We start from the raw sequence: 144,179 nt of genomic DNA, 5'->3' as shown, positions 1-144,179 counted from the left end.
AATAGAAAATATCCAGACTTGAGTGAATGATGGTGGAAATCCATCTGCTTCTAGATCCCACACAGAACCACAAGGCCCAGAAAGACTTTTTAGCTGAACAATATGACTTAGCTACAGATCCGATTAATGGACAAAGAGACTTGGAGAGAGGGAGAGAAAAGAGAAAAGATCTGAGAATTGTACAAGGAAGCAAATACAACAGAAGCCTACCAAGATTTCGAAGAACTTGTATTGTCAAGAAATCCAAAATGTCTGATTAAAACACCTTTGATTGTTTGACCTATAAAATCACCTTTTTGCTTTGGCTACACTCATTTCAGCTGTGTCCAAAAGGAATAAATAAACAATAAGAACTTCTAAAGGGAAAGGCTTGAGGGTCAAGCAAGAAAAAGACAAAAGACTTATTTCCAGAGAGCAGAATTAAAGTTTAATCCACAAATTTATCATCTCCCCAGGCCAGGGGATATCACAAGGCCTGCCAAACAGGATTGTAGAAATATAGTGGCCTAGTGAACATGTACATCCTCTGATTCCTTTTTTCTGAATGGAGTTTTAATTGCAGTTATGCTGTCCCTGCGCCACCACTGTATACAGAGCAAGCCCATAACCAAACTCCGCTCTCCCTCTTGTCAGCTGCCTGCCAGATACAAGGGTCTGGGGGGAATTCTAAGCTAATAGGAGGTGGTGTAACCACGAGATGGAAGAAGCCTGGTCACCTGAATGAAGCAGATCCTGTCCAACTAACCTGTGCTGGATTGTGACATGAACAAGGAATATATGTTTATTGTGCTGAACCACTGAGATTTTGATTCCAGCATTTGCCACAAACATTCTTTATTACAACACTGAGATGACTCTGAATAATACGGAGGCTATTCCATCGATCTGCTCAGAGGAACTGAACTACGGCAGTGGCAGAAATAAGAAGAAATACATATTTTAGAGGTAGAATCAATAAGCTATCACTAGTGGGATATGAGAGCAAAATGAGGTAGGGTAAGGAGTCTGGGATGTGTTCCAGCTTTCTATCTTGGGTTGAAGTGGGTGGAGTTTTGGATGGCACTCAGAACAACCCAGTGAATTTGTCCAATAGGCAAGAGCTTGGGACAGAGATGTGGAAAGCAGGCACATATAGGGCAATCATCAGCTTATAGGTGATGGTTGAAGCCATGAGGCGGGAGGAATAGTGGATAAAATATTTTGGGAAGACAGTTCAGAGGCAGAAGAACACAGAGGTTGTTTAATGAACAGCAGAGAGAGCAGAGTCTGCAAAAGAGTGAAAATAAACCCTCAGAATGGAAAACAAAAAAGGCAGAAAAGGATAGGTCACAGAAACCAAATTAGAATTAAAGAACACTTTAAAAACACTTTAAACACTTTAAAAGAACACTTTTAAGAATTGTGAAATGATAAAGAATCATATTTCAAAGAGGTAAAATATAATCAGAACTAAATATTTATGAAATTTTAGAATTAAAAGAGTATGGATGATCTTCATGAAGATAATTTCAATTGAGCATTGTTACAAAATTCAGATTATTATGTGATGAGTGTCTTTTGATTTTGTAAATGAAAAAACAGAAGGGTTACATCTTGACCAAGATTGACAGCACATGTTGGAGCTTTGCTTTGAACTTTTGCCTATTCAACAACATAACCCATGCTCTTCCATTCTTCCAAACTGAATCTGAAAACCTCACTTAGGTAATAGGTGGATTCAGATAAAATTTTGATTATAATCTTGCTAAAGCCAGGTAAAATAGAAGGCTATTGAAATCATAGGATTGATATTTTCAGAGAGGAAGGTGTAGAGAGGTGATTAATGTTCTATCATATTTCTTTTTTTTTTTTTTTTTTTTTTTTTTTTTTTTTTTTTTTTTTTTTGAGACGGAGTCTTGCTCTGTCACCCAGGCTGGAGTGCAGTGGCCGGATCTCAGCTCACTGCAAGCTCCGCCTCCCGGGTTTACGCCATTCTCCTGCCTCAGCCTCCCGAGTAGCTGGGACTACAGGCGCCTGCCACCTCTATCATATTTCTGAGAGGATTCTTTCTTTTTCTCTCTCCCCTCCCTCTTTTTATTCTCTTGAGCAGATTCTATTGATAATATTGGTAACTAGGAGTTAAGTTTTTTAACACGAATAGGTTAAATGTTATATTGTGGGTATAAATTTTATATTCATAGCACGAATATAAAAATCAACTACTTATGACTATTTAACTGGCTTAAGGACAAAGGTGGGAAGAGCTGTTGGCCACAACTATCTGATCTATATCTGTGTCTTATTTTTAACAATGGGGCTACTTTGGTTTTAGAACATAGGAGGTCTGAATCTTCTAAAATCACTTCTTCCTAAAATGGTAAGGTTGTAGTTGACTGATAAAACTTTTTCTCTCATATAAAACTAATTGACAAGATCAAAGGCTGCAAGAGTTTGAGCACTACCTTCACATTTACCAGAGGATTTGGTGGCAATTCAGTATTTAAAGTATAATCTCCAAACAAGCTAAAAACAGAGGCAAACATTTTTAGGAGATTTATCCTATGATCTTCTTTTCATTAATAAACATAAAGGTTTATGTTACCCTAAATGCTATCATAGAACACTATTTCAAAATAAGTATATTAGCAAATTAAATGAAAGACATGTCAAAACCTGAAGCAGCATTTATTCTTGTGAGCCAAGGTGTCTACAAATTTTGTACAGGAAATGTAACTTTTCTTCACTTCATACAGTGACATTTTGTATGTGCTGAAATTTTGAAATACTGTGCACTGACGTGTTTCACAATGAGCCTTCCAGAATTTTGAGGCATTTGAGGGGACACATACTCAGTGGTTGTCTGGGTCAATACTGCCGTAGTGAGAACATTTGCACATTCTCACAATTGTAAAGTTTCCCCACTATTTTTGTGACCAATACTACTGTAAATATATTTGGCTTTTTACAGTTCACAGGGTATTAATAAGCTGCAGTACTATGTACATTTAATAAGTCATAAACAGCATTCATTACCTTGGTATATTATTAAAAATGAAATTTTGTATGAAATGAAGAAAAGTAATTGGCATTATTTGAATCCATTACTTATTAAATTTTACCATTTTTGTACAAATGAACCTTTCTTGGCATGTACTGATTTCCTAATCTGGAATGCATGCTAAAATATTTTCATTTAGATATCTTATTTTTGGTAGCGAAGTACCTTCCAATTTGGGACTCAGAACATTCAATTTAGAGTATACACAAAGTCAAGAAAACATACAGTCAGCATTATTAAACATAAACCTTGATACTGCCCGACTTTAGTTGCAATTTTTTGATAGCATAATTCAGTGTTATTTGTCCCCTTTGCATTTCTATAGCAACTATTTCTGTGAAAGTTATGTGTTTGGTTGAAATTTTCTAGAGCAGAAAAGAATCATTTGTAATTTTTATTTGAAGGTTGTTTTGCAGTGATGAGGAATTGAGAGATGTCCTTCATTGTATGCAAAATTATTTTTAAAAGCCCTCTACCCTACACATATACACGTGTGTGCACACACATCTTCATGTCCAATGTTATAGATATTAAGTCCTATCTAATTACTCATATTCTCTTAAAACAGGATAGCAGATCACAGATAATCACTTTTTAAAAATTAGTTAATTGAAAGAAGACAATCTAAAAAGAGAAAAAACACCTAACCCCATCCCAAAAGTTCATGTTATTTTTAAATTGCATGTGAGAATTTTTGTAAAAGATAGGTTGAAAAATGTACCTATTACCTACCACTTACACATTCAATGTAAGAGATAAGGCAACATTTTAAGAGACACTATTTGGCAATACACACTACCACACAGAAAATTTAAAGAAAACAATAAAGCTTAAGAAAAAAAACAAAAATAAACTTAATTTTGTTTCTAAGTCAAGCTTATTTCTATAGCAGTTTTAAAACATTTTGTTTGGTTGCTCTCATCAAGACTTTCTAGCCTATTCTAATAACTAATTAAGAGAATCCTAAAGCTTTCTGCTTTTGTAATTTAATATTTGAAGAGATAGATTTCTAGAGAATATTTTCCAAATCTGTTATACTCTGGAAGAACATTATCATAGCTTCTGAATTTCTTCTCAAATGTCAGTATGGTTTAACACAAAGGCAATGAAAATAGAAAACTTATATGTTGATTTTAAGTTCTACGTATCTGAAATTCTTAGGCAATAAACATGTTTGTAGACAGGTAAAACTAATAAGGCTAAAACTTTGGTTCTTAAAATTAGAACAGTTACTATCTTTTATTGTCATTAGTTATATATATTAAAGTCAAATGAAAGAGGTATGTGGTAATTTTATAATACTGATTTCATTCATTAATTTAACAAGTATGAATTGATTATTTACTCTGTGACAAGATATTATTAGCTATATCCCTGGATGCAGAACAAATGGTTAGCCCCTTAATAGTTTCTGAAACATCAGGATTAATCCTGGCTGTCATGGTAAGGGAAGACCATTTGGTGCATATACTGAGTAAAATTTTAAAAAACACAGAAAACAAAAACTGTATATCAATGAGTAACAAAAACTACTATTTAGCTGGGTTGGGATCAAAGGCTGTAAGAGCTGTTGGCCACAACTATCTGAAAAGAAACCAAAATGTCAAGTTGACCTCTTGATGGTGACTGGGTAAATACCAAGGTTCAGTGGTTTGTTCTTGATGCACATCCAAACATTTGGACATCTGTCCAATATTTTTAGCTAGAGTTTTTTTACTAACGTAGTTTTTAAAAATGTAAAATATGTGACTTGCTATAGAACATTCATGTTCTATTTTTATCATATTAAATGAAAAAGTTCCATATTTTGAAAGTATTTCATTTTCTTAAGTTCATAAACGAAAGTAGCATGACATTATTTATGAATCATTTTTGATAGCAAAATTCTGTATTGTGAATTCAGAACTGAAGAGTAAGAGAAAATAAATAAAATTGTTACAGACTGTGATGCAGTTTGTGAAAAAACAAAATGGTTGGAGTGAATCATAGTGACTGGGGCTGGGGTAAGGGTAGGAAAGAGGTCAAGAAGGACCTCTGTGAGAAGGTAACACATGAGCTGAGATTTGAAGGATGAGTCCTGGGAAGAACCAGGGAAAGATTCTTCTAGGTAAAGAGAACGAAATGTAGCAATATGAGATGAAAGGAACTTCATTAAGAAAAGGAAGGGGGAAAGCTTAAACTCCCCTGAATAGGATCTTTCCGACATAGATTATTTTATATCAGGTGGAGAGTGCTCTGCTATGCAGCAGGACAGCCTAAGTCCTGCAACAGTAATCGACCATCCCCCAATCCCAGATGCTCTAAACCACTAGGTTCATTTCTCACTCACTCTACGTGTCCATTGCAGGTTGGCTAAGTGCTGTGCTCTGCATCCTCCTCTCTCCAGGACCCACGCAGACAGAGTAGTCACTATCTGGAACACAGCAGTTTTGGTGACAAAGCAAAAAGAGAAAGTGTGGCAAATTGCGTACAGGCTCTTAAAGGTTCTGAAAACTTCTACTCACACTTCATTGGCTAAAGCTGTGACTTATCTCAAGTCGGCAAGGAAGTGTAATTCTCCAGTGTGCCCGGAAGAGGAGTAGAACTGGAAATACGAATGAGTGACAGTAACATCTCCTAGAGGGGGTCCGTGAGCAACCTGGAATTGTATGTACATTTGTGTGTGTGTGTGTGTGTGTGTGTGTGTGTGTGTCTATGTCGGTATGCTCATGTCTCTGAGGAGAAGATCCATTTCTTTAATCAGATTTTCAAGGGATCTGTGACACGACAACGATTAAAAACCACTGGACCAGTTGAAAACTGCCATGTAAACAGATAATTGTTATACAAGACAATTTGCAGCATGAGTGAGAGGCTGGAATGATTAAAGAATTGTGCTTCTCTGTGTGTTTGTGTGTGTGCGTTTGCACACATGCATGCTCACACATGGTGACAAGGAAAAAGCTGAGCCAATGTGTAGACTGAAATGTAGAAGGCAGAGTTCAGAGAGTGATAGATTAAAGACACCAAAGTGTGAGGGGACATGCCTGATGTAATGAGGTCCCTGAAGATGCCTGAGGAGATGGTGTCCAATATTCTCTAACTTCAGGGATTTGAAGAGATTACTCTTCTTTGACTTAGAAGAAAGGGAGGGAGAAGCTAGGTGTCCTCATGGGTCAGTTTGCTGACGGAGGGGAAGAAGAGGAGCTCTATTTTGTCTGTGATATATGAGCAAGGTCATCTGCTTAGAATGAGGGGATTGTAGAGCATGTTAATAGTTTGGAACAGCTGTAAGGGAAATCTGAAACTGAGCTGACTGGGGAGAAATAAAAGGACCGCCAGTAGCACAGAGGGCCCAGCTGATGCTGGAGAACATAGATTTGTCAGAGTGCCAGTAAATGGAGTTATGTGATTTTTCTCTGCCCATGCTCAGCTGCCTGGAAGCAGGAGTTGAGAAAGTTAACAGTTGGATTGATGCAGGGCTGGGGATTGGCAGGGCAGGTGCAGCAACATGTTTTACTTATAATTTGAAGTTCAAGAGTCTGAACAGGCAAAAAGAACTAATTTTGCCTCTAATTTTAAAAGATAAGTTGGTAAATAATGGCGATAATGGTGAGAATAAGCTCTATATGTAGAGCTATCACCTGTAGTTATCCTTTGTGAGTTGCTATTCTTGCTCCCTGGAGTTCATAACTGATGTAACTACTATAACTATGGCTAAGGATAAGTAGTGTAGCTTATTTCTTATTGCTTAAGTAAAATTAATCATGCTTCAGCCACATGAGATTTTTTGTATGTTCCTAATACTCCCTTATTCCTCTGGTAAAATCTGGCAGAAGGAAGGTAAGAGGAAAAAAAATTAAAGCCCTAAAAATATAATTACATACTGAGAGACAGAATCGCTTAGCTAAGCATCTTGCTATTAATTAGTACGTTGTAAATTTTGCTGCCTTGGCTGATACTAAGTCATCATATTTAGAAGACCCATTAAATGAAGACAAAAGAAAAACATCTGGAGTAGCTTAGCTCCGAAGTAGACCTCAGGCTGAAATAGCATTGTATTGTATTTCTCTGTTCCCAATTGCTTGCCAAATTCCCCAATTTCCCTGATATCTATGAGGTTACATCATAAACATTTGATAAAAAATAGTGTTGCTCTTCATAAAGGCTACATATGCACACTGAAGCCAAACACAGCCCTGATAGTAATTCTGGATTACTGAACAACATTCCATAAGCTCTGTCATTTTATTTTCCATTTCTTCAGAACAGAGGTTTCATCTCTTAAATATTGATGACTGACAGGTGAGGTGAGCAAGCCAAATGCGATCATTTAGAATTGCATTTGGGACTGAAAGTAAATGTGACTTTTCACATCCTTCCTTAACACAAAGGATTTAGCAGGAGACAAGCGTGTTAAAATTCTAAAAGGAGATTATTGCTGCAAATGGCTTTTCCCCAGAAGACCCTCTCTCAGAATTTCAGTTGTTGATAACTAGCAGGTTTTATCTCTAAGAACTAAGATCATTTTCTCATCACTTCTGGCCTGCCAACTTGTAGACTGTCTTCAGCTGAAGCAGTGCTGCCAGAAAGAATAACTGGAGAAGTTACTCAACTCTATTTATTTTAGAGTATGATAATTTGAGGGAAAATTAAAATTGTCAGTTTTCCATTACACCCTCAAGCTCTCAGTGCTGGTTATCTCATCAGACCTAAAAAACATACTTTGGCGGAAAATTGTGTAAACAGACAGAAAAGCCAAGAAAAATAAGGAACTAATGTCTCATCAAGGGCCACATGGTATGTTTAGGGCAGAGCTGAGCACCTGAACATCCTTACTGATCTGACCTGAGGACTTCCTGCTGGAGTCCCAGGACAGGGAGATGTGTAGATGCTGAGTATCTGAAGTAAACACTGGGCAGTTATCTGAGGTCTGGTTATCTAAGTGGCAAGGACAATGGATTTTTAAATGTTCACATTTTGACCTGCAATGACCTGTAGCAGAGGCCTAGGGACTCTGAGTGCTCCGAGGGCAAGGACGCTGTAGAGTTCATCTTTGTATACCTGGCCCCAAGCCCAGTGGCTGGCATAAGACTAGAAACCCAATCAACATTTAAGAAATTCTGAATAAATTCAGATCCTTTAAAAATGTTGTCGGCAGGGCTTGGTGGCTCACACCTGTAATCCCAGCACTTTGGGTGGCCGAGGTGGGTGGATCATGAGGAGAGGAGATTGAGACCATCCTGGCTAACACGGTGAAACCCCATCTCTACTAAAAATACAAAAAATTAGCCAAGTGTGGTGGCGGGCGCCTGTAGTCCCAGCTACTCCAGAGGCTGAGGCAGGAGAATGGCGTGAACCCGGGAGGTGGAGGTCGCAGTGAGCCGAAATCAGGCCACTGCACTCTAGCCTGGGCAACAGAGCAAGACTCCGTCTCAAAAAAAAAAAAAAAAAAAAAAAAAAAAAAGGAAAAATAGTTGTCAGATAACCTCATTTCTCTACTCAGAATGCTGCAGTAGCTTCTCATTTCTCTCAAGGTAAAAGTCAAAGCCCTGACAGATCTGGTGCTTGCTGCCTCCTCTCCCTTCCCAATTCTCGCCTCCACTCAGCCTCCCATGGCTCCTTATCCACAGGAGGCAGCTCCCTTTGCACTGGCTGTTCTTTAAGCCTGAACTCTTACTCTACATACCTAACAGGCTTCCTCCCTTATTTTCTTTAAATTTTGTTCATATGTCACTTTTCATTGAGTAATAGTTCTACTGTCCTTTACAAAAATTACAGTTCTGTTACACCCCCCGCCCATTCACACGGTGATCCTGCTTAGCCTGCTCCATCTTTTCATAACACCACTTTCTAACTCTAAATTACCATAACATTTACTATTATTATGTTTATATTTTGTTGTCTCTCTCCTTCTAACAAGGGCAAGGATTTTTGTCACTTCTGTTCAGTTATTCCCAGTGTTTCAGCCAGTGTCTGACACATAGAGGATGCTTTGCAAATAATTGTGTGAATAAATGAACAAAGCTGGATTAGTGAAGCAAGTGAGTGGACGTGTCTCATAATGAAAGAGATGCACTCTTAAAGACGGTGTAAAGGTTAAAGGGACCATTAGTTTTGGTAAATCTATAGAGGTGTACACTTATTTTCATATTCAAAAGCCCTTGTAATTCCAGACAAACTTTGTCAACCTCCAGACTCAAAGCTACGGACTTTCAACCTGTTAACTGTGAAGTTCTCTTGGTAAGAATGTGTGGTTCAATTCTTGATGAATTCAGACAGTGAGCACACGTGTGGATTGGTGTTTCTCAAAGTAGACTTATGAGGCCCCTGTATTAGGAACACTTGCTAAGTACTATATTCCAATTCCCCAGCCCTATCCAGTTTACTGAGTGATTGTTAAGGATTAGATCTCCAAGTGACTCAAATGCATGCTAAAATTAGAGAATTATCAGTACATAAAAAACTGCCAAAAGTGATGAGACTATAACAGAACAGGATTCCCCTGCTGTAGTATAATTGTTCCACATGATGTTGATAAGATTGCAGTTAGAAAAATAGTGTTCATTAAAATAATAAAATAAGGTAATACTGAATTAAATGGGTTTTTAAGTAACAGGAGTTCACAGAACATTTAATACGCTGACATCATCGTGTGTTCCCAAGAGCAGGCTAACGTATGTAGCATCACAGATTTATTCCATCATGAACATCTCTTTTTAGGTAACTCATTAGCTTTTGGGGAGAGGTGTTTTTTTTTTTTTTTTTTTTTTTGTCTTTAAAGAAAAAGTCTGAGCACTTCTGTTATACATAATCTCTAATATTTATTCCTGATTCTAACATTCCATAATTGTCTATATTTGTTTTCTCTCTTGTCAACTACCCTTAGTTTATAATCTAGTTGCAGCTTTTTACACCTAAGAAAAAATATGCAATGGTATTTCTATATTTCATGGTGTCTAGGACTTATCCTTGCAAACGAGAAAGGTCTTTGTGTGTGAGAGACACACACACAGGCACACACACACACACACACACACACAGAGATTGTGAATGAGAATAAAGTAAATGCCAGTCCAGAGAGATGACACAAATAAGCCTATATATGGTGCAGTTAAGTGAGTGAATCTGCTTACTAAAGTAAAATTTGGTAGATTTGTAAGTGAGGGTTTTACCTTTTGTGTAAAGTGCTATATGTTAGTGATATACACATATAAATATCCCACCAGGTATAAGCACACGTGGGGCCTGGTTTTTCTGTATTGATTACCATTAATGTATTCCTTATGTCACTTTCCATTGCTGTGGCATGGCCTGTGGAAACAAGATAGGTATGTGCCTGGAATAAACATCTTTTTCCCTTTCCGAAAGCTGTGCGAGTTCTACAGCATATTACATCCTTCTGTGTAATGGAAGTATCCACACATGGGCAATCGCTGTCTACAGACATAATGAACCAAGTGGGAGGTAATGAGAAGTGACTGTCACGCCATCCCTAGGGCCCCCGTTCTCCCACCACACAATTACACTGTGACCCTAGAGAAACCAAGAAGACTGTAACAGTCTCCCCTTTTCTAATGGTCTTAAAATCAGCCCTAGCTTACCAGGGATAACTAAAATACAGCATTATTCATTTGGCAGTGCAGAGGATGTCCAAGGAAATGTTTATAATATGGGAAGCTGTTCTATATCCACTCATATACTGTTTCCTCAGTGTGGACTTGGCCTCTTGCCTGAAAGATGCCAGCACATGAGGGTCCTTTCCTGTTTTCCCTTAGTGTGTGATTTTGGGGTGAGAACTGTTGCTATGTTTGTAATGAGAGTCCAGGGAGGAGGTTGGTGGTCACAGCGACATTTGTTAAAACTTTTTTTTTTTTAAACTCCTTTAAATAATGATGAAAGTACAGTGATAGCAATGTATCACCCATTTTATTTCTGAGTTTTGTCTCAAGGGGAGCATTGGTTACGGCAACCAATTTTATATGACTTATGCTTTTGGTGAGAGGGAGATGTCAGGGTTGAGGAAAAGGTAGAGGGTTGCCCACTGAGTCAACTTTTAGAGAGCATACAAAAAATGCAAAAAGGTATAAGACTTAAAATTATTTTCTTTGTCTTCATTTTGCTCTTATAGCTGAGGCTTGCCCACATTCTGGGGGAAGTCTGCCAACTGTTCCCTGAATGGTGAATGGAAACAAGCTGGTCTGCTGTGTTGCTTGGCAAAGATAGAATAGCAGCGCAGGCTTGCTGCTGGCTGGATGACACCATTTTCCACTCCTCTGCTCCTCTGCCTTCAGGAAGCCCCCAGGTGGCATTAGGGAGAATTAGCGTGTAAATTACAGGGCCTGCTAATTTCTCACCACTTCATTAATTGACAGTTCAATGAAAGAGCTCCCCTGCCATTCACCTCACGTCTGTGGCACTGACACTTCTCATCAGCAGAAGCATAGTTCAGTCGTGTTGTGTTGACATGCTTGTGACTTTTTGGTTCCCCTCCTCAATGTGTGCTAGTTTATTCTCTGACCCTGTTACTAGCAATTATGTCCTTGGATGTCCTGCGACATCTACCTCAAACCTTCTTTTGGTTCAAACTTGATTTGGTGTCACCAAGAAAAGACAGAAATTGCTCTTGATCCTGTCCATACCTTTTTACAGAATGGGTTCAAACTGTGCCACAAAGAAAGGAAAAATAAAAATAATACCCTATATAAAAATAACTGTTCTCCATAATATTCTTCATAGCTAGTATTTTTTGAGTGTTTATTCTGTGCCAGACATTGTTCTAAATAGTCTAGAGTCTGTTAAATCTTGTGTGTGTGTGTGTGTGTGTGTGTGTATGTGTTTTATTGTTTGTTTTATTCAGGAGAAATCTGAGGCACAGAGAGGTTAGGTTTATTGCCTAGGACACACAGCATTTGAATATTGGAAGTTTGGATCCACAACCCACACTCTAAGTATTGGAGCATTTTGCCTTACTTAGCCAATTACTTAGTTAATTCCTGAATTCATTCAACAAACTTTCATGAAGCACCAGCTATATATAACTTACTATGCCAGAGTTTCTTAGCCTATCAATCCTTCCATTTCCATTGGTGAGAAGCTATTTGTTGAGTGCTTCCTGTCTCCCCAGAGATGTGCTCATGTAGATACGAGAGAAATGCAAGGTGGGACCTTACCATCAGAAAATTGAAGTACATGTAGATAGTTGACAAACTTTTCTCTCTAAAGGGCCAGACCCCAAATATTTTTGACTTTGGAGGTCACATGGTCTCTGTCCCAACAAGTGTGAAGCAGCTGCAAAGATTATCTAAATGAATTAGTATGTCTATTATGATAAAACCTTACAAAAAATTAGTACCAGATGATATTTGGCCCACGAGCTGCCTGCTGTGGAGGATAGAAGAAGCCCAAAGAAAAATACGGGACCATAAATATTGACGGTACAACTGAGAGTGAAGCTTGTGCATTACTGCCTGTCCACGTCTGTGAGGTCAGTGAAATAAGGTGTCAGGGAGCAAGAAGAGCTGTGTGCATTTTGGTAATTAGGCAAATTATTTCTAGAGGAGGTGGAGCAGGAGACTTCCCTCCAGAATAGGAAGTATTTGACATATACTCGTGAGGTTGTTAGGTGGGTTTCAGTAACTGCCATAGTTCTTATTACTATGTCTGTCAGGCAAGTTGGTTATCTAATGTCCATTTTCCTTTCCTTCCTTGTTAACAGAACCCAATTTTTGTTTGGTGACACTACAGGTTCACCCCCAAGCAATGGCTCATAGTTGATAACAGTAAGTCTTGATAATTGTGTTCTCAATTTCCCTGCCTCTTTTGCAGTTAAAATTGGTCATGTGACCTAGTTCTGAACAATTACAAGTAGGTTTACCTGCTGGGTAGTCAGGAGGGACTCTTGGGAAGCCTTTCGCTTGTCTGATCAAAGGAACAGAAAAGTTAATGTCACACCTCCCTTATATTTTGTTGCCACAAGTTTAAACATGAAGACGAACTGGAACACACATCCTGGGGCCTTGAGGGAGCAAGCCAACATGTTATAGATGGAGAATGAGGACAAAGAAAAAGAGCCTGGGCCTCTGATGACTCCAGGGAGCTACTACATGGGTGCTGCTGCCACCCTCCAGCCTTCTCATTTTAAGAGTTTACTACTTTTATAATAATTATTATTATTGATTTAAGTCACTGTTAGTTGAATAACGAATGTGTCTTTAAAAATATTTCAGGAAAAGTTAACTAGAAATTACTTACTTCTAGAAATTTCCCATCATCTTAGATAATTCAGAAAATTGTACTAAATCAAATGAGAATTGTTTCTAATTCCTTTTACTTTCTTAGTAATCTTTCTTCACAATATACTACTAAGGAGAGAAAAGTACATTACAGATAAATATTAGCCTATTTTTCATTTAAATATCATAAATGTCTTAAGAACAAAAGTAGTAGTGGTGGTTGTGTCTGGGTAATTGACACTAGCTGTTGGAATTAGTGTGTTTTTTTGTTCTGCTTTGTTTTTCTAACTTTTCTATAGAAAATATATAAATGAAAAAAATTTAAAATCATACTAAAAAAATCAAACTAATTTTATTTTTAATGCAAGTTTCTTTTCTGACTTATACTATTTCCCTAACCTAGTTTTTCCTTTGGCTAAGCTCATTTCTTTTTAGTTTTCTTTCCCATATTGTTTTTTGTTCATTAATTGTGTACTGTGCCTGTTTGCCTGCCTTCCTTTCTTTTTCCTCCCTTCCTCCCTCCTTCCCTTTTGATATGGTTTGGCTGTGTCCCCACTCAAATCTCATCTTGAATTGTAACTCCTATAATCCCCACATGTCATGGGAGGAACTTGCATTATGGAGGTGATTGCATTATGGGGGTATGTCTTTCCTGCACATCCATTTAAGATATGCCTTTGCTCCTCCTTGCCTTCTGCCATGATCATGAGGCTTTCCCAGCCACATGGAACTATAAGTCCAATTAAACCTCTTTCTTTTGTAAATTGCCCAGTCTTAGACATGTCTTTATCAGCAGCATGAAAATGGACTGATCCTCCCTCCCTCCCTTCCTCTTCTCTCCTTCCCTCCTTCTTTTTTCTTTCTTTCAACAAGTTCTTGCTTTGTCACTCAGTCTGGAGCACAGTGCTGTGAACACAGCTCACCATAGCCTTGACCTCCTGAACTCAAGCCATTCTTCCACCTAAGTCTCCCAAGTAGCTAAGACTACATGCACCCACCACCGCACCTGGCTAATTTTTGTATTTTTAGTAGAGACAGGGTCTCGCCATGTTGCTCAAGCTAGTCTCGAACTCCTGGGCTCAAGTGATCCTCCTGCCTTGGCCTTCCAAAGTGCTGTGATTATAGGTGTGAGCCACCACACTTGGCCTATGTACTGTCTGTCTACACTTTTTTTTTTTCATTTGAATGCTGTCTGTGGTATGATGTTGCAAACTTCAAGTTTGTTCTTGAAGTTTGAGCCTTATGTTGCTAAGTTTCATCAAACCATCATCTTCATTCATTCAATAAATGTTGTTGGTGCCAGTCACTATTCTATGTGCTGTAGAATTAAGAGGAATGAACATTGGAAACTTTGTGCTCTTTTCTCTTCCTCCTCTTTCCTTGGACTGACATACATCTCATCTCATAAGACCCAATATAAATGTGATTTCCTTCATAAAACCTGCAGTTATCAACTCAATGAATTATTAATCCACTCCTCTACATTTCGATTACACTATTGTTTCTAATTCTCTTTATTTTCTTATTTGGTAGTATTTGATGGTATGTGTTTATTGGTATATATTCTTGCCTAGACTGTGGGTTTATTTAAGAAGGCTACTGCGTCATTTTAATCTTTGCCTGGTGTCCAACCCTGTGTTGCTCCTTTAGGCAGCCACACCCATATATGTAGGAAAGACCATAAGCCATATAAATTGCATGCTCAGAAATGAACTTTCTGAGAGTAGTGTCCTGAACCTGACCTATATTTTGCCACACCATATCTCGATTGTCAGTCACTTCTCTCGGACTCCAGTGCCACTTTGTGCTGTCCTTTATCTTCTCCCCTCCTTCAGGTATACGTCATCCCTTGTCTCTTCTAGACTTTCTCAATTGTGCCCCTTCCCCAGCTTTTTTGCTTTGACACAGCTTTTGCTTGAAGGTTCAGATCCTGGAGAAAGATCTGGAGACCAATTATATTTTATACTGAGCAAGCTTTCAATTGTTAGTCTATTCAATAAATAGGTGCGTGGGCAAGTGAATGCTCAGAGGAAACAGACATTTAAAAACTTAATGCTCCTTTTTTATAGTAAGTTTGGGGTAAAAGGCAATAACAAACAATACCATTGGCTGTTGGTGGTATTTATTGGAATGTGGGAAGGCACACAATGGAGGCCTGAAAACTCCACTGTGGCATGTGGCCAGTATACTCCTGGTCACCCAGTCCTTCTGCGTCACCATTCTTGTTGATACAGTAATCCTCTTTAAATAAGGGGGAAATAAGAAAAACACAACTCTTTGAACTCAAGTTAGATCAGGAAATTGTGGCAATTTCTGGAATGTCAAGAGTAAAAATAAGAAAGGAAGAATTAATCCTGCTAGCCCAAAATGAGAAGCTGTCACCATCAAAGCTGTAACTCTCTAAATGAATATAACACCTCTGAAAACTCTCACAACTGTGCCAAGTATTTACATGTTCTCTCTGAATGTGGCATCTACAGCAAGTGGTTTTGGTCGTGAAGCACACCATCTGTGTGATTACCCACCCCTTGCTAGAGTACTCTGAACTCAGCAGTTGTACAACAGATGCATTTAAATATACAGTATTCCTGCTCTCATAGTTCAGAATGGGTGTTAGAAACTGAGGGAAAACAACCAGCTTCCTTGAAAACTCAGACTCCATCTGACATTTTTCCAGACACCTTTTGTAACCATGTTCCATGCTATCCTGAAAGATAACAACATCGTAATAGATTTACGCATAGTTAAACAGGTCAGCCTGACCCAGAACATCAGCAGCTGCTGTCATAATCATTAATGAGTCAGTTAATCCAGAAGGTGAAACCAGATCACTGTTTGGTTTTCATTCAAGTGAAGATCAGTGTAGTCATGGGAAAAACAAGGGTACAGGAGTCGGATTATAAGCAATCCAGATAGATAAAAAAATGGTTTTACTACAATTCATTACTACAACGTATTAGTAGATGTGTCTTTGAAAAGAAAACACTAGATGGTTTTTGAGGAACTTACACAATTAAGAATGAAGGGTTGAATTCCATCCCCCTCTTTTATGTTTGTTTAAATACTCCACATGCATTCACCAAGGTGTTTTATTCAGGGATGAATTCATCCTAAATGCAGGACTGAGATCTAAAGTTGCATTTATCAGAATGTATGCCTTAGTAAAGGCTTCTGAATCATGGCCTCTCTTGCCTACAATTGATGCAGTAACGTAATGTTCTTTCAGCTGGTCATACACCATGCTGAATGAAGGATGGATATTTCTTACATAAATAGCACAGTTTTATTATTATTATTATTATTTTTACCTATAGGCCCCTCTCCTGTTTTCCCCATAGTAGTGGTGTATGGGAGACAGGGATAGGGTCAACACTGAAAAACAGCACATGCCAGGAATGGACTGATATCAAGAATTTAAGAAGAACTATGGATAAAAGATGTATTATGCACATTTATGCAATAAAAGCCTGAACAGTAAATTTAACATGGCCAGAAAATAAATTGTTATTAACATTTTCCTGCAAATTCTGGGTAAGACTTGCATTGTGGTCACCATCATGAGGCACATTAACCTTGGGAAGACTCACTGGGAACCAGTGTTCACAGGTGGCTTGATGGTTGAGGAAGCATTGTAAGTGATGTTGTAACCATCATTGTATAAATAATAAATTTAGGAAACTTCAGAGGCAGGAAGAATTAAATTGTATCCATACTGACTCCAAAGAGCCTTGGTATTGTGAGTCATAACAGCATTGCTACTTTCTTCTCTCAGTGGAAAAAATAAGAAAAACATGAGTATTTTTGAACTCTAATTAGGTCAGAAACTGGCAGCAATTTCTGGAATGTCAAAAGTAAAAATAAGAAGTGGAGAATTAACTCTGCTAGCACAAAATGAGGAGCTGTCACCATTAAACGAACATGACAAGATGCTTTTCAGACCTGAACAGGAAGAGATGGTGCCAGGACCCTATGAAGAATCTTCACCTGCCCCAAATGTGATAAACAAATATGTAAGTCCCTCTCCTCTGCCCATTGTTTTAAATCTCCATCAATATATTACTCTACCTCACATAGGACTACGGATTCTGAATACATTTTTGATCAAAATAGTTGTATAGACAGGGACTCTGCATAAAAAGATTTGCACCCAGGACTGCATATACCCCAGAGGTGGCCCTGTTCTGGAAAGCCAGATTAGGGGCTTTTAACTGTTTGATAATTAATAAGTAAAAACTGAAAGAATATTTAGATACTGTAACACAACCAAATTTTATTTCAGAATTGTACTATGCAGAGAGGCTGTGTGAGATGAGTTAACGGGTGTGAAAGGAGTGGTCATAGGCATGAGAATGGGCGGGGGGCAAATGTAACTGTCCTCGTGAGGCTGACTTACATTCAAGTGAAGGAATTGAGGGTCCAAACCTGGCAGGAAATGAGAATGGTCATGTCTTTAACAGAATTTGTGATGTCTGAAAGAGAAAGATGGGTTTTGAGGGGAAAGAAAATACATTTGGAATTTTACATTTTAGAACATTGGTTATTTCATTTGAATTTTGAGAAAATGACAATAGTGGAATGCCTGATGAAATTTCGGTTACACTGAAATCCAAAGGTGTTTTGCTATAATTTCCCAGAAATTGTAATTAAACCTTGTAGTTTTAGAAAGTGTATTTAGACATTCAGCAGACCTGCCTTTAAGCATTTCCAAGTTAGTTAAATTAGTTCCCAAATAAAGTAGGAGAGAAATGGTTTGGTTTTCTCTGTTTAGAACTACTTTCATCCTCATCTATATATAGCACAAATTTGAGATCCAATAGAAGACTACTGGTAAAAAGGTAACCATCAGTTCTGACTTATATCTGTTGAGGAAAATATAATTTGAAACACATCACCAAATGATTATTCAGTAACACTCCTTGACTTCCATACTCCCCCAGAATGGAAACAGGCCCACTCAATATTAACACATGGGTACAGGGGCATTGCTAAGAGTGGAAGAAAGGTGTTTAGATGTAGGGGTGTGTGTGTGTGTGTGTGTGTGTTTGATTTGCACAATGTCTCAGGCCCTCACCAGATGGAAAGCACCCCCAGTGGCAAACAATTCAATATCAAGCAAGTATATGAGAGATAAAAATAATTATCAGTGGTTATGAAAATTTGACTAATACTTATGTTATTGCAATAAAGGTCCCGGACAGTCTTGGTGACTAAGATTTTCATAGAATATTTGTTGTTTTTACCATGTTGCGAGTTTTCATACATCATGATTACTTTGACAAAATTCGAAGTGCTGCATACTGAATAATGTGGTTCACAGCAGTGGTGGTAAAAGGATTCTACCTACAATCAAAGAGTTATACTGGGTTATCTTGTATTTAAAAAGATTTAGTAATAGGCTAATATTGGAATAAAATTAAAATTTAAAATTAATGTTCTTGAAGAATTTGTCATAACAATGATAAGTTGTTTTCTTGAGGTCTATAAAAACTTTCTCCCCAGCATTTTCCTTATTATATATGTAAGATGAGTTAATGGGTGTGAAAGGAGTGACAACAGGCATGAGAATGGGTGGGAGACAAGTGCACCTGTCCTTCTGAGGGCTGACTCACAGACAAGTGAAGGAATTGAGAATATGGTTAATAAAAGTAATGTTTTGATGAGAAAAATTAAAGCACAGAGTTTAAGAAAATTTGATAAACTTAATTAAGCCAAAGGCAGAAAAAATAAGAACTAGAACTTCCAACCCCCTCTGTTCACTTTTCTCAATTTAAAATTTCATCTTTAGAAGGTGATGTTTATCAGACATAAAATCCAAATGAATTAGATCTAAATATTGAGAACCTTGAAAAGGTTTAGTTATTCTACTGTTTAAGTTCTGTAATGACTAAGAACATATCTTTACCTTGTGTTCATCTTCATTGTTCCTATTTTACCCAGAGGGAAACATTCTTTGAGTAGGTTTATAGTAAGAATAGACGATTTAAAACTCAGCTTGTTATACTAATGATTGGCAGTTAACTATGTTGTATAATGGGAAGATGTTTTGGCTAGATAACAGAACTTATTATAGACCAGTACTCCCATTATCTAGTTAAGTGTTTTAGGAAAGACTTTCTTTATTCCCTCTCCCCCTCCTGCACCTCTCCTTCCCTCTCCCTTCCCTCTTTTCCTTCTGTTCTTTAAGAACCCCACTGTTCTCACCTGAGGAAAGATTGAGGATAATATGGCCTACCACATAACTAACTGAACCTCTTTGTAAGAGAGCTGTTGGGACAATTATATGAGACATGTAAATAACTTTACCCCTTTTTTCCTGTCTCAGTAAATAGTACCACAATCCTTCCAAGTCCTCATTAAAACCTTTGGAGTCATCCTGGTTTTTTTCTTCTCCCCCAAACCTAACCAACTACAAGTCCATTAAGATGTAGCCCATATTTACTTTCTCTGTCTCCACCGCTACGATTTCATTGTAGGCCATGCAGAAAACTATAATCACCTCTAACTGGTTACCCTGCTTCTTCTCTTGTCCTCATTCAATTTATTCTCTATCTAACAGCCAAAATGGACTTTTAAAAACAAAAATAAAATCATGTAATTTCCATGTTGAAAAGTCTCCAGCCACTTCCCATAACACTCAGAATAAAATGCAGATTTCCTACCATGCCGTCTGAGGCAGCTTCAAGATGGCCACACATTCTTTGACATTCGCATAGAAAAGAGAAGTGCCTGACTTTCTTCCCTTTGAATCTGGGCTGACCTTAATGCCTTGTATGATTAACCAAAAAGGACAAAGTGGCAGGAGTGATGTTCTGAGACTTCCAGGAGAGGTCATAAGAATGCTTGGAGCTTGGGTCAAGGCCTGCTCTGGGGGAAACCAGTCGTCACATAAGTCTAACGGTAGTTAGAGACAGCCACAAGACAGCCATGATACCGACTTGTGAGAAGAGCATACCATGTAGAAGATGCCTAGAATAGGAGATGCCATGTGAAGAAAGAGCACCAAGGGAACAGACATTGAATGAAATCACCTAGTTTTGCAGCTTCAGCTGCCTCAGTAATACTACCTGCATCAGAGATAAATGTCCAGCCGAACTTTCCCATATCGCTGAACTCTAAATTGTGAGCAAAAGAAGATGTTCGTTTTAAGCCACTAAGTTTGGATATATGTCACGGAAATGGATAGCCTCATAGCCTCTCTTGCCATAAAAGTGTAATTCTTTCCCCTATCTTGGAGTTCATCCCCTTCCATTTTCCCTTTTGCTTGCTGCCCCTGAGCTGCTGTAGCTTCTCTGAACATGCCAAGCTTGTTCCTGTGCCAACACCTTGACACGTGTCACAGTCTCTACCCAAATTCTGACCCCAGACCTTTTCATACTTGTGTCTTTGTCATGGAGCTGAAGTGTTACGATATCAATGGACCTTTCTGATCACTCCGTCTGAATTAGCCTCACTATCCCCAAGTCATTCTACTTCCTCATTGTACTTTATTTTTCATAGCACTTATAATTCCCTGAAATGATTTTGTTCATTTATTTCCTACCAACCCTTTGGCAAATGGAAAGTAAACTTTTTGAGACAAGGGTCTTATCTGTGTTTTTCACAAATGCTAATTATATTCAGTGCTATTTACATTCAATATTTTTAAATGCATGCATATAAAAGTGCTTCAATCCTAAACAAGTTTTATTATTATTGCACCACAAGAAAGTATTGCAAAAAACCATTGAGAGCTGGAGAAATATTGACTAGGATCTGCTCAGACATGTACTAATAAGGTATACCAATAAGATGTAGAGAATTAGAAATATCCAACAGTATCAAACTTTAAGTCTGCTTGACTCAATCAAAACAGTACATTTTAATGTTAATATCTCCTTTAGAAGACTGACAGTTTGGTTGTACTACTTTTCTATTCTCCCTTGTTACATGACTCAATCTTTAGTTTTTTTTTTTTTTTCTTTTAACATCTGTCCTTTAATAACAAAATTAAAAGTAAGGTGTTTTGGGGTTTAGCCATCCATAAAGTCATGGGATGAAGATTCCAAGAGAATGTCAAGTGTGTTAGTCATTTAATATCGGAGTCAATGGCCCCTTTCAAAGAAGGAAGAATAAACTCACAATCCGATTTATGTGAATTTTTGTTTCACTTTACATTTTAACACCCAGTGACCACTTTGGGAGAAGGCTATCACCAATCGATAATATTTAGGCTACTCAAAAGGAGAGATAATAGAGAGAGCCTAACATATTTGTAGAAAGAGCATCTCTACAAGGATTTAAGAGACAAAAAATGTTGATTCTGTTTCAAAAAACTTATTGGTGTGATAAACTGTGTAATTGTCAGTATGTACCAGGAGAGCAAGTTTAATATATATTACAGTAGTACACATTTTAATATAGTCAGCCAGAGAAACTTACTGACTAGTAAGAAATTGAAATGTTAAAATGAAAATCCAGGCGTTGAGATTCCTAGAATCTCTGAAACCATCTTGCATCTCTCTCTCCATCTGCCTGTCAACGTGACTTTCTGAAATAACTAATCTCAAAGGAAGATTTTAGAAAAAAAATCATGTGGATGTGTTTTTTTCCCCTAATAAATGCCAATCTTAGGCAGTGTTTTTGTCAGGAGTCTCTGTTCAAGCTTTAAAAGCCAAAAGAAAGATGAAAATGAATACACCAAAATGTAATTTAAAATGCAAATGCAGATTCTGCAGAAAAGCAGCAAAAGCTAATTGTAGTTTTTCTTCATGCTTGGCTCTGTAGTCAAAAATGTGTTGATGTTACCTTCCACCTGCTGGGAATGCCCAGGCTGTAGCTGTATTGCCACACTCTGACCTCTCAGATAAAATACATTTGATCTTAAAAAAAACCCAAACCCCAGTCAGAAATCAGTAGGTACTTAACCCTGTACAGGAGTAGGTGGGGAGGCAACCACACGTGACAGTGTGGTTGTTAACCTCTGAGAAATAGAATAGAGTAGAATAGAATAGAATAGAATAGAATAGAATAGAACAGAACAGAACAGAACAGAACAGAACAGAATAGAATAGAATAGAATAGAATAGAATAGAATAGAATAGAATAGAATAGAATAGAAACAGTAGTTTCATATTATAAGGAAAGGGCAACTAATCTATATACTCCAAGGGCTCATGTAGTATAGATTTTTAAAAAATCAAGCCCTGAAGCAAGGACACCATTTGTTTTTAAATGATCAAGGCTTCACAAATACTTTAAGTTGGACTCAATTCTAAAATGTGCAATTATAGCTTCTTTCTTTTTTTTTCAATCCTGTCATACCTGAACACTATGTGCTCTACATTTTGTGGTGAGATTGGATAAATGCATTACTTGCAGCAAAACCTTGTTTACTCTTTTAAAATCTTAGAACTTGTCCAATGAAAAGAAAAGCACAACATCATTTGTAAATTCCAACTTTTACTTTGCTTTTTTTTCTTTTCCTGGAATGGATAGATGTTATAATAAATAACAGCAACATTTTATCACAAATGTGAGTAGTCTTGCATATGTGCATAAGACAGCCTACTCAAAGGTATTGCTTAGAGTTCTGGAGAAAGAATAGATTTACCAAATAAAATAACTGCTTGGAAAAGTTTGGGTCAAAAAATTATAATTTAGAATGATTTTTAATAGCTCTGGGACTCAAGTGGGATCCATTTCTCCATTATATGTATTAATTAGGGCCACAGAACCTGTGGGCACAAGAGATTGTTTTCTAATTCTCATTCTTCACTATCAAAACTTTGACCTCCATTAATAGAATTCTACTGGTTGTTCATGCCATTTCCTGCCTTCTAGTGGGGGTAATACTGCTTTAGAAGGAGCTAATGGAAACAAGAAGGATACAAGAAGGAGCCTGTAAAGGGAAGAGTGTGGATAATTGTAGGAACCATACCAGGACATAATGTGGTCTCAGATGTCTCCACATATGCCAAGATTGAGAGGCTGTTGGGATCCTAAGTTAGGAAGGTCACAGAGATTCCCTTGTACAGCCTAAGACAGCACAAGGGCTTGGTACTCACAGCTATTGTTTTATGTTGCATTGGACCTATTTCTTCCATTTCTTCATCTTTCAAGATTTACCATCTGTGTCTTATCCTGTCTGAGAGCCATGGTTCCTTTTAGTAACACATACTTGTACACTTTAAGAGGAAAGGAAGACTTCCTTGTTAAACTCTATCAATTACTGTGTTCAGGGAATCACGTCCACTTGTCTGCATGTCTGATGTGGTGTGTTTGAGGGTTTGGCAAGCACATGAAAAAGAGGAAAAGGAGTTGAAGCTTGCTTCTGAACTTTGTGGGAAATAGTTTAAGCACACGAAGAACAAGATTTAAAGCAAGTTTATAGTCCTGTCTTAAAATACACAAAACTGTATTACGGTTCTTCATGCACAATTGTTTTATTTTCTCTGAGATTTCTTGCCTTTGATTCCAAATTTTTGGACCCATTATTTTTTTCTTTTGAGGAGGGGAGGAAGTGAACTCTGGTATTTCCTTCTCAGAAGCCACGTGACTGAGTTCACTGGTGTGAAAATAAAACCCTTTTATCACAACACTCAGAAATACATTGTTTTCTTCTGGTAATAACACTTTTGAGTATGACAAAAATTGTATTACTATATTAACTATAAATTAGTCTGAAGACAATAGATAGAATTGATAGAGAACAGATAATTCAGCTACAACAGTTTTTGCTGAAGTATCCCTGTCCTGAATCTATCTCCCTGCCCTAAATCCAGAGGGTTTTATTCCTGACTTACCAAGAAATTTATATCATCACTTTATTTAAGCAAAACAAACTCTAGGATTGCCTGAGAAATGTCTCCATCATTGTAACAGTAACTTTAAAAATTGGCCCCTTTATCTTCATCCAACTGTCTTTCTCTTCCAACTATGTCTGGCCTGTTCCAGACTATATTCTCTCTTGTATTTACTTTTAATTCGGTCTTGAGGTCTTCTCTGGAGAGTGGCTATAAGCTCTAGCCTTGCCCTGATGGGGTTCCAGGGGTGATCATAGTTGATGTTTACAATGTGGCTTTCACAGGATTCTTTTTTATCCTGGCAGATGGCCTAACACCTAAGTATCTGACCTGTGACCAGGCGTCCCTCTCCTAGAAAACTTGTTTATGCCATCGGATGCACTGTGGTTCTTGTGTGATCTGTGCCCAGTTTATCCTTACCAAGACAGCCACCTTCCAGAACAGCAACAATCAGAAGGAGAGTTAGGTTCAGATGTGTTAGTCAAGTGAGACAGAGGTGGTAGCACAACAAACACATAAAATAACAGAAGAGATTTTTTACTACTTACCGATTTTAGAGAGAAGAGGGCAATACGTCTTGCAGGACCAGTGGGGTCTGGGACACACATGCTCAACTAGCAGGTGGAGAGCAAGAGAGAGAGGAGGGACTAAAGGGCCAAAGCCTTTAGTGGGGTTCAGGGTGTTACCCAAACAGGTTTCCCAGGGTAAGTTCTAATTGGTAGGTTTAAAGCAAGCAGGCATGAGTTCCAGTACGTCCTGCTATGACTGAGAAGTGGTCACTGTGACATATCTGAACAGAGTGGGAGATCTGTGGGGACAGTCAAGTAGGTTGTACCTAGCTGTCCCATGTGGAAGGGGTCACCAGGAAGTTGTTATTGCATAAGGCAAACATCTGGATCAATCACATTGAGGAACTGGTAGGAGGCAGAGAACTGGAAACTGTCAAGAGTGACTATGCCTTGTTTCTGTATAAGAAAGTCCAATTTATAAGAATTCACTAGATCCTGAATTCCAGAGCTGTTTTTTTCTGGTGAGAAACAAGCCACATCTTGATTAGCCATGCTTGGGGGTATTATTGCTATTTTGGCGAACATAACCATGTGAAAATAATTAAGATTCACCCTCAACGGTGGGGAATGGCTGGTTGCTTCATAAAGCAAGCTGTGGCAGAAATGGAGTGAACATGCTGACTCTCAAGGAAAGTTCAATAGCCCTTATAACTTTTCTAGAAGGAACACCATAATGTGTAATAGAGCCAACACTGGCTTTGGAGGAAGAGAGTCCTGTGTTTGAAGCTCCACTCTGCCACTTAGTTCTGTATGTCTGTTGGTAAATAATTTGTCCTCTCTGAACATCAAGTTCCTTGTGCATAAAACAGGGGTAATAATACTTATCTTGGAGGATTGTTGTGAAGATGATGGATTGTATGGACTTATGGGCAAAATGCTAATGAAGGACCAGACACAGCAGGTGTTCAGCTCGTGGTACCTGTTATTATTACCAGCCTCGACTGTGATTTTCTTATATTGTGATGAAGAAATGCAATGAAAGCCTCAAGGTCTAAAAGGTGAAAGAAACAAAAAATTAAGAAACAGGGGGAAGTAATAATGCCACAGTGAATCAACTTATGTCCTTGTCATGTTCCTGTTTCCTGTTTTCAAGGGAGGATTTTTGTCTTTTTCTCCCCTTCACAATCTAGCCCATGACAAGCATCCTCTAAGGTGACTGTGTATAACATGGTACTATGGGGGAAGAAAAAAGTGCTACTAATTTATTACCAATTACAGTTTATAATCTGGGATGAGGTTAAAAATACTTGATAACTGAATAGCAGAGGCACCTGTGTTGCACACTCACTAGCCTATATCAACTACTAGCCTATATCAGCACTCCTTTCCAAGAACAGTCAGAACGAACTCTTAGACTCTGCCAGTGTGAATCTTTTCACTATGTAAACAGCTGTTTTGATAAATTAGGAAATGCCTGAATAAGAAGGAACACAACTGTAACTATATGACTTTACTACTCTTATGCCAGCTGCTTGGAGACACATACTCTGTAAAATACATCAACTCTTGCTTGATTTTCACTTTCAAAAATTGCTTTTGTCAACAAGGAAAATTTCCAATTCCTTAACAAGTGGAAAAAAATCAGAGTTTTAATCTTGCACCTCATAGTAATAGCATAGTAATTGGTATTTTCTCAGTAAGTGCACCAAATATTTAAAAAAAAAAAAAAAAAACTTGAGAACTTTCACCTTGGCAAATATGTAATTTAAAAAAAAATCGTAGGAGACAAAGAGTAACCAAATATCCAATATTTCAATTTAGTCTAAAATCAGCAGTAATTCAAGTAAATATGAACTGGATAGTTTTTTTAAATATTAAAATACGACTTTGTTTCTAAAATTTAGGTTGGCGACATGTTAAATTGGTCTGGGAAGTTTCTAAGAATTCTTTTACCTTCAGGCTGAGGAGAAACATTTAGCAAGCTCATACTACCAGTGTTGGAAAGGGAAGAAGTATAGGAAACCAAAGCTCAAGTTTTGAGTAGCACTATACTCATGATATTTCTTAAGACAAACTGGTTGTTTTCAAATCCTTTGGCTGGTAGGAATCCCAGGGAATTTGCCCATTGTTGGCACTGTGGTCCTTGGAGTGTGTTTCTACACTGGAAGCCCCAAGGATCCAGGGAGCGTGGGTTGGTTACATATCCTAAACCTTTTAAGGATGACAAAAAAGCACCCACAGCTCTGCAGGGGATGGTATTTTAGGAAGAATCATTGCTTGTACTGTGCTTTATTCCCATTTAATGTATGTTAGGAATGTCTGAAAGATATTCAGAACCTCCAGATTCACTTTCTATTAAATAGATGGACCATGCTGGTAGAGCTCCTGGTAGGCTGATTCTCAACCTGAAGCCAACAGTACAGCTAAGGCTGTGTTTTCTATGCCAGTACAGTGAATTAATCATGGGATAACTGGCAGAATTCAGCTTTGGGTCAATTTTCAGTACAAACTATTATTGTGTCTAACAAGGTTGCATGAACTGCCTATTTGTATATACAGAAATACTCTATATAGACAACATTAACTGATATAAACTGAACTGCACTCGTGCCAAGAACATAGCTCCACATGCTACAGACATCTTGGCTCTCTTCTGCTGCTTTTCAGGTGGTGTGAATTCTGGCAGGAGCCAAAAGTCACACTCCAGGATAGAGCTTGGGTCTTTGGCCCACCAGCTATGGTGGGCAGCTTCACAGAGTACATGAGGCAGCTCCAGTTGGCAAGCAGCCCCTTCCTTTTAATTAAAGCCATTGGCACCTTCGGTAGGGGAGAAACAAAAATGGGAACGAGCTGGTCTTCACTGTACACTGAGGGTGTCAAAACTGATATCTTCATTAAAATATCTTAAACTGAACTTATCTGAAAAATATCAAAAATTTATTATAGGGAGTCTAAAGCTTTATCATCATCTTCATCATTGGGGAGGGATCAGGGGCAGATTTAAATAATATCTTGAAGACTCCTAGGCTCCTGGAGTGGAACTGTTATGACTTGGCACCAATGTTGCTAGAACATCTTGTAAGCAGGTAAAATGCCAAATGAACACATGTGAACAAGAATGCTCGGCAAGGAGGAAATGTTTATTTTATCAGTGAGTATCAAATATAACTAGAAATAGGATAGAACTGATCCATCTGCTTCATGGACACGGCCATCCAGGCTTCAAGACAACAGATAACTGGTGCAGAAGTTGGTGGCAAAAAAAAAAAAAAAAAAAAAAAAAAAAAAATCATGCATCTGTTCCCTAGTCAAACCTACTAAGCAAGCGTTTTCCAAGGTCTAAGCATGTTTTACCTGCCCATGCTCCCAGAGAAGGGAAACATTGGAAATCAAATCTGTATGCTTTGCTTCTCATTAGACCTTGTTATTCTCTGGGCAAGTAGGGAGAATAGTGGCTAATTGTTTTGCTGCCTTTTGCATGTATATTATTAATGAAGACTACATAGTTTCATTGATAGTTCATAAATTTACAGATAATATGAGAAGGAAAAGGAAATTCAGTGTGTGCCAAGAGTAGACAGCTTGGTTTATTTCTTCTTACATGGTACCCTAACAGTGTCTTTGGAGAGTTTTCCTTTCCCTTTCTTTCTTTCTTTCCTTTTCTTTCTTTTTTAAAGTACAACCTTATTGAAATATAAATGACATACATTATACTGCATATATTTAAAGATTATGTATATATCCATGAAATATCACAAGTAAGATAATTAACATATTCATCACTCCCAAGAGTTTTCTTATGCCTTGTTGTAATCCTTTCTTCCCGTTACACCCCATCTTCCTCACTCTCTTTCCCGTTTCGCAGGCAACCACTGGTCTGGTTTTTGTTACTATACATTACTTTGCATTTTCTAGAATTTTGTATAAATAGGATCATATAATATGTCTTCTTTTTGTCTAGTTTCTTTCACTTATTACACTTATTTTGAGATTCATCCATATTATTGTGCCAATAGTTCATTCTTTTGTATTGTAGAGCAGTAGCCTGTTACATGGATAAAGGACCATTTGTTTATTCATTCACTTGTTGACAGTATTTGGATTTTTTCAATTTTTTTGACTATTACAAATAAAGCTGCTATGAGCATTCAAGTATAATACTTTGTGTAGACAGTTTCTTTTATTTCTCTTAGGTAAATATCTAGGAGTAAAATGGCTGAATCTTATTTATTTAATAAACTGTCCACCTGTTTTCCAAAGTGGTTGCAGTGTTTTACATTTCCATCAGCAGTGTATGAGGTTCTAGTTCTTCCACATTCTTATAGACATTGGATATGGTAAACTTTAAAATTTTATTCATCTTAATAGGTGTGTCATGGTACCTCAGTGCAGTTTTAATTTTCATTTCCTTAATGACTAATGATGTTGAACATCTTTTCATCTGTTTATTTGCAGTCAGCATGAATTCTTTGGGGGAGGTGTCTGTTCGAATATTTTGTCCATTAAAATTTCTTTCTTATTAAGTTTTGAGATTTCTTTATGTATCCTTTAAGTTCATTCTTTATCAAATATATGATTTGCAAATCTTGTCTTCTTAATCTGTGGCATTTCACTCTCTTAATGGCATTTTTTTAAAAAAGAGGGAGTTTTTGATTTTGATGAAGTCCAATTTATCCATTGTCTTTTTTTTTTTTTTTTTTTTTTGACAGATCTTGCTTTTGGTGCAGTACTCAAGGAGTCTTAGCTTAACCTAAGGTCACGTTCTTCTACATTTCCTGTTTCTCTCTCTTTTTATTCCTTGGTGCCTGGAGCAGAAGTGGCAGAGCTGGTTTGTAGATGTGAAGAGATTCCGGTTCTCTGCATTCAATAGCTCTGTGCAATCTGGCTACTTGCCATTTGGATTTGAAGCATTAGAAAAAAGACAGGAGCAGGAGACTTGAAAACTTTCTGTGAAACCTCACATTGTAACTAAGAAAAGAAAGCCACTAATTGCTTTCAGAGAACTTGTCAAGAAGGTTTCAGATATACTCACAGTCGGTTTTTCCAAGAAAAAGCAAAAGCAGTTTTATACAGTATTTTGAAATGTTAACCAGTGGCATTTATTATTTAGAAAACTAGGAAATGGGAAGAACTTTCTTGGCATTTTAATTTTTAAGTGTAATTATAATATTCTTTCTTTCATGTTGTGTTCTCTGTAATTGAGATTTTATATTTTTGTAATATGAGTTTAGAGAATGATTCAAAATAAACAATGTTGGTACTGAATGAGCAGTTCTAAAAACTTAAAATTTAATACACTTAGGTTATAGTAGTGCAGATCTCAATATTCCATTTGGTCACAATTTTTGGAAATATTTATTATTAATTATAATTCTGGTATAAACTACATTGTAGAAATTGCTTTAATTCAAGGCAGCTTCTATATGATATTTTTCAAAACATCCCAGTGTTCTAAGTGATCAAATACAGAAATAAAGCCTGTCCCTTAAGGCATCTACCTTAAAGGAAACCTTTTAACTGTGAAAAGAAAATTATTTGAAAAATTTCCATTTAACTTAATTAAATATTTATAGAGTATATAATCTAAAAGAGTTGCTTAGTTAATGCTAGGTGCTCCTTTTACTGAATATTCTGACCTTATCACTCATATTGGTCATCACTTTTAAGACTTCTGAGATCGTTTCACAGAAGACTTAGGTCTTCTGTGTTCTGAGGTTTAGGTTTAAAACTATAACACTACACCAAGGAGGGTATCTATTGCTAAAGCTGGTTTGAATAGTTTAACATGCAGTCAGAAAATTTGTTTTGCATTGACAATATATAAAAGCTAGCTAAAGGGTATGGAAATGCTCATATAGGAGGGAGGGAGAGAAGGTTAAATTTCTTGCCATGGGCCACCACTGGAGCAACTGTTAACAATTTAAACAAGGATTGTTTTTTGAAGCAAAACTGTGCAAGTAGGGTTTCTTTCCGTGAGGCAGGCAAAGGACATGGCTGGGCTCATACATTTTTAGCAGCTGGCATGTTAATGAGACAATTTCTATTGAAATGAGCTAAATACTATTACCATTTGTGAACTTCCAACTGATTTCTAAGGCATTTATTGAACTTCAAAAAGTGCTTCAGAATCAATTCAAAGTAAATTTTCAGATTCATGTGTATGTTGGTACCTATATACATGAACAGTCAATGTTTATACTTAGTGGCTTGGCTCATAAAGTGTCCAGATTTCTTAAAGCTTGTGTTTTGATAGCTAAACAATAATAGAAATAAAATCTGGCAGAAGTTGTTACCTAATTCAGTAAACTTTTAAAAGTTTTTATTTTCTTATTTTTAGGGAAAATAATAACCAAAACATTCACTGACTGAAAAGTCTGCAATACTAGGGCAAAGCACTTGTTTGGCACAACTGGAAAATAACTACATCATACCAGAGTGGGAACACAGGCAGCTCTTGTCTAGTTTGTGAATCTGAAAGCAGCATTATTATCAGGTGGTGATTACATTTTTGGAGTGAAACAGTGAATTTGTCAAAGCATTTATCTATTCTGCTTTTGGTAATACTAGCTTATGCTTTTTCTTTTTCCAAGTTAATTTTATATAAACTATCTGATGGCATTCTCATCACTAATATTACTATACATATTAGAGAAGTTAGCAACTTGAAGAAAAGTTAAGTGTTTTGCTCAAGGTAACATTGCCAGTTAGCAGAAAAACCAAGATACAAACATTTTCTTTCTCTAATAGTTTCTCTACTCTTAGGTGCTGCCCCTTAAAAAAACAAAGCACCTCTTTCTGTCAATGGGATGTTTAACTGTACCCAGTTCTGCTTTTGTTAGTATCCATCCATAGATGAGATTTAAAAATGAACGTTAATGGATTTGGTAGCAGAAGAATGAGAGCCCTGAAGAAGTTCTGTGTGCTATCCAGATACCCAGTAGCCTAGTAGAAGAAAACAGATGTTCTGAATCATGGCTTTTAGATTTCAGACTACGAGTCTGCATGGAGAAGTGTGCCTCTCATTAGAGCTGCTTTCAAGTGATCTTTCCTGCAGATTCAGCTGAGAGGAGGCCTATCCGTGACTGCTCTGCTGTAGGATAATCATACTCCATGGTCTGCTTCTCAACCAAGGTCTGTCTTTGAGATCTCTGTCCCCTTTACAAATGGGGAAACTCATGTCCTAATTAACAAATAAAGCCAAATGCCTGAGACATGTGGAGCATAGCAGGGACAGGAGCTAAGGTGACATACTTAGGTATGCCTGGCTGATATTTGCTCTAATTGGACACAGTACATTTGATGGGTGTGTTAGTCAGCTTAGGCTGTCATAACAAAATACCATAGAGTTTGCGGCTTAATAACAGAGATTTATTTTCTTACAGTTCTGAAGGCCAGAAGTCCTGATCAGTGTCTGATGAGAGCTTTTTTCTTCGCTTTTTGATGGCTGCCTTCTCTGTGTATCCTCATGTGGCCTTCCTTCATTGAGTACATGTGGAGAAAAAGAGAGACTCCAAGCTCTCTGGTGTCTCCTTTTTACAAGGGCAGTAATCTCATCACCAGGGCATCACCTTCATTTAACCCTAAGTACCTCCCAAAGATCCCATCTCCAAATACCATGACATTGGAGGTTAAGGTTTCAACATATACATTTGAGGGGAAGACAGACATTCAGTCCATAAGAAATTGCGTATGTGACATCCATATGTGGGGAAGTTGTCCCTCAGCTGTTGTAAATGTGAGTCTGGACTCAAGAGTGAGATCTGATGTGGAGTTAGATATATCTTGACAGATATAGATGAGTTTCCTCTGTAGGTCACTGTTTCCCCAACTTCTCTTTACCATGAATATTGTCAAGGTCTCGGTCCAAGGAATTCTTACTTCTCATGCTACTACAAACACTCCCTGGCAATCTCATCCTTACTTACGGCTTCTACCACCACATGCAAATTGGTTAAAAATAGTGCAAAACTTCCCAATCTAGTGTCCTATTTTTTTCTGACATTTCTTCCAACTATATCCTAAACATTTCCTTCTAGGTGTCCTTATTGGTGTCTCACACTTGAGAATTTCAGATTTAAACTCATTATTTTTTCTCAAATACCCACCTTCAATAACAAATAAGTAAACTTCTTTTTATTTCCTCTGCCTTAAGTAACAACACCACCACTCATCATTCAGGTGACCGTCCAGTGATGAAGCCCTGTCTCCCTGTACTCGTTTCCTATTGCTGTTGTCACGTATCACCACAAATGTAGTCACTTAAACAGTACAAATTTATTATGTACAGTTTGGAGGTCAGAGGCTGACACATTTCTAACCGGGCTAATATAAGGTGTCATCAGGGCTGTGTTCCTTTCTGGAGGCTCTAGAGGGTAGTCTCTTTCTTTGCCAGCTGGAGGCCACCGACATTCCTTGGTTCATGGCCTTTCTTCCACCTTCAAAATCTTCAACATCAAGCCAAGTCCTTTACGGATTGCCATCTCTGTGTCTTCTGATTTCCTCTCCTACTTTTAAGTATACACTTGTGAATAATTGGGCTTACCTAGATAATTCAGAGTAACCATGCTATTTTAAGGTCAGCTGATCATCTTCCTTAATTCCATCTACACCCTTAATTTATCTTTGTCATGTGACATAACATATTCACAGGTTGTGGGGTTTAGGACTTGGACATCTCTGAGGGGCCATAATTCTTCTTCCAATACTCTCCTGTATTCCATATCCCATGAACCCACAACCCCTTCAACATACCTTATCCTGCTTTGTTTTTCTTCATTGCATTTATTATTATCTAATACATGATTATAGATTTACTTACTTGTGTTCTGCTTCCTCCACTGGAATGAAAGCATCACAAGGCAAAGACTTCGTCTTGTCTGTGGCTGCACTAGAGCCATGCCAGAGACATAGTAGGTGCTCAAGAAATATCCTTCGAATATATGAATGAAAGAAAATCTTGTTTCTCACTGAAGACCGTCAGTTTGACCTAGATGGCGTGTTTCCATATCCATTCCCTTTTATTCGTACTCATTGTTCTTTGTATTATTTCACTTTTTTTCCCTCAAGCATTTTCACTATTTTAGTAAATTAATAGATAGTGTACTTCAGTTTCTATCCTGTTTCTATACCACAAATCTGTTCCTGTTAACCTTCTACTTAAAACCCTTCAATAGCTCTTTGGCAAAGTTTATGAGATTATGTGTAATCTGCCTCTGCCCATCATTTCTTCATATTCTTCTCTACACTACATAGTCCATGTTCCAGAGATTCTGGAATATTTGTTCATGTTTTGTATCTTACCTTCTTTGACTATCTAAAGAAATATCCCTTCCGCACATTGAATTCATCTTTTTCCGTAATTTCAATGGAAATCTCTACAAAAAGTTAACTATTTCCTCCTTTAAGGCCATCATTGTCAGGAATAACAGGAAGGGAGACTCAGACTGTGAACATATATGAGATATTTTGGATATTTCTTAATTCTAAAAGATTTCAATTTAGATTCTGCTGATAGAATTCAGATTATTGTGTTATTACTCATATTGTAACTGTTATTTATTTATTTATTATTTATTTATTTATTTATTTATTTTGGGATGGAGTCTCACTCTGTTGCTCAGGCTGGAGTGCAGTGGTGTGATCTCGGTTCATCGCAATCTCTGCCTCCTGGGGTTGAAGTGATTCTCCTGCCTCACCCTCCCTAGTAGCTAGGATTATAGGTGTGCGCCACAACACCTGGCTAATTTTTTTGACTTTTTAGTAGAGACAGAGTTTTACCATGTTGACCAGGCTGGTCTCGAACTCCTGATTTCAAATGGTCCACCCGCCTCAGCTTCCCAAAGTGCTGGGATTACAGGCATGAGCCACCATGCCTGGCAATATTGTGACTTTTGAGATCATTCCTTTTCTCTCCCCAACTCCCACAGACATACATAGCCTACTCGGGTCTTTCGAATTTCTGAGGTTCATTGAATTTCAGATTATACTATTGATATTTAATATTCATCATTTTATTGTACTAGGTATTATATATATTACAAGTAAATATATTTTTATAAATTATATGTGTTTATTTTTTTTAATACTCTGTGGGCTCTTGTGTCAGTTTTTCTGGGCTCGAATGTTAACTCTTACTTTGCCAGCATGTAACCTTGAGTGAGTTACTTAAGCTCTCTCAGTTTCACATTTATCATCTGCAAGATGGAGATAATAATAGTCTCATTTTATGTATTTATTGGTAAGTAGCACATGTAGCATGCTTAATCAGTGCTAGGCACGTGTGCCTAATACATGTTAGTCTTTATTATTAGTCTAGAAGGTGAATTTTCTGAGGGAAAATACTATTTGTAATTCACGTCTGTATCCTCATAATCAGGCATAATCTTGATACATAGCAGACAATCAATGCATATTTGTTGAGCAATGAATATACATTAACTATTCTCAGAGTGTCAGAACATAGTTAATGTATGGACCACCAATCCAGAAATAAGCCTTATGGTGAAAAGATTTCTAAAATTATGGTACTACTTTCCTTCTTTCTTTTCCCGCTCATTCTGTGAATCAGAATTTTGACTTAGATAGAACGCATCAATGTATAATTAGATGGTATTATCTAATGTGAAATTCAATAAACAAAAACTAATTTATTGGAATTATTTGTTCAGTAAATAAATATTTATCAAGGGATTGGTACATGTAGGGCATTCTTGTAGGTACTGGAGTCACAATGTTGCATTCTTTGTAACTGGAATCAGACACAATTTTCTACGTATTTCTAAGCAGAGTAAATGACAAGGGCTGCTAAGGCCTGGAATCTGCTCTGTTTTCTCCTCATTAAGCCTTCAGGGGCAAACTTTGACCAGAGTGAGAAGGGAACGAGCTAAGTGTGCTGTTCTCTCTCTGGTCCCATGTTGTTTGTACCAGGATAACCTTGACTTTGTGGGAGGCATCGTCCAGACTCCACTGCTCAGCTTTCTGAGCATGGATTGCCGCAGGACTGAGTGTCCTCCCTCCCTCTGTTTCTTCTGGTTCTTAGCTCCGTTAGCCTCCCTTTTCTTCCCCAACAGAATATCTCTTTAGCAGACATGGTCCAAAGTGACTCTGGTAATTTTCCTGATTTTCAGGCTTTTAAACAAGGTTGGCTCCTGAACTAGTACTTCAGAATAGAGTGCAGCTCTTGGCTGGCTAGTCCTCTTATTGCAAGCCATTTCCATATCTTTGGCATATAATCAACATTCGTAAGTAAAAGCTGGCTTATATGAATCCTGGTTCATCTTTAATTACTGACTCCTCAGATCCCTAGGACTGAATATCTTGCCATATGCCCATTCCAGAATTGTATAGTATTCTTCTGTTGGGCAGTTGCAATCTACCCAAGGCTTAGGGTAGAAAATCTGATTATATTCTCCATCTACTTTCTCTGTCAGGAACAGTTTATCCTATTATAATCTTCTAACCAGCACCCTCTATGGGAAATAATCCCTCTAATATTTCAGTATGGCTATGTAAGCTGAGAAATGTCGTATAGTGAAACTTACATTGTTGAATAGTCCTTTCTCTGATTAGCAACATTAATCAGCAACTCCGCCACCCACCCCTACTTATTTCTGTCTCAGTTTCTGCCTATGTAGAAGGAGAGTGATATTAGTATCTAGTGCTCAGGCTTGCTGCATGATAAAATAAATTAATAACATATGTGGTGCTTAGCATGCTTCCAGCACTTTGTAAGTGCTCAATAAATGATAGTTATTATAATTCTTATTAGTATTATTACATAGTTCCCAAGGGACAAAAATATATTAGTTGTAAGTGTTCCTAATATATTATTGTATATAATTGGAATATTGTAGATTCATTTAAAAAACCTTTTGATTTGAGAACAATTTTAGATTTACAGAAAAGTTGCAAAGATAGTATAGAGCATTCGCATATACCCCACACCCAGTTTCTCCCATTGCTAACCCTGGACATTACTATGGTACCGTTGTCACCACTAAGGAACCAACATTGAGTCACTACTATTAATTCCATACTTCTTTGGACTTCACTGGTTTTTCTCTCATGGCTCCATCCTGGGCACCCGTGCATGATACTATGTTATGCTCAGTCATTATGTCTCCTTAGGTCCTCCCTGGCTGTGACAATTTCTGAGATTTTCCTTGTTTTTGTTGACTGTCAGTTTTGAGGAGCTCTGATTGGGTAATTTGTATAATTCTCTTTGTTTTGAATTTGTCATGATATTTTTTCATGGCTAGACTGGAGTTATGTGTTTTTGAGAAGACAGTGGAAGCAAAGTGCCCTTCTCATCACAGCTTATAATTAATACAGTACACACTATTAATCTGACTTATGTTGATATTAACCTTGATCATCTGGCTGAGGTAATGTTTATCATGTTTCTTCATGGTAAAGTTAATTTTACTTTGTTTTAAAAGAAATTTGTCATAGACCTTTGGGAGACGTGCAAAATTTAAAATATCTCACATGTCATGTCAGAATACCAAAGGCTTATTTTAATAGAGAAGTAGAATCCTACATCTCATTTGGAATATATTCCTTGAATCCTATCAGAACCAACTATTGTAATGAAAAGATAGAAAGCACCTCACCTCACTATTGCTTCCAACATGATTTTGTCCCTTTCTTCCCACAGTTGGCTGGAAAGCTAGGCAGGTATGAAACTGGTGGTAGGAATTAAAGGAGAACATATTGCTTAGAAGATTTACATAATGGCAAATGGGTCAGGAAGAAAATTGTGTGGTAAGCATAATTAGGATGTCAGTAAAGGAGGAATGACTCAGGAATAAGGCTTCTTACTGAAGAAATGGGGTGCTATGAATAAGGAGGGCTTGAAGGACAGGGTTACAGGTTAAGACTGAATGAAATGAGGAAACAAACTATGTATGAAATGGGGATAGAACATCCTAGGTGCAGGCATAGCAAGTATAAAGGCCTAGAGGTTTTGCTGGTGTGTTCTAAGAATGGTAAAAATACATTCTAATTGCCACTGATTTCCAGATGCTTCTTAAGAACTTGCTCTGGTTATGAACTCTGCAGAAAATTTAGCCTGGTTCTGAACTGTGTGAAGTCAAGGATGTGTTTTTGAACCAGCATATTGTCATACTGTCTTAACTTTGAACAGGCTAACCTCATTTTTTCTTTCTTGAAATTTTTCCCAAATAAAAGTCTTTGGAAATATTAAGAAAAAATTAATACAGCAAGGATTTGACTTCATTGCTTACTCCTGGAAATTCTCTAACTCCCCAGGAATATCTGTGGAGATTTTCCTCTAAAATATATTGCTCTCGAAAATGTTTCATTAACTCTTGGCAGTGGGTTAAATCTTGCCATCATCGTGTCCAGGGAAGCCAGAGAAGCTTTTGTTAAGCCTGGTTATTTGTAGCAGATGTTTGAATTTGACATTTGATTTGACTTACCATATTTTGGGAGACTGCAAATTAAGAAAACATCTGAAATATGTAGAATATGTTATGCAGAAGCATACTTACAGATATATGGGTGGAATTAAAGGAAAAAGCTTTCAATAAAACTCTTATTTTTACTTGACGTTTGAAAAGGCTTGATACTTTTCTAATGATCCACAGCCAGCTGATTTCAGTTCAGGAGGCTAAAGGGGATATAATAAGAAACCTGTTCTTGTAAAATTTTCAGTCGGCCTGAAACAAGTCTGAGCAGGAAATGTTTGTGAGAAACTTGTTCTCTCAGAGTCTTCCCTCCTGGTTCCTCATTTCAGGAGGCTTCTGCCACACCCAAATAATTATTTGAGAGGTTAGTGATTTTTTTTCATCCATATTAAGACTATTAATAGAAAATAGGCAGGTGGGTCCAAGTTTTCAATACAGCCTAGTGACATAGCATTTCTTGTTTGTTCCTGATCAATTCAACATGGTTTTGTCATTCTTGCAAGCTGACTTTGATATTCAAAACTTAGGAAAACTGTAAACATTTCATGCCCCTCTCTCCTTTGCAGACCCTGTTCAATGTCACTCCTCTCTAAGCTGTGAAAGCAGAACCACATCTGTCTTGTTCTCTACTATGTCTCTCCCTCAGAGAAATGCCTGCCACATGGAATGTTTCCGATGAAAATGTATTAAAAATATGAATGACTAGTACATAACAACTGTCTGTGGTATCCAATTTGGAGAGCTCAAAACCCAGACCAGGCTCTAGGAACTCTTTGCCCAGAATTCACCATCTCAAGTCTCCAGCATTTATGCAATTTTCATCCTACGAATAACTCAAATTAATTACTCTTAATAACCCTTAAGGTAAAGAGGTAGATACCTTTATAAAAATTATTTTTTAGATAAATTCATTAAAACAAAAGAATGTCACATGACGTGTTTGCAATCAGATTATTATTTTACTCCTAATTTTATGTTCATAAGAATTATATTACCAATAAGACTGGTAATAGTAATAATAATAAATAATCTTTAGTCCTTAAAATTTAAAACCATACACTATATTAGAACCAACTAAATATTAAGTACTATAATAGAGGCTATGTTTGAATACAGAAGAATCTAAAGAAATAGATGTTTAATTCTGAGTCATTTAATAATAACAATATTTATTGAATGCCTATCATGTGCCAAACACTGAACTAAACCTATACATTAAATACTTTAGTCCTCATAAAAGGCCTATAAGCTAGTTACTACTGGTTTCCACATTTTACAAATGAGGAAGTTAAGGTTTGGGAAGATTAAGTAAATTGTCCATTTTCAAGCTAATAGGAAGTGATGAAAGTAGAAGCTGAACTTGCTTCCTGATATCACAGCCTGCTCTTTTTCCTTGGACATTTAACTTCATTGTTTGTTCTTCAAGTTTATATTCTAGTTGAGGATTCAGAACATACACATGAAATAGTACTTGCCAAACAATACATAAATGACCATAGTAACTATAATACAGATTTCCAAAACCCAAGAAGGTATGCCCAACCAAAGAGATAATTCACATTGGAAGCATTTTCTGAAGAAAGTAAGTTTGAATCCATATGGGAAACTAGGAAATAATTTTTGTGTATGTGAATGTAAGAGATAGACTGAAACTAATTAGGTTAAAAGATAAGCCTTTACTTTTCAAATTTATAATTCTAGGCTCCTGGTTAGATAATGGTAACAACAATAACAAAAATAATACCACTTTATATTTGTATAACATGTAAGGGTTTAAGAAAACGCAATTTGATTTCATTTGTAGATTAATGATCCTTCGTATGCCATGATCCTCTTTAATACTAGAAAAAAGCAACTAGAACAGCCTTCATGGTAAAGCTTGGAAAAGCACAGTACTTGAGAACCTTAACATTCAATATATGCCGAAGTAACGAAAACCATCCACAGTCTTGCCATGAATTCCTTTTAAATTGCTTTTGAAATTGTAAGAGTCAGCCTACAAATTCTTCCCTTCTCTACTCCACCCTATCTCACCCCACCCAGTTCCCAGCACACACACAGTGCTGCTGAAAAGAAAGAAAAAAATCTCCACTTTATTGGTGTGTTTTTATGATCATGGGCAGAACTGCTCAGAATATTCACCAACTGGATCCATCCTATGGGAGTATATCTTATCTAACTCAATTCAAGTCTGGTCTTTGCCAGTAGGAATTCCTTGTGTTAATTTCTATTTCTGTCATTGTCAAAGATGACACTTCCACTTCTCTATTTTATTTTTGCGTCTTTCATATTTAAGAATTCAAATTTTGTATTTCCTTCAGAGGAGGTACATGTGTTTGTAATAAGGAAAGTCTCCAAATCATGAGGACTCCTTTTGTCTACTTTCCCCTCTTCAGAAAAGCATGTTAAATTAACTAAAGAGATAACTGGAGAAAAAGCAAGTTAGAATATTATAGAAAAGAATAAAATGATGAAACATGTTTCATTTTATTTTTTTATTTCATATATATGTATATATATATGAGACAAGGTCTCACTCTGTCACCCAGGCTGGATGGAGTGCAACCATGTGATTATAGCTCACTGCAGCCTTGAACTCCTAGGCTCAAGTGATCCTCTTGCCTCAGCCTCCTGAGCATATGAGACTACAAGTGTGTACCACCATGCCTGGTAATTTGTTCATTATTATTATTATTTGTAGAGATGAAGTCTCACTATATTTCCCAGGGTCTTTTCTTTTTATTTTTTAAGCATGCTGATAGGATATAGATAGGAATGAAAGGGGCAACAGAGGTTTGCCTTTACAATGATGTAAAATGCTACCAAACCTTCAATAATAATATTTAGGCATTAGTGGAATTGAGTGACAGTATAAACTATGTGTCATAGATGTGCATTAATCCATAGTAAGTCCTAGCATTTTTGTATATTTTTCAATATATAGGAGAAAATAGATGTTTTTAAAGAGTATCTCCTGAAATTGCAAAATAATAAAAAAATTTAAAAAGCAATTGTCTATCCACTCCTTCTATAAGACATAATGAATAAGAGCCTTGTGTGATGGCACAAAGCAAACCATCATTAGACAGGGGTGACAAGAAAGAAAAGAGTAGCTTTAAGCCAGAGGGAGAAAATAGTGAATGAGAAGACCAAGTTTTATTTACGGAATAGACTGGATTTATCCCAGAAAAATTATTTGTTTTGATGTGAAAATCATACCTTTGGGTTAACACCTCTCCTAGTAATCTAGATTAATTTAATATCCATTTGTAATACATTTTAGTGCCCTTCATAAATGCTAAAAATAAGTGTATTTTCACATTTAGTAGTGTGTGGTCCCCCATGGGAAGGAAATGGAAATAAATAGAGGGATTAAAAGTCACTTCTGGGTCACATGTTACCCAATAACATTTTATTCTTGATCCTACATACCTACTGGTGTTCACAGAATAATAAAAAAATAAAGACTCCAAATTCCTTTCTAATTCTAGATGCATTTTTTACCTACATGTGGTATATTTAATAAACTTAAATATCAGAGCTATTCCACCTCTTAATATAATCTTTAAATTTGAACCTGGATAGCAAAGTGGCCCTTTTCATACAATAACAAAAATGAATATTGAATATATACTTATTCCCACTCAAAATTAGACTAAAATCAGTTGCATCAAGCTTTCAGTCATATTTGTGTCAAACATTTATGTTTTTCCTAAAAGCAGTAAACAAAAAGTAAGGGTGCCAATGTTTCTTAACCAAAACCTTAAAATATTATCTTTGTATTTGGGGAGATTTAGAACCTGAGAACAAGGTTTCTATGTATTTTAAAGTGAAGTCTATTTACTCTTAACTGCCAAAAGAACTTACAGCAAGGACTTACAAATTTAGGACAGATTGGCAGTGGATGGGTAGGTTAAGGCCATAAAAATGTTCATTAATTTTTTTTAATGAATGAAATTAGGTAATCTAAATTCATTCATTAAAACATAATTTAATGAACATTTTCTACACTCCATACCTCTTTGCTAAGTCCTAGAGATGTACACAATGGCAAACAAAGCCAGACCCATCCTGCTGTCTTTTAGCTAGCAGTCTAGAAGAGAAGAAAACATTAGTTCATCAACAAACGTGTGAAACCGCCACTGTGAGAAGTATTCTGAGCGGGAGGTAGTGCTGTAATAAGGGGATTTTAAACAGCTGGGGTGTCAGAGAAGGCTTCCTCAAAGAGGATGCCTAACTGAGATCTGCAAGTTGAATAAGACATAGGTGACGAGGTGTGTCCCTGACAGTGAAAACAGGAGTAGGAGAACAGTGAATTGAAACCAACAAAACTGGGACAAATGGGAAGCAGGGGCTGGGGATGTAAGTAGAAAGCAGATCATACAGGTCCTTGTAGGCCACATGAAGAATTTATCTTTATCCTAAGATAGGTGGCTTAATCAAACTTCCTGCCTTGCATTTTAAAAGAAGCACTCTAGCTGCTTTGTGGTGAATTGTAGCTAGTATGGGGTGGTTAGGTTAGAGGCAGGCAGTCTCAGCAGGCAATTATTAGGCAAGTCCAGGCAAGTGATGCAGGGGTTAGTGGTGGTGGGTATGGAAAAAGTAAAGGGATTCGAAAGATCTATAAGAGGTAGGTACATTGCCATGGCTAGATGACAGAGTGGTTATGAGCTCTCTCCCTCTTTATGTGTAAGTAATGAATTTATATACTATATATTACCCATATTCTCCATTGATATTATATATTATACACCTATACTATGGATATATATAGATAAATGTAAACATACGTGTAGGAGTATGTGTATACATACATATATATGTATATATTTCAGAATAGTGCCTAATAAAGGATGCTCAAATAGAGCAATACTTTATGGCTAATTTCTCTTTTATAGCAAATCTAATCTTCACACTTTCTCTTATTTTTCCCTACTAAGTACAATAGTCACGAATTTCATGTAAATAGAGAATATGGGATAATTGAGTCAAAATAGAAGGATACATTTTGTCTTTATTGAAATGATTTTGACCAGTTTAAGATAATTACAGCACACACATTATACTTTTCACACTGAATTATGCCAAGCTTCCCCAAACCACTAATCAAAGAAGTCATTTAAATAATGACTAAATTATGGTAATGATTACAGTTAAAATGAAAATAGAGAAGAATTAAAAGTAAAGAATGCTGAATAATGTTTAATTGTCATTATCAAGGTAAAGCACAAATGAAATAGGGTCAGCCTGAAGAATGATATTGGAAAAGTGACTGGGTTCTGGAATTGAGGCTTAAAGTTACTAAATTTTTTTGTTGTATTGATTTTTCCCTGTCATGATCATATCTTTCTTTTTGATGAATTTTGCAACTTTTATAATTCTGATTTGTGATATAGTTTTAAAAAGTGTAAATTATAATTAAAGTTTCCATGTGCTTCTCATACCAAGTTTTATTCAGCTAGCAGTTAAGTAAGTGATCACCTGTATGGTTTCTGCCACCGGATGTTTTATTGGAGAATTTTTTGGGGGGTAAATTTATATTTCTCTGGTACAGGGCTCATTGTTTGTTGAATAATTGGAGGTGGGTTATATCTAGCTATAGGAGATACCAATGTTTATGAAACATGAGCACTTAGATCTTTTGCATAACATTTGGATATAAATGAAATTTCCTTTTAAAAATAATAAGCAATGGGAAATGGCATGCATTTTAAAGGATGAATTAAGTTGACACAAAGCACTAAGATATGTTAAGATTTTATGGAATGATTTATTCAAGTAGGGCTTTGGTTGACTAAGATGAACAGGTCTTGTCAGCATCCCTGGTAAGTGTTTGAGATGTTTTGCTGTGGTGTGTTTTCTAAATTGTATCACTACAGTTTCAAGACTCTAAATGAAGCAGTGTACTGTTTATTACTGTATTACCTCAGCCTGCTCATAGCAGAAGGAACATTTTAAAACACATTACAAGTGCTCTCTCACTTAGTCTTTCATCTTCTGTCCATTATTAAAAACAACCTATAAGAAATCACATGGCAACCTAGAGTAGTTCAGGGAAATATTGAGCTTTGACTTTAAGTCTGTCTTCCTTGTAATACAAATAGTCATTTTTATTTGATATGTTCTATCCTGAATGATTAATTTGGCTTGAAATGTCTTTCTATATTACCATTAATGGTTTTTGTTTGTTTCTGAAACAAATATGAAATGGAAATGTCATGGACAGGAAAATTTTAAATGGCTACTTCTATGACTCACAGCCATTTTAGCTTAGGCTTCCTATTTGCAATACCTTCATGACAGCAATGTTTCTTTCTGCCTTTTCGACAATATTATTTCTGGGAAATCAAGCTAATTTCTATTTTTCATTCCTTGTTGAAAGGATTACTCATATCCTCTTTGTTACTCCTCGTGTGTCCTTATCTCTGATTAAGATGGTCAATAATAATAATCCATTTGACTCTTTTGAAATTGTTTTTCCTTTAATGAATGCTATTAACTTTTTTCCCCATTTAACTCCGTATATTGATTTTTGGATCCAATTCTACCACTTTTATGTACCTTTTCTTTTTTCCAATTCTTCTTCCACCTTGGAATATTCTTTGACTCTAAGAAGATAAATTAATTCAAGATTTTATATGTTTACAGTATTACTTATAACACAATTTATGTTATATTTTAAAAAGTTTTATAAAGTATTTACAGACTCAATCACGTTATTTTTTTACTACGGTAGAGGTAATTGTCCTTATTTTATAGTTGAAAAAATCAGGGCTTAGAGAAATTAAGTAAGTGACTTACCCATGGTAATATTTTTGGAAAATGACAAAGTCAGGACATAAGCTAGGCAATATTATTACTTTAAAAACATACAGCCTAGTATTTAGTAAATCAGATATGTGAAGCAATGCCCTTGGCATTGGGGATAGGGTAGAGTTATTTCCACAATTGGATATTTTGACTCAATTTGTTTCCTTATAAATACAAAACCCAGATAACATTGCTTATGTAATCAGTTTATTAGGCATACATTATTTTATTATGCTTGATCTCATTGTGCTTCATAGATATGATGTTTTGAAGGTTCGTGGCAAACCTCCTTGAGCAAGTCTATTGGTGCCATTTTTCCAAAGCATATGCTTACTTTGTGTCTCTGTGTCACATTTTAGTAATGCTCACAATATTTAAAACTTTTTCTCATTGTCTGTTAGGGTGAGCTGTGATCGGTGACCTTTGATGTTATTCTTGCAATTGTTTTAGGGTGCCATGAACCATGGCCAAATAAGATAGTAAATTTAATCCATAAATGTTGTCTATGTTCTGATTCCTTCACTGACCAGTCATTCCCCTATTTCTTTCCCTCTCTTTAGGCCTCTCTATTTCCTAAGGCACAGCAATATTGATTTTAGGACAATGAAGAACCCTACAATGATTTCTAAGTGTTTAAGTGAAACGAAGAGTCATACATCTTTCAATTTAGGTGAAAAGTTAGAAATGATTAAGCTTAGTGAGAAAGGCATGTCCAAAACTGAAACAGGCTGATAGCTAGGCATCTTGTGTCAAATGGTACCCAAGTTGTGGATGCAAAGGAAACATTTCTAAAGGAAAAGTGCTATTCTAGTGAACACCCGAATGATAAGAAAACAAAACAGATTATTGCTGATATGGAAAAAGTTTTAATTGTCTGGAGAGAAGATCAAACCAGCCACAACATTCCCTTAAATCAAAATCTAATGCAGAGCAAGGCCCTAACTCTTTTCAATTCTGTGAAGGTGGACAGAGGTGAAATGGCTGCAAAAGAAAAATTGGAGGCTAGCTGGAAGTTGGAAGAAGAAAACCTCACAAACAAAAGTTGGTTTGTGAGGTTTGAAGGAAAGAAGCCATTTCTGTAACATAAAAGTAGAAGATAAAGCTGCAAATGCTGATGGAGAAGCTGCAGTAAGTTATCCAGAAGATTTAGCTAGCTAAGATCATTGGTGAAGATGGCTACACTAAACAATATATTTTCAATGTAGATTAAAAAACCTTGAAAGATGAAAAATCTTAAAAGAAGATGCCATCTAGGACTTTCCTAGATAGACAGAAGTAGAAGTTAGTGTTTGACTTCTAAGTTTCAAAGACTGGCCCTCTTATTAGGGGCTAATGCAGCTGGTAACTTTAAGTTTAGGCTAATGCTCATTTAGCATTCTGAAAATCCTGGGATCCTTAAAAATTAAGCTAAATTTACTCTGCCAGTGGTCTATAAACAACACAACAAAGCATGGATGACAGCACATTTATTTACAGCATAGTTCACTGAATATTTTAAGCCCACTGTTGAGACCTACTCCTCAGAAAAAAGATTCCTTTCAATATATTATGACTCATTGACAATCCAGCTGGTCACTCAAGAGGTCTGATGGAGATGTACAAGGAAATTCAGGTTATTTTCCTGCCTGAGAATACAACATTTATTCTGCAGCCCATAGATCAAATAATAATTTCAATTTTCAAGTCTTATTATCTAAGAAATATATTTCACAAAGCTATAGTTTCCTTGAGTGATTTATCTGATGTACCTAGGCAAAGTAAATTGAAAACCCTCTGGAAAGGATTCGCCATTCTAGATATCATTAAGAACATTTGTAATTCATGGGAAGAGTTAAAAATAGCAACATTAACATGTATTTGGAAGAGATTTATTCCAACCCTTATGAATGACTTTAAGGGGTACAAAACATCAGCAGAGGGAAGTAGTTGCGGATGTGGTAGAAATAGCAAGAAAATGAGAATGAGAAGTGGAGTCTGAAAATGTGACTGAATTGCTGCAATTTTGAATGGTCTAGGAGTTGCTTCTTGTGAATGAGCAAAGAAAGTGGTCCCTTGAGACGGAGTCTGAGGGAGATGCCGTGAAAATTGTTGAAATAATAACAAAGGATTTAGAATATTACATAAACTGACTTGACAAAGTAGCTGCCTAGTTTAAGGAGACTGAATCCAGTTTTGAAAGAAGCGTTATGGGGGTAAAATACTATCAAATAGCATCACATTCTACAGATAAATCTCTTGTGAAAGGAAGAGTCAACCTATGCAGCAAACTTCATTGTTGTCTTACTTTAAGAAATTGCTACAGCCACCCTAGCCTTCAGCAACCACTACCCTGATCAGTGAGCAGGGATCAGCACTGAGGCAATACCCTCCACAGGCAAAACAGTTAAGACTCACTGAAGGCTAAGATGATTGCTAGCAATTTTAGCAACAAAATATTTTTAAATTAAGATATTTACATGGTTTCTTTAGACATACTGCTACTGCACATTAAATAGACTACAATATAGTGTAAACATAACTTTTATGTGTGCAGAGAAACAAAAAAAAATTATGTGACTTGCTTTATTGTGATATTTGCTTTATTGCAGCTTTCTGGAACAGAACCCACAAGATCTCTGAGGTATGCTTATCCTTAATTTACCCTAATCATGGAGCTGCTTTTTATTTGTTTTAAAAGAAAGGAACATCATATTAACATGACCACTGAACTCATATAAATACAATATGTTCTTCAAATTTCTCTTCATGGAGTAAGAATAGAGCTTGCAATTTTTTTTTTTTTTTTTTTTGTATTTAACTGATAGTGTTTACAGATAGCATTTAACTGATAGGATTTTCAGAACAGTTGGTTGAGTTGAGGGGTGCTGTGGCAACCATTATATGGAGTCAGGCTACTGATCTGTACACAGAATGGTCTCCCAGTCTTGGCCAAGCTTTGAACCTCATGAGTGGGCCAGCTAATAGAACACGCCAAGAGACCATAGTCTAGGTGCTGCTGGAGAGCTTATAGGGACTGCTGACATTGATAATTATTCTGTTAACTTATATCGAGAAATACTTCCTCTCTAAAACCCCTAATACAGAGCAAAAATTATAATATCTACATCATTTTAGTACATCCCACAAAATAGCAAGTCATGTACTATATGAGTTAACTGTTCCATGTCCTCTAAGCACTTAGCTGGAAACTTGGTGACCCCCAAATATGCTGGAAAAGATTTTTTTCCCTGAACTTTTCTGTAAGAATTCTTAGAAGGTAGAGTGTCTGATTAATATTCTAGCATAGCAATACAAGTTTAGAGTCTTTATTTGTGCGGAAAATTCTTAGAAGAAAATTGTCACAGAGATTTAACCCTTGGGATAGTATTTAGAGTGGAAACAAAATAATTACCTACAGTGTTAGAACATTTTCCTGATTTTAAGTTTCTTTGAAAATAATACATTTGGAGGTCAGTAAGTCAAAGACTTCTAAGAAATAATAGAGAAGACCCAAGTTTGATGCTCATTGGCTGTTGCCTACAATTTTAAACAAGATAGTGATTAAGCTCCGTACAAAAAATATAAAGCTGTATCATTAGAAGAAGCTTTGTCTTGGGTTTGTGAAATGTTTTGAAATAATTTTTGCAATGAGTAAACTAGTTTCATATTGGCGTTGTGATATAAAGCCTTCTTTAAGACAAATAAGCAAAGAAATAAACACATACCCCTTAGGCTTGATACATGTAAATGGTTGTTAAAAAGATGCCTTCCTTTTAAATTGTATTTGGCCAGAGTAAAAACCTGCAGTTCTACATATTTCCAGCAGGGGTCAATATGTTTTCATCATTACTGAATGCTTAGTGAGCAAGCAGCAGAAGTGTTGATCCTAATTGGAGCAGACACAAGGATCTTCTATAATCCTCTGACATCCTTTTCAAATAATAATTCTTAGGTGGGTGGTGGGCTGGTGGCTGCAATGCCAGTGCAGGCTTCTCTACAATGAAGCCTAACCATTGTCAATTATTTTTGATGTATGCTAGCTTAACTTAAGTCTGTTCTTCCTGGCTTTTCCAACCCACAGAAGGGTATTCTTCCTCCTAATTATTGTCACAGTACCCAGGATGGTCAGAACAAGTATGTTATTTTGGCTTAATGTGCTCTCCAAAACACATTCCCTTCCTTTCCAGTCTCTCTGTGCTCTTCCTACAAAGTACAAAGAGCAAGCATATACTTTCAGTCAAATATCTGAAGAGTATTTTACTTATAACCTTAATTGCCATAGTCATTGGACTTTAACTCATTAAATGCCAGCATTTGGAGGCAACTGGAGATATGATAATGAGCATATATGATTATAGTTGCATATATATAGCTTCCAGTAGGTTAATAATTGGGACTAAATCCTCCTCCACCCACACACTTTCTAATAATTTGTTCAGGGGCTCTGCCAGCCAGTGATATTCAGGCAACAAATTGTCATCCTTTATGTGCATTTTAAAGACTGGTGTTTGCCAGAGCCTCACACTGTCATGCAGAAGCTTGAGTTCTCTGAGTCAAAGAGAAAAAAACAAAACAAAACAATGTATGTCCGGCCCCACATTTGTAAGCTCGTATTTTGCTCTCCTTGGCCCTGACTACAGCCCTTTCTGTTGAGCGGGGAAGTGAATGTCTCCATGTAGAGACATTTTCAGAAATCCGATTCTGGAGAGCTGAGGAGTGTTGCGGCAGGAATGTATTACCGGGACACTTAGAAGGTGGTTAACTGCTTGAGTGCTGCTGCCTGCACTAGAGAGAGAAGGGAGGGACTGCAGTTGTAATATAGCTCCAGCGCCACTCAGCTTAGCCAAAGTGGAATTTCAAAGTGGTGCCCTCATATACCTCTGTAGGTAGTGGGGGGTGTCTTTTGCAAGGTAAAACATGGGTAAAAGGTAAGGATAGAGATAGCATGGCAAAAGCAGCAGTTATATATCTTGAACTAGGTTCACAGGGATTGAGATAATTTTCCACTTGTATAGAGCTTGAGAAGCTCCTAAAAATAAATATTCTATCACAGGTTTCAGTCAGATAGAAAGGAATACATTCATTCATACATGTAGGTACATTTTAAATATTCTCTTTAAAATTGTGGAGATTTCTTTTGCTTTCAGAGATTACCAGTACCCTTTAATGAATCAATAATGAAAACAAATTCATTTAACTCAGTTCTTTGCAAATCTTGCTTTAAAGTTCATAGTTAAGCAAAGCAAGTGATAAAATTCTTTGATGGGACTACTCCTTATCTCATTTACTTTAATTCTATGTTTACTTTAAAAACAAAACTTAAATACCTTCCTCAAATTTAGAGTAAGGTGTGAGGCATAAATGCTGTTAAGTTGATGGAGAGGACAGCAGTTATTTGAGCTTGGGTCTGACAGCCGTCTGACAGGTGATACTCTGTCTCTGACGGATAGTCAGGAGAAGCTGGGAGGAATTTTGAGCTCATTCTTGGCTGTTGCACAGCAGATTAATTTTTTTTTTTAAAGGTTATCATTAGCATGAATGGAAAAATGGGTTGGATGCCTAATAATGCATCTCTGAAAAGAAGCATATATTTATTTAGTCAAGGCATATTTATTGAGTGCCTACTACATGCCAGACACTGATAGAACTATTGGGACTATATTGATGAATAATATAGGCAAGGGCTGTATTCTCTTGGGGCTTACATTCTGCTTGTTAAAATACACATGCTTTGAAAGTATATAAGTATATATTCTAAAAAAAAAAAACCTCAGTGCATTTTTATTTCCTCATTTCACACATTTGCTTCTTCATATTTAAAATGTAGGCTGAAACACTCCTTATATTCTTTGAAGGTGAAAAAAATATATCACTGCAGGGTGAACTACAGAATTTCAGTGACTACAGAAGTGCTTCAAAACCTAAATTGGGAACAGAGTGGATGTAAAATGGTTTACAAATAATTAGCAGATTAAAATGCTTTTTAGTTACTGTGTCCATTCATAAAACTGAGCAAAATGTGTCTGGAGCAGCTGACACCAGAGTTCAAGGTTGCCCATCTCCTCTGTAGGAGGTCGTGATAACTAAACATGACCATTTCTTGTTCTCACAGCATGGCTTCAGGAAAACCAAATGGTCTCTGCCCTCAGAGTCCTGACCTCATGAATTAGAAGAAATGAAAGAAGATGGCTTCCAAATTATGTTTTAAAACTTGTGAGGATTTAAACTCTATCCATAGAACTTACCATTAAACACTGAAGCATCCTTGAAACAGAATAAATTGATGTCTGTTTCATTTATTTATTCAAATATACCTCTATACTCAAAAAATAATCCCCTACTAGAATAATTTTTAAGAAAATATTTTTGAAAACTTAGATGAAACCATAATTTAAGCTATGCTATCTCTATTTTGGCAAATGTTTCAAGGTGTCTGGGAAGTGGGGCCTTGGGCAGCTAGCCTCTATGTAATGGGCATGCCAATTTCTGCAAGCTTAACTTTGAATCTTTACTATCTATTCGCTTGGAGAAGAAAAACTCCAGGACCAAAGATCAGACCCAGTCTTTTCTTTTCTCTATGACTTTTGTTCTAACTTTCATTCCTCTCTGCTTTTCTTCTCAAAATATGTGATATCCAACATTTTCTTGTTCACAGTTACCTTGAATTAATAAATAGTCACAAACTTTCAGATCTCCCTGCTTTGAAGACTTTTTACTATAAGAAATCAGTCAAAATTTTTAAGAGTAATGTTGAAATTTTCTTTTGGAAGGTGTTAGAAAATCAGGTATTCCCTTACTTTTGAGACTCTTTTAAGAAAAGAGGTTTATGGTTTTCCTAAAGCACATTTTCTGTTTCTAGACTTATTACAGCTCCTTGTTAGATAATGTACTCTTCACAATAAATAGAGAGTTTACCAACAGAGAAAATATTATTGCTTCTCTTAAGAGTTCTCTTTCCCCTACCTCCTTCTCTTTCCCCCGGCCCTCTCCTCCCTCTCTCCCCCAACCCCCATCATTCTGTCTTGAAAAGATTGCCTTAATGTTTGGGCATTTATTATGTATGAGTATTTCTCTATTTCTTACATGTTGATTTTCTTGACTACTGCAAAGTTGTTAAAAGTTATAAATAGATTTTGAAATAAAAGGAGTTCGTTATGATAAGAGTTTTTCAGAAACTGCCCAGGCTGTAATTTTCTCAGGATGATAAGATAAATGTTTAAGGAAATAATCATTGCCGAAAATTATTCTGGTAGACAACTTTTTAGATAATTTTTGGTTTTCAGCTTGGAGCAGAATATTTAGTTTTCACTATAAGAAAATTTGCTTTTATTATAGTGAATTTCCTCCTTCTCTACTAGATGTGAGATACAAGTATACATAAATCTGTGTATTCCACTGAGGCCCATTAACCTGAGGCAGTGGGCAGTAGCTCAGACCTTAGACTATATCTTGAAAATGTAGTATCTCTAAGTTCTAATTCCTCTTTTACATTGTTACTTGACCTTGAAGAAAAACAGGTGAACTGTTTCCTTTTTTTCTTATTTACTAGGAAATTCAAACAAAATTTGGAAACTATCTGTAGCAATTATATGCCTCAGGAATGCATTTTGTGGCTTTCGTTTTGTAACTCTATTTTACCTTTTAATCTTTTCTTCTTTTGATTTTATTTTTTCCTGTTGAATTGTATATGTGTTCACATATACCATCTCAAATAATGTTAGAAAGAAATTAGGTTATAAGTAAGTAGACAAAATTATAGTTACGTTTATTGATTGCTTGCTACATGTTAGATTTTCAGTTAAGCATTTTATACCCACTACCACACATGATATACATAACAACCCCATCAGGTACCATATCAGTTAGAAATGCATTCATTTGCCAGTAGCTGAATATCTAGTGAATAGTAACCTAAATAAAGAAGGGAATATTTATCTTTTAACATAACAAGAAGTCTAGAGAAAAGTAGCAGTTGACAGTGATTTGAAAGCTCATTGGTGTCAGAACTAGCATCACTGAGGTTCATTTACTCTTTGCTTCAGGTACTTAAGATGGTTTCAGTAGCTCAGAACATTATGCCAGTTTTTAAAAAAAGAATAAGGTGGAAAGGTAGAAAAGTCATGTGTGTTGCTTTTATCAGGAAGCTTCTGCTTACATCTCATGGCCAGAAATGTGACACGTGGCCCTTTTTAGAACTTAGAAATAGCACTTCATGTCTAAAACACCAAAAGCAATGACAACAAAAGCCAAAATTGACAAACTGGATCTAATTAAACTAAAGAGCTTCTGCACAGCAAAAGAAACTACCATCAGAGTGAACAGGCAACCTACAGAATGGGAGAACATTTTTGCAGTCTACTCATCTGACTAAGGGTTAATATCCAGAATCTACAAAGAACTCAAACAAATTTACAAGAAAAAAACAACCCCATCAAAAAGTGGGTGAAGGATATGAACAGACACTTCTCAAAAGAAGACATTTATGCAGCCAACAGACACATGAAAAAATGCTCATCATCACTGGCCATCAGAGAAATGCAAATCAAAACCACAATGAGATACCATTTCACACCAGTTAGAATGGTGATAATTAAAATGTCAGGAAACAACAGGTGCTGGAGAGGATGTGGAGAAATAGGAACACTTTTACACTGTTGGTGGGAGTGTAAACTATGGGAGTGTAAACTAGTTCAACCATTGTGGAAGACAGTGTGGCAATTCCTCAAGGATCTAGAACTAGAAATACCATTTGACCCAGCCATCCCATTACTGGGTATATACCCAAAGGATTATAAATTATGCTGCTATAAAGACACATGCACACACATATGTTTATTGAGGCATTATTCACAATAGCAAAGACTTGGAACCAACCCAAATGTCCATCAGTGATAGACTGGATTAAGAAAATGTGGCACATATACACCATGGAATACTATGCAGCCGTGAAAAGGGTGAGTTCATGTCATTTGTAGGGACATGGATGAAGCTGGAAACCATCATTCTCAGCAGACTATCACAAGGACAGAAAACCAAACACTGCATGTTCTCACTCATAGGTGAGAATTGAACAATTAGAACACTTGGACACAAGAAAGAGAACATCACACACCAGGGCCTGTTGTGGGGTTGGGGGAGGGGGGAGGGATAGCGTTAGGAGATACACCTGATGTAAATGACAAGTTAATGGGTGCAGCACACCAACATGGCACAGGCATACATATGTAACAAACCTGCACGTTGTGCACATGTACCCTAGAACTTAAAGTATAATAATAAAAAAAAAGAACTTAGCAATAGATAGTAGCAAAAGGGAAGTGATTTGACAGTGGATATGGAAAAGAATAAGTTTAAAAATATTTAACAACTGTGTTGGGGTCCGCGTGTTTCCTAAACAAAGGAATGAACACACAAGACAAGACAAACATGGCAGCCACCCCTAATGGCCCGCTCTGCTTTATTTTATACAGTCGTTTGTGGAATGTTGCCAAGTCACAAGACACATTGTTGCTTTTCTGACCTTTCCCTGACTTTCTGGATTTTCAAGATGTTTACACAAAAACAAGCCCCCAGGGTCTGCCGTTTGCAGCTGACTCCTTTGTCCTCCCTGCAAACAGGGAAGGAACACCCTGCTTCGTTTACAAGAGTAGGACTATCGGGAACGCCCTGCTTCGTTTGCAAGAGCAGGACTTATAAGGAACGTCTCGTTTGCGAGCACGTAGTCTTCTACACAACTGCTACAGCACAGACACTAAGAAATTAGAATGGACACACTAGCTATAAAGAATCGGTAGAAACTTACAAGTGAGTGTATATGCAATATAAACCCTGAGTGCAGGATTAATCTGCAGCTATTTTTAGCCAATGTGCTACACTGTGTATCCCAAAATACATATTTTTAAAAGTAATATACATGTATGCATACTGATATTATATGAGCACTAATAAAACTCGACTTCCCAGGACACATTATGGTCCTGGGAATACCTGTTGATACCTACTAAAATGAACTCACATAATCAATTCCAAAATATATTGAGGTAATTCAGCTTTTGATCATGGCAGAGCAGCTTGTACTGAACTAGCCCTGGCATAGATAACAATCATAAGTTCTGGGTAAACCTTAAATCACTAGTAACAACAGGTATTTGAAGACTGAAATTAGAGGGGAGCCAGCCTTTGAAGATAAGATGGTGCATTGCGTGAGAAGCAGTTCATATAAATCAACTCCAAGATGTCACAAAGGGTAAAATTAGGAAACAAAGACTTTAATGAGGTTATTAATTTGTTTAACTCTAGTAATCATTTCACTAGTACATGTATATCAAAACAGTGTGTGGTATGCCTTGAATATATTCAATAATAAAACAATTATAGTCATGTTTAACAAACAGGTAGGACATCACAGCCAAGAATGAAGACTATAAATAAGAGCCAAATGGAAATTTTCAAACTGAAAAGTTCAGTAACTGAGATTACAAATTTTAATGGAAGGCTTACGAGCATGTTGGAAACAGCAGAAGAAAGATTCAGTGAACACTGAAATACGTCGAAAGAAATTGTCCAATCTGAGAAACAAAGATTGAAAATAATGAACGGAACTTTATCACCTATGGAACAATAGGAAGTATTCTAATATATGTACAATTAGAGAACTAGAAGTTAAGCAGAGAGAGAGAAAGGAAAAAAAAAAAAAGAGCAAAAATAGTATTTGAATACATAATAACAGAAAAATCTCCAAATGTGAAGGAAGATGTCTCACAGAGTCTTAAAGTTAAGCAAGCACTATCCTATAAATAAATTAAAACCCCGCATGGGCCAACTGCCAGAAACCCATGTTTAAAGCAACCAAAGAAAAATGACAAATTTTATAGAGAGGCTGGTAATATGAATGATGGCTGATTTCTCAACAGAAATAATGACACCAAAAGACGATGGGGAAATGTCTTTAAAATGTTAAGAGAAAAAGTAAAAAAGAAGAGTCAACATAAAATTTTATTCCCAGTGAAAATATTCTTAACGAAACAAGGTGGAGTAAAGAACATTTTCAGATAAAGGAAAACAGGAAATTCATCACTAGAAGACCTGCCTTGCAATAAATGCCAAAAAAATTATTGAGGCTGAAGGAAAGTCACACTAGATGGAAATTCATATCTCTAGGAAGGAATGAAGAACATTAAATGGTAAATATAAAATATATTCTATCACTTAATGTCAGAATGACATAAATGTGTATTTTCCTAACAAAAAGACTCAGAATTACATAAAGCAAAGCTGACAAAACAAAGGGAAATAAAATTCACCATCATTATTAGATTTTAACATACTTTAGCATTAGTTTGGGTCTTGGAGAAATAGAATCCAAGGCAGGATTAGATTTGTTGAGAAAGAGAGCAAAACAAGGAGGGTACAAGAGGAGAGAAAGAGAGACGCAGGAAAGAGCACTGGATAGAAGAGTAATACAATACCGTTCAAGAAAGATTTGCCAGACAAATGAAGAGCTCTTGAGCCAAAGTTGCTCTTTGGCACAGTTCTCTGTCTTGCCAAAAAGGGCCTGTCTCAGTCCTCTCAATATGCTTAGTAATCAGCTGTGAACAACCTGTAGAAGCAATTTTGATACCTGCTGGAGGCTTAATGTGCACTAATGTGAGAGTGAGAAACTTTTGGAGGCTACACACTTTTCTAGGCTTCTCTTTGAACAGTACTGCCAGGTTCTCATGGGGGAATATCAGAGAAATATCCTTTCATGGCTCTGGCAGGGAGAAGGAAAGAGCCAACATTAAATATGCCCAAAGCCTTCATGAAAAGGTCCTTGGAAAAGGACTTTGCCAGAGTTCACTACTGAAACTTTTTCCTAGCTGAACTTCTCCGTATTCCCATTCCCTCCAGTCTTCTTGTCTCACCAGGGGAAAAGAAAAAAAAAAAGATAATAGTCAATAGGGTGTTAGGCTTAAAAAAGTAGATTGATAACACTACAACCAGGGAAGGGAGTGCAGTGCAGGTAGAAAAAAACTATACCACTGGAGAGACTTTTCTGAAGATTATAACCTCAAGATACAGGCCCACTGGATGATTGAACTTTAACTGGGATATTAAAGGATGTCTTCCCTCCTCAATGTCTTATTACCACATTAAAATGGTTCTAGTAACTGTGGATTACAGTTGAAAGAGCTGCAAGACACAGTCTTTTTGTGAGCAGGAGTACATAAGGAAGCCCAAAATTAAAGGGAAGACAAAAACAAGGACTCTAGATCCTTGCCCAGATCAGTGTTGTGGAGCTTTTCCCCTGTGTTTTCTTCTAGTAGTTTTAGTTATAAATCTTTTTTTTTTTTTTTTTTTTTTTTTTTTTTATTATACTTTAAGTTCTAGGGTACATGTGCATAACGTGCAGGTTTGTTACATATGTATACTTATGCCATGTTGGTGTGCTGTACCCATCAACTCGTCAGCACCCATCAATTCATCATTTATATCATGTATAACTCCCCAATGCAATCCCTCCCTCCTCCCCCCTCCCCATGATAGACCCCAGTGTGTGATGTTCCCCTTCCCGAGTCCAAGTGATCTCATTGTTCAGTTCCCACCTATGAGTGAGAACATGCGGTGTTTGGTTTTCTCTTCTTGTGATAGTTTGCTAAGAATGATGGTTTCCAGCTGCATCCATGTCCCTACAAAGGACTCAAACTCATCCTTTTTTATGGCTGCATAGTATTCCATGGTGTATATGTGCCACATTTTCTTAATCCAGTCTGTCACAGATGGACATTTGGGTTGATTCCAAGTCTTTGCTATTGTGAATAGTGCCGCAATAAACATACGTGTGCATGTGTCTTTGTAGTAGACTAATTTATAATCCTTTGGGTATATACCCAGTAGTGGGATGGCTGGGTCATATGGTACATCTAGTTCTAGATCCTTGAGGAATTGCCATACTGTTTTCCATAATGGTTGAACTAGTTTACAATCCCACCAACAGTGTAAAAGTGTTCCTATTTCTCCACATCCTCTCCAACACCTGTTGTTTCCTGACTTCTTAATGATTGCCATTCTAACTGGTGTGAGATGGTATCTCATTGTGGTTTTGATTTGCATTTCTCTGATGGCCAGTGATGATGAGCATTTTTTCATGTGTCTGTTGGCTGTATGAATATCTTCTTTTGAGAAATGTCTGTTCATATCCTTTCCCCACTTTTTGATGCGGTTGTTTGTTTTTTTCTTGTATATTTGTTTGAGTTCTTTGTAGATTCTGGATATTAGCCCTTTGTCAGATGAGTAGGTTGCAAAAATTTTCTCCCATTCTGTAGGTTGCCTGTTCACTCTGATGGTAGTTTCTTTTGCTGTGCAAAAGCTCTTTAGTTTAATTAGATCCCATTTGTCAATTTTGGCTTTTGCTGCCGTTGCTTTTGGTGTTTTAGACATGAAGTCCTTGCCCATGCCTATGTCCTGAATGGTACTACCTAGATTTTCTTCTAGGGTTTTTATGGTATTAGGTCTAACATTTAAGTCTCTAATCCATCTTGAATTAATCTTCGTATAAGGGGTAAGGAAAGGATCCAGTTTCAGCTTTCTACTTATGGCTAGCCAATTTTCCCAGCACCATTTATTAAATAGGGAATCCTTTCCCCATTTCTTGTTTCTCTCAGGTTTGTCAAAGATCAGATGGCTGTAGATGTGCGGTATTATTTCTGAGGACTCTGTTCTGTTCCATTGGTCTATAGCTCTGTTTTGGTACCAGTACCATGCTGTTTTGGTTACTGTAGCCTTGTAGTATAGTTTGAAGTCAGGTAGCGTGACGCCTCCAGCTTTGTCCTTTTGACTTAGGATTGTCTTGGCAATGCGGGCTCTTTTTTGGTTCCATATGAACTTTAAAGCAGTTTTTTCCAATTCTGTGAAGAAAGTCATTGGTAGCTTGATGGGGATGGCATTGAATCTATAAATAACCTTGGGGAGTATGGCCATTTTCACGATATTGATTCTTCCTATCCATGAGCATGGTATGTTCTTCCATTTGTTTGTGTCCTCTTTGATTTCACTGAGCAGTGGTTTGTAGTTCTCCTTGAAGAGGTCCTTTACATCCCTTGTAAGGTGGATTCCTAGGTATTTTATTCTCTTTGAGACAATTGTGAATGGAAGTTCATTCCTGATTTGGCTCTCTGCTTGTCTGTTGCTGGTGTATAAGAATGCTTGTGATTTTTGCACATTAATTTTGTATCCTGAGACTTTGCTGAAGTTGCTTATCAGCTTAAGGAGATTTTGGGCTGAGACGATGGGGTTTTCTAAATATACAATCATGTCATCTGCAAACAGGGACAATTTGACTTCTTCTTTTCCTAACTGGATACCCTTGATTTCTTTCTCTTGCCTGATTGCCCTAGCCAGAACTTCCAACACTATGTTGAATAGGAGTGGTGAGAGAGGGCATCCCTGTCTTGTGCCAGTTTTCAAAGGGAATTTTTCCAGTTTTTGCCCATTCAGTATGATATTAGCTGTGGGTTTGTCATAAATAGCTCTTATTATTTTGAGGTACGTTCCATCAATACCGAATTTATTGAGCGTTTTTAGCATGAAGGGCTGTTGAATTTTGTCAAAAGCCTTTTCTGCATCTATTGAGACAATCATGTGGTTCTTGTCTTTGGTTCTGTTTATATGCTGGATTACGTTTATTGATTTGCGAATGTTGAACCAGCCTTGCATCCCAGGGATGAAGCCCACTTGATCATGGTGGATAAGCTTTTTGATGTGCTGCTGAATCCGGTTTGCCAGTATTTTATTGAGAATTTTTGCATCAATGTTCATCAGGGATATTGGTCTAAAATTCTCTTTTTTTGTTGTGTCTCTGCCAGGCTTTGGTATCAGGATGATGTTGGCCTCATAAAATGAGTTAGGGAGGATTCCCTCTTTTTCTATTGATTGGAATAGTTTCAGAAGGAATGGTACCAGCTCCTCCTTGTACCTCTGGTAGAATTCAGCTGTGAATCCATCTGGTCCTGGACTTTTTTTGGTGGGTAGGCTATTAATTGTTGCCTCAATTTCAGAGCCTGCTATTGGTCTATTCAGGGATTCAACTTCTTCCTGGTTTAGCCTTGGGAGAGTGTAAGTGTCCAGGAAATTATCCATTTCTTCTAGATTTTCTAGTTGATTTGCGTAGAGGCGTTTATAGTATTCTCTGATGGTAGTTTGTATTTCTGTGGGGTCAGTGGTGATATCCCCTTTATCATTTTTTATTGCATCTATTTGATTCCTCTCTCTTTTTTTCTTTATTAGCCTTGCTAGCGGTCTGTCAATTTTGTTGATCTTTTCAAAAAACCAACTCCTGGATTCATTGATTTTTTGGAGGGTTTTTTGTGTCTCTATCTCCTTCAGTTCTGCTCTGATCTTAGTTATTTCTTGCCTTCTGCTAGCTTTTGAATGTGATTGCTCTTGCCTCTCTAGTTCTTTTAATTGTGATGTTAGAGTGTCAATTTTAGATCTTTCCTGCTTTCTCTTGTGGGCATTTAGTGCTATAAATTTCCCTCTACACACTGCTTTAAATGTGTCCCAGAGATTCTGGTATGTTGTATCTTTGTTCTCATTGGTTTCAAAGAACATCTTTATTTCCGCTTTCATTTCGTTATGTACCCAGTAGTCATTCAGGAGCAGGTTGTTCAGTTTCCATGTAGTTGAGCGGTTTTGATTGAGTTTCTTAGTCCTGAGTTCTAGTTTGATTGCACTGTGGTCTGAGAGACAGTTTGTTATAATTTCTGTTCTTTTACATTTGCTGAGGAGTACTTTACTTCCAATTATGTGGTCAATTTTGGAATAAGTGCGATGTGGTGCTGAGAAGAATGTATATTCTGTTGATTTGGGGTGGAGAGTTCTATAGATGTCTATTAGGTCCGCTTGGTGCAGAGATGAGTTCAATTCCTGGATATCCTTGTTAACTTTCTGTCTCGTTGATCTGTCTAATGTTGACAGCGGAGTGTTGAAGTCTCCCATTATTATTGTATGGGAGTCTAAGTCTCTTTGTAAGTCTCTAAGGACTTGCTTTATGAATCTGGGTGCTCCTGTATTGGGTGCATATATATTTAGGAGAGTTAGCTCTTCCTGTTGAATTGATCCCTTTACCATTATGTAATGGCCTTCTTTGTCTCTTTTGATCTTTGATGGTTTAAAGTCTGTTTTATCAGAGACTAGGATTGCAACCCCTGCTTTTTTTTGTTCTCCATTTGCTTGGTAGATCTTCCTCCATCCCTTTATTTTGAGCCTATGTATGTCTCTGCATGTGAGATGGGTCTCCTGAATACAGCAGACTGATGGGTCTTGACTCTTTATCCAGTTTGCCAGTCTGTGTCTTTTAATTGGAGCATTTAGTCCATTAACATTTAAGGTTAATATTGTTATGTGTGAACTTGATCCTGCCATTATGATATTAACTGGTTATTTTGCTCGTTAGTTGATGCAGTTTCTTCCTAGCCTCGATGGTCTTTACATTTTGCCAAGTTTTTGCGATGGCTGGTACCGGTTGTTCCTTTCCATGTTTAGGGCTTCCTTCAGGGTCTCTTGTAAGGCAGGCCTGGTGGTGACAAAATCTCTAAGCATTTGCTTATCTGTAAAGGATTTTATTTCTCCTTCACTGATGAAACTTAGTTTGGCTGGATATGAAATTCTGGGTTTAAAATTCTTTTCTTTAAGAACGTTGAATATTGGCCCCCACTCTCTTCTGGCTTGTAGAGTTTCTGCCGAGAGATCTGCTGTTAGTCTGATGGGCTTCCCTTTGTGGGTGACCCGACCTTTCTCTCTGGCTGCCCTTAAGATTTTTTCCTTCATTTCAACTTTGGTGAATCTGGCAATTATGTGTCTTGGAGTTGCTCTTCTGGAGGAGTATCTTTGTGGCGTTCTCTGTATTTCCTGAATTTGAATGTTGGCCTGCCCTACTAGGTTGGGGAAGTTCTCCTGGATGATATCCTGAAGAGTGTTTTCCAACTTGGTTCCATTTTCCCCCTCACTTTCAGGCACCCCAATCAGACGTAGATTTGGTCTTTTTACGTAATCCCATACTTCTTGCAGGCTTTGCTCATTTCTTTTTCTTCTTTTTTCTTTTGGTTTCTCTTCTCGCTTCATTTCATTCATTTGATCTTCAATCGCTGATACTCTTTCTTCCAGTTGATCGAGTCGGTTACTGAAGCTTGTGCATTTGTCACGTATTTCTCGTGTCATGGTTTTCATCTCTGTCATTTCGTTTATGATCTTCTCTGCATTAATGAGTCTAGCTGTCAATTCTTCCACTCTTTTTTCAAGATTTTTAGTTTCTTTGCGCTGGGTACGTAATTCCTCCTTTAGCTCTGATAAGTTTGATGGACTGAAGCCTTCTTCTCTCCTCTCGTCCAAGTCATTCTCTGACCAGCTTTGATCCGTTGCTGGTGATGGGCTGCGCTCCTTTGCAGGGGGAGATGCGCTCTTATTTTTTGAATTTCCAGCTTTTCTGCCCTGCTTCTTCCCCATCTTTGTGGTTTTATCTGTCTCTGGTCTTTGATGGTGGTGACGAACTGATGGGGTTTTGGTATAGGTGTCCTTCCTGTTTGATAGTTTTCCTTCTGACAGTCAGAAGGACTCTCTGTTGGTCTGTTGGAGATTGCTTAAGGTCCACTCCAGACCCTGTTTGCCTGGGTATCAGCAGCAGAGGTTGCCGAAGATAGAATATTGCTGAACAGCGAGTGTGCCTGTCTGATTCTTCCTTTGGAAGTGTCCTCTCAGGGGTGTACTCCACCCTGTGAGGTGTGGGGTGTCAGACTGCCCCTAGTGGGGGATTTCTCCCAGCTAGGCTACTCAGGGGTCAGGGACACACCTGAGCAGGCAGTCTGTCCGTTCTCAGATCTCAACCTCCGCGTTGGGAGATCCGCGGCTCTCCCCAAAGCTGTCAGACAGAGTCCTTCGCGTCTGCACCGGCTCCCGCTACTTCCCCTGTTGGTCTTCAGCTGTGCGCTGTCCCCAGAGGTGGAGACTACAGAGACAGGCAGGCTTCCTTGAGCTGCTGTGAGCTCCACCCAGTTCGAGCTTCCCAGCGGCTTTGTTTACCTACTTAAGCCTCAGCAATGGCGGGCGCCCCTCCCCCAGCCTCGCTGCTGCCTTGCGGATAGATCGCGGCAGACTGCTGTGTTAGCAGTGAGGGAGGCTTCGTGGGCGTGGGACCCTCCCGGCCAGGTGTGGGATATATTCTCCTGGAATGCCTGTATGCTTACAGCGCAGTATTGGGGTGGGAGTTACCCGATTTTCCAGGTGTTGTGTGTCTCAGTTCCACTGGCTAGGAAAACGGATCCCCTTCCCCCTTGCGCTTCCAGGTGAGGCGATGCCTCGCCCTGCTTCAGCTCTCGCTGGTCAGGCTGCAGCAGCTGACCAGCACCGATTGTCCGGCACTCCCTAGTGAGATGACCCCAGTACCTCAGTTGAAAATGCAGAAATCACCGGTCTTCTGTGTCGCTCGCGCTGGGAGTTGGAGACTGGAGTTGTTCCTATTCGGCCATCTTGCTCCGCCCCCTAGTTATAAATCTTATGTTTAAGTCTTTAATACATTTTAGTTGATTTTCATGCTTCATAAATGTAACACAATTATGATTCGTCAATGAAAAATAATATTAATGAAAAAGGCATCAAAGGAATATATGTCAAAATAATTAATCTATGGCAAAATAATTAATCTACAGCCTGAACAGGCAAAAGCTAGAAATAAAAAACACGTGAACAGAAACGAAGAATGCCTTTGATGGAAATATTCACAGACTTGACATGGATGAGGAAGGAATTAATGATGATAACGATAAGTAAATAAAAACTTCCCAAACTGTGATGCAATTAGACAAAAATAAAAGAACATCCAAACACTGAAAGACAATCTTAAAATGTATATCATATGTGTGATTAGAATACCAGAAGAAGAAAGAAAGAATGAAGTAGACAAAAATAGTTGATATAACAATGGCTGAGAACTTTTCAAAAATAATAACAAGCACCAAACTACAGACCCAGGAAGCTCAGAGAACACCAAATAAAATAATTCTCATAATATAAACAGAATCAGCAAAACCCTCAAATATACTCTGGCATATTATAGTCAAACTGCAGAAAATCAAGTACAAAGAGATAATATTAGGGAAACCACAGAAGAAAAATAACCTTACCTATAGAGAAACAGAGCAAAATTCTAGTGGATTTCTTATAACAATGTATTAAGTAAATACAGCATGTGGATAAATAAAATAAATAACAGCAGTATCATAAGACACAAGAGAGAGAAATTAGGAATACTCTGTTATAACATACACTATATGTAAAGTGCTATTAACGGTATTTGAATATGGATTTAGGTAAGTTTAATATATATATATATTGCACATAGTAAGCTCCAGGGCAACAATTAAATTTAAAAAATGTATAATTAATATATTCTAAGACACTAAAGTGTTCAATTAAAACCAGAGGAGATAGAAATGGTGGGGAATGGTGGTGGGGGAGGGGACAAAGAGCAAATTAAATGCATCAAAAACAGTTACAAATATGGTGCATACTAATCCAAATACATTTGTAATCACTTATGTTAACAATCTACATACATCAGTTAAAAGAGAGAGATGGACACAGTGGATTAAAAAACAAAACCCAGTTATATTTTATCTACCAGAAACCCACTTTAAATACAAAGATTCAACTAAGTTAAAAGTAAAGGGATAGGTTAAGGTATACCATGCTAACACTACTCAAAAGGAAGTTTTAAAAAGAAAAAAAAACTGAAATTGCTATATCAATTTTAGACAAATGAGACTAAAGAACAAGGAGGATTATCAAGAATACAAAGGGAGATTATGTAATCATGAAGGAATCTAGTTTTCAAGATGATCGAACAGTCCTAACTATCTGTGGACCTAACAACCAAGCTTTGCAATACAAGAGGCAAGAACTGAGAAAAGACACAGACTAATCATATATCCACGATTACAATTGGAAACTCTTGTCTATATTTGATAGATTAAACAGGCAGAAAATCAGTAAAGATAGAAATAGCTGAAATAGCACTGTCAATCAACTTAATCTTTTCAACATATATAGAATATTTCATATAACAAGAGCAGATTACACATTTTCTGAAGTCCACCTGAACCATTCATCAAGATAGATCACATTCTGAACCAAAAAATACACCTTAACAAATTTAAAATAATAAAAATTATATAAAATACATTTTTTTCCAGCCAAATGGAATGAAATTAAAAATTATTACCAGAAAGATATAGTTCAGTTTTGTTTTGTAATCCACTACGGCAATCTTTGCCTTTTTTTTTTTTTTTTTTTTTTTTTTTGAGATGGAGTCTCACTCTGTCACCCAGGCTGGAGTGCAGTGGTGCTATCTCAGCTGACTGCAGCCTCTGTCTCCTGGGTTCAAGTGATTCTCCTGCCTCAGCCTCCCAAGTAGCTGGGATTACAGGCGCCCACCACCATGCCTGGTTAATTTTTGTATTTTTAGTAGAGACAGGGTTTCACCATGTTCACCAGACTGGTCTAGAACTCCTGATCTCAAATCATCCACCTGCCTTGGCCTCCCAAAGTGCTGGTATTACAGATGTGAGCCACCACGCCTGGCCTGATCTCGTTTAATCAACGTATGTAGACTATTCATATATAAAATGATTACAAATGTAGTTGGATTAGTATGTACCATATTTGTAACTGTTTTCTACTCATTTAATTTGGTCTTTGTTCCCTCCCCCACTACCATTCCAAATTCTAAACTATTTGGAGATTAAGCCATAAACACTGAAGTAACATATGGGTTCAAGAAAAATTAGATATTAAAAATATTTTGAACTAAATGTAAAAATACATAATGTTATAGCATGAAATACATATATTACAACAGAAGAAAGGTCTAGAGTTAATATCAAACTAAATATCACCTTTGGAATCTAGGAAGAGGAAATTAAAGCCAAACAAAATAATGAAAGAAATAATAAAGATTAGAGAAAATAAAGAAAATAATAAATTTGCAGTGGGCTGAAAGAGCTCCCAATGGCCAAAACTAGAACAATTCGAACAATAAAATATAGCAGTTATGCAGTTGTAAGGAATGAGATCTCATCCTTTGCAGGGACATGGATGGAACTGGAAGCCATCATCCTCAGCAAACTAACACAGGAAGAGAAAATGAAACACCGCATGTTGTTACTCATAAGTGGGAGCTGAACAATGAGAACACATGGACACAGGGAGGGGAACAACATACACTGAGGTCTGTGCAGGGGGCAAGGGGAAAGAGAGAGTCAGGATAAATAGCTAATGCATGCGGGGCTTAATACCTAGGTGATGGGTTGATAGGTGCAGCAAACCACCATGGCACATGTTTACCTATGTAACAAACCTGCACGTTCTGTAAATGTATTCCAGAACTTAAAACTAAAAAATATATGTAGTAGTATTGGATTATAACTGAAAATACAAAATAAATATCTATAGGTTCATACTGATATACATAAATGATGAAATAAATGGCACAAATAGACAACCTGTGTGGAACACTTTCAGATAATTTATTCACATACTTCATCCTCAAAGAAGTAGAGTATTACTTCCCATTCCTTAAATGTGGGTCGGACACAGAGACTTTTCTTCCCAAATACTTTAATATAAAAAAGGAAAAAAAAATAAATAAATAAAACAAGCTCTAGCTTGGCCAGGTAATCAAAGTAACCAAGAGTAAGAAGTCATATTGATAGTATATACCTTTGCTGTGATATAAGAATGTCATTTACCTCTGTAATCTCCCTCCTAAAATACCTATAACCCCAGATTATGATAAAAAAATCCCAATTGATAGATATTCTACAAAATATCTGACCAATATTTCTCAAAATTGTCAAGATCGTCAAAAACAAGAAAAGTCTGAGAAATTGTCACAGCCAAGAAGACATCATGACTAAATGTAATATGATATCCTGGATGAAATCTTGGAATAAAAAAATAATATTAGGTAAATGTTTATGAAAAAATCTTAAACTATGGGATTTAGTAAATTGTTTAATTTTGACATATGTAGCATATTAATGTAAAATATTAATAAAGGAAAATGACATATGGGATATATGGGTATTCTCACTACCGTCACAATTTTTTATAGGTTTAAACTATTTTATTTAAAGCTATTATTATTATCTTTGAGACAAGAGTTTCGTGCTGTTGCCCAGGCTGGAGTGCAATGGCGCCATCTTAGCTCACTTCGGTGTCGACCTTGCAGGCTCCAACAATCCTCCCACTTCAGCTCCCAAGTAGCTGGGACTATAAACGCATGCCACATGCCTAGCTAGTTTTTAAATTTTTTGTAGAGACAGGAATTTGCTATGTTGCCAGGGCTGGTCTCCAACACCTGGGCTGAAGAGATCCTTCCACTTTGACCTCACAAAGTGTTGAGATTACAGATGTGAGCCACTGTGCCTGGCCTACACCTATGTTAAATAATTATTGTTTAAAAAGCACTTTGGGAGGCCGAGACGGGGGAACACGAGGTCAGGAGATCGAGACCATCCTGGCTAACACAGTGAAACCCCGTCTCTACTAAAAATACAAAAAACTAGCCGGGCGTGGTGGCGGGCACCTGTAGTCCCAGCCACTCGGGAGGCTGAGCCAGGAGAATGGCGGGAACTCGGGAGGCGGAGCTTGCAGTGAGCTGAGATCCGGCCACTGCACTCCAGCCTGGGCGACAGAGCGAGACTCTGTCTCAAAAAACAAACAAACAAACAAACAAAAAAAGTCATAAGGAGCAGCTTGGAGGGCTTCCCATTGGCCAAACATGGAACAAATTATTATTAAAATACAAATAATATAATGGATATGATCCATTGGATAAAATAAAAATACATGAGTTCTTACTGATATAAATGAACAACTAAACAACTGAGAGAGAAAAGAATCCTTTTACAGTAAAATATCAACTAATGTATGTAGAAGGAATTATGGAATTGGAATATTATCAGTGGATTCTAAAACTAGTGAATGAATGTTTGATGAGGAATAGGAAATTTACATGTTCTCAAATATTGCCCCAAAAATGACTAATTAACTACAGTGGAAAAATTCTTAATTTTATAATTGAGAAACCTGCAGAAACCACCTTAACCACGGGACCAAAGTTAACATTACCAATATTGGTCTGATTGCTATCATGTGCCTCCTGATGTGATATACTGGGAAGTATTCAGCATCATGTCCATCATATACCTGACAAAAAAGAATCATCTGAGTTTAACTATGTAGAAGCATCAGACAAACCCAAACTGATAGAAGTTCTATAAAAACAAGTCAAAAACAAGTCAGCACAGTAGTCTCCCCTTGTCTGCAGTTTTGCTTTCCCTGGTGTCAGTTACCTGTTGTCAACTGCAGTCTGAAAATATTATGGTATTTTGAGAAAGAAAGAGAAAGAGACCATGATCACATAACTTTTATTATAGTGTTATAATTGTTCTATTTTATTAGTAGTTATTATTGTTAATCTCTTACTGTGTCTAATTTACAAATTAAACTTCATCATAGGTATGTATATATAGGAGAAAACATAAGGATTGGGTACTATTCATGGTTTCAGGCATTCACTGGGTGTCTGGGAAGGCCTCTCCTGAGGATAAAGTGGGACAACTATACTCTTAAAAGTATCAAGGTCAGGCTGGGCATGTGGCTCACACCTGTAATCCCAGCACTTTGGGAGGCCGAGGCAGGTGGATCATTTGAGGGTAGGAGTTTGAGACCAGCCTGGCCAATATGGTGAAACCTTGTCTCTACTAAAAATAAATAAATAAAAAAAGTTAGCTGGGCATGGTGGTGGGTGCCTGTAATCCCAACTACTCAGGAGACTGGAGAGGCTGAGGCAGGAGAACTGCTTGAACCTGGGAGGTGGAGCTTGCAATGAGCTGAGATGGCACCTCTGCACTCCAGCCAGGGTGACAGAGTGAGACTCACCTCAGACAGACAAACAAACTAACTAACAAACAAACACAAAGAAAGAATCTCATGACACTTAAAAACCTTTCTAAAATGTAGATATTCTCTATCCCATGATCACAAATAGTATTTCACATTCTAATTGATACTGCCAGCTTCTCGGGAGGCCAAGGCAGGAGAATCACTTGAACCCTGGGAGCCAGAGGCTGCAGTGAGCCAGGATTGCACCACTGCATTCCAGGTTGGGTGACAGAGCGACTATCTCAAAAAAAAAAAAAAAAAAAAAAAAAGTTTTGAGGCCATAAACAAAGACAAACTGAAGAAACTGTTATGGGTTAAATGACACTAAAGAGATTTAACAACTAACTGTAAGTCGTGGTACTACATTGGATCCTGGTCTGGAAAAAAATAGCTATTAAATATATTATTTTGATATATGATGAAATTTGTGTATGGACTATGAATTAGACAATAGTATGTTAAACGTGCTACTATACTAACATTCTGATTTTGATAATTGTACTATGGTTATGTAACAGAATGCCCTTTTTGGGAGAAATCACTGAAATATTGTAAGACAAAGAGGTACAATATCTTCAATCTATTCTCAAATGGTTCCAAAATATTATTCATATTTCTCTCTCTCATTCCATTCACCTATCATCAATCATCTATTGAGAAAATTATAAAGTAGGTGACATTAAGAAATAGTGAATTTGGATAAAGAATGTATGGCAGTTCCTTGTGCCATTCTTGCAATGCTTCTGTAATTTGGAAATTATATAAGAATAAAAAGTCACAAAGTAGGTTCTGTGGGGACTCTGACCTTTAGACACTTGGTACTCACTTTGAGTACCAAGTGGTCCAGGCGCCACTGGTATTGCCATAATCTGTGAGCATTTCTAAGTCCCTAGTCTCATGCCCCACCCATGATCAACTCTATCAGAATCAGCATTATAACAACATCTCCAGTTAATTTTAATACACATTAAAGACTAAACAGCTTGCTCTTTAAAACTTTATTTGTGTAAAAGTATTCAGCACCACCTGCACGTGCTGTAGAAATTCAGAATAGTTCATCATTAACCCTTTTGTATCATCAGACTGGCCCCCGGATGTTCCACCCCCATTGCCATTTCTCTTCTTAACTCATGTTCCTTTCTAGTGTACATGCTACAATAATGCATTCAGGTATGTTCCATTCAGTGTTCCATTTAATGTATCTCGTGCCTTTATCTATTCTAATTTAAGACTCGGTTTGACCCTTACCTCACCCATAAACACTTTTTAAAACTCCTTAGACATCTTTAAACTTCGATGACACTGTAAGTCTTAAGAAGCAATTTGATCTTTTACTTTTTATTGTGTGCTATTTTATTGTTCTCTTCATGAATTCCAAATGGATTGTATGTGTCCTGCAGTTATGGATCAGATTTTATAAACTAGAACCTGTCCTTCTGGTTCTCTATTACAATTATCTCCACAATATGGTGTTTATTTTCTAGAGTATGAGGAAAAGCATTCATTAAGAAAGAGAAAAAATATTAAAGATTCTGGTTGTTTATCAAAAATGGAAAAAAGAATATATTTTATTAATATTTGATAAATAGATTGACATACATATAATTTATAGTTTTATAAAATATGTCTAGAGATATAAGTTCAATACTTTTTGCTGATATGGGTATGTAATTGAAAGAGTTTGGAGACCACTGCTTTAGAGTGCTATAGAAAATATTCATTACATACTTTGTGTTACATTTAGTAATGAAAGGAACACTGAAGAAAGAGGCCATGGCAATCAGTGTTTGACCTGAGTCCTCATTATGGATGCTTTGGGTTCAGAGACTAACCCATTCATTACTGGTTAGGAATATGGCTATGGGAATAATTATTAGATGACAATTTACCAATATTACTATAATAAATTAGTATTCAAATGTCTATTTACTAGTGGCTTCTCATTTTATTAATATATTGGGCATTCTAGCACAACCTGGCATCAAATCAAATAAACTCAAGAGATTTTCTGGTTGTAGGAAAGATAAAGCATTTTTTTGTAAAATGTTTTATCTAGTTTCATATTCAATTTTTATAAATGTTAGCTCTTAAAAATAATATGCTAGAGCTAATCTTGTTAAATTTCATTTGATGAAGTCCTGATGTAGCTCCTTTTTGACTAAGAGATATAAAGCAGAACTTCTGTCATTCTTGAAATCTAAAGACCCTTTATTAAAGTAGATGGAAATAGCTAATTTGAGTGATTATATCTTTGAAATATTTGACATATTATTACTTTCAAGACACAAATTAACTTAGATTATTTCTAATTTTGAGGAGAAATTCTGATTTGGGACATCAACAAATTATGTTATTTGCACATGAATAGGTGCTTCCAGTTTTAAAACTAGTTCTTTTAAGTAAACATTACAAATCAACAACATCTTTCTTAGACTACTATCACATTTACACCCACTGTTGTTTCTTAGTGCATTTGGAAACTTTACATTTAAAGTTAAAATTAAATCACTAATTTGAAAAGTAGTATCTAAAGATCTCAGTAGCTAAGTAAGTTTTGTTTCACCAGCTGTAGCTTAAGCTCTAAGTCCTATCTTGCTTCTCAGTTAGATCCCGACAACCATGTTCCACAATTTCTCTCAATGCCCTGCATTTTCATCATTAAAAATAACACCTCTATGCACACACACACACACACACACACACACACCCCTGCATTTACCCTACCCCCAACAAGACAGGACTTCGGACATGCCTTTTACAAATACACTAAGTGATGCTATTCACTGAAGTTTGGCCCTGCTTAATCCAAGTTTCAGACATCACTTACATGTTTGATTCAGGTAACTGAGGAGTTTAAAACTGGGTTTAAGAGCAGTTGAAAAAGCAGTTATCTTTTATGAAATTTTCTGAAATAGCTGCTGTATCTAAAAAAAAAAAGAAAAAGTTCAAAGTATTATTAGCTTTCTTGCAAAGTTAATATTTTGATTATAGTTGATAATTTTTTTCCTCATATGTGTTTATAATCTTGAAATCAGGGCTCTAACTCATCTGTTAATGTTTATTTTTCAGGTATGTGTATATATATATGTGATTATATATGTATGTTCATAATATGTGTGTGTATATATGTTTGTAATTATATATATATACACACATATATCCATATATCCATATATGTATACACATGACTGTCCAGTCATGTGCCACTTAATGACAGGGATATGTTCTGAGAAATGCATTTGGTGATTTTGTCATATGTGAACATCACTGAGTGTACCTTTATGAACCTAGATGGTATAGCCTACTATACACCTAGGCTATATGGTATGGCCTATTGCTTCTAGGCTACAAACCTATATACATGTTTCTGTACTCAATACTATAGGTATAACATAATAAATATTTGTGTATGTGAACATAGAAAAAGTACAGTAAAAATATAGTATAAACAATGATACTCCTCTATAGGGCACTTAACATAGAACTTGCAGGACTAGAAGTTTCTCTGGGTGAGTCAGTGAGTCAGTGGTGAGTGAATATAAAGGCCCAGGATATTACCATACACTTCTGTAGACTTTAAAAATACTGTACACTTAGACTACATTAAATTTATTAAAAATTTCTTCAGTAAGTTAATCTTAGCTTACTCTAAATTTTTTACTTTACAAACTTTATTTTTTTCACTTCTTACATTTTGTAATAACAGCGTGAAACACAAACACATTTGTACAGCTATACAAAAATATTTTCCTTGTATCCTTATTCTACAAGCTTTTTTCTATTTTAAAATTATTTTTATTTTTAACTTTCTAAACTTTTTTTGTTAAGATCGAGACCATCCTGGCTAACATGGTGAAACCCCGTCTCTACTAAAAAAAATATAAAAAACTAGCTGGGCGAGGTGGCGGGCGCCTGTAGTCCCAGCTACTCCGGAGGCTGAGGCAGGAGAATGGCGTAAACCCGGGAGGCGGAGCTTGTGGTGAGCTGAGATCCGGCCACTGCACTCCAGCCTGGGCGATAGAGCAAGACTCCATCTCAAAAAAAAAAAAAAAAAAAAAAAAAAAAAAAAAAAAAAAAAACTAAGACACAAACACACACATTAGCCTAGGCCTACATAGGATCAGAATCATCAATATCATTGTTGTCCACCTCCACGTCTTGTCCCGTTGGAAGGTCTTCAGGGGGGATAATGTGCATGGAGCTTTCATTTCCTAAAAGAATACCTTCTTCTGGAATACTTTCTAAAGAACCTGCCTGAGGCTGTTTTACAGTTAACTTTTGTTTTCAACAAGTAGAAGTATACTCTAAAGTAATGATTAAAAGTATAGCATAGTAAATACATAAACCAGTAACATAATCATTTGTTGTCTTTATTAAGTAGTAAGTACTGTATGTAATTGTACCTGATCTATTCTTATATGACTGGCAGCACAATAGGTTTTTTGTACCAGCTTCACCGTAAACATGTGAATAGTGTGTTGTGCTACAATGTTACCATGCCTACCACTAGATAGGAATTTTTCAGCTCCGTTATAATCTTATGGGATAGTTGTATATGTATCCATCATTGATGAAAACATTGCTATGGGGTGCCCGACTATATTCATAAAGTGTACATACACTTTCAAAATGAGTAAATAAAAGTATTATTCCCATAAAATGTCGTTGATCCAGTGCATAGGTGCCAAATTAAAATCTCTTTTGTTATTGCCAACTTAAGGAAAACACTAAGTTTTTGGAAATTTAGTTGTTTCTTTTCTTTTCTCTTTCTTTCTTTCTTTCTTTCTTTCTTTCTTTCTTTCTTTCTTTCTTTCTTTCTTTCTTTCTTTCTTTCTTTTTTTTTTTTTTGTAGTTTTAGAGGTAGGACTTCATTTTTATGAAAACTATTGCACTCTATTGATAATTGCCAAAAATACTCGAGTACTTAAAATTTTGGCTTCATTCTTGCACCTACAGGACAAATTCTGTTACGTGCTGGATCATTCTGTCTTTCATAAATAATTAGCAGTGGTAAATGTGACCCCAATGGTCACAGATGCCAAACTACTGCATTTCTGATTTCAGTTCATACTGCGGAGTTATATGCACTCTGAAACCATAATGATTTGATGAATTTGTTAAGTCAACAAATATTTGTCAAGCAGAAACTCTATTAGGAACTGCATAATAATGGCTGTATTTTGGATATATGTTTTATTACCTCATTTTTCCAGCTTTACAATACTCTTTTAATATTTTTATTTAAAAAACTTTAATAAGTTTTTGCTTATTAGAGTAAAAAATTCTAAAATTAATCGAAGCTAAAATCCTCATTAACTCTCTTCATTTTATTTTTGTACTTTGAGAATCTCGTACTTCCTTGCGAACTCTTTATGCTTCAGTCAACTCCACCTATTCCCATTTCTGTTGAAGAATATTTCTCCTTTTCTATCTGTTTTTTGTGGTATTAAAATTTTTTTCTCTACCTGAGAACAAGCCTAGAGAAAAAAATTTCAAGTGTTTATTAATCTATATGCTAAGTTGTATACTCGCTGTGTCTGGCATATTGTATGTTTGTATTGGGTAGAATGTGGGAATAGAATGGGAATATATAAAGATAAATAATATATGGCTGTGATCCTGTAGTACTTTATCTTCTGTAGGCAGAGTCAAAACTAAAGAATTACATTAAGAAACTCTGTGAAAGTAGTAATAACAGAGATACAATGAATATAGCAGGAGAGAGCATAAGGACAGATAGTTTTGATGAGTAAAGAAGAAAATTAATTTGTATAAAAATATTTAAATATTTGAATGGCAACTATGTTAAAGATATTTTATCTAGGAGCTGGGTATAGAGTGAAGAATGAGAATGTTCTCTGAATTTAGGGAGCACACTTTCTAGTGAGGGGACACTGACAATAAATGAGTAAGAAAGAGTAAACAAGGTATTTTAGACAATGGTAAGTCTCACTGAAGACAGCAAAACAGGCAATATTGGAGAATGTCTGGGAGCTTCTTCAGGTAGGATGGCAGGGAGGGTGATATGGTTTGGCTGTGTCCCCCATTCAAATCTCAAGTTGAATTTTATCTCCCAGACTTCCCATATTTCCACATGTTGTAGTAGGGACCCAAGGGGAGGTAACTGAATCAAGGGGGCCTGTGTTTCCCATGCTATTCTCGTGATAGTGAATAAGTCTCATGAGATCTGATGGGTTTATCAGGGGTTTCCACTTTCGCTTCCTCTTCATTTTCTCTTGCCACCACCTTGTAAGAAGTGCCTTTCACCTCCTGCTATGATTCTGAGGCCTCCCCAGTCATGTGGAACTATAAGTAAAATTAAACCTCTTTTTCTTCCCAGTCTTGGGTATGTCTTTATCAGCAGCATGAAAATGAACTAATACAGTAAACTGGTACCAGTAGAGTGGGGCATTGCTGAAAAGATACCGGAAAATGTGGAAGTGACTTTGGAAATGGGTAACAGGCAAAGAATGGAACAGTTCAAAGGGCTCAGAAGAAGGCAGGAAAATGTGGGAAAGTTTGGAACTTCCTAGAGACTTGTTGAATGGCTCTGCCCAAAATGTTGATAGTGATATGGACGATAAAATTCAGGCTGGGGTGGTCTCATATGGAGATGAGGAACTTGTTGGGAACTGGAGCAAAGGTGACTCTTGTTATGTTTTTTTGCAAAGAGACTGGCAGCATTTTGCCCCGTCCTAGAGATTTGTGGAACTTTGAACTTGAGAGAGATGATTTAGAGTATCTGGCAGAAAACATTTCTAAGCAGCAAAGCATTTAAGAGGTGACTTGGGTGCTGTTAAAGGCATTCAGTTTTATAAGAGAAGCAGAGCATAAAAGTTTGGAAAATTTGCAGACTGAGTATGTAATAGAAAAGAAAAACCCATTATCTGGGGAGAAATTAAAGCCAACTGTAGAAATTTGCATAAGTAGCAAGAAGCCTAATGTTAATCCCCAAGACAATGGGGAAAATGTCTCTAGGCCATGTCAGAGACCTTCATGGCAGCCCCTCCCATCACAGGCCTGGAGGCCTAGGAGGAAAAAGTGGTTGTGTGGGCTGGGCCCAGGGTCCCAATGCTGTGTGCAGCCTAGGGACTTGGTGCCCTATGTCCCAGTCGCTCTAGCTGTGGCTGAAAGGGGCCACGTGTACAGCTTGGGCTGTGGCTTCAGAGGCTGGAAACCCCAAATCTTCACAGCTTCCATATGTTGTTGAGCCTCCAGGTACACAGAAGTCAAGAATTGATGTTTGGGAACCTCTGCCTAGATTTCAGAAGGTGTATAGAAAAATACCTGGATGCCCAGGCCAAAGTTTGCTACAGGGTGGGGTCCTCATGGGGAACCTCTCCTAGGGCAGTGTGGAAGGGAAATGTGAGGTCATAGCCCCTACACAGAGTCCCTACTGGGGCACCACCTACTGGAGCTATAAGAAAAGGGCCACCATCCTCCAGACCCCAGAATACTAGATCCACTGACAGCTTGCTCTGTGTGCCTGGAAAAGTCAGAGACACTCAACAGCAGCCCATTAGAGCAGCCAGGAGGGAGGCTGTACTGTGCAAACCCACAGGGTTGGAGCTGCCCAAGACCATGAGATCCCACCTTTTAGGTCAGCATGACCTGGGTATGAGACCTGAAGTCAAAGGAGATCATTTCAAAGCTTTAAGATTTGACTGCCCCACTGGATTTCAGACTTGCATGGGCCCTGTAACCCATTTGTTTTGGCCAGTTTCTCCCATTTGGAACAGCTGTATTTACCCAATATCTGTACCCCCATTGTATCTAGGAAGTAACTAGGTTGCTTTTGATTTTACAGGCTCATAGATGGAAGGGACTTGCCTTGTCTCAGATGAGACTTTGGACGGTGGACTTTTGGGTTAATGCTGAAATTAGTTAAGACTTTGGGGGACTGTTGGGGAGGCATTATTGGTTTTTAAATGTGAGATGAGATTTGGATGGGCCAGGGACAGAATGATATGGTTTGACTGTGTCCCCACCCAACTCTCAACTCGAATTTTATCCCCCAGAATTCCCAAGTGTTGTGGGAGGGATGCAGGGGGAGGTAATTGAATCATGGGGGCCAGTCTTTCCCATGCTATTCTCGTGATAATGAGTAAGTCTCCTGAGATCTGATGGGTTTATCAGGAGTTTCTGCATTTGCTTCCTCCTCATTTTCTCTTGCCATCACCATGCACGAAGTGCCTTTCACCTCCTGCCAGGATTCTAAGGAACCCCCAGCCACGTGGAACTGTAAGTCCAATTAAATTTCTTTTTCTTCCCAATCTTTGGTATGTCTTTATTAGCAGCATGAAAACAAACTAATACAGAAGGCTTCATTTAGGAGGTGATATGAGAGCTATGAGTGAGTTGATATCATTTTGTCTTTCCTTCTAAACCAGTTTTCCTCAAAACTAAGTTGGTATCTGGCCTGCCAGAATTGTTTCCCTATCTCTTAACATGTCTTCACTGTCAAGTTTCTGGAAAGTCTAGTTGAATCAATTTATCCTACATATTGATGATATAAACATCTAATTACTAGCCCAGGCCTGACTCCTGAACAACACAGCAGAGATCCACTGGAATTATCCGCTTGGCTGTCCCAAAGGCAAATTGAATGTCACACTGCATAATATACTCTTCATCTTGTATAGTCCATCTTGGTTTTGGTTACCTACTACACAATTCTTCAAGTCATCTTTGACTTTCTCCCATCTAGTTTGTGATGAATACCTTTCAATTCTGTCTCTATCATATGACCTTCTTTTTTCTATGTTCCATTACCATTCACATGGCCTTTGTTCAGACACTTGTCATATCTCTCCCTGAGTCTACTAGAGCCTTCTGACCAATCTCTGTATTTTCAAGTATGCTCCCATACTCTTTTTATTTGCACTGAGGCAGATATAAAAAGAGTTATAATCCCAAACTCTTAAGCATATTTCCATTCTGCTTAAAATGTGTCAATGGCTCTCTTTGCCTCTAAGATGAAATTCAAACTCCTTAACATCACCATAAAGCATTTCATGTCCTGGGCCCTGTGTATTTCCCAGATATCTGTCTCCATTCTTCCCCATTGTCCAATCCTGAACTCTGTGCAGTGATGAGCTGCAAGAGATGGTTCTTTTTTTAGTTCTTGTTCTAAACATGCAAGCTCTTTCTTCATTTCTTATTTTCAAATAACATATAATATCATAAATTCTATTTTAAACAATATTTACTTTGATCTCTATGGATACTAAAATTTGATATTTATGAAATGAAATTAATATACTCTAGGGTTTACTAAAGACTCTAATTTAGTATTTTATTGCGAAGTCTTGTTACCACTACTCATGTGCACATTTAGACAGAATGTCCACATTTTGAGAAGTAGGCTCTTTTAGTGGGTTGTCTTTGTTGTGAATTAGTAGTGATTTTCCAACAGCTGTGATTCTGACTTGGATTGTCTTTACTGTAAGTTTTAGTATTCCTGTGGATTATTTTATTTAACCTACAGGGTTGTATTAGGCCATTTTTACATTTCTATAAAGGAATACCAGAGGCAGGATAATTTATAAAGAAAAGAGGTTTAATTGGCTCATTTTCTACAGACTGTACAAGCATGGCACTGGCATCGGCTCAGCTTCTGGGGAGACCTCAGGGAGCTTTTACTCATGGTGGAAGGTGAAGTGGAAAGAGGCACTTCACATGTTGAGAACAGGAGCAAGAGAGTGAGTGGGGGAAGATGTCACATACTTCCGCAGCTAGATCTCACAAGAACTCACTATCACAAGGACAGCACCAAGGGGATGTCTCTGAAGTATTCATGAGAAATCTGACCCTGTGATCCAGTCACCTCCTACCAGGCCCCACCTTCAACACTGGGGATTACAATTTAACGTGAGATTTAGACATAGCATCCAAACTATATCAAAGGTGTAGCAGAACAAATCTATATGGCCGATGGTTTTGTAAACACCAATTTCTAAGAGAGTTTAGACTATAGTTCATGTGTGAAATATTTATATTTTATTGCTAAAGCTAGTGTATATACATAGTTTATATGCTCTAAATTTATTTGTACAACGATTCTTCATCAGAATGCACTGCCTGTGAATGTGCGCTATTTAAATGATTTTCTAAGTGATACAATGTCTGTAAGCTGTATTGCAGATGAAAGTCTGATCTCCCTAATATATGGCTCCCATAAATAGCTCCCATAAATTGATAAAAAATAGAAAAGACCAATTACTGCATTAAAAAATAGATAATAGATGTGAACAAACATGCATGGATAAGGAAGTACAAGTGACTCATAAACATATAGTAAGACATATATAAATTAAACTATTCTGAAACATTATGTATCAACCGTAAAATTAGTAAAAGTTCTAATGCTCAGTAATACTTTCTGCTTTTGAGACCTTGGCATATACATTTGTGTAACCTGTATTTAAGGCAACCTGGTTATAAATATTAACATAACAGTACTTATATATTTTGATCTAGCAATTAACTTGGAAAACTATTCTAGATATACTTGCATATGTTGGAAATAATGTATATATAAGGCCATTAATATATATGTAGAGACTTTCACTGTATAGATTTGTATTAAAAAAGTAACTATATTTTAAAATTTATAAATCTCATGAGTTATTTATTAAAATTAATCTATAATAGTGTGTTCTTCTCTATGCATTATATCAAGCAGCTCACGTTTTATTATGTGATGTTTATCATTATCACATGATTAAGTTAGCATATGTCAACTTTTTTCACTGTAAAGTTATTTTGTCTTTTGTAGTTAATAGTTGCTAGTAGGAGATACCTTGTGAAAAGGTAAATTCTGTTTCTCAAACTTTCGCCCACAAATTTTGTCAACAATTTTTTGCCAAATTTGTAGATCTTGTCTGCAACAGTTTGGCACAGAAAATTGTGTGGTGTTTGCCTAATGTTGATTTTTTGTTTTCTCTTTTTAATTCATTAAGTTGAATTTTATTGCAAGAGCTATTCTTTTTCTCATTTACTTAATTATTTATATAAATATATTCTTATGATTTTATTTTATAGATTAAAATTCAATACCATCATTTGCTGCTCAAATCAATTCAGCATTGGTCATTAAGACCATAAGGTCATTTGGTCATAGGTCTCACTGGCCCTTATATTCTTCCAAATGCTCCCATCTTCTTCTGAGCATTTTCTTACTTTCCCATACCACCAGATAGTCCAGTGTTACCTAGGATTTTCTCTGTCTCAGCCCTGGAATGAACTACTTCTTAAAGTGTCCCTAGAGGCATCATATTTTGTGCCAATCATGTAAGAAATGTGAAATATCATTCTAAGTGTAAGAAAACATTAGACAAAGCCATATTGAGGGAAATTCTACAAAATAACTAATTAGTGCTCTTCAAATATGAAGTGAATAAAAAAACAAGGAAACTCTGAGGAGCTGTTACAGACTGGAAGACAGAAGGGAAAGTAACAACTCAGTGCAAGGTAGAATTCTGAATAAGATCCTGTAATAGAGACATTAGTGGAAAATTTGCTGAAATTGAAATAATATCTATGGTTTAATTGATAATAATGTGACAGTCTTTATTTCCTGTTTTTCATAATTACAGTATAGTTATGTAAGATGTTAACATTGTGGAAAATGTGGTGAGAGATACAAGAAAACTCTTGTAGTTTCACAACTTTTCCATGTCTAAAATTAATTCAAGTAAAGAGTCAAAAATAGTAAATTAAAAAAGCATAACATTCATTAAAGTAGTCTGGAAAGCTCTCCAAAATATATTTTAATTTTGGGAAAGAAAAGTTCACCAACTGTATATATGTGTGGAAATATATCTGTTTGTGAATGCATATAATACCTTTGGAAGGATACACAGGAAACTAAATATATGTAACCTCTGTGGGGATATTGGGAGACAGGGAATAAAACTTAATTTTTTGTTGTTCTTTTTTTTTAGTCACGTGCATGTCTTACCTGTACAAAAGAGCAAAATTTAAAAAACTGGCATCATATTGCTAAAATAAGTATAAAGATTTACAGAGTTAATTTTAAATATGTAGATTATTATTTTAACATATAAATATATGTAGTGATATTATCATATTAATAAAAATAATACATGTTAACATTAAAAGTTTACTGAAACTTATTTATTTCATGTCTTTTGAATTTCTTAATCACTTCTTTCCCTAAGGAGAAGAAATAGTTGTTTTAGAAGGGCTTTAGGTCTTGGACTCCACTCAAGTGGCCTATAAATTGTAAAATGCTTGATCACCACTGATGTAAGCTCTGCTTTCTCTCAACAATTGATTCTTTTTCACAGCTATTCTCTTGCCTAGAATGCCTTCCTGACCTTTTAATTACCTGGCTATCTCCTCTTCTTTGAAGCTTAACTTACATGTTCTCTTCCCCAGAAAGCTTTTTCTGATCCCTAAACCCCAAATTTGGACTTGAAACCAATCTTATATGCCTCCATTATACTATGTGTTTATCTCTCTCATAACCTCTACTTTATTATAATTGCTTATTTTTTGTCTCTTTCTTAGATTATATGCAATTTAAGGTAGTGATTAGATTATTATATTTGTATCTACCATTTATAATTCAGAGAATGACAGTCTTGCAATTAATATAAGTTTAAAATACAAATCTAGAAATCTCATGCTTCCTGGAATGAGCAGATCAAAACAGGGTTAAGTCATGTATATCAAAACAGAGTGAAATCACAAGGTCTAAGACCTGAAAACATTACACAAAAATTAAATAAAATAGTAGATAATAGCACTTGAAGTAATCTTGGTGATGAACAACCAGATCCCACTTTTTATACATGTAACTTGTTATCTATGTTAGTTTCTTTGGACTTCATGAAGCAGATTCAATCAGAAGAAAAGCTTATTCTAACATTTCAGTTGGGGTGATAAGGGTGGAGACACAGTATTCAAATTAGAAGGCACCTGGACCAAAAGTATGAATCCTGAAAGGTGCTCCCTTGTCCACGCCACCATAACACTAAATGTAGGCTGTGTATCACTGCTGTCTCCCAGCCTGGTCCTGACACTTCTGCAAAAGCACAGCCCTTAGAAACATTCACTGTGGGCCGGGCGCGGTGGCTCAAGCCTGTAATCCCAGCACTTTGGGAGGCCGAGACGGGTGGATCGCGAGGTCAGGAGATCGAGACCATCCTGGCTAACACGGCGAAACCCCGTCTCTACTAAAAAATACAAAAAACTAGCCGGGCGAGTTGGCGGGTGCCTGTAGTCCCAGCTACTTGGGAGGCTGAGGCAGGAGAATGGCGTAAACCCGGGAGGCGGAGCTTGCAGTGAGCTGAGATCCGGCCACTGCACTCCAGCCTGGGCGACAGAGCGAGACTCCGTCTCAAAAAAAAAAAAAAAAAAAAAGAAACATTCACTGTGGTCCTAGACAAGAGACATTATACTTCACAGGAACCTCAGAACAATTAGATGTACAGAAGGTAAGTTCGGATCCACTGTAGTACTGGGAACCTAGTAGTAAGAGTACTGGGTATCCTTCCAATAACAATCCCCATGACATCTTTCTCTGTATATCTGTTTGGTTCTACTCTTATTACCAATAGTCTCCTTCTAATCTGTGTATATTAAAAACAAAAAGCAGGGCGAAAACATTATCTCACAGCTTCTTCTAAATAAATTTTGTGATTTATCCTAACTTTGACTTTGAAGATCCTCATGGCCTCTACTTAGGGTTTCTCTTTATATATATAGATTTTTCAGACTTAGTTCTCACTACCTCATTCTCTCTATTTTGCAGTTTTGTTTCTGGAGACAGTTTAATCAACTCTGCTCATTTATTGCATGTGTATGTGAGTGTATGTGACTATGTTATGCATTCCCGGCTGTCTTATGAAATAGCTACTTTTGAATAGGTTAGGATTCCACATTTGATAGTCTCAGTTGTAGCTATATGAGAGGGTTGGGAAGTGAGGTGGGGCTTCTTTTGTTCAAAATATGACTTCCTAAATGTGACACAGCCTATGTTTAGTGTTATGGTGGCCAGTATTATGAAAAAAAAAATCAAAATCAGAAAATAAAATGGACAAAATTAAGATTACAGTTGTTTAGGCATTGTTGGTCTATAGAACAAAATCTAGTTGGAAATAAGGCAAAAAAATAATGTTAGGTTTTAAAAGTCAAATTATATAGATGTTGCACTTGTTTGTTTATATACGTAGTAAAATGAAAATCCTGGGGATCAATAACTGCTGTGGATATGTTAAGTTTAACACCTTATACACCACGGACATTCTGTCAATATTGAACAAGTGTTTTAACAGCTGGAGCTATTTCACATGATGCATTTTTTTTTTCTCTTTTCCTGTTAGTGTTCTCAAGCTTTGCTTACAATACTTGTTTCAATAAATATTTCACATAAGTTTCTAGAACTCCAAATTTAATGTCTATGAAAACATCCTGATATTTAAACGTCTGAACCTCATTTAAGGTATTTTTAGATAGTTATTAATTAATTTTTTCTTTGCAATGAAGTGATATTTTTCAAAGTTATTGTTATTTGAAAATGCACAAACAAACCAAGATATTGGTGCTATTTTTCTCTAAAGATCTTAAGATTTCTTTCTGCAGTTATTTAAAGAATATGCTAAATCATTCCTTTTCCTTCTTTTTCAACATCTGGAACATAAGTCTTTTATGATAGACCTCAATAGTTATTCAATAATCTCTCTTTCTCACTTTCAATGTAGCATCAGAAATATAGATATTGTTTGGGTTGGGTTCACGTCTATAATATAGTATATTTAAGGTGTTATAGAAAAAAAGTCCATATATGCAGATTTTATAATTGCAACGTCAAGAAATGTAATTCCTTGTATAAATGAAAGTGATTCAAAGTTCACAGCCCCTAGCAAAAATTGTACGTGCTGTAAATAATGAAGATAAATCTTACAGACTTAGTGTGAAAAAAGTGATTCTTAAGTAGTAATGCTGTTTGCTGATTGCATACCACCAAGTTCAATCCACTTAAAAATGGTTATAGCTTCAGGCACCATTTCTATGCTATTGGTTTCCAATATCTATTTTCAGTTGAACTCATTTTTCTAAACTTCAGGCCCATATAATCAAGTGCCTACTGGACATTTCTATTTGGATATTCTACAAAGAACTGAATAAAAATGTACCAACATATCCTTGTCAGTTTGCCATCTCATTTGCCTGGGTTCCTATTTTATTGCATGACATGGGCATCTACTTAGCTATTCAAAGCAGAAATTTACTATCTTCCTTTCTTTCATCCTCATATTGGATATGTCTCCCAAATAACCAAATCTTGGTTTTTCTACCTGAAACATATTTCTTAAATACAAGTTTTCTATTTATTTTTATGTGTAGTCCTCAAACTATCAATTTCTTTCATTTTAAATACTGTAATTATTTTAACTTAAATACTGCAAGTAATGTCTCTAACCTTATTTTGTAAAGTTTTTTTCCTCTCTGAAGCCAGAGTGATTTTTCTAAGTTGTGAACCTGGGCATTTCTCTTTACTGCATACTCTTTAACAGGATCTCTCACACCCTCACACTACATTTTAGCTTTCCTGAAATTTTTTTGTTTTACTGACTACACCACAGTCTCACACTTTGCTCAAGTCCTGTTCGCTTACTGCCTGTTTATCTGAGAAACACTTTCTTAGTTTCTTTGTCTGGCTAATCCTTACCAATGCTTTGGCCATCTGCTTCAAAGTTGAGTTATTTGTGTAGAATTCTTCAGTTTCACCTAGGAACTTCCAGACTGCTCTCTTATGATTTTTAACTAAAATTATTTATTCAATTGACGTTTGCCTTGTAGGTTATAAATGTTATGAGGATGGAAACCATGTCTACTTTCTTCATCCTCTTAACTCCAACATCTACAAGAATCTCTGTACCTAGTAGGTTTCAATAGATGCTTGTTAAATGAATGAATGATGGAAAGTGTTCTGATTTAACATCTTAAATTTCATGATAATATATGCTTAATTGATTATCAGATAACACAAGTCTTCCCATAATTGCTATGGAGAGGCCACCTTTTTTCACAATCCTAATGATTCTTGCCATGTGAACAATTCCTTTCATATAACAATCATGGCCTATCTTCCAATCATAACATGCTTTTTTTCTGGAGGGAGTGAGTGGGTTATGTGACTGCTATATTTTGAAGGAATAAGTTGAGTATGCTAGCTCAGTCATTTCTTGTTTGTCTTTCTCTTTGGTTCCAAACCTATTTCCAGAGAGTATGCAGTCTGCTCTGCTTTTTTATGTGTAAGGTTGACAAAAGCAGGATCTCGTATAAGAAGGTCTACAATGACTTAGTGCTGCCTGTGTCCAGGTTGGTGCCTGTTAAAATCTAGGTTCACAAACAAATTCTGCTTGCTACATATAAGTCTCATTTTCTCTTATCAGATTGTTCAGCATTAACAGCAATATTTGTATTAAGTTTTTTATTTCCCTTTCTCTCTTTTGTTTTTTAACTGGTTCAGGAAAAAAAAGAATGTTATTTATTGGGCCTCATTGCATCCCAACATTGTCACGATAGCATTACTGCATTCTAAGCTTATTTCATCCATTTATTCATTTAGGCAACAAATACTTATTGTGTTACTACTATTTGCCAGGTAATCTCAAGGAAGGTTAATTCTTCCACTTGAGCTTTAAAAACTAGAAATAGGCATTAGAGAGTTGATGATTCTATTTCCACTGGAATATAAACTTTATGTTGAAGTTGGGTTGGCTAGTATTGGAGTTCATATTCTAAATGAATTTCAAAGTATGTATAATTTAGTTTGAAAATATTCTGTTTGATTGTTCATCTTAGGGGACTAGTTTATGTATTTTTTCCTTTGCCATTGCTCTTCTTAATTCTTTTAGGTAAGTAGAATAAACTGTTCTTTAGGCTTCTAAATGTTTCCAACATTGTATCTCTGCCTTCAATTAATTTAATTTGTACTTAAAGAATATCTAAAACTACATTTAAGCAAAAACAGTTTCCATGGAAACATCATAGACTATCTAAATTCAGGCTATGATGTAATCAACTAAAATGACTATCATACCTAAATTCTTGTTTATTTCATCTGTAGTATTTTTTATTTAAATCTATTGTATCAAACACAGATTTTCCACATCTGAATTTAATTTGGAGGTATAGGACATTTTCTCATTGTTTCTATTTTAGAAACTTGTGTTGGATTTCACAGTATTTTAGAATTCACATTTCTGCTAGAGTTAAGATATCGACAGAATGGGCTGGATTATGTAGAATGTAACTATAGGATGTTGACCTAGTTTTACAAAATTATGGAAATTTTCTACCCATGCTGACAGAGTGTGGAATGTCATTGTAGTCGAAATATTATGGAAGAGTGAATCATACACACTAAATTGATTGTTAACTGTTTGACTTATTAACATCTTATATTATGAGGTCGTTGAGAATCTTGCCCTTGACTTTCTAAAGTACACAATCTAATAAGACTCTTTTTGACAGACACACACACACACACACACACACACACACACACACACATATATATATTACCACTGTTTGATTTAATTGCTTTTTTTTAAGGCGTAGTTGTGAATAACTATTCTATATATACTGATATGTAATTGACATTATTGTGTAAAGCACTGTACTGTAATGGTGAAAAATATCAAGATCTTTGCATTTGAGTTCAGATTTTAGATATTTGTTTGTGTAAGTCTTGCCTTTTGAGCCTGTAAACTCTGGAGGGATAATTTCAAAAGTGGCTTTTCTTTACTTATATAAAATTATTCTTCTTTTGCTTATTTTTTACTTTGTTTCTCACTTATGGCCTCAATCAGCAACATAAAGATATGCAGGATAGACTACCCAGAGTATTTGTTTGTGGAAATAGTGTAGTTATGTCACAGAGCATAAATGAAATAAAGAGAAAGGAGAAAAAGTCATTATATACGTTAATACTGTCCCAGATGCCTCATATAAGGCCCCAGAAGAGTTCAAAATGGTCAGGGCATTTATGGAGCTATAATTCAATGGGAATGCTTTATAATAATTTCCCAAGATAGATGTAGTTGCTTTTTTCTCTCTACATTTATAGAAGATTACTCATTTTATAGCATATCATATATGTAATATGATTATATATGTAATATCTCTTCTACAAGTCTCAAAGTTCGAAGAGGATAACATGTTGCAACAGCACAGTTATTAACATTGGCAACAGTTTCAGAGAGGTCAGATAAGGATGAAAATGCACTGGGTTTGAGAAATTTGGAAATTACAGGTGATATTTGTTAGAATAGATTGAGGGAGGTGTTGGGTATATTTCCTCAGCACTCAGGGTAAATACACCATTCCATGGGTATATTTCTTCAGCACTCACAGTAAATACACCATTCCATGTACTCTATGCATAGAGAGCTTAATGTAAAATTAGGGGTTTACAGAACTTGTTGGAAGACTGATGGAATGAAGCTCAGGGAAGTTGCCACTGAGGATAAGGGAAGCTATTGCCCAAAAATCAGAGAAATTGACTCTGAAGATCACAGTCTAATAAACTGAAGCAAATTATTTTCAAAAGTTGCTAGAAACTGGTAGATGTCTCAACAATTTGTGGGAAGCTCCAAGCAACTGTCTCAGTTTATGAAGAAGGTGGGTCTCAAGAGCTTCTCTGAAAGCCATGGTGACTCACCTCTCTATATCTCTCTCATATGTCAATTGCTTCTAGGGAATGTGGCTTCTGCTTCACTTCAGGCAAGTTCTCATCTGAATATCTCACACTGACAAGTTTTAACCTAGAACCAGGTTGTGAGGAATGAATTTCACAGGCTTTGATAAGAGTGATAGTAGTACTGAGTTGATAACAAACAGTCCAGGTCCAGAGTGTGAACAAGAATGGTTACCATGACTTAAGAAAATAAGTAGGCGAGAAAATAGATTTTTTTTTTCTTAAAAGAAAATTGATAGAGTAAGAATGAGGGATAATAGGACTTATTAGAGGCCAGCAAATGATTTAGAATTATTTTTTGCTTTTAAGGAGTGGTAATACCTGGCTAGATTTTTATGCAGAAGGGAAGAAGCTAATAGAGAAGGACAGATTGTAGTATGATAAAATGAGATGATTGTTAATGAGGCAAGGTTTCTGAAGGAGGTGGGAAAGGTTGAGAGCAACACATGATTGGAGAGTTTAGTTTTGAATATGAGGCAGGACAAGGCTTTCTATAAAACTGAAAATGAGACAGTGTGGTGCAAAAATAGATTAATTTATTGGATTCGGAGTGATGAATTGAGGGAATGTATGGGTGATGACCTCTATTTTCTCTGTGAAGTAGGAAGTAATGATGCCTGCTGAGAGGAGGTCTGGCAGGGGTTAATTTTGAGAAGAGTGGACCTGTTTGAAGTAATGCTGAGGGGAATGGAGACAAGAGTTATCCACGAATAAAGAAAAGAGTGCTGCATTTACTGAAAGCCCAGAGAAGGCCAGAGCCCATACATGGGCAGTGACATCAATCTGCATAGCTGCTGGATTTTCCTTACCCGAGCTTACCATCTTTGATGAATTTATAGCTCACTTGGGTTCCTCTTTTCTGTGATGTTAATGTGTGTCCTGTGCTTGCCTTCCTCTTGCACGTTCCCCTGGACAACAAAATTTGCCTATTTTGTCTATTTGTGTCTTTTTTTTTTTTTTTTTCTTTTGTAGAAATGGGTCTTGCTACATTTCCAAGGCTGGCTAGAGAGACTTGACCCAGGTTTAGTGAGTTGCGGAGTATGTAATGTAAAAACATAGAGAACTAGGGAGTTGGTGGGGAGTATCTGTGACAATGTTCTTGTAGTGATTGAATAAACAGTCTAGGCTGGGTAGGAAAGCAAATGAGGCCTGGAATGGGGGCTAATGAAGGGTAAAAATGAAGGGGAAAAGAGAATAAATGTCTTAAAAGATTTAAAAACAGACTTTGTAGGAATCAAGGGGTGAGAAAACTAGAAAAAGATCCAACAGGAATTGTAGTCAAAGAGTGGATTATTAGATATATTTTCAGAGATGTAGCACTTCTAGATAATAGAGAAAAAAGATTCCAATAATATCCATGAAATCAGTGAAGGACAGTGAAACTCAGAACGTCATAGAACCAAACAATACAGTGCTGGGCAGAGCCACAACTTACAGTTGTGTGCTATACCACTCCAATCTACATTACAATCATGGATTGTTCCCACAAAGGTATGCACTGCACAGCTAGTGTGGCCAGCCATGGTGTTCCTGGACTGGGTGTTATTCATGTGGACCTTGTGTTCACATACTACCATGACAGCTATTTCCTATTTCCATATGGTCCTTATAGTTACATAAGTGGGAAGATAGGTCAGTCTATGATTTGAGGCTCTTTGGAGAGAGCAGAAAGAGAAATAAAATCCAATCGAGAGTTTTATAGCATAGTATGGTACCTTAGATATGAGAAACCTTTTGACAGACAGAAAAAAGCAAATAAATGCCTTATAAATGAGAGACCAATAGGATAAAAGGCCTAAAAACCAAAGATTGCTTTGTTGTATAAACAATACATTTTGTACTTTTCAGAGCTGTTTAGAAGATAGACTTTACCATCATAAATGTTTCATGATAGTGGCCTTGGTCTTATGATGAGAATAAAAATCCTGAGTAAGGGAGTCCATTGGCCCTTGGAAAATATATTCCAGTAAAGGGAAACAATTTTGGACCTAGAAGAGCGGGTCAGGGTAGGAAGTTATCTACTTTTAATGGATGAACAGAAGATACAAATCGGAGCCAGAAATTCTGTGCTGCTTTTATACAAAGTACAATTTAGATTTTAAAAAAGGAAATCGGATTTAAAAAATTAGCTTTCTTTATTACTAGAGAAAATCATTAGTATTTTCTGAGTGTTTTAGCTTTATAAATATAAAAAAGAAAAAATGGATAGATTGTGCCAAGTGCTTTCTTGTTTCACGGTATTATTCTGATATACGCAGTGTTTCCTTCAGGGAAACAATTGTTTCTACAAATTATTGTTTTGTATTTATATTACACGGTGTTCATTAAAATTAAAGTATATAGTAAAATTAGTATCATTATTTTACTTTGTATGAAGACTTGGCTCCAAGGACCCCTGAAAGATTTATAAAAATGCTGCACTGATTCCTATAATATCCTTATGTAAGAGGTAAATTTTATTAAGATTGTGTTGGTAGTAACTCTCAGAAGCAGTGAACCTGTCACCTACGTAAAAGCAATATTATCAAAGGAAAGAAGATGCATGGCAGAAAAGAAGAAAGTGTTCTTTAAATTTCTGCCATTGAATTAGCTATGATTAGCTGCTACAAAAAGTAAACTCTGATAGCTCAGTGACTAAAAACAGAAATTTATTTTTAGCTTCTCTGCAATCCTGTTGATGGTGAGGAGTGAGGAGTTATGTGAGAGTGAAGTAGACAATGATGTAGGTACAGGAATTTCAGGAACCTTTATTATTTTCAATGTATGTCTTCCGAGGCTGACCTAGACATTGTCTTACTGACTACTGATGGCAGAGTTGAGGAATAGAGAATTATGCATGAGATTTTTATCAGTTATTCACTCTCCGTAGGCCAGAGCATAGTCACATGAGCACACCTACCTGCAAAGGAGACCAAGAAATGTAGCTGAATGTCAGAAAGAAAGAGAAATGGGTTTGAGGGACAACTTGTCAGTTTCTGCTAAAAGTATTATTCAGCAGCACACAAAACATGCATACTTTCTGATGTGAGATTATAAAATCTGACCTGAGTTTCTTTAGCAGCTTTTTGACATTTTGACATAGGCTAAGGTACAGTGAAAATTTCCAGGAAATAGAGTTCCAGAATAACACTTTCTAAAGTAAAAATACTTGGCATGACATAATTATTTGGGCCATGTGTATATGATTGGATGCTGCAACTTTAAATGTATCCACAATAGTGAAAACAGAGAAGAAAGAAAGCATTCCCTCTCACCCATCACACACACATCGATTACAACACGTAAATATTCTAAACACAATAATAATGCTGTCTCAGATACGGTAGAAGGAGGAGAACAACTAAGATTTGTTTGACTGTCTCATAAGAAAGTCAGCTTGGATCTGAATCAGGAAAGTAGAGACTAAGAATATTCTAATTACGAGGAACAGAAAAGTTCTGAGGAATGATTCCTACGTCATAGAAATGATATCTAAGGATAGAAACAGCACCTGGAAGAATATCTATATTACACAAACAGCAATTTCCAGTTTTGGTCACATGGGGTACTGTTGTCCTGGACTCCTTTTCCACTACCAGCACATGAAAAGCATGAAAAAAGGAGAGAATACAAACCATGATTTTAAAATATCTAGCCGAGAACAAAGAAATAAAAGGAAATCCCAAATGTTAGGGGCAAAGATATAGTAAGCTCATCACTCATCAGTCATCAGGCATTTCTAGGTTGGACTTGGAAAATAGAGAGCACATAAATAATATCTAAAATTTAGATTTCAATATTTAGATTTTAGATATTTGTATTTTGATATTATTTAAAAACCCATTAAAAGTGGCATTTTAATGTTCGTGTAGGAACAGAAGTTATGGCCTTGGGTCTGTATGAGAAGAGAATGAGATCCTGTGTAAAGCCTAGAAGCTGAAGTGGCTCTCCCTATGAAAAGGGAACTGTAAAATAATTCAATCGCCAGTCCAACTAAGTGGCAAAAATTTTCTGTTTAGGTCTCTGAGTATTAAAAATAAAAATTCTCTCATAAGAAGCCTGGGTCACACATAGTAAAGATTCCAAGTTGAAAAGTTAACAAAAATACCAGTCCCAGACTGGATTCTCACAGGATACCCTAGTGTGTGGAGAAATAATCCTCCTTGAAAAAGAGCTCTTAAAATAAAATAACTTATGAACACAAAGAAGGAAACAAAAGACACCAGCGTCTACTTGAGGGTGGAGGGTGGGAGGAGGGAGAGGAGCAGAAAATATGACTATTGGATACTAGGCTTAACACCTGGGTTGTGTAATAATCATCAGCCAGGTCTGATGTACAACAAATCCTCATGACATGAGTTTACATATGTAACAAACCTTCACATGTACCCTGAACCTAAAATAAAAGTTAAAAAAATGAGAAAATAAAATATCAATATTTTATTAAATATTTTATTAAATGTAAATGTCTAAGTATACTGACAAAAGATAAAGATTAACTGAGTGGTTTAAAAATATGCCCTACTAGACATGCTGTCTATAAGAAACTCACTTCAAATATAACAGTACAGGCAAGTTGAAAGTGAAAGGAAAGAAAAAGATGTATCATGTAAACACTAATCAAAGAAACACAGAGTTGTTCTATTTATATCAGGATAAGATAGACTTAAGAACAGCTAAAATTACCAGGGACAGAAAGAGATGTTATGTAATGTAAAAGGGTCAGTCTACCCAAGAAATCATAGCAACCCTAAATGTGTATGCACCAAACAACAGAGCTGTAAGATATGTGAAGAAAAAACTAATAGAACTCAAAGGAGAAATTAACAAATCCACAAGTCTAATTGGAGACTTCAACAACTCTCTCTTTCTCTCAATAACTGATAGAAGAAGTAGACAGAAAATCAGCAGTGTTACAGGAAAACTCAACAACATCTCATATCTAGTCATTTACGGAACACTCCAAACATTCCACCAAACAGTAGATATATTTTCTTTTCAAGTGCTTTTATGTACCTTGAGATAAACTGTATCCAGATCCATTAAGCTCAACAAATCTGAAAGAATTGAAACTGGAGAGAGCATGCACTCTGACTATAGTGACTCAACCTGGAAATGAATAGGAGAAAGAGAGAAGGAAAATGTAAATTCTTGAAAAGTAAATAACAATTCTAAATAACAGGTCAAAGGAAAAAAAGAAAATGAGCTCCAAAACATAAATTACAAACTACACAAATGACGTACTCTGAGTTACCAGACACAATAAAAAGCAGGATTAGCTCTCCAGATAATAGAAAAATCTGAAAGAATCTAAAAATAAGCGTTTATAAAGTGAGTAAAAAGTAAAGTGATAAAATGAAGGATAGAAAATATCGTGAAAGACCAGAATACTGTTTGAAAATGAAGTAAGAGATTTAAACAAACAGTAACATCTAAAGATAAATTTGAATTTTATTTGCATTGACACAGATATCAGCAAATAAGTTAGATGAATATCCAAAGGATTATTGAACTAACCATATTTTTAGTTACTTTTTGTTTTTGACTCAATTATTTTTTAACTTTTATTTTAAGTTCAGGGGTACATGTGCAGGTTTATTACATAGGTAAACATGTGTCAAGAGGGTTTGTTGTACAGATTATTTCATCACCCAGGTTTTAAGCCTTTTACCCATTAGTTATTTTCCTGATCCTCTCCCTCCTCTCTCCCTTCACCCTCTGGTAGGCCCCAGTGCATGTTGTTCCCCTCTATGTATCCATGTGTTCTCATAGTTAAAGCATATTCTTAATGAGAGTCCCAAAAAGGAGAGACAAGAGAAAATAAAATAGATGTCAAAAGACAAAGGCTTCAAAATACCCAGTAAAACATAAATCCTTAGATGGAGAGGAGCATGCCTGGTCTTTAAGCAGACTGAAGCACACTTGTCCACACAAACACAACCTAGTGAAATCGTGATTACTGCATAAAGACATCTGAGACAAGGAGATCTTAAAAGCAATCAGAGAGAAAAGACAACATAATCAACATTCTCTCAGCAGTGGTTGCAAATGGATCTACCAAGCAACTGGAAGAACAATGGAAAGATATGGGCAATGCAGGACAGGCCTGAAGCAAAAGCAGATGGTTTCCAAAACTGCAGAGACTGACCCTCTCAACAAGAAAGTGGTATACTTTTAAAAAACAACATTAACTCAGCTCATTCTCCATTTTTATGAGGGCTTTTTTTTTTTTCTTTTACCATATGCTTGGCTTTTTTGGTTTTTTTTTTTTTTTTAAGAAAATTAAGAAACCTGACAACTGCAGGATAACGCTGGATTTTTTTCCATTCAGGTGTTTTATATTCGCATACATGTTTTACTGTGAATTGTACACCATTTTTGAGTGTGTAGGATGAATCTACCAGAGCAGATGCTTTGTTAAATTTGTCTATGTGACTTTGATTACCGGATGTAGATGTATGTTACTTCATCTCACAGAGTTTCTAAATAGGCATGTAGCAAGAAACTACATTTTAAAATGGGGAATGTGTTAATTAAAACATTAACCCATTCTGTGTGTGTATGTGCATGTGTGTGCTTAGATTTATATCTTATGTTATTCCAGTAAGGATCTGAGATGATGTGAAAGAAAAATAAAACACTGAAACAATAAGGCCAAAAACCAACCCACTGCAAGTGAAAACACTATTAATAACTCTGGAAGGAAACCATAGATATTAAGCAGAACACTGTAATTTCTTACTGCTAAGAATGCTAGTTCTATTTTTGTTGTTATCTAGAGATGGAGGGGCATTCAATTTCCAGATCACTCGACCACACATGTCATACATACATTATTGTACATAGTTTTTCTACACCACCTCATTTCAGATAAAGTGATATTCAAGTATGTTAATTTTGGTTGACCAAGATCTATAATGTTTTAATTTTTATTTTATAATCCTAAACACTCGTGATGTTCCTCAGACTTACATTACATTCTAATTGTAGACTTTCAAAGTCTGTACTAAACTAACCCTCTTTATATTCTTCTTTGACAATTGCCTATCTTTTTTTTTTCCCACACGTTGACTTTAGGAATACTCTTTTAAAAAGCCAGCTTAAATACAAACAAAAACAAAACAAATGCAAAGTAATTTTTCATATAAACTTCCACATAATGCTTTTCAGGTAACTTGAATGCTTGACCTTAAATGCCAAGTTCCATATTTGTTTCTTATATAAAGCCTTCAAGACTATATCTACTTAGCTTCCCTTAATGTGACTATATTAATTTTATAGATTTTATTTTTTCTTTTCTTGAAAACATAGAAATAAAAGATAGGAAAAAATAGAAATTAACAAATGGTTGGCATGTTTACACAAATACATAATAAAGAGAAAATGATCCAACAGAAAAATTTATATAGAACAGGGAGTAGCCATTAAAAATTAATTAGTAAGTTTCTCTTTTTGTTTCCATTAGAAAGTAGAATCTTTTGTTAGATTAAGAAACCAGTTGCCTCGATAACAATTTTTTTTTTTAAGTAAAATATTGATGGTTGGAACCTTGCTACTGAGCAATTCAGTAATATGGGCAGTAAAAATTTCAAGGACACTAACTCATTCACATGTGGTAGTGATGTCAATAAACAAAGAAAACCTCAGCAAACTAATGAGTTGGTATAGAAGTATTAAATTACCTTAATACATGCGTTTTATAATAGTTTTCCCCCAATCTATTAACTCATTTAGAGGAATGTTATATAAGCACTTTGGAGAGAGAGAGAGAACTCATCTTAAGGATAGCTGGGAGTATGCATGCCCTACTACTGTCAGTAGATAAATGGTATTGATTGGCTGTTCATTCTTTCACTCACATAATCCACAGAAAATACTCCTATTGGCTTTATCATTCTCAAGTTCCTTTTCCCAATTTAATATTAAATAATAAGTCTTAAAATGGACAAATACTCTAAAATGAAATTGGGGTAATTAAAATATTAGTTTTTATTTTTAATATGTTGATATATTCTATTGTGATGTTCTGCAAATTTTTCACCTTATGGGGAATGTTCTTTCCCAGTCGCATTTTTCAAATTTTCCAATGAAACTGACGTTAAATAAAGAAAACTCTTCAGTTGTCTTTTAAAATTCTAGGTGATAGATGATGGAGACTTGGAAGATTGAGGGGCTGTGAGGGGTAAGGATAATAAGAAATTAAATAACAGGTACGATGTGTGTTATTTGATTGATGGATACCCTAAAAGCCCTGACTTGACCACCTCACAATCTATGCATTTAAAAAATTGCACATATATCACATAAATTTATGCAAAAAAATTCTAGGAACACAATATCTCCTTTAGGAAATTCCATGGCAACTTCTTCTATCTGTTAATAGAAAAAAAATATGAAGCCAGTCATTGTGACAAGTTAATACAGTCTATTATTTCTTCATTAATTTCTGTCCTGTACATGAACATTTATAGTCTAATATTATTTTCATCAACTTTCATGTATTTGACCTAAATATGAAGAATTCTTTAATTTAAAAGTTCCCAGATTAAGTCTGAACAATTTAATTCAATCAGTATTTATTAGGTTTCCAATTTGTGCATGATATTTAAGAGATATACAAATAAATAAAATGTTTGCTGATGTCAAAAAAATTTTACTTGCTTTTATACATACATATTTTTGTAGTCGATAATGGTTTTACTATCTTTGAATTCTGCAATATGTCTGCTGCAAAAACTTGTAAATGACTTCTCTGTATTGTAGTGAGAGAGTTTTTAAAAGCCCATTGCTTTTGGTGGGAAACAACATGTCTCTAAGACAGATGCTATCAGGAATCTTTTCTTGCATTTCTCAGAGATATTTACATGATGTTTACTTCCTGTGTGATATTATCAATTTCTGTACTGCTTTCAGTAGTAGTTAAGGTTAAACACTATTCATTTTCTGTTTCCCTGTGGTTTGACTGTGTAACTCTTTCATGTTTTCTTATATTCACATTACCATTTTACTACGTAAGGAATCCTGAAAAAGTTTAGAGGGCCTAAAGTGATGCTTCAATAAACAGATTTTACTTTAGTCTGTTATTTTCCCTGCCATTTCCCCAACCTCACTTTTGCGGTTCCCTTTCCTCAGGCAAGCACTCTTGTATAATAGATATCTGCTCTGAAATCCCAACAATATGAGAGGCAAAAAAAACACAAAGAAAGTGTTAGCATCACACACCAGGCCTGTTGGGGGATGGGAGGCAAGGTAGGGAGAGAATTACGACAAATACCTAATGCATGCAGGGCTTAAAATGTAGATGACAGGTTGATAGGTGCAGCAAACCACCATGGCACACATATACCTATGTAACTAACCTGCATGTACTGCACTTGTATCCCAGAACTTACAATTTTTTTAAAAGAAGCATATGTGCTAAGACAGAATTGCAGAGAGATACTTCTTCTAGGTCTTTGAATTGTGAATTCTCTGACACAAAATATACAGCAAAGAAAAATAATCAGTACAAATCCAAAAAGTTACCAAGTTATGATTTTTTTAAAATCTTAGGAAAATTACAGAAATTACTACATTTGCTTCCACTGTTATGGATGCCTTGGCTTTAACAAAATTAAAGAAGACAAGGGACTGTCTCTCTAAAACTTTTAAGTTTTACTTTGTGCTAAATTTGAATGAGTTATTTCAAAATTCTGTAGTTGTCCCATCAAATTCCAAAGTTTAGCTTAGGTTTGGTGGTTAAATAATTGATAACGCCTTGCCTTCTCATTGTTTTTTTTTTTTTTTTAATTTGTATAAATTTAAGCTAGTGCAAGTGCCAAGTGCAATGTTGTTATATGCATACGTTGTGTAGTGGTGAAGTCTTGGCTTTATTGTATTGACCATCTGAATAGTGTACATTGTACCCATTATGTAATTTCTCATCAATTTCTCCCTTACCCCCTCCCCCACTTCCAAGTCTCCAATGTCTGTCATTCTCTTCTTTGTTCGTGTGTACACACTATTTAGCTCCCACTTAATAAAAGAAAACTTGGTACTTGAAAAAAATAACGAGTTACCATATTAGTTCCCTTAGAATTGCTAAAATTAACAAGACTGACAATGTCAAGTCTATTTGAGGATGTGATATAACTGAGACTCTACGCATTGGTTGTGGGTAACCCAAATGTTACGATTGCTTTGACAAACAGTAGAAATTTGCTCAAGAGAAATGAAAACATAGGTCCATACAAAGACTTGTACACTAATGTTCACAGAAGCTTTATTTATAGCAGCTCCAAACTTGGTCAACTTCAAATATATATCAGCAGGTTAATGGACAAATTGTGTTATACCCATACAGTGGAATACTATTTTATACCATTAGCATCAATATTATGCAATATTGTTTATACTATTTGGCTATAAGAAGTAAACTACTGATATACTCAGTAACATGGATGAAGCAAAGTCATTGTGCTGAGTCACAGAGACAGTCTAATATAGAAGATAGTTTATGATTCAATTTTATGCAATAGAGAGACAAATATAGCCCATTTTTACTAAAAGGAAATCAGTACCATAGTTGTCTGTAGCCAGAGTTTAAATGGGAACCTGATTGCAAAGAATAATAGAGAAATTTAGAGGGGGCAGTAATAATGTTTTTATTACTTGACTGGATTGCTATTTCAGTGCATATGTTTGTCAAAATTCATCCCATGTACATTTAAAATGAGTTTATTTTATTTATACTTAAATGAAGTTGTATTTAAATACAACTCTTACAAACCTAAAATAAGAAGTTCAAGTATCAGTGTTAGATGAAAGTGGTCGGAGCTGCCTTCTCTTTTTCATTCTAGTAATGTATAATGGTGTTTGCCTATTATGATTGGATATGGACCCTGACAATGATACATACAACTTATTCCAATGGGATATTCAAAAATTTGTCTTTATGTGTATGTATACAATGTGTATATTTGTATCAAAGTGTGTGTGTATATATATATATATATGCACTTTAAAAATGTGTGACCAGGCAAAGTTTGTCAATGTTCATCGTAATAGAAGTTTAATTTCAATAAATAATGAGCAGGTGTGAAGACAATGTGTGACATCAGGAGCAATGAAGAGGAGAGCAGGGTACTTTGCATAGGAGGCTGTGGGCGCAGCTTGTGTTATTATATAGGAGTTAATGTAAGGGCAATAGACAAGTTTTTGAGGGTGTCTGCTGGTAATGTAGCACCTTTGAAAGTTGGTTTTAGAGCCTGTATCTCTGTCATATGGCTCCAAGTCCCATCAGTAAGCTGATTTAGATGGTTAGCCTACTTTGATGCGAGCTGGGAACTTTACCTTCTCAGGAATCTCACTCTCTTTGTTCTTCCTGTCTTTATTTTCTTTATGCCAGAATGCATCCTATCTAGTGTCATATCAGTCAAGGAAACAGCACCTCTTCCTACTTATGCTAACAACTTTCTCTCACTTTTTATTAAATAGTTTCTTAATGTCTGAAAGATAACATGTGGAAGAAGATCTCCCATGATCATGCAAGGTATTTTCAGAGACCCGTCTCTGGGTGTTTTTGGTAAGCCCCCTCCTTTTTTTTCTAGTACCAATTCTTATTTGCCCAGTACACATGACTCTTCTCCCTATATTAAACAAATGAAAAACACAGAATGAAAAAGTCTAAGAACTACTTCAGACTTCTGTTCTCTGTACTCACTGCTTCCCCTTTTCATGTGCCCTGTCCCCAGCCACTTTTTCATACCTTCTGTTCCTTTTAAGTTCCAAAGTAGACCTCATCAGTTTTGTTTCTGTAGTACTCCTTGTCCTCAACTTCACCTCACTGCTCTTGCAAATCCTCTGACATGCACCCATGCAATCTGGTTTCCTGGGAAACAAACTTGCTTATTCCTTGAAAGCTTCAGTTACTCATATTTATACAGTGACTATCATTCTCACTTTTTATAGACTATATCTTCATTGGCTCTACATAAGCAAATAATTGAGAGCCAAAGCAGTTTCTCCTTACAATGCTCAACACACTAGCTGTAGCTAAAGGCATTTGGAATCACTTGTAACCTTGTCTTAATACCTTTCTCTTTCTACTTAATACTATAAGGATATCAGAAAAAGGGTTAGTTGTCACTTGTATTTTTTCATTTCTTGTAAAAGATAACTTACTTTTCGTGTTCATGTCATTACCCTCTGAGGAACCTTCATTTTCTTGTGTTCCCTATTGTCTTAGTTAATTTGTGCTTCTATAACAAAATATCTGACTCTGGGTGATTTATAAAGAATACAAATTTATTTCTCACTCTCTAGAGGCTGAGAAGTCCGAGATCATGGTGCTGACAGGTTTTGTGTCTGTTGAGGGCTTCTCTCTCTGCTTCAAGATGGCACTGTTTCTGTGTACTCATGTGACAGAAGGTGGAAGGGCAAAGTAATGAATGTCAGATGATGCTTCTTTTCTAAGGCATTAATCCCATTCATAATGACAGAGCCCTCGTGATCTAATCCTCTCCTAAAGTCAATACCTTCTAATATATCACTTTGGTGATTAAGTTTCTTCTTTTTTTTCATTATACTTTAAGTTCTGGGATACATGTGCAGAACGTGCAGGTTTGTTACATAGGTATACAAATGCCATGGTGGTTTGCTGCACCCATCAACCTGTCATCTGGGTTTTAAGCCCCCCATGCATTAGGTATTTGTCCTAATGCTATCCCTCACATTGCTCCCCACCCCGTAATAGGCCCCAGTGTGTGATATTCCCCTCCCTGTGTCCATATATTCTCATTGTTCAACTCTCACGAATGAGTGAGAATATGTGGTGTTTGGTTTTCTGTTCCTGTGTTAGTTTGTTGAGAATGATGGTTTCCAGCTTCATTCATGTCCCTGCAAAGGACATGAACTCATTTTTGTTATGTCTGTGTGGTATTCCATGGTGTATATGTGCCACATTTTCTTTATCCAGTCTATCATTGACGGGCATTTGGGTTGGTTCCAAGTCTTTGCTATTGTAAGTAATGCTGCAATAAACATATGTGTGCATGAATCTTTGTAGTAGAATAATTTATAATCCTTTGGGTATATACCTAGTAATGGTATTACTAGGTCAAATGGTATTTCTGGTTCTAGATCCTTGAGGAATTACCACACTGTCTTCCACTCTTCCACAATGGTTGAACTAATTTGCACTCCCACCAACAGTGTAAAAGTGTTTCCATTTCTCTACATCCTCTCTAGCATCTGTTTCCTGACTTTTTTTTTTTTTTTTTTTTTTTTTTTTTTTTTTTTTTTTTTTTTTTTTTTTTTTTTTAAAGATAGAGTTTCGCTCTGTCTCCCAGGCTGGAGTGCAGTGGCATGATCTTGGCTCACTGCAACCTCCGCCTCCCAGGTTCAAGCAATTCTCCCTGCCTCAGCCTCCCGAGTAGCTGGGATTACAGGTGTGTGCCACCATGCCCGGCTAATTTTTGTAATTTTAGTAGAGATGGGGTTTCACCAAGTTGGTCAGGCTGGTCTTGAACTCCTGACCTCAGGTGATCTGCCTGCCTCTGCCTCCCAAAGTGCTGTGGATACAGGCGTAAGCCATCATACCTGGCCTGTTTCCTGACCTTTTAATGATCACCATTCTAACTGGCATGAGATGGTATCTTATTGTGGTTTTGATTTGTATTCCTCTAATTACCAGTGATGATAAGCTTTTTTTAGTATCTTTGTTGGACACATAAATGTCTTCTTTTGAGAAGTGTCTGCTCATATCCTTTGCCCACTTTTTGATAGGGTTGCTTTTTTTCTTGTAAATTTGTTTAAGTTGCTTGTAGATTCTGGATATTAGCCCTTTGTCAAACGGATAGATTGCAAAAATTTTCTCCCATTCTGTAGGTTGCCTGTTTTCTCTGATGATAGGTTCTTTTGCTGTGCAGAAGTGCTTTAGTTTAATTAGATTCCATCTGTCAATTTTGGCTTTTGTTGCAATTGCTTTGGTGTTTTAGTCATGAAGTCTTTGCATATGCCTATGTCCTGAATGATATTGCCTAGGTTTTCTTCTAGGGTTTTTATGGTTTTAGGTCTTACATTAAGTATTTAATCCATCTTGACCTAATTTTTATATAAGGTATAAGGAAGGGGTCCAGTTTCACCTTTCTGCATATGGTCAGCCAGTTTTCCCAGCACCATTTACTAAATAGGGAATCCTGTCCCCATTTCTTGTTTTTTGTCAGGTTTGTCAAAGATTAGATGTTTGTAGATGTGTAGTGTTATTTCTGAGGCCTCTGTTCTGTTACATTGGTTTATGTATCTGCTTTGGTACCAGTACCATGCTGTTTTGTTTACTGTAGCCTTGTAGGATAGTTTGAAGTCAGGTAGCATAGTATCTCCAGTTTTGTTCTTTTTGCTTAGGATTGTCTCAGCTATACATGCCCTTTTTTTGTTCCATATGAAATTTAAAGTAGATTTCTCTAATCCTGTGAAGAAAGTCAATGGAAGCTTGATGGATATAATTGAATCTATAAATTAGTTTGGACAATAAGGTCATTTTCACGATAAGTTTCAACATGTAAATTTTGGAGCAGGCATAAACATTCAAATTATAGCACCTATTTTTAAAGCATTTGTTTTCAGTAGAATCTTTGTTTGTTTGCATTAATTCTAGTTTTATTGTCATATGCAGTCTCTGAAGAACTCTCCAAAGGAACTACCTCTTTAACAAGATTTTTGGGGTTTAGAGTTGATATTCAATTACATTTTATTCCTCTTAGTTCTATTACCTCTGATTAGTAAAATTCATTCCACCTAGATACAGGCGTAAGCCATCATACCTGGCCTGTTTCCTGACCTTTTAATGCCCATTGTTTCAGAAGTTGAGAGAGAAATTCTTAAGATTGGTTAGCTAACATTTTGTATTATATATGCATTTTTAATCCTCAATTTGTGGACAGAAATCCATACTATAGTAGAATATTTGAGATATTCTAGGAGCTAAGTAATATTTGTTGAATTGTCATTAGATGTTTTCACCGTGTTTAATATGTTATCTTTACTGGTCAGAATAGGAGATACCCTGTCTCTGTAATTTGGGAAGTTTGTATCAAAAAGTCATAATATGGGAGAAATTACAATAAATGCTTGGAGTTTTCTGTTATGTTTCCCTGGTGAAAAGTTCTAAGATAACTTCTTAGCCTGATTTTCCCAGAAAGAAGAGCCCAAACAGTCTAATGTGCTCTTATTTTATAGGAAAGACAATTCCAGGGACTAGAAGTGAAGAACAACAATAAAAAAAAAAATTCAAGAAAAGAGGTAGAGCCCAAATGGGGCTGTGGTATTGAGCTGACTGTAGTGTTACACCATGAAAATGCCTGGAGAGGAAAGGTAATAAGGTTTGGTTTTGTGTCCCCACCCATATCTCACTTTGAATTGTAATAATCCCCACATGTCAAGGGTGGGGCCATGTGGAGAAAATTGAGTTACGGGGGTGGTTCCCGCATACTGTTCCCGTGGTAGTGAATAAGTCTCACAAGATCTGTTAGCTTCATAAATGGGAGTTCCCCTGCACAAGCTCTCTTGCCATTGGCATGTAAGACATGTCTTGCTTCAGTTTCACCCTCTGCCATAATTGTGAGGCCTCCTGAGCCAGGTGGAACTGTGAGTGCATTAAACCTTTTATTCTTTATAAATTACCCAGTCTTGTGTGTGTCTTTATTGGCAGCATGAAAACAGACTAATACAGAAAGCAAAAAGCAAAAATAATTCATCTACTGGGCCTTCTTAGCAATTGGTAAACTTTACCCCATGATGTAATAACTCCCCCACACCACCAGGTTGTGCATGCTGGGCATAGGAGCTGAACAGAGCCCTGTGGTATCACCAGTGAGGCAGCCCATGGGTGGGAAGCCAGAGGGGAAGGGAAGGGGCTGAAGATGAGGCAGTATCCAGGCACATCTGTGTGAATATGTTCTGAACACATGGAAACCTGGAACAGGGATGTCAAAAGGGTCTGAAGAAAAGGATAATTGGTGTTGGACACAAAGGTCTTTATTTCTTTCTACAAGCATGTATGAGCTAAACATATCCTAATACCTCATGGTCTTAGTCTCTGGACTGCAGTTGTCCTCTTTCTTGTTGGGATTATTTCCTTATTGTATATTGCTGATGGGATTTCTGCTGCCAAATGATGCATGGAGAATGTTCTAAGATGGATGGAGAGTCTTATGGGCCATATCTGTAGAGGGAAGAATGTAAGAACATGCCTGGAAGCACACTTCTTCTCTCCTTTGACTGTTTTCTTAGGAGTGCTCTTTAAGGACAATTTCTGCCTTGTTACAAGGAGATCTCACATATGTGAGGGCTGCGTATTACACACTTGAGAGTGGCTAAGAGCAGCTGGCCATATAGTTGCCAACATTATAACTGACAGAAAGAGGATGCTCTGAATCAATGCCCTAGTGAGGATGTGCAGACTCCTCTGAGGGAGATAAAAACACATTGAAAATAATGCTGAGAAAGAAGTCTCTGTTCACAAGACAATACTGATTTCAAATTTCTTGAAAAGTTTTCAGGCTGTAATCATAAATATTACTCTACTTAAAATGCGCTGCTATATGAGTCATGTCATTTGCAAAAAAATAACAGAAATGGTAAACAGGTGAGTTAGTGTCTACCCACTTTAATTGTATCCTAGGACTAGAATCCAGTCAGACTTTTTTTCATTCTGGGGGAGGCAGTGCTCCACCACGAAAGCTATAAATATATTTTATCAGAAAAATACACTTTGCAGATGAACTCTACAGAGATGGGTGCACATACACACGTCTGCAAGAAATGTCAGACCCTTGAAGTTTCCTTCTTTAATAAATGCAGAAAAAAGGATAATTTGACATAGTCTTTTATGAAACTGGTAATAAGAATTAACTTTTAGCAAACCCAATTTCCCCAATAGAATTGCATGCTTACTTTCTAACAAATTAGGTAAATAATACATAGAACTTTTTTTTTTTCATTTTTAGGCAATTATAAAATTTTAAATGCAAATTTTCTCTTTATGAACAAACCTAAATTCAAATATAAACCTCAAAATATGAGAAATTCAGGAAGGATAGGATGTATGGTGAAAGGATGGTAGAGCTGAGAATTTCCCAATATGGAGACAAAAAGGTTAAGGGGAGATAGAATAGCTTCTGAAAATATGTTAAGGGATGTTATCAGGAAGACAGGGACCAATTCTTATTAGTCAATGAGAGCAGAACAGGAAGTAATGAACTTCAACTGCAGTAGGGAAATTTAAGTGAAATATAAGAAAACTTTTAAACCATCAGAACAATTAAGCAAAGGTACAAATAATAAACTCACCTTTACTAATCATATTCATAGTAGCACTAGATACCCATCCATCAGGGATAAGTTAGAAATAATAAAAAACAATTTTACCAACATTCTGGGAAGAGCCTAAATTATTTAAGAGGAATACTTCTCAAAATCTCCACCATGTACTAAAAAACAGACTCTGAAAAAGAATAGCTTTTAAAATATGTAAGAGGAACAAAATATTAATTCTACAAATAGTTGTTAGTTTTCTACCATATACAAAACTCAAACTTAGTCTTTCTGGAGGAAATAAAAATAAATTCTAAATGACTCAAGACCTCATGTCACTTATTTGCTAGCAAATTTGTGCTCCAAATTTTTTATTATGTATTCTGATTATAAAAAATTACTTTGAGCACGCAACCCAAAGTACATTAATTTATTTATGAAATGTAAAATGCATTATGTCCATTATAAAATTAATGTGATATACATTTTAAAAGGTGAGATAAGATAAATCTTTAATTTTTAAAAGTTTTTATGGATGCATAAAGATTATACATATACATGGGTGCATGTGATATTTTGATACAAGCATACAATGTGTAATGATCAAATCAAAATAATTGGGATATCCATCACCTCAAGCATTTATCATTTCTTTGTGTTAGGAACATTCTAATTGGACTCTTATTTATTTAAAATATACAATAAAATATTATTAACTATGGTCTCCCTATTGTGCTACCAAACACTAGATCTTATTCCTTCTACCTAACTGTATTTTGCTCCCATTAACCACACCTCTCTATCCCTCTTCTCCCCACCACCCTCCCAAGCCTCTGATGAGTATCATTTTACTCTCTCTCCATGAGTTTTTTTTTTTTTTTTTTTTTTTTACGTCCTATATATGAGTGAGTACATGCAATATGTGTCTTTCTGTGCCTGGCTTATTTCACTTAACACAATGTCCTCCAGTTCCAACCATATTGTTGCAAATGACAGGATTTTATTCTTTTTTTATGGCTGAATAATATTTTATTGTGTATATGTACCACATTTTCTTTATTCATTTATCTCTTGATGAACACTTATGTTGACTCCATATCTTGGCTATTGTGAATTTTGCTGCAATAAACATGAGAGTGCAGACATCTCTTCCATATACTGATTTCCATTCTTTTGGATATATTCCAAGTAGTGGGATTGCTAGATCATATGGTTGCTCTATTTTTAGCTTTGTGAGAAACCTCCATACTGTTCTCCATTGTGGTTATACTAATTTACATTCCCACCATTCCCACCAACAGTGTATGAGAGTTCCCCCTTCTCCATATCCTTGCCAGCATCTGTTATTGCCTGTCCTTTTGATAAAAAAAATTCAAACTGGGGTGAAATTATATCTCATTGTTTTGATTCACGTTCCTCTGATGATTAATGATTTTGAGCATTTTTCATATGCCCACTGACCACTTGCATGTCTTCTTTTGAGAAATGCCTATTCAGATTTTTTTCTTTTAAAAAATTTTTGACTTTTAAGTTCAGATCTTTTGCCCATTTTTAAAATTTCTTTTTATTAGAGAACATATACAAAAGAAGGGAGAATAGTGCAGTAAAACTTCATGCGCCCACCACCCCATCCCCCAGTTTCCACAACGATCAATGTTTCTCCCCTCATTTTTTGGGGGGTGAGTAATATAATTATTATAAATTAATAGCATAATTATATAGAATTTAGTTATTAAAGTAATAATTATATAGTTACTATGAATTGTATTGTTATAGACTATATAATATATAATAATTTAATATATAATTTATAATACAATAATTATATATACTATATAATAATCTTACTGGCAAGGAGCTATTTTTTTCTTTATTTTAATAGGTTTTTGGAGAACACGTGGTTTTTTGGTTATATGGGTAAGTTCTTTAGTGGTGATTTCCGAGATTTTTGGTGCACCCATCATCCGAGCAGTGTACACTGTACCCAAGGTGTAGTCTTTCATCCCTCACCCCCCTCCCACCTTCCCCGGAATTCCCAAAGTTCATTGTATCATTTTTATACCTTTGTGTCCTCCTAGCGCAGCTTCCATTTATGAGTGAGAACATAGGATGTTTGTTTTTCATTCCTGAGTTACTTCATGTAGAATAATGATCTCCAACTCCATCCCAGTTGCTGTGAATGATATTATTTTGTTCCTTTTTATGGCTGAGTAGTATTCTATGGTATATACATACCATATTTTCTTTATCCACTCATTGATTGATGGGCATTGGGCTGGTTCCATATTTTTGCAATTGCAAATTGTGCTGCTATAAACGTGTGTACAAATGTCTTTTTTATATAATGACTTCTTTTCCTTTGGGTAGATACTCAGTAGTGGGATTGGTGGATCAAATGGTAAATCCACTTTTAGTTCTTTAAGGACTGTCCACACTGTTTTCTATAGTGGTTGTACTACTTTACATTCCCACCAGTAGTGTAAAAGTGTTCCCTTTTCCTCACATCCACACCAACATCTATTATTTGTTGATTTTTTAATTATGGCCATTTTTGCAGGAATAAGATGATATTGCATTGCTGTTTTGATTTGAATTTCCCTGATAATTAGTGATATTGAGTATTTTTTCATATGTTTGTTGGCTATTTGTATATCTTCTTTTTAGAATTGTGTATGCATGTCCTTAGCCCACTTGTTGATGGGATTGTTTGTTTTGTTCTTGCTGATTTGAGTTTCTTGTAGATTCCAGATATTAGTCCTTTGATGGATACATAGTTTGCAAAGATTTTCTCCCATTCTGGGTTGTTTGTTTACTCTGTTGATTATTTATTTTGCTATGCAGAAGCTTTTTTAGCTTAATAAATTCTCATTTATTTCTTTGTTTTTGTTGCATTTGCTTTTGGGTTCTTGGTCATGAAGTCTTTGCCTAAGTCAATATCTGGAAGTGTTTTCTTCGGTGTTATCTTCCACAACTTTTTGTGATTTCAGGTCTTAGATTTAAGACTTTGATTCATCTAGAGTTGATTTTTGTATAAGGTGAGAGATGAGGATCCAGTTTCATTTTTCTACATGTAACTTGCCAATTATCTCTGCCTGCTGCCTGTTTTAAAAATCAAATTATGATTGGGCGAGGTGGTTCACGCATGTAATCCTAGCACTTTGGGAGGCCAAGGCGGATGGATAACCTGAGGTCAGGAGTTTGAGACTAACCTGGCCAACATGGCAAAACCCTGTCTCTACCAAAAATACAAAAATTAGCTGGGTGTGGTAACGGGCACCTGTAATCCCAGCTACTCCGGAGGCTGAGGTAGAAGAATCGCTTGAACCCGGGGGGCAGAGGTTGCAATGTGCCAAGATCATGCCACTGCACTCCAGCCTGGGTGTAAGAGCGAGACTTGGCCGGGCGCGGTGGCTCACGCCTGTCATCCCAGCACTTCGGGGCGCCACAGCAGGCGGATCACGAGGTCAGGAGATCAAGACCATCCCGGCTAACACGGTGAAACCCTGTGTCTATTAAAAACACAAAAAATTAGCCGGGCTTGGTGGCGGGTGCCTGTAGTCCCAGCTACTCAGGAGGCTGTGGCAGGAGAATGGCGTCAACCTGGGAGGCGGATCTTGCAGTGAGCTGAGATTGTATCACTGTACTCCAGCTTGGGCGACAGTGTGAGACTCCGTCTCAAAAAACAAAAAAACAAAAAACAAACAAACAAACAAAAAACAAAAACAGAAAACAAGAGAAAAAAAGAAAAAGAAAATTATATGGTTTTTTGTTTGTCTTTTTTCTTTTTTCTTTTTTTTTCCTATTGAGTTGTTTGAGCTCCTTTCATATTCTGGTTATTAATCCTTGTCACATGAGTAGTTTGCAAATATTTTCTTCCATTCTATCAGTTGTTTCTTTACCGTGTTGATTTTGATTTTTTTTTTTTTGTTTTTTTTTTCTGTGTAGAAGTTTTTGTTGTTATCCTATTTATATACTTTTGCTTTGGTTGCCTGTGCATTTGAGGTCTTAAGAAATTTTTGCCTAGACCAGTGTCCTGGAGCTTTCCCCCAATGTTTTGTTCTAGTAGTTTCATAGTTTCAGGTCTTAGATTTAAATATTTAATCCATTTTTATTTGATTTTTTAAATAGTGAGAGATAAGAGTCTAGTTTTCTTCTTCTGCATATAAATATCCAGTTATCCCAGCACCATTTATTGAAAAGACTCTTTCCCCAATCTGTGTCATTCATGCCTTTGTTGAAAATGAGCTGATTGTAAGTGTGCAGACTTATTTCTGGGTTCTCTATGTTGTTCTTTTGGTTTATGTGTCTGCTTTTATGTCAGTACCATGCTATTTTGCTTACTTTTAGTATTAGATTTTTAGTATAATTTAAAGTCAGGTAATATGATGCCTCCAGATTTTCTTTTCCCCCACTCAGGATTGCTTTCCCTATTTAAGTTCTTTTTTGCCTCCATATGAATTTTCCGATTATTTTTTCTATTTCTGTGATGAGTGTCATTGGTATTTTGATAGGGATTGCATTGAATATGTAAACCACTTTAGGAAGTATGAACATTTAAAAATATTGGTTCTTTTGATCCATGAACATAGAATATTTTTAAATTTTTGTGTGCTTTAATTTCTTTTATCAGTGTTTTCATTGTAAAGCTCTTTTGCTACTTTGGTAAGTTTATTTTTAGGTATTTTATTTCATTTGTAGCTATCATTAATGGGATTATTGTCTTGGTTTCATTTTCAGATTGTTTGCTATTGGCATAAAGGAACACTACTGATTTTTGTATGTTTATTTCATATCCTGTAGCTTTAATACATTTATTTTCTAATAGTTTTTCAGTGGAGTTTTCAGGTTTTTCTAAATATAAGAGCATGTTTCCTGCAAACAAGAGTAATTAGAATTCTTCTTTTCCAATTTGGATGACTTTTATTTCTTTCTCTTGTTTAATTGTTCTAGCTAGGACTTCCATTGCCGTATTGAATAAAAGTGGTAAAGTGGGCATCCTTGCCTTGTTCCAGATCTTAGAGGAAAGGCTTTCAGTTTTTCCTTATTCACTATGATACTAATTTTATTGGATATGGCCTTTACTGTGTTGAGGTATGTTTCTTCTGTACTAAACATGTTGAAAGTTTTTATCATGAAGCGATGTTGAATTTTATCAAATGCTTTTTAAGCATTTATTGAAATGATTATGTGGATTGTCCTTCATTCTGTTGATGTGATGTATCACATCTGTTGATTTCCATGTGTTGAGCCATCCTTGCATCCCAGGGATAAATCCCACTTGGTCATAATGAATGATCTTTCTAATGTGCTGTTGAATTCAGTTTGCTAGTACTTTGTTGAGGATTTTTGCATCTCTGTTAGTCAGAGATATTGACCTGTAGTTTTCTATTTTTGTCATTCTTTTTTTCCGGTTTTGGTTATCAGGGTAATACTGATCTCATTGAATGAGTTTGGAAGTACTGCTTTCTTATTTTTTTTTCGAATGATTTGAGTAGGATTGATATTACTTCTTTAAATGTTTGATAGAGTTTAATAGTGAAGCCATCAGGTCCTGGGATTTTTTTGATAGGAGACTTGTTGTTATTCCTTTTATGTTATTACTTGTAACTGATCGATTTGGGTTTTCTATTTCTTTATGGCTTAATCTTGGTAGATTGTATGTGTCTAGGATTTTATCCATTTCTTCTAGGTATTTGGCAAGTGTTATTAATAATAATCTGTAATTGTCTTTTGAATTTATGTGGCATCAGTTGTAATGTTTCCTTTTTCATCTCTGATTTTATTTATTTGGGTCTTCTCTCTCCTTTTTTCTTAGTGTGTCTGGCTAAGGGTTTGTTACTTTTGTTTATCTTTTCAAAAGGCCATATCTTTATTTTGTTGATGCTTTGTATTTGTTTAATCTCAATTTCATTTATTTCTTCTCTGATCTCTATTATTTCTTTTGTTCTATTAATTTTATGTTTGATTTGTTCTTGCTTTTCTAGTTCTTTAAGATGCATTGTTAGGTATGTTATTTGAAGTTTTTCAACTTTTTTTGATGTGGGCGTTTATTTCTATAAACTTTCCTCTCAGCACTACTTTTGCAATATCCTATAAGTTTTGATGTATTGTGTTTCTATTTTCATTTGTTTAAATTTTTTTTTTATTTTCTTCTAAATTTCTTCATTGACCCAGTGGTCATTCATAATTATATTGCTTAATCTCCATGTGTTTGTATACTTTCCAAAGTTCCTCTTGTTATTGATTTCTAATCATATCAAGCATTTATGACCATAATGGTGGTCAGAAATTGTGGTCAGAAATACTTGATATTATTTCTATATGTTTTTGTTGTTGAAACTTGTTTTATGATTGAACATAGGTCTATTGTGGAGAATGTTCCATGTGCTGATGAGAATAATGTGTATTCTGCAGCTGTTGGATAAAAAGTTCTGTAAATGTCTGTTAAGTCAATTTGGTCTATAGTGCAGGTTAAGTCTGATGTTCGTTTGTTTGTTTTCTGTCTAGATAATCTGTCCAATACTGAAAGTGGGGTGTTAAAATTCCCAACTACTATTCTACTGGGCTCTATCTCTTTAGTGATATTTGCTTTATATCGCTGGGTGCTCCATCATTGGGTACATATATATTTATAATTATTATAGCCTGTCACTGAATTGACTTCTTTATCATTATATAATGACTTTCTTTGTCTCTTTTTATACTTTTTGTCTTGAAATCTATTTTATAAGTACAGCTATTCCTGATTTTTTTTGATTTTCATTTACATGGAATATCTTTTCCCACCCCTTGAAATAAGTTTTATTTTGAAAATAATTTGCTAATTGTGGTGTGTTTATCTAATATTAGCTTTTTATTTAAAGCTGCAATAATCAATTAGGCCAGTTTTATATTTAACAATGTTAATTGTTACTCTTTATGGAAAATCATCTTCTTGATAATTTTAAAGTTCTTGGCTGACTTCTTGTCAGATCTGATTAAACTGTCATTATTTTTATCTTGTACAGTGGCCAAAAAAGCCCTCATGCTAGGAATAGAACTGCCAGCTCTCCTACTTTTAATTGTTTTCTGTGCTTGTATTGTTAGTGTTATTGTCAATCTGTGATTTTTCTACAGTAATCTTTTCCAGGCTCTGATTCCTTTTTTAAGTTTTGTTTCATTGAACTAGATAATATAAATCACAGAGTTGCTTAATTGACATATGTTGACTCTATATCAATATGTTACACACAAAAATGCACACATAGAGGTACATCTCCCAAGTCTGAGGTGGCAGATTCCTCTTTTTCCTCAGGAACTCATGTAATGTAGATGACTTGTGACCTTAGAACTCATGAAATATGAGATGCTATATCCATTGATCTATATCAAATATTGATAAGCTTAATTATGTTTATGGGTAAAATAGTAGAAATAACTACCGTTTCTAGAATTATAGCAGACTAAACCATTCTAAAAGCCTTTCACTGTAAATCAGTTTCAACCCTAAATGAACATACTTTTAAATGTATTGATCAACTCACTGGAAAATAAAAGAAATCTCTAAGAATCTCACCACACCAATAAGTTTAAATCTAGGAAAAATATTTAGAGAATGTGGACAATGACAGTATATTTTTTCAGTAATACCAGAGAGAGTTTATTGCAAACTTACTTTTATTAAAAGAACTTCTTCTAAAGTGTGTATATAATAAAAAGGACAATGATACTAAAAAATCTGAAGTAAAATATAATAACATGCAAAGATTTTGGTATGTAATAAATATAGACAAATATTATATAAAAAGTAATAATTTTTAATATGTGAGATTAAAATTACCAAGAAAGCAAGAGAGAACCAAGATATTAGACAATAATGTAAAGTCATTTGGAACAGCAATTAAAGTTATTTAAAAATTAAAAACTTAATTAAAAATATTCTAAGGTTTTGAATTTATTTAACAGGAGAGATAATCAAGGGGCTCTTTTTACATTAGGAATATAAGCTAAATTTTCAAAAATACCCCCCAAAACATATTACTACTAATTTTAATGTAATATAAAAATCAATGCAGTCAATATAAAAGAATGAAGAAATGAGAAAAAGGTAGAATAAAAAGAATAGACAGAAAACACAAAATAAGAAAGAAAAATACAAATGTATTAATAAATACAATAAATGTAAATAAACTAAATACTGAACTCACCGATTAAAATACTGACATTTCCAGATTGCATGAAATGCCAACATTCAGCAATAGTTGTTTTCAAAAGACTCATCAAAACCTGTATATACTTGAAATAGTCTCAAATACATAAAGCAAAACAATGTAAGTATAAAGATAAGTTTACAAATCACTATTATAAGGGGATATTTAAACACCTCTTGCAGTATGTGATATTTCATCTGAGCAACACAACATGCTTTTTTAGAGAACTTAGAAAGAACTCTACACTCAACAATTATAGAATATCCATTCTTCAGCAAGCACCATAAAAACTATATAGAGAGATTTCAAAGGCACACATTCTATGGGTACAAGACAAATTAAGTTAGAAGTTAAAAGACCTTTCAAATGGCTAGGAAAAAGAAACATATCATGAGTCAGAGACACATTTCTTACTAGAAATTTGAGACACTTATAACTGGATAATAACAAAAATACTTGTGTCCATTTGTCTGTTCAAGTCCTCTGAGGAGATACCAATGAAGAATTAAATGTACAAGGATACATTGGGGAAATGCCTTTGAAGGATAAAGAGGGAGAGAACAGGAATAGCCTGAGGGAAACTTCAGACTATGATATGGAACTGACATCTGTGAAAAGAAAAACTAAAATGGAAGGAGGATTGGGGTGGAAGGTATTCAGACAGTTGTGCAATTCTGAGAAAGCCTCAGTCATGCTGATGGGAGTCCCCTCTCTACTAAAAGTACAAAAATTAGCCAGGCGTGGTGGTGGGTGCCTGTAATCCCAGAAACTCAGGAGGCTGAGGCAGGAGAATCACTTGAACCTGGGAGGTGGAGGTTGCAGTGAGCCAAGATGGCACCACTGCACTCCAGCCTGGGTGACAAGAGCGAAACTCTGTCTCAAACAAACAAACAAAAAGGAACATAATGGAGAGTAGAAGGATGGTTACCAGGCTGTCCTAACAGCATTCTACGTCTAGTCAAAATCAACCTGGTACTCTTGCTATGCTCGGTCACTGTCAAGAGCAGCCTAGGAAAGTGTGGCCTTAGTGAATGCCGCAGTGGGTCAGAGAGTGGAGTGGTTAGAGGTTGTCAGTCAACCTTGTACCCACAGCACATCCTTTTGATGGTATTCTGAGCAGCATGCCTCCATGGCTACTACGATACAAAATATCAACATTTTTGGAAGTGTTAAATGATATTTGGAAGTATGGCAGTAAGTACTTAAAATAAAAGCTTACATTAATGAGTTTTGTGTTCTTCAAGATTGTAGAACAAAAGTCAATACAACAAACCTAAAGAAAATAGAAACAAGGAAACAATGAAGATGAACGCATAATGTATAAACTAGAAAAGTATATATATACACTTTTATATATATATAACATGAAAACTAATTTGTTAGAAACTTTAGTAAAATATGCAAACCATTGGAAAAATGGATCAAGAAAAAGAAGTGATAAATACTAAGCATAAAAAAGGAATATAATGGGCCAGGTGTGGTGACTCACGCCTGTAATTCCAGCACTTTGGGAGGCTGAGGCAGGTGGATCACCTGAGGTCAGGAGTTCGAGACCAGCCTGGTCACCATGGTAAGACCCCATCTCTACTAAAAGTACAAAAATTAGCCAGGCATGGTGGTGGATGCCTGTAATCCTAGCTACTCAGGAGACTGAGGCAGGGGAATCACTTGAACCTGGGAGGCAGAGGTTGCAGTGAGCTGAGATCGCACCACTGCACTCCAGCCTGAGTGACAAGAGTGAGACTCCATCCCAAACAAACAAACAGACAACAAAAAGGAACGTAATGGAGAGTAGAAGGATGGTTACCAGAGGCTAGGAAGGATAGTTAGGGGATAGGGGACATGATTAATGGGTACAAAAAGTAGTTAGAAAGAATGAACAAGACTTTGGTTTTGATAGCACAACAGGGTGATAACAGTCAATGGTAACTTAATTGTACATTTTAAAATAGCTAAAAGAGTACAATTGGATTAGGTTGTAACAAAAAGGACAAATGCTCAAGGGTATGGATACCCCCGTGCTCCATGATGTGACTATTATACATAGCATGCTTGACTCAAAACAGCTCATGGACCCCATAAATATATGCACCTACTATGCACCCACAAAATTAGAAAGTAAAATTTAAAAAAGGAACATAATTGTAGTTACTGTAAAGATTTAAAACGACAAAAAAAAAAAAAAAAAAACGAGCTTACGTCTTTTAAAAGTGTTGAATTTGACTCTTTTAGAAAAAGTTTGTGTCTTGCAGCATGAAGTTGCATTTTTAAGAAACACAATGAGCCTGGACAACACAGGGAGACCCCGTATCTACACAAAATTAAAAATTAGCCAGACATGGTGGTACATGCCTGTGGTCTCAGTTACTCAGGAGTGTGAGGTAGGAGGTTCGTTTGAGCCCAGGAGGTTGAGGCTATGGTGAGCTGTTATTGTGCCACTGTACTGCATCCTAGGTGAGAGATTGAGACCCTGTCTATAAAAAAAAAGAAGAAGAAAAGAAATACAATGAATCTATTAGGTTGGTGCAAAAGTAATTGAAGTTTTTGCCATTAGTAATTGCAAAAACCACAATTATGTTTGTACCAGCCTAATATAGATTTTTCAGGAAATGATCTAAAGTTTTCTAACAGTTTTTGTTTTATCTACGGATATTTCTAACTTCATGCTTACCAAGTGAAAGTAAGGAAGCATCAAGATTTTATCTCTAGCAGTTTTGCTCTTGGATGGCTGGTGGTGGGTAAGTGGAATTTCTTCTGGCTTCATCTGCTTCCGAGTACCGATGAGGTCTCATCGATTCATACGGGAGTTTTCATTTGTTCATACAGGATTTCATACTAAATGCCATGTCAAGTACTCTGGAAATCCTGGTGGGGTGAATCAAATGTACTGAGAAATGAGTACAACCATTTTGGGCATTATGCCATTACTGCTGGCACTCATTTATTCCTGGCCACTGCAATTAATTCCTGGAAAACAGTTTCTAAGGGCTCCAGTGGGTGGTAATGCCTTTCAACCAGAATTCACTGGGCTCCTTTCCAGTCTTTTGGGCACTACTGCGTCTCTGTTGGTACACTGCTATCTTCTGATGGGTGTTTTACATGTTTCCCTGATTATTGTCACTGCTTTAAAGGATCTTCATAATACTAAAACCACCCCATGATTGACAGCAAGGTACAATGTGAATCACTACTTATGATACACCACCTGAAGCCTCCTAGGATAGCTGTTTTTACTCCTAATGCTGCATAGTGTTGTTAGTTAAGAAATCGCATCAAGTTTTATTTATAGTCTCTTTGCTTTTCATAGAACTCAACTATAATCTTTGAAATCTGGGCTAGGAAACAAAACTGGATAACAGAAATCATGCTTTGTTCCTCTCTGCACTGAGGAACAATGTACATTACTTCTACATTGATGCGTTCTTACCAGATCAAAGTCATCATGTCTGGGTGGTTCTTTTTCAGCTCAAGGTGTTTTCTCTCTCAAGATGCTCATTTATTCTTATAAAAACAGACTTTTGTTGAACTGATCACATCAGTTCTCTAGATATAATTAAGTATATTTGAATCCCCCTTAGATTTCTTCTTTCTTTATTTTTCTTCCTTACATACTTCCTATCTTCCTCTTTTTATCTTCTATCATCAAATGTATTTCATACATGTATAAGAAATCATCACATACTAAAATAAAAGGGGAACTCAACACTGAAGATAATTGAGAAGAAAATAAAAACTTTAATTTTCAAGAATTTAAAAAAATATACAATTTTAAGGCAGCATATAAAAAAGATAATTAGGTAGAATGCAAATAAGGAAAACATAAATTCATTCAGCTGACATTTAATTCCTCCAGCCTTTACTGAGGAATCTACTTTAGCTCATGCGCTCAATGAAAAATAAAAATTCAATTTGAATGGAAGTAAATCCAACATAAATCAGTCAAAAAGAGGCCATTTGGGGTGTAGGAAGAAAGCACATTTCCAAATTTGAAAGGTCAGAGATGTGATTGAAAGAGTGAAAGGCCTAGTTTGTAATTGTCACCCACCACCTTCCCAGACCTAACCCAAATTCACAGTGTCACCCAGTCAGAAGAGAGAAATGCAAGTGGAAACAAAGTGCACCTGAGTTTCCTGCCCTGTCTCCTAGGAGAGAAGATAACCCACCTTAAGATTATAGCAATGTCCTTACGAAATGGGAGATTCTTTTAAGCATGCAGGAATGATCCTCAGAGTGCCATCAGAAATGTTGTCATAACTTTAGATTTTGTTAGTATATTTCCTGGAAAGGTACTGAGTACTATTTTCATTTAACAATGCAAGTAGAGGCAAAATGAGAAATTACTAATATCATTATAACATCAGTGACTTTCTTACTGTCTCACATTTCTTCTTTATTCACCAATTCTAGTTTTCAATCTAATTTATTGGACATCATGTTTAATATTTACTATGTAGATCATACTGTTTAATTCTTTTTGAGGAATTATAGGTGAATATGGCAAATATAGATAAGATAGAGTAAGGTAGAAAAAGATAGAATAATTTCTATCTTCAGGATCTCAGAATCCATTGGAAGAAAATATTTATTTATTTCTTTAGCAAATATTAATTAGAAGCAGTGATATAATGGACACAAACTAATCATGAAGAGGATGATTCATGTGAAATATTATTAATTCTTATAGGGATGATGGACATTCATGTTGAAAGTAGAGTTAGACCCAGTCTTTGAAAGCAGTGAACGTTTTCAGTAAGTGAGTTTTGGGGGATAGAAAAGAGCAAGGACAGTCTGAAAGCAAATAGCTTTAGAAAAACAGAGATATGGGAAGTGTTAGGATTGTGTATAGCTTGGGAAAGCAGAACCTTCAGGGTTTGGGAGGTTCGGCTGATGGATGAGACAGAGGAGGTAAATTGGGAATAACTTGTGGAAGACAAATTGCACCCTGAGGAGTTGGAACTTTGGATGTATGGTAGAGAAACTGAAAGTTTTATATCAAAGCTATAGAAAGAACTTTGTTCTAGAAAGAATAAATTTGTGCTTTGATGAATTGGAAAGACCAGGAACTAGTAATATTGCTCAGTTATTAGCCCCTTCTAATAGTTAAGGCAATCATTGGCTGCCCAATCTACTTTTTACTATTATTCCTTAATTGACTAAGGTCTAAGTCTGAGAACAAAAGGTCCACTTTTTCAATCAACCTATAGTTGGGAAAAGCCACCTCATAGCTGTCCTCACTGAATACTGGACAGGCTGCCATCAATATTCCACCACCTTCCTGCCAGACACAATAAGAAGAGTAAGAGCTATGTACATAGAAGTCATCAGGCTTGTGAACTGAATAGTAGTTTACTGGTTTTTCCACTTTCCTTAAAGGGTATAGGTGCTTGTTACAGAATGAAGCCACATAAGGAAAATGCCCAAGGAAATAAAGGGAGTGGTATCTGAACAAAGACACTGGCATCTCATTCTGTAGTTGGAAGCATTATAAAAGATGAACAATTTGATAAACAAATACAAAAACTTAAATAAATAAAATTACTAGAAAAATACAACACACCAAAAAATGACTCAAGAAAAATGAGAATATCCAATAACTCTAATTAGTATAGAAGTTAAATCAGTATTGAAAAATTTTCCTACCAAAAGAACACCACATCTGACTGATTTTTAGGTGAGTTCTACCAAACACTTAGGGATATGATCAAATACATAAAAATTCTTCTAGAAAATATAAAATGACAAAACATTTTGTACCTCATTTTATATAAGCATATCTGTATATAAATTACAAATATGTTATATACAACATATATAACACATATATTTAAATATATCACATATATACACAGTAGTACCTCATTTTTCATAGGGTTTGGTTCCAGGACCTCCTGCGGGCACTGAAATCCACAGATGCTTAAGTCCATTATATAAAATGGTATAGTATTTGCATATTACATATGCATATCCTTTTGTATATTTTAAATGTATTTCTAGATTACTTATAATCCTGAATACAGTATAAATGCTATGCAAACAATTGTTACACTGTATTATTCAGGGAATAATGAGAAGAAGACTAGCCTGTACATGTTCAGTAGAGATGTAAGTCTTATTTTTTCAAATATTTTAAATTTGCAGTTGGTTGAATCCACGCATGTGGAACCTACAGCCAGGAGGGCCAACTAAACACAGTATAAACTTTAGTACCCAAACCAGGCAAGGACTAGTGTAGAAAAATACAGAGTGACCTCATTCATGAATATAGATGTTCAAATCCCGTCATTAGTATACATCCAAATGTATGAATCTCATATGCATAAGCAAAAAGTTAACTTAGAAATTTTACACAGCATAATATAATTTTTGAAGGTTCAAGCACAAAAGTGAACAACACTTTACTTGTAAGTGCATGCATTCATTCATGAAAATGTTTACAATTGTGGACATCTCTGTGAGGAAGGTAGGGAAATGCAATCTTTGAGGGCATCTGGCAGAGATTCAGCATTCTGAGCAACCTTCTCTGTCTTAAGCTGATTGGTGACTATTTCAAATTACTTTTGCAGCATCAAATAATTTTAGGGCTGAAAGGACCTTTGCAATAAACAAGCCTGGGTTTCTGTTTTTCTCAAGAACAAACTAGGCTCAGAATGAGTACATTCTTTACATATGATCACACAAAATCATCTGAGTCTCTTGCTAATGTTTTTTCTATTACAAAACACTGATAGAAACTGAATGAGTCTTCTGTTTGGATTTTTCTTCTGTCCATTTAAGCTGTCATTAGTCATGATCCTTATGATACACATTAAATAACAATATTCATTACTTTGCATTCATATTTTAATATTTGTTTTAATCATTTATTTTAATATGGTATCAGAAATTATTTTTCAATGAACTCTAAATAGCTATCATTTATTAAGTGTTCCTTATGTGTTTACAACTGTGATAAGTTCTTTATGTATTATCAACTAATTTGATGTGTGGTTTTATTAAATTTAGAGTCAAAGTTTATTCTTGGGGAGAACATTTCCCTAATTGTATCATGACCTGCAATAATATAGGGATTTAATTTGCAGAAAATCTTAGGGGGGTTCAGTAAGGTTTTCTAGAGGAATATCATGGGAAGTCGGCTGGGGGAGAAATGCAATTGAAGTTGGCAGAGGAATAGGTGAGGCAGCAGGGTCGGGGTGGGAGCGGGATGGTGGTTATACAGGAAATTTGTACCCTGCAAGTAGAAAGAAAATAGATTACTGGAATCCTAGGTGTGATACTGAAACAACAGGTAAATCTGTGAACCCTGAACACACAATGCAGGCTAAGCTGGGGGAAATAGTTTCAATCTTTGAGGTTCTCGGTATGGAATGTTCTACTTAGTTTTCCATCCCCAAGCTCAATGTCAATCCACAGAATAACATTTCTGAGATAGAAATTAAAACGAGTTATAATTCTTCTCTGTGTCTGTGAGTTTTATATACACAGAGGAGTGATTAGCATAAAATATGAAATTGAAGCCACAAAAAACAATGAACATGTAACATCAGAGGTAGATAATTCCAGTGACAGAAGCCTGAGGGACACCATCATGTAAAAGAACAGAGGAAGCACAACCTGCAACTGAAACAGAAAGAACCACAGAGTTAAGGGGGGTGGGAAAAAAAACAACTGAAGAATATGGATTTATAAACTCCAAAGGGAGATGAAAGACTTCAAGACGATTGGGTAAAGTTAGCAGGGTCAATTAATGCTGAGGTTTAGTGAAGTTAAAGGTTGAGAAGTACATGCTAAACTTTGTGACAATGAGGTCACACCACTGGTTTCTTTGTTGTTGGGAATAAATGGATAATAAAATGTAAAAAAAAAAAAAAAAAGAATGACAAATGAGGAAGAGGAGATAGCTAGGGTGCACAATAGTTTTAAGATGTTTGGTTCTGAACAGGTAACAAAGATAGGATAGTAATTAGAAACAGATACTGGAGGAAGGGTTTCCCTTAGGATGAGTGAGAGTAGATCATGTTAAATACTCACAGAAGTGAAGCAGATACAGGGAAAGAATGGGAGTGATTAATGGAATGAAAGCACAGAGACTGTGGGAAGAGACAGAACCAGAAAAGAAGTGGAGAGAGTAATAATAGGAGGAGGACTGTTTCTAACTTTGGTGGCAGAAAGGGAGGATAAGAAAATCCTTTTTTGATAGATTTTATTTTCTCTGTGAAGAAGAAAGCAATGTTGTCTGCTGTGAATGTGAAGGGAAAAGGTGGGAGGCCGAGGAACAGTGGCTCTAATCAGTGGGTCTTACCTTTGTCTGCATTTTGGAATTACCTGGAGTGCTGTCAAACATATCAGGTTGTACTTCAGACAAAATAATCATAATCTCTGAGAGTGGGACTCAGACATAAGTACTTTTAGTAATTCCCAGGTCATAATTATGTGCTACAAAGCCCGCAAACACCACCTTAAACCCTGGCTGCTCATTAGAATCATCTGGGAGAACTTTTAAAGTTAGTGATGCCTGGATCCTATCATAAGAGGATCTGATTTTATTGTTTTTGTATGAGGCCTCAGTTATTAGGATTATTAAAAAGCATCCCGGGATTCTAAGATGTAAACCACGGTTGAGAACCCCTGAGTATAAATGGTAGTCAGTCAGTGATGAAGACTCAACAGAGGTTGAAATGTCAGGTGTATAATAACAGATGCTTGCACAAATGTGTGATGCACCCATGGCACTCAGCAGTCCTGGTATACAACTGGAAAAGATGGACAGTTGCATTCGTCTGAGCCCAGGGTTGTGTTAGCTGCTGCTGTCTGTCTTGGAAGGAAAACAGATAAAAGATACTTGCAGATATTGATAAACAGAGGGGTGTTAATGATGAATTATAAAGTTTAAGCTGAATAGAAAAAAAGGTAAAGAGATGAGGGGGTCAGTAAGGAAGAAGTAAAGAGACTGAGGCAGAAGCTTCCTACGAGGTTGATGAACAAATATAGAGCAAGCAACTGCATGAAAAACCTGGTCACATTTGTGGAGGAAAGTGTAAAGCTGATTTAATTTTAAAAATTTTCTTTGTTGTTATTGGCATCCTTGACATAGGGTAACACTAATGCCAGTAGTCAAACACAAATGAGTGAACAGGTGAGTATTAGAAATGATCTTTAAACAAAGTAATGTGCTATTTTGGAATAATATAGTATTGCCACAGAGCCTTGCATTTCTGGGTGTAGATTGGAAGTGTTGGCTCATATTCGGTCTTGGCAGTTAGAAATGGAAGTCAAGATAGATGTCTGATTATGATGCTGTTTCAAGAGGTTGGTGTTCTTTATATAAACTCTCTCAGAAACATCCAGGAATTTAGATCTCTCTGGTAGAGATCTCCATGTGACCTTACAAAAGACATTTAGCTGAACCATACATCTTCACTCTCTACCCTGAAACCAACCTTTCTTTTTGGGGGGTCTTTACCTTGATAAGCTGCCTCCACCATGCCTGGCTCTTGGGGATACATTACTTTCTTGTTTACACTTCAGCTCAAATAATGGCACTATTTTCTTCAAAGTTTAACAAAACAGACAAAACTTTCAATTAATAAATGCAAGAAAAATTTCAGAAAATACAAAAGTAAAAAATATTGATGCTTCTGAAGTCCAAGTTTCTGATTACACAATAAGTTAATTCTGAAACTTCAAAGATATTTATTGGGCTTGATTACCTTCCTACTCCTTCTAGGACTTGCATGGTACATTTAACTTTATTTTCCATTACGTGGGGAAGTTTCTAGGGAATGTGTATTCTGTTGAAGCAAGTCTTAAAGCATTTGATATACCACTGTTCTCTTCAAGTTTCCACACCTTGTAGAGTCAATGGCAGGACTATAGTGAGAGGTATTCAATTTCGGGGTATATCCAGAAACCAGGAAGTGTTTTTATCCCTTATAGATCAACTGGATGTATTTGCTATATAATGATTTTAACTTAAATATATTAAAAATAGCAGCTATTATTTATTGTGCATGACTGTATCACACACAGCTCTAGGTAATTAACATGCATCATGTAATCCTTATAGCAACCCTTTATTTTAAAGATGAGGACACTGAAGTGAATAAGTTATCCATAATCCTACAGAGTACAATGTTGAATTTTATTTTTTACTTGAAACCTGAAATATCTTTTGGTTAAGAAGGCTAAGTAATCCAGGCTGATGACTTTCTCTTTAAGCCTACCATAGGAGATACTATAATAATAAGAGAAGATTGAAATTCTTAATACTAACAGAAAAACCATCAAAAAATCCTGTAGAGATGGAATGTGGTTTCATACAACTGAGGGATTTTAAAGCAGTCTAGAATGGAAGAAGGTCAGGCATCATAGATTAAGACAGATTGGACCAGTGCTTTCTAGATAGGTACTTTATTCTCTCCCCCATATTTCTCTGAGGAATTTCCCTGTCCCATCATCACTGCAAAGCAGACAAAATATCATCAGTGCAATGTCAGCCCCAAAAGATGAATTGTATTAGTCTAGCATTGGTGTTCAGCTGAAGTTGAAAGAAAAACAAAATTGCAGGTGGATACCATTATTCCCTGGTTATCCTTTTCTCCCAAGGAGCCCCACCACACTCAGTAGATTAGTGGACTGCAAAATACATGTTGAAAAGTAGCATTTGGGGAAGAGGTACAAAGATGTATATGGAGAGGCAGGGTAACCTGGATGTGATGGTACAGAAATGGGAACATTAGAATCCCGATTAGAACGTTAGAGGTTCTCTACCCTGAGACACATTTCTTTTGATGTAAATTTGTTCACTCTTAAACTCACTAACAGGAGCAAAACCTATGGCTTGGGCCTTCAAAGAATCCCTAAAATAATAATAAAAAATTAGTCAAAATTGCTGGCACCTCCAAAGAAATTTTAATTCATGAGAGAGAAATGTTAAGATATTTTAAGAATGCAATAATATAACCAAATAAAACAATCAATTGGCCAGAGAGTATATGAATTTCAACTAAGCTCAATATATATTCTTAAATGTATAAAAGAGATTACTACAAATACTAAGCAAGAACAAGTAATTAGAGAAGGAATTAAGTGTAGATAGTATAATTGAAAAATACAATGCTGAAATAAAGAACTCAATAAAATGGGGTTAATGACGGAATAAGTGTGTATAACTGAGAAAGGAATTGTAAACTGGAAGTCAAGCGGCTATTAGAGAAGAAAAGAGGAAAAGCGGAAAGAAAAGTATAAAATAGGAGATAATTAAAATGTAGAAGTTAAAATAAGGTTAAAGAGAGGAAATACAAAAACATGTAGAAAAACAAGGAGGAGGAAAAAGAAATAATGGAAAAAAGTTTGAAGAAATATAACTAAGGATTGGAAGAAGTTATAGATAACCTATAATTAGCTTAATAAATTGAAATAAAAATAAATGTAAAATAAACATAAAAATGTGTTAAACAATTTAGGAATAACCAGTAGAAGAATAAAACTTAATCATATAATATTATAATCAATAAAAATATCTTCCCAATATAAGAAGAAAAATAAATAAGGTATGACAAATATATTAAATAATACAGTGTAATTTTAATGTAACAGTAACAGTAATTGCAATAAATTTTAAATCAAAATATGAATACTCTGAGATGAAAGTTTTTAAAAATTACAATACAAGTAAATACTCTTGAGGTAGAAAATTATGAAGAAATTATGAAAAAAAAAAAAAAACCAGAGAAAATGAACCAAAGCAATAATGGAGTAACAATTTCAATATTAGGCCAAAGGTAATTCAAGTCAAACATAACAGAAAAAAGTTACATTCTGGGATAAAAAATAAATCTAGGGAAAGAGCAATAGAAGTCTATAGGATTTATAAAAAAAAACAAATATAAGGAAAATTATAATAAGGGGAAAGAAAAATAAAAAAATATGAAACTAAATTTTGTTTTTTGAAAAACATAAGAAGTAACTGCATGCACCACCTGGAGGCCTGAGGGTTGGCCTGCCACTGCTACTGCCACTACTGATGTCCTGCATGCAACCCAGGGACTAGAGGACTCACTTACCTGCTGGGCCCACCACTACCATTGCTGGCACCTTAGCAAGTTGCTGGGGGGCCCAGGGACCCTTCCACCCAAACCCCGACCCCATTGGCATTTTTGTACATCACCCAAGATCTGATAACAAGCATACCTAGCTTGCTGCCACCATCACTGGTACCTGAGGACCGGCCTGCCTGGTGTCCCATTCCTCAGCAAAGCTTCACCACAGTCTCCATTAACAACCACAGGCTAAGCCACTGAGGAACTATGATGCTTCTTATAGCCAAATAAATCATATGGAGACTACACTGCTGTGCCCACCGAGCATCAGAACAAAGGTACTCTACCCAGCCAACACTATAGATATATCTAGAGGGAAAGCCTTTTCCTTCAAAAACCAAATTGTAAAATTGGAAGAAGTAATCTGTTACATAGATGCACAGATATCAATATAAAGACACAAGAAACATGAAAAAGCTAGGAAACATGGCACCTCCAAAGGAACACAATAATTACTCAGTAACACATCCCAAAGAAAATAAAATCTATTAAATGTGAGAAAAATGTTCAAAGGAACAATATTAAAGTCAGTGAGATACAAAAGAATACAGATAAAAATAGAAATAAATCAGGAAAACAGTTCAGAATCTGAACGAGAAATTTAACAAAGTCATAGATACAGTAAAATATAACTAAACAAATTCTAGAACTGAACAACTCAATGAAAAAAATAAAAATACAACAAAGAACTTTAACAATAGGCTAGATCAAGCGAAGAAATAATTTTTTGTACTTGAAGATAGGTCTTCTGAAATAACCCAGCCAGTTAATAAAAAAGAGAAAAGTCTATATGACATATGGGATATTATAAAGCAAACAAATATTTGAATTTGTGGTGTCCCATAAAACAAAGAGAAAATTAAAGGGATCTGAAAGCTATTTAATGAAAAAATAGCTTAAAATTACCCAATTCTGGCAAAAGATACAGACATCCAAATACAGAAAGCTTAATCTCCCTAGTAGAGTCAACCCAAAATGGTCTTCTCAAAGCATTTTATAGTCAAACTATGAGAAGTCAAAGACAGATTCCTAAAAACAGCCAGAGAAAAGCATCAAGTCGTATATAAGGGCATCGTCATCCGACTAACAGCTATTTTCTCAACAGAAACCTTATAGGAAGGAAGAGAACGGGGGTAAGATAATTAAAGTGTTGAAAAGAAAAACAAATGAACAAAATACAAATAAAATACAAATAGCAATAACAAAATACAAACTGTAAGGCAGGAATACTATACACAACAAAGACATTCTTCAAAAAATGAGACAGAAATCAAGTCTTTCCCAAACAAGCAAAAACTGAGGAAGTTTACTTCCAGTAGACCTGTCGTGGTCTAGTGGTGATACAGCATTTCCTACCAGAAATGCTTGAGGGAGTCATATATCTGCAAGTGAAAAATGATCTCCACAATCATGAAAACACATGAAAATATAATATTCAGTGGGAGAGTAGACAAATGAGAAAGAGAAAGCAGTCAAACATTAACACTACTGAAAAAAAACAATACTCAATAATAAAAAATAAAAGAAGAAAAAGGGGACAAAGCATATGAAAATCAACCAGAAAAAAAGTGTAACGAAATGACAGGAATAAGTCCTCTCCTGTAATGATAACCCTGAATGGAAACAGTTTTAATTCCCTACTTAAAAATATAAACTGGCTGAATGAATAAAAACAAATATGACTCAATTATCTGCTGCCTACAAGAAACTCACTTCACCTATAAAGACACATATAGACTAAAAATAAAGGGATAAAGATGATATTCCATACAAATGGGATCCAAAAGTCAGCAGGAGTATCTAGCTATAGTTACATAAGCTAAAACAGACGTAAAGTCAAAACCAGTAAAAATGCACAAAGAATGCCATTATATAATAATAAGTCAGTTTGAAAGAGGATATAACAATTTTAAATATATATGTACCTGCCATGGAAGAACCCAGATATATAAACCTAATAGTAGATGTAAAGGGAAAGATAGGATTTCAGCATTATATAGATCATGTAGAAATAACATCAATACAGAAATATTGGATTTACACTGCACTTTAGGCCAAATAGACCTAACACACATTTAAACATTTCATCCAACAGCTACAGAATACATGTTCTTCTCACCGGCATATGGACCATTCACAAGGATAGACCATATGCTGGGCCACAAAACAAGTCTCAACAAATTTAAAAAATTGAAATCTTATCAAGTATATTCTCAGAACACAATGGAACACAACTAGAAATTGATAACAGGAACTTTGGACAGTGTACAAATACATGCAAATTAGACAATATTATTCTGAACAACTATTGGTTCAAAAATGAAATAAAGAAGGAAATAAAAAGATTTATTGAAATGCGTGAAAATGGAAAAACACCATACCAACACTTATGAGATACAGCAAAAGCAGGGTTAAGAGAGAATGTAATACCAAAAAAAATTGCCTACATCAATAAAGTAGAAAGATTTAAAGTAAACAACCTAATTGATGCACCTCAAGGAACTAGAAATGCAAGAAGAAACCAAACCCTTATTAGTAAAGAAATAACAAAGATCAGAGCAGAACTAAATGAAATCATGACTTAAAAATTACAAAGAATCAATATAATGAAACAGATTTCTTTTTAAAAAAGAAAAAATTAATGAAGTGGTAGCTAGTCCAAGAAAAAAAGAGAGAGAGAGAGAGAGAGAGAGAAGACCCATATAAAATCAGAACTGAAAAAAAAGAGACATTAGAGGAGATACCACAAAAAATGCAAAGTATAATTAGAGACTATTTGTGAACAACTATACTCTAGCAAATTGGAAAACCTAGAGAAAATGGATACCTTCCCAGACACATACAATCTACCAACTGAACCAGGAAGAAATAGAAAACGTGAACAGACCAATAACAAGTAATAAGATTGAATCAGTAATCAAAAGTCTTCTAACCAAAAAAATTCCAGGACTGAATGGCTTTACTGTTGAATTCTAACCAGTCTTATAAAAATGAAGTAACTAAAACCAATTCTTCTAACATCATTCCAAAAAATTAAAAAGGATGGAACTCTTCCTAATTCATTTTATGAGAACAACATTATCCTAATACTAAAACCAGACAAGGACACAACAAAACAGGAAAACTACAGGCCAATGTGTCTGATGAAAATAGATGAAAAAATCCTTTAAAAATGCCAGCAAATCAAATCTAACAACATATCAAAAAGATAATACACTATGATAAAGTGGGATTTATCTCAGGATACAAGAATGTTTTCAACATGCACAAATCATTAAATGTGATACATCACATCAATGGAATGAAGGACAAAACTCATAGGATCATCTCAATAAATACAGGAAAAAGCAAATTATACACAATAAAGTTCATATGTGACAAATCCACCAATAACATCATACTGAATGGGAAAAAGTGGAAAGTTTTTTCTCTAAGAATTGGAATATGACAAGGACTAGAAATCTTAGCTAGAACAATCAGGAAGAGAAATAAAATAAAGGCAACCAAATTAGCAAACAAAGTCAAATTATGCCTCTTTGCAGACAAGATAATCTTACACACATACATATATATGTGTGTGTATGTATAAACCTTCACATTTCACCAAAAGCTCTTATACCTAGAACACAAACAGAAAAATGAACAAAAGAACAAACACCCCACACACACAAATGCACAAATAACCTCATTAAAATGTAAGTAAATGATCTGTATAGGCATTTTTCAAAAGAAGACAAATGACTAACAGATATATGAAAAAATGCTCAACATCACTAATTATCAGTGAAATGCAAATGAAAACTACAATGAGATACCATCTCAATCCAGTTAAAATGGCTGTTATCAAAAAGACAAAAGATAATAAATGCTGGTAAGATGCAGAAAAGGAGAACTCTTACACACCATTGGTGGGAATGTAAATTAGTACAGCCATCAAAGAAAACATTACGGAGGTTTCTTAAAAAAAAAAAACAAAAATAACACCACTATATGATTCTGCAATCTCATTACTGGGTAGTGATATTTGAACTCCTTTGTCTACTGCAGCACTATTCACAATAGCCAAGATACGGAATCAACATAAGTATCCATCAACAGAGGGATAGATAAAGCATATGTGGCATATATACAAAATTGAATGCTATTCGGACACACAAAAGACAAAATGTTGTCATTTACAGCAACAGAAAGGGAACTGAAGACCATCATGTTAAGGGAAATAACCCAGGCACAGAAAGGCAAATATATATTCTCACTCATGGGTGGGAGCTAAAAAAGGTGATCTCATGGAGGGAGAGAGTTAAATGACGGTTCCCAGAGGGTAGGAAGTGTGGATGACAGGGAGGAAGAGAGGTTGTTCAATCAGTACAAACATACAGTTAGATGGAAGGAAAAAGCTCTAGTTTTCAATAGCACAGTTGGGTGCTATAATTAGCAATCATTTATTGTATATTTAAAAATAACTAAAGAAGAAGATTTGACATGTTCTTAATACAAGGAAATGATAAATATTTGAAGTGATGGGTATCCCAAATACCCTGATTTTACACATGGTATGCATGTATCCAAAATATCAAATTTATTCCAGAAATATGTGTGATTATGACATTAATACAATATTAATTTCAAAGCCTTTTTTGAGGATCTATACAAATTCATTCTAAAATGTCTGGGAAAGAATAAATGTCTACTAATAGCTTAGTTAATTTTGAAGAACATTTTAAAGAGAAATTCTTAACCCTAGCAGATATGAATACATATTTACAAAGCCATGGTAATTGTTTTAAAAATCACAATATGGTATTGTTGCATGAACAAACAACATTTCATTGGGAGAAGATATTTTAGCATCAGAAACCTACAGGGGATTAATTTATAGAACTCTCCATACCATGAGTGGGGTGCAGGCTCCAGACTGGATCCCAAAGCCTTGTCTAGGTGAGGATTGTAAAGTGTCAAAAGAGGTGAGCTGAGCCTAAAGCTTGCCTGGTCTACTGGTCAAACCTTGACTTGAGAACTGACGTCTGAAACTTACCAAGAAAAAAAGAAGCATACATTTGAATGAAAACTAAAGTTAGTGAATAGACTAATAATTTGGACACAGTAGAAGTATTGTTATATAGTGAAATTGAAGTTTAGAGAGATAAAATTAGTGAGAATAACCAACTTCTAGAAAAATTGATTTTGGGAAAAAAAATACAAAGAAAAAAGTACAAGGAAAATGACGGCAGAGAGTTAAATGATGGTTACCAGAGGGGTAATCATTAGGAAAATAAAATAAAATTAAGAATTGTAGACCATGAACTTTAGTATAGGAAATAACTTGGAATTTACAAAATAATAATGTAACTATAACATAGTGGGCAGAAATATATAAATTAGACATTTTAACTAGAGATTTTGTACTAGATTCAGAGGAATGGATAGGTCATACAAACCAAAAATATTCAATATTTAGAAGATTCAAAAACACAACAATTAAGCTAAAATACATAGAGAGAGAAAGAGGGAGAGAAGGAGGCTGTAATGAAGTGCCTGACTCCATTTTTGATGTTTGATTGCTGACAGCTTTTAATGACCACATTTTTCCTTTCCTTTTCTGCTCCACATTTGGTCAAGCAGATGAGAAATCCAGGTGTCCCCTTCTTTAGTGCCAGTCAGTGGTAAGTTAAAGCCACGTAAGTCTTGGGCAGTATGTATGGGAACTCTCAATTCAGCCCCCCCCGCCCCACCATAATAAAAGTCACACCAGTCTCCTTTCTCTGCTCTCTCAAGCCAGTTTTGGACCTGGATAGGAGTGTATCCTCCCCGCAAAACTCCATTATGTGATAAACATTTTATACCCATCAGTGCATGTGTGGGTCATTAGTTCGACATCTGAACCAAATTGGCGATATGTGTATGGGGGAGGAAGGTCTATACAGTGATGAAGAAAATTTTACAATCAACCAAGAAAAAATTATAGTCTTTTCAAATAAACATATAATATATATAGAAATTATATAGAATATAGAAATTAACCACAAACATGGCCTCAAGATAGTCTCAGTGTATTTTTAAAATTCCACGTTATTCAGATTATATTGACTTGCTATGATTCAATAAAATTAGAAATCAAGAGTAAAAGAATAACTTAAAACTTTCTCATTCTCTGGATGTTAATAAACCTACTACTAAATAACCTTTAGGTTGGTTGAACATTATGATAAAGGGAAAACACTTAGACCTAAATGACCTTGAAAATAAAGCCTATCTAATGTGTTGAACTAAAGTAGGCATGTTTAGAAAAACAATAATAACATTAAATGGAATAAAGACTGAAAATAAATTAGAAAAAATATTACACATGCAGCAATAGGGTAAAAAGGCTGATTCCATAATGAGACTTTGTGGAAAGGAAATACTCCTGAACAGTTCCAAACAGGCTTGAGAGAGCAGAGACCAACCAATAACTTAGGAAAAGAGCAGCATAATATTCTCATGGGATATATGGAAAATAAGAATAAACATAAGAATAAATCATAATGAAATACAGAAAAAGAAGATTGATAATAGTAAAATTTGTTCTTTGAAAATATTAATAAGAATGACCATCCTCTGGAAAAACTGATCTTGAAAAAAAGAGAAAAGATGCAAATAACAACAAAAAAGTAGAAACATCATAATTTTAACATGAAATAAAGAGAATATGAAAATCTATATCCAATTACATTTGAAAACCTAGATGACTTCAATAAATTTCTGGAGAAAGCCTGTCCTGCAGGCTTTTGCAGGTGCAAAAAGGAAGAAAATATGCATACCGTTAAAACTACTAATGAACTGAAACTCAACCAAGCCCTTCCTCCCATCAGCAAAAGATTCTACAGGCGAAATGTACCACGCTTTCAAGGAAAACAGTATTCATTGTTTTTAAAGTTTTTATATAAAACAGAAAAAAAAGACAAATCTTATTAACTCATGTTATGAGGTTAGTATAAATTTGATTAACAAGTTGGAAAAATAAGAGAAAAAGAAAATTCTAGAAGAATTTCATCAATACTTTACATTGTTGCAAAAGTACAAATAAACCATTCATTAATTGGATTCAAATGTGTATTTTAAAAACTGATCAAGATGGGTCCATCTCAAAAAAGTAAGGAGAGGTGAACATCAGAAAATCTAGTAGTACAATGTACTACATTAATTGACCAAAGCAGAAATAATTTTTGATTATCAGAATAAATAAGGAAAAACTTTAATAAAGATCAATTCAGATTTATTACAAAATCTGCTAAACATAGAAAACAAAGTTGCTGGATATAACGTCAGTTTACAGAAATGAAGTTCATTCATCTGTATTACAACTTACTAGAATATAAAATAGAAAGTAAGAGACCAATCACAGTAAAAACGAAACTATAAAATTGGAGGAGTTAATCTAATAAAGAATGTGCAACATCTTTAGGAAGAAATAAAAGTCTATTAAATGATATTAAGGAATACCTAAGTAAATGGTCAAAATACTGAGCTATGTTCATGGATGGAATGATTAATAAGATAAGTATGTCGATTTTACTAAAGTAGCATATAAATTCAATACAACTGCAATCAAAATTACAAACATTTTTAAATAAGATATTGAAACACTGATTTTTATGTGTTTGAAAAAATAAAATATAAAAAATTCTGGATTTAAAAAAAAATAAAGTAAAGCCTTCCCAATTCTAACATATACTACCAAGTCAGAGTTCTAGTATAAAAGCCCAATGGAAGCAAAATGAAAGGTCAGAACAGATCTGGTGTATCCTGGAATTTGGTTTATAACTGGAGCAATACCTCAAATGAATGAAGATAAGACAGGCCTAAACGTGAAGAGTAAACTCGAAAGCCAAAACAAAAATTAATCTGAGACATGACTATAGCTCTGAAGATAGCAAGGGCTTCAAAAACAAGGGCAGAACATTAATGAGTAAATCGAGAGATTTAACTACATCACCACTAAAGATTTCTGCTCAAGAAAGGATAAATAGACAAAGTTAACTTGATGGTGAGAAATGGAAAAAGATATTTACAATGTAAAAAAAAAAAACCCACAAAAGATTAATATCTAAAATATAGAATGAATGTCAACAGAAAGAAGACAGGAAAACCAATTGAAAAGTGAAAAACTCACAGAGGGAAATTCTGGATGAATTATAAGAATGAGACATGATGCTTTGAAACGGAGTCTCTGAATCATTTAACTCAACCGTTTCATGAGATCATCACCCCTCTTTCCACAAAATGTAGAGTGTACTTAAAAATGAAATGCTTATGTACAAATACAGTAAAATACAGGAGAAGGCTAAATTTTTGTTTGGAAGTAACTGCTCCTGAAAGATTAACCATTTCAGCAAATATGCACTTAGCACCTACTATAGGCTTGGCAAATTTTGTGTGCTGGGGATAAAATTCCACTCTTGTGGCATTTATATTTTAGTTAGAGAAAGTGCTGTAAGATTCATTTTGATAGATATTGGTTTTATCTCAAATATCTACAGAAGTACTTTACACACAGTCGAATATTAAATAAATAGTATTGACTGAATGAGTACATGATTAATGACGCCCCGACCTCCTACTAAAATGTAATTCTTGGTGGCCCCAGTTGAGTTAGATCCCTTAGTAAAAACTTCAGCAGGTTAGTACCTTTCTCCCATTCTTGCCTCTGTACTTCCCATGCTTTAGTTCAATGTCTAATTTCACAGAAATGTCTCATAAGGCAACTATATGGTATAATGATTTATTTAGTTTCACATCCTATCTCTGTTACCTACTATGTGTGTTTTGTCAGGTTAAATATTCTGATGCTCACTTTTCCCATCAGTAGAAAAGGGGTAATGACGCTTGCCTCAGAGGGTGGCCATACAGTTTAAGAGTGATTAAACACACACACACACACACACACACACACACACACAGAGCTTGGCATGGTTCCCGGCATGGAAGGCACACTCTATAAATGGTAGCTATTATCAACAATTATATCTCGTTAAATGACATTACTAATGAGTGAATCACAATGGAGAAAACAGCAAAGTACAGCCCTACATGGAAACTTCATTTTTAAGCACAGTCTGTCCTTTCAATCTGTGGGCACATTTCTCCTATCAAAATCTCTTGGTTAAGGTGCAAGAGATCAGCAAGTGGGGATGATCTTTTGGGTTTAATGCCTTTTCTTATATTGAATCTATACGTTCATGAATTGCTGAATATGAGAGCCACATCTTCAATTAAGGAACTATGCTTTCTATTTTTACCTCTCTGGCCTATTCTAGCTTTCCTTTCAGTAAAAGAACTTGAGACAAGGGATTACATGCAGGTAGTTTGTTTTGGAAAGTGATTTCATGGGGCATTAACTTTCTTGCACTTCCCAAGCTGTGCTTGCATTAACACCTAGAAGTTCCCTTTCTTTAAACACCACCTTGGAGGCCTTCTGACCTGCACAGCATGGCTTGAATTGATAATTGGCTAATATAAGTTTGCCTTTTCTTTTTTCAAAGTTCTTAATAAGTTAACAAAAGGATTACTAATAGGACATTATCTCTTTTGACTTTCAGGTTGCTCTTATGTGAGAGCCTAGTGGTTCCTAAAAGTGTTTCACGTTGTGGAGTTGAAAAGCTCCAGAGCACAAAGCAAGTAATATTTGGAGTAGCTGAGACAAGATTCTGTCAGGGTTCCTCCTTGTATTGCTGTTAACTGCAGTGACAATTAGAATAAAAGATAGGCCAAGGGAGGGGGTCCCAGAGAAGTCCAATACTATTCCTTTCTAACTGTTTGTAAATATAGTCCTCTATTTTGGATGCTGCCACCCATGCTCCAGTACACCTGTTCTCTTACAGAACCATGAAATCAGAGCAGAAAAGGACTTTGAAGGCTTTTGCTTTGCCACTGTCTCAGTGGTCTGTACTGACGAGTACCAATATATTAAGAGATTCAATTGGTGAATGAAGTCCGCATTTGTAAATTTTCTGCCATTTGGGCTAGGCAACACTCCATGGGGCCTTACGTAGTAACTGAGGAACATCTTTGGTGCAACAGAGGTAGGAGAAGTGGGATTCTGGGCCACATGTTCATAAAGTTGCCTTGGACCTTCTGGACCTGCTTGCACACAACCCATTATACAATGGATCACTGCCTCATTCACCCAAACTTATAACTCAGTGGTTGGGATAATATTCAGCTCAGAAAAGGCTGCATTGGTGGCCTATTCTCCTATGTCACATAGTTAAGGTGTTTTCCCAATAAGGATTAGTAGCAAACCAGGAACTGATTCTCAAAATGTAAACAGTTGTTTGAATCATGACTCTCTTATTGGAACCTGTCAGGCACTGTTCAGTATCAGAATCCAACACAGATACCAATGGATCTGCTCTGTCCTATGGCCCATGTGCCAAGGCAGCTTGTACTGGAGGGAGGAGTTTCTGTAATGCCTTCTCTTGGTCTGACACGTGCCCCAAACTGGCAACTTTCTGTGTCATCAGAAAGTATTTTAGAAGTATTCCCAAGTGCAGTATTTCCACTGTCTCTAAAATTCAGAGGCTTACTACATGCTGAGCCACTATTTAGTAGTAAAAATACAAGGTGCAACAACTTCTCTTTTATCCTAGAGGGTTAGCTTAAAGCTTGAGGATGTCCTCCAGACCTTTTGATTTCTAGAATTTCATTGAGATAGCAGGCTCAAAAGTGGTAGATTATCTGGTCTCATATTTTTTTTTTAAAACTCATCCCATTATTTCTTCTTTCTGAGGCTTCTGACTTCTTCCTCAATCCTCTGCTAAGGCACCTCTGATAATCTCTATACCATTTTTGCAGACCAAGCTTCAAGTTGTCATCCTGGAAGCATTTTGAGACTGATTCTAGCTTCTTTGCTAAAACATTAAATCCTAAAACATGAATGCTTTGATGTCAATACATCCTCTCCCATGCAGCCTAAAAGTTTAAAAATGATACAAGAATGCTCCTATCTCAGGTCTTGAAATGCCGTTGATTTTTTTTTTTTTTCTTTCTTTTTTTTTTTTGAGACGGAGTCTCGCTGTGTCGCCCAGGCTGGAGTGCAGTGGCCGGATCTCAGCTCACCGCAAGCTCCGCCTCCCGGGTTCACGCCATTCTCCTGCCTCAGCCTCCCGAGTAGCTGGGACTACAGGCGCCGCTACCAAGTCCAGCTAATTTTTTTGCACTTTTAGTGGAGACGGGGTTTCACCGTGTTAGCCAGGATGGTCTCGATCTCCTGACCTTGTGATCCGCCCACCTCGGCCTCCCAAAGTGCTGGGATTACAGGCGTGAGCCACCGTGCCCGGCCGCCATTGATTTTTTTTTTTTTTCAGGACTTTGACGTTGACTTATAAAAGTTATTTAACTCGTACATTCTGTCTCTTTTGAAACGCCACTCTTAGCAGTTGAACTCAGGGCCTAATTTTCAGCACACTTTTCTCTGCGGTTGCAGGTGACAAAGTCCTCTCTAAATACTTCTCTTAGATTCTTATGGCTGTTATAGTGTTCCAGCTAAACCCTAGTGACAGCCTTAATAATGACAGCATCGCATGTGATGGGATAGCATGCCAGGAGTTATCAGCATCTCACTTACTACTAGATGGTGTTTGTATCTCTGTGTATTTGGTGAATGATCCAGTCCAAAATCTCATCCTGATGGTCTGCTTTCCAGGGCCACTTGTTTCTTAGCATGTGATCAACCAAGGAAATATAGCTCAAGGCAAGGGGTTATGTTCAGATAGTTTATTTTGAGAATTGACCCCAAAGAACCAAAGTGGTGGATTAGGAAGCATGAAATAGAGAAGAAGAAAAGGCAGTAAAGGATGCATTATTAGGTTGGTCACCACTGTGGGAAACTGGGGCTTTATTCCACCAGGACCCTCTGAGGAGCCCTACAGAATTGCCTCAGAATTGTCCACCTGTGGGAAAGAAGAGAGGAGTTTTGTCCATTTGATCTTATCCTCCATCGACGAGTTTTTGCCATTGGCCTTTAATTTCTTTATACTTCTGGGTTTCACACGGTGTCCGATGGGTTCCCCAAGGAGTCCCACATTGTGGAGCAAGATTACAACACAGGGACAGTGCTGCAGCATGACTGGAGTGTAAGACGGGGTAAAAGGCCTGTAAATTGGGCACAAGAAATGACCAATTATACTCTCTTCTTTCTAGTAAAACATTCCCCAAGTTGAGTTATTCATTTTTAGATTCTGTTCCAGGTGCCTCATTAATGTTTTTGTTGTTGTTGTTGTTGTAGAATCATAAAACATTGGGGCCAAAGGAACCTCTGATAAATTATGAGGACCCTTTTATACAGATGACGATACTGAGGTACAAAAAAGCTTATGAATTCTGACAAATATCACAGCATATCAGTGCTAAAATTAGATTTGGAGCCCGGGATTCTTGGTTACCTGCATTTGTTCCTTGAGACTTCCAACATCTTGGAGTTCAAGAGGTCATGTAATTGTTAATATGCAAATGATCTACATATTTACTTGTGGTCTTTTTCTTTGAGAATAACTATAGTAATGCTACTTATGTTTATTCAGTACTTTACATTTTGTCGAGCAATTTCTATACTTCAGTCCATTTAATCCTCACAGGAACCTTATGAGAGTTGTGTTATTGTTGCTTCATAGAGTAAGAAATAGAAGTTTAGAGAGTCAGTTATCTGCCCATGATCTTGGTTAGCAAATATAATTCTGTCTTTTGAAATAATTGGAATTTTGTCTTGTGAATTCCTTTATTACAAGCTATAGGAAGATGCTTTATAAATGCTAAAGGAGTACACACATATAAAATTATGTCATTGTTGAGAAATATTTAATCTTTGATGAAAATGTGTGGTGTCCAAAAATAATCATACCCAAACACAGGCATATACACACAAAGCAGAATGATTATTAATTTAAAATATGTAAAACTCCTGGTACCATTTGTAGCATAATTGTTGTTTATTATATCTTTTTTATTTAAAAAATTATTGAGTACTTATTGAATACCTAGCATCGTTCACAACACTGTAGATCAAAATCAGAACAAAGTCTTGCTTTCATAGAGCTTATTATTAATATTAAAAATTCATGTAATTTATTATTTGCATCAATGACTAGAACTCAAACTGACATCTTGTGTGCTGTGATATTTTTTACTGAGACAAGCTATGAAAGAAGAAATGACTTTGGCACCTCGAACAGGTAGATGAACTGGAGTACACATTCTGTACATTGTAGGTTATTTTCAAAATTGCTCCTCATGATGGAGGGAAACCAACAAGAGGAAATCAGGTGAAACAAAGAACTTCTGCTTCAAGCACCGAGTTTCCTTACCATTTTCACATAAATAAAATCACACTCTCATCTCCATTCCTCTTGCACCAAGTTCTCAACTCTGCTCAGCCACCAATAAAAGCATCGTCCTCATTTCTAACTTCCAACACTTGCCTACTACTTTTGCCAGCTTGTGGTTACCTATGGAAGACATTTTATGGCCTGAAAATGTCTGGCTTAAGAAGCTCCCCCCCCCCAAATATGCATAGCAAAACTGATGGTAACATATGGCCCTATATTTTTTCCCTTCTTGCCAGTTCACTAAAATAAATTTACTTTCAATTTACATATTCTTGTCTACATTTCAGAGATTTAAATATATTTGTAAGGTCTGTCCTGTCTATCTTTTTCTGAGATTATGCAACAGCTTTGCATGCTGTTTAGGAAATAACAGAAACTTTTATGATTTTTAGAATCTTTCATTTCCTAAGAAATTTAGAAAAGCTTATGAGATCAGAAAGAGAAAGGCCGAAATGTTAAATTGTGTAAAATGTGAAATAATTATTTCTATAAGCTAAGTAGTAATATAGTTTTCCAATTTGAAAACAAATCTACTGTCTATAAAACTCTAAATATTCTATTAGATAGGTACATACTATATACAATTCCATCTAGATCCTTTAAACAAAGAGCATATTTTTAAGATTTATTGAACTATAAAGGAGAACATGGTGGGGATTTTTAAATGAAAGAAAACCTTATTATGGACCTTTGAATTTGCTAATATGGAAATACTATTATTTTTATCCAGAGATGAGACTCTTGTTCAGTGAGAAAAACTGGCAGGCTCTGTGAGAATGTTTAAAAAAACTGGCTTCCCTCTTCCAGGGTCCAGCCTTAACCATTCTTGAGATTTTCATCAACAACGTACTGAATGCGGAAAGGAGTGGTCCTGTAGACAAAGAGTACCCCGTGCCTGTAGCAAGAGTGATCCAAACATGAACGGAGGGGACACTCAGCTAAGTTTTGCTTGCTTACAGTGTAGATTCTCTTGTGGAGAACAGAGCTGTGACTAGGTCTTTATAAATCGATGATAGGGCTGGGTCATCAACCTCCCTTAATGATCATGTGGCTATACTCTAGGGAACCATTATTAAGGGACCCTTGCCTTTTCCCTGAAAAATCATGTGGCAGGTAGTATTAAGGATGTTTATGAGGTCAAGAGTAAAGTGTGATATTTTAAGGTAATTTTCAGAACAGTGGTTCTTAACTGGAAGCAGTTTTATTTTTTCAGGGGACATTTGACAGTGCCTTAAGTTGTTACAACTGCCTGACGGGGGCAACTGGCATCTGGTGGGTAGAAGCTACAAGTGTTGCTCAACACCAGAACAAAGAAATCTTGGTTTAGAGTTTTGCTTTCTTTTCTTCTGTTTTTGCTATTTTTGTTTGATGTCCCAGTCATGTTAAAATATAAATATAGCTTATTGTTACTGAGTAATGTGTGTAGAGGCCCTCCTTATTTTACACCATTTCAGATTTTACTCTATTCTCTCCTTCTTTGCTAAACCTCTTCTTGCATCTCTCTCCATTTCAGACCCTAACGGTAGCCCATTCCTGACCCCATTCCTAAGCATCATCTCATACCTGAGTTTCAACTATAGAATTGGATTCACATATATTGTAGTTAAAAAAAAAAGTTGAAAGTCGAGTGGCTTAGTTATTTAGACTACAAAATGGTTTCATCGAGTATGATATACCCAAGCTATGATATGTCCATGCAGCAGGAGGAATGAATGCATGTTACCTGTAATATTCAAGTGACTTGTACTCCTTTCTTTTCACAGTATTTGGCATTATAGGGTAACCAATCTTCTGACAGAGGAAATGCCTATAGCTGCACCAAATTTGCTGCACATATTTATGTGTATGTAGGGCATTAAAAGAAGGAGATACGTAATTAATAAAAATGAGTGATTATTTTATTTAAAATGCAAAAGAATATGGCAGAGCATCAAATAACTTTCCTTTTTGCAAAACAGAATAGATAATAAAATGTCATTAAAGAAGAGAAGTAGGGTAGAATTTTTCTCCAGATTTTCAGAAAGGCATCTATTTCTTAAATTGATAAAACTACCAAGTCTCTGCTGTTCAGGAAAAAACAGAAACTTTTATGATTTTTAGAATCTTTCATTGACTTATGGTCAAAAGGTAGAATTAATACAGAGTAGAAGAAAAATTCTAAAACTGGATGGTGATTTGAAATTGCAAAGAAAGAGTTTTACATTTAAATCATACTTAGAGACATAGAAAGACAAGATTAAAGCCACAGTGAGGGAGCGGTGTTGCTGCATGCGTGCTCAATCACGAAGGTTTAAAAACAGTATAATTAAGCTTGCGATCTCAAAGACAGTAGTGTGTCTGATTATGGGGAAGAGTCTTATTGTGAAAGATGGAGCAGATGTTCATGCTTGTGAGACATGGAGACAGAAATGTCTGATTCTGAAAGATCAATACTTTATGATTGTGAAGTCTGACATTTCTAATCTGATAAAGAAAAGTATCTCCCACGTGATACAACATTCTCGGCTCCTTTTGAAAGACAGCACTCAAGTATTATTTCTCTTGTGGGTAGGGAGACAACAATGACTATCATATTATAAAACAATCCTTTTCTAGGCATTTTCACTAGAATATAACATCCTAAAAATGCAGAGAGAAAGAAAAGAATAATGAGAGCTTAGGGTCCCTTTTGCTTTAAAAATTCTTTTGGAAGGATGGTCTCATCTTCTGATCTCAGGGGCAAATCACACACATATTTTTCCATTCCAAATTAGAATGCATTACCTATAGTAACCTGTTCTGATTACTCTTGTCTTCACCCCAAACACATTCCCTCTAAAGGGAAAGGGAGTGCATGCATAGTAGCCAGTGGAGTATTTTTGTTTTAATTATACTTTAAAATTTATCTAAGCCACTTTTTGTAATTGCTTGCTTCAAACAAATGAGCCCAGCCAATTTGCCCTAGGAGACAAGAAACGCTTCATGTCCTGAGGACTTTCTGTCTTCCATAGAGAGTTGAAATTTGGCATCACACAGCCGCTTCATAGCCAAGAAATTAAGGGATTTTCTATTTCAATAGCTAGCTGCATTCAGAGATGTTAGCCTGTTAGGAATGTGTGTCTACAGTCAATAGCACCTAGGACTGATAGCAAATCAGACGTGTTAGAGAATTTTCTCAAAAATTGCCACAGCTGCTGTGTTTCTGCTAGAAAATAAATAACAAATATATTGACATTCCTTTTCCTTAGAACAGCAGCTGTACTGATCAATGTTGTTAAAAGGGCTGTCTGGCCAAGCCGGGGGTTGCATGTGACAGTCTGAGTTGGTGTCACCGACCCTGATGTTCTGTTATTCTAATTTGCAAATGAGAGCCTAATCTCCCAAGTTGAATTCTTTAGATTCTCTTCTACCTTGACACTAAAACTATCTGCCATTTGGGGATTGATAACATGTACCTTTTATGTGTTTTCTTATCATTGACAATTCCTGAGCCAAAGTGTTAGGGAGTTGGCCAAGGGAGGGAAAGGACTCCCCTGCCCTCACCACCCCCCTCTCCTTTTCTTCAAACCGGCAATGAAAACATTTTGCATAAACAAATTCCTAGTCATAACTAATCATATGAAAGCTGACAAAAGTATATTATCCTACACTATGAAAATACTAATCAAAGCAGCTTGTCAATTGTTAAAGTTAATGATTTAGATATGCAACACTCTGACTAAATTTTAGTAGGTAATTACATAATTATGCACAGGTTAGCACAATCAAAAATAGCAGTTGCCTCCTCATTCTTTAACCTGTGTTAGGGTACTGAATCTCATTCTGGAAATGATTGTTTCTTATGATGTTTCAGAGCGTGGACATGGTATCACTGGCTGTTTTGTTTTGGAAGGATTTCCGTGCATCTAGGCTTCTCTCTCTAAAGGTTCAAGATCAGAAGGGGGTTTGTCTGTTAGTTCACAATCAAATTTGTAGCTGAAACACTGCATTTACAAGTTTTTTTTTTTCCTTCTTTAGCACAAGTAAGGCTTATTATTAGTTACAGGATGATCCATTCTAGTTTATAATGCCCCACAGTGCTCTCAAACTTCAGCTACAGATACAAAATATCTGTTAGTTTATATATTTAAAACATTTCAGCACTTTTCCCAACAAAATTTTTAGAAAGCAAATCCTTTTTTTTTTTCTTTTTAAACTGATTTGTACTCTACTATTGAAATCATGTCTCAAATAGGAAAAAAATTCTCTAGAAGATTGACAGGATATTTTATCATGCAGGGCATTGAAGTCTGGGATATTTTCTAGGACTTTTAAAAATATGTAGCATTATTCAGCTTTGGATTCTCTGCCTCAAGCCCCAAATTTGGGGAGAAAGGAAGAATGGAAGGAAACTTTATCAGGTACATTCCCGTTTTCTCCTTTTTCTTGTTCTTTGCTTCTTTCCATTTTTTCCATTTTATTGAGTTCATACCATGTCTGAGGAGACATAAAACTTCAGGGGGATAGAAAAATAAAAAGCAACACAATATGCAACTTCAGAGAGGCCCCATATAGTTAGAAAAGACATGTAGACAGACACTGTCTATGAGATAGGTCCTAGAATAGAAGTATAAATAGGAGTTTATGAAAGTGGAGGTAGGAACACTTAAGTTTGCCATAGGGAGAAGTGGCGATTGAGAAAGCTCCGAAAAAGAAAATTATTTATCTGAATCATGAGTATTCAAGGCAGAAAGTGTTTTTTGGGGAGCAGGGGAAGGGAGGACATTCAGGTAGAATAAATAGCCTGTGCCAAGATACGGAAGTCCGAGAACATTACAGTGTTGGGTCTGGAGAACTTTGGTATATCCAGAACTTAAGTGTAGGAACATAAAGAAGACATTCAGGAAAATCTCTTATGGGGCCTAATAGTTCTGAGACTATAACACAGTACTTTTTTTTCCCATTTTACATGAACATATGGGATTAATAAACAATGACTATTTTTCTAAATCAAGATGTGTCAGTCTTCATGTTCCTTTCAAAAGATAAAGTCAGTGTAACACCTATAAATTCCCCACATAAAACCTTTTGTCCATGCTTCTTTTTCGTTGTGTATCTGTGAAATAATAGGGATAAACTTGCTCCACCGTGTCCTAAGTTGGTTGACAACTTTTGATTAGATATTATTAGTTAATAATTTCCACTTATGGTGGCATTAGATCAAATTAATGATCAAATTAATTAAACCCATTGGCATCCTTTTTCAGCCATAAGAAACAGGATATGAGGTGAAATGTATACACTAGTGCTTAATTGTAGGATGCAATTCTAGAGCAGCAGGAATGAAGGGAAATGGGAAGTTAGGAAGGACTAAAGGGAAAGCAAATGTAATGCGATATGTTATTGAGGTGGCCACAGCTTCAAAAAAACAGACATTTACTTTGGGGACTGCTCTGGAGAGTCATATGACATCATATGCCTTGTACCTCCTGCAAATGGAAGAAAGGAAGAGGAATTTATCTTCTGGATTCTCCTGTTTACTGTTCGAGGTGTGCCCCATGGGGTATTAACTCCTACAATCTTCCAGGTTGTGTTGGCAGCACATGCATTATGTAGTCTTACTATAGCCTGATTCCAGAAAGAGAATATGAAACATGGTATAGCCCAATGCATATGGAATAGAGACTCTTCTGAGAAAAAGGAAGTAACTTGAGGAGTTTTAGAAATGATTTTTTTAGCCAAAATTTTATCATGCTGAAAGCTATTATGGACAGGAAGGAGCACGTACATTGAATGGTATATTAATTTACTAACCATATGTGTTTCAAATGTT

The sequence above is a fragment of the Rhinopithecus roxellana genome, chromosome 2 (assembly GCF_007565055.1).
Source record: "Rhinopithecus roxellana isolate Shanxi Qingling chromosome 2, ASM756505v1, whole genome shotgun sequence".
NCBI classification, from domain to species: domain Eukaryota; kingdom Metazoa; phylum Chordata; class Mammalia; order Primates; family Cercopithecidae; genus Rhinopithecus; species Rhinopithecus roxellana.
The sequence above is the reverse complement of the archived record's forward strand: the minus strand, read 5'-3'. Positions refer to the sequence as shown.